Here is a 144,179-nt window from a genome sequence, read left to right on the forward strand (position 1 = left end):
GCCCTTGTGCCCCTTGCCCCACTCATTTTTGTGCCATTCTGCCCTCTGCCCCACTCGTTGTTGTGCCCTTGTGCCCCTTGCCCCACTCGTTTTTGTGCCATTCTTCCCTCTGCCCCACTCGTTGTTGTGCCCTTGTGCCCCTTGCCCCACTCGTTTTTGTGCCATTCTGCCCTTTGCCCCACTCGTTGTTGTGCCCTTGTGCCCCTTGCCCCACTCGTTATTGTGCCCTTGTGCCCCTTGCCCCACTCGTTTTGTGCCATTCTGCCCTCTGCCCCACTCGTTGTTGTGCCCTTGTGCCCCTTGCCCCACTCGTTTTTGTGCCATTCTGCCCTCTGCCCCACTCGTTGTTGTGCCCTTGTGCCCCTTGCCCCACTCGTTTTTGTGCCCTTCTGCCCTCTGCCCCACTCGTTTTTGTGCCCTTCTGCCCTCTGCCCCACTCGTTGTTGTGCCATTGTGCCCCTTGCCCCACTTGTTATTGTGCCCTTGTGCCCCTTGCCCCACTCGTTTTTGTGCCATTCTGCCCTCTACCCCACTCGTTGTTGTGCCCTTGTGCCCCTTGCCCCACTCGTTTTCGTGCCATTCTGCCCTCTGCCCCACTCGTTGTTGTGCCCTTGTGCCCCTTGCCCCACTCGTTTTTGTGCCATTCTGCCCTCTGCCCCACTCGTTGTTGTGCCCTTCTGCCCTCTGCCCCACTCGTTGCTGTGCCCTTCTGCCCTCTGCCCCACTCTGTGACCTTCTGCCCTCTGCCCCACTCCTGTTTTATTTTAGAATGGCGCCGGCAAGCTGCCAGCGCCATTCTAAAATAGTTACTAAGTTAGCTTCATCAGGAAGCACTAATAGATAAAATAAAGCAGGTGCTCGAGCACCTGCATTTTATCTATTAGTGCTTCCTGTTGAAGCTAACTTAGTAACTATTTTAGAATGGTGCTGGCAGCTTGCCGGCGCCGTTCTAAAATAGTTACAAGCTTGAAGCTTGAACTTTTGCCCCCCGGATCCGTTCCGCTCGCGGATTCGCGGATTTTCGGCAAATTCGCGGGAATTCGCGGATCGTGAATTTGCCAAAAATCCGCAAAATCCGCGAGCGGAACGGATTTTGCGCCCATGCTTAGTTAGGATTGCCCTGTTATCGTGTGCGCCCTGAACGCAAGTGAGTCTCAGCGACGCTGTGTGCGCGTGCTTTTTGCAGCCTGAGACCTTCGTGAGGATTGCCCTGTGATCGTGCACACCTGAAGCTCAAGTAAGTCTCAGCGACGCTGTGTGTGTGTGTGCCCTGTTGCAGCCTGAGAACTTCGCTATCACCACAGGCTCGGACCAGCATCCCCAAAGGAGCTGTTCCGCTGGCCTGAGCCTGCCATTGCCAGAGCGGGACCTCGAACCAACCCCGTTGGGGAAGGGCTCGAGTTCCACAGCCCGGAATCCACAAAGTCACATCAGAGGCCCAAGTCATGAGAAGAGGAGAGGAGAGGATAGCGAGGTCGCACCCCCAAGTAACGTGTGTCGCCGCCTGGGGCAGGGTGCGGGCTCAGTGAGAGACGCTCTTGGCCTCTCCCATTCTTGCAGCGTGAGCCTCAGCTTCAGCTCGTATCACGGCCCGTACTTGCTGAGGAGGGGCAATACCAGGCCGGAGTGCAGAGCTGCACTTTGGTTTACACCATTCCCGTGTTGGGGGCATATGTTGGCAGAAGCTGACCACGAGTCAGTACAAGTGGCAGATAGGACCGTCTAAAGCACTGTGATCGGTGCCAGAGTGTATTACGCATTGCATTATTTCTGCATTACGAACTACCTGATTGTTGCATTACACATTGCACTATTCCTGCATTACGAACCGCCTGATTGTTGCATTGCATTATTTCTGCATTACAAACTGCCTGAATGTTGCATTACTCATTGCATTATTTCTGCACTACGAACTGCCTGATTGTTGCATTACGCATTGCATTAGTTGCATAACGAACTGCCTGATTGTTGCGTTATGCATTGCATTATTTTGGCATTACGAGCTCCTTGATTGTTGCATAACAAACTGCATTATTTATACATTGTGAAGTGCCTGATTCTTGCATTATCAACTGCATAGTATTGCATTAGGACTGCATTGGATCATCTAGAATTGCTCATTAATACAGCCAGAACCTACAAGGGCTGGCTGGCCTAATAACCGGCCAGGAGGAATATTACAAATACGCATATGTTGGATTTATATCATGTGGGCTCATCGTATATCTTTTCATATAAACATATACTTGTTTTTCTATGAAACTCGTGTGGAGTCCATTTGTGGTGTCATCATTGGGTTACTGAGAGAGTGGTACTTTACACACTTGCCTTGAAGATAAGCCTGGCTGCTCGTGCCAAGCTACCAAGGAGGTGAGCAGGGGCTATCTGAGAAGGTGTCCTTCCTTTCCCTGATGTGGAATCAAGGGTCCCTATTTGGCCTAAGGTACCTACCTCAGCCAACTAGAGACCCTCAGGTCTAACAATGATCAATTGACAGTGGGGTGCGCACACTCTTGTGGGATGGGTGGCAACCAGGCATTGCACTTCGCACACTGCAGCACAATCAATATAATGGGGTTATAGCCCTCCCAGACATTAGATAGTTGTACCGGGCTGCGCACCTTATAGGAATAAACGAGTGGGAACACCTGCCGAGAACACACCTGACTTACGCACTGGAACAAGGACAATTTGTGGCACACTCCCATTTACACTACATATATTGAGGGAGGGGAGTCAGACACCTGCTGCCAGCAACTCAGAAGACACTGGAGGTATAGAGGGCAGCAGAAAGACAAATGGGCTGGGAGAAGAAGATAACGAGGCAGGCCCCATTATGGGAAGGTACGCGTCTCCCGGAAATTGGGAAACTGAAAGGTTTCAAAGATTGGGATAGGTTATGAATGTCAAAAGTTGAGGACCTAATAAAAGGGGGTTCATTGATCTCATTTGAAGCCTTGTAGCAAAAATTCCAAATGGGAGATAGGCAAAGGGGAGAAGTGTGGCGCCGCGGCCAGGGCGACTGACTCTGCAATCTGGGGATCACGGTTCGGGCGCCGGAGACAGATTAGCCCAGCACCCTGTGACTCTGGGCAATAGCTTGCTTAATCTTCCCGACGGCCCCCAGCACCTGAAGACCCTTTCTGGTGATTGTTTGCGCTTTACAAATGTGGATTATCATTATTATTATTATTTTTAAAGGTATAAATATATGCAAATACAACATGCATGGGCCGCAGAGGTGAAAGACACCGCAGGTACCCCGGAATTGGTGCCGCTGGAGGGCAGACTTTTGCAAGAAAGAATATTAGAAAAGGCAGATTCATGGACCTACAGGACACTTATTAATAATACCCCAGATAATCTGGCGGTTCTGAGGAGAAAATGGAAGATTGCCTTGGGCAACTTGGAAGATATAGACTGGGAGGTGGCGCTAATGTACCCGAGAGAGATAGCCATCAAACTGAGATTACGTCTAAACCAATTTAAAATCCTCCATAGAAACCAATTTAAAATCCTCCATAGAACGTACATAACAATATCTCTATAAAATGAGGTGGACAGAATCCCCTGACTGCCTTCGCTGCAAGACTGAGATCGGCACATTTGTACACACACTGTGGGAATGCACACACATTCAAAGATATTGGGTCAAGACAATGGGAGAGTTAAGCAAGATACTTGGATACCAGCTTCCGAAAGACACCAAATATGTGTTGCTTTCCATACCTTCGGACATAGACCTGTCCAGGAGGAGTCCTGTCTTGTGTAACTTGGGGATGGAGATGGCTAAGAGAGACATAGCCAAGAAATGGGGTGTGCAAGAGGTCCCAAATCTGAGGGAATGGATCGTAGGAATGGACATGTGGGAAACAACCATTACAACGCAACTTTTACAACGAAATACCATTACAACGAAACTTTTACAACGCAAAAACTTTTACAACGCATACCATTACAACGCAGGATTTTACAACGCAAGTACCTTTACAACGCATACCATTACAACGTAAGTATTGGTAAGTATATAAATATTTTTAAAATATTATATGTTTGGGTTTTTGGGTAAAGGGGTATTTTTAGGGTTCAGGGTCAGTTTTCAGTTTTTGGGTAAAGGGGTATTTTTAGGGTTCAGGGTCAGTTTTCAGTTTTTGGGTAAAGGGGTATTTTTAGGGTTCAGGGTCAGTTTTCAGTTTTTGGGTAAAGGGGTATTTTTAGGGTTCAAGGTCAGTTTTCAGTTTTTGGGTAAAGGGGTATTTTTAGGGTTCAGGGTCAGTTTTCAGTTTTTGGGTAAAGGGGTATTTTTAGGGTTCAGGGTCAGTTTTTAGTATTTGGGTAAAGGGGTATTTTTAGGGTTCAGGGTCAGTTTTCAGTTTTTGGGTAAAGGGGTATTTTTAGGGTTCAGGGTCAGTTTTCAGTTTTTGGGTAAAGTGGTATTTTTAGGGTTCAGGGTCAGTTTTGGGTTTTTGGGTAAAGGGGTATTTTTAGGGTTCATGGTCAGTTTTGGGTTTTTGGGTAAAGGGGTATTTTTAGGGTTCAGGGTTAGTTTTGGGTTTTTGGGTAAAGGGGTATTTTTAGGGTTCAGGGACAGTTTTGGGTTTTTGGGGTACAGGGTTAATTTGTAAAAATAAAATAAAATTATATTTAAATTAAATTAATTAAATGTAATTAAATAAAAATTAATTATATTTTAATAATTTAAATTAAAAAAATTATTTTTAGGGTTCAGGGTCAGTTTTGGGTTTTTGGGGTACAGGGTTAATTTGTAAAAATAAAATAAAATTATATTTAAATTAAATTAATTAAATGTAATTAAATGAAAATTGATTATATTTTAATATTTTAAATTAAAAAAATTATTTTTAGGGTTCAGGGTCAGTTTTGGGTTTTTGGGGTACAGGATTAATTTGTAAAAATAAATTAAAATTATATTTAAATTAAATTAATTAAATAAAATTAAATACAATTTAATTATATTTTAATAATTTACAATAATTTATATTAAAAAAAATATTATATACTTACCAATATTTACGTTGTAATGGTATGCGTTGTAAAGGTACTTGCGTTGTAAAATCTTGCGTTGTAATGGTATGCGTTGTAAAAGTTTTTGCGTTGTAAAAAATTTGTTGTAATGGTAGTCGTTGTAAAAGTATGCGTTGTAACGTCATACATCCGGACATGTACATGGAGGCGGAGCATGTGACATATAAAATGAGAGGGTGCCTGTAGTGGTTGCATGTTTCTTTAATGAGCAATGGAATTGTACTATGTAATAGAACCTTGTTGGGAAAGGATTCTGGGATTGTAGAATGTCATCTAGCTTATGACTGTTACCTGTATGATCTGCTGCATGCACTTTTACCTCCTGAAGTACGAGATAATAAATACTTAATTCAACTATCTGGATGTCGTCCTATTAATGAAGAAGTCACTACAAATATGGCGACGAGGATGGGCACAACTTGTAACATCAACTTCTACAACCTTTTTATGTATAGTTTCTAACAATTGTCTGTAAAAAAAAAAAAAAAAAAGAAAAGAAAGGCTTAAGCATCGCATAGGTTATGAAGAATACTGTTCTTAGCTTAAATTGTATAGCTAGAGTAGAGGCTAATTTTGATTCAGAAGATATGGAGTATAATAGTAGAGACTTATAATGATTATTTGTTCTTGTTTTCAAATTTTAAGGAAGGAGATGTGCTAGGTTTTGCAATTAACCTGGTCTATGTATCCTTTCTTTTAGTTTGGTCTATATATTCTATCTTTTAGTTCCACCCATGTATCAGAAGACAAACTCAAGCAGTTCAGCGTTTGTAAATATTTATTGTTTATTTGTTTTATCTAGTTTTATAAAGAAGGGGGATGTGTAGTGGTTGCATGTTTCTTTAATGAGCAATGGAATTGTACTATGTAATAGAACCTTGTTGGGAAAGGATTCTGGGATTGTAGAATGTCATCTAGCTTATGACTGTTACCTGTATGATCTGCTGCATGCACTTTTACCTCCTGAAGTACGAGATAATAAATACTTAATTCAACTATCTGGATGTCGTCCTATTAATGAAGAAGTCACTACAGTGCCCTAAACATTTTTTCAAGATTTGGCGTACCTGGCTTAGACATTATGGACTAGAGATTGACGATGCCCAAGATGGGCCCACGAAGGGATAAACTTTACTGAACATATATCCGTGGAGGAAGAGGGAAGATGTGCTTAATGTGGACTTACAACCATGATCTCAAATTGATGCATATTGATGTTGCTGGAAACACGAGAACTTTGTAAACAATGGAGAGTTGTGAATTGTATGGTTGCCCTCCATGTGCCCAATGTTTATTTGATGTGCACTGAAATTGAAAAAAAAGCTATTAATAAACATATATATATTTTTTAAACGAGATCTGCAAAAATGGAGGAGAAAATGTTTGGGAGAAGACCACCCTAATGCCGACAGGTCTAACAGAGAGAAAAACACAAAATAGGAAAAGAAGAAAGGGTGGATAGAAAGAAGAAAAAGGAGGGCCAAAGGGAGAAACTAGGGATGACAAAGAAAATGTATGAGTGAAATAAAGAGGCATGAAGTATCTGGTCATGGATTAAAGATGCACGATTTGAAATTAAGGCAGCACAGCCTTGGAATTCCGCACCCCAACCTTTCGTGCCTGCCACTTCTGGGCAAAACTTTGGTTCCTGCACTTATATTTTACAAATTAAGCAGTGCATCTGACCTTTGGTGTTACTCGAAATATTGTTGCCACATAATAAGTCGGTACAATCCAGTACTGTGCATTTTCTGTAATATTCGGTGGAAGGCATTATTAGAAATTGAAGACAGGATGGCAATTCTAACTGCCTGCACGCCATTAACACTGTGAGTGTCCCTGTTTTTCTATGATCTGAAGAGTAGCTTGAATATATGTTGAGATTCAAAGGTCTCTTAAGACATACGCAAATTAGACACAAGGAAAAATTCACTTAATCAAAATACCCAGGGTAGCGGAAGTTGTATGAACCCTTCAGACCCCACCTTATTGACAACACTGGGATGCCCTCTTATCAAATTATTAGCCTCTCAACACAGGGACATCTTAAGGATTTTGGGGGCCCTGCGCCAACGTATTTATGATCCAATTTCATGCTGTCTTTGGCCAAGCCACTGACAGTGCACTGGTACCCTGGTCCACATTCTAATGTGTTTACATCTAATATTCAGATAAAGTTACATGTTTTTAATATTGTAACACAACAGCAGCAACTTCCTAAGGTTACCACAAATAACCTCTGACACTCTCCCATTTCTCATATGTGAGGTCCTGTTTTTATCTAAAATAAGCTTTTTAAGGATGTTACATGAAACATAAACACAGCATATCTCTGAAAAATAGCAATAATAAACTCTCACACCTCAACCACATTAAAAATAAACTAAGGAAAAACGGTAATTATACCAAACTGTTTAAGAATTATTCAAGTTCATCAGGACAGAACCAGAACCTGGTCTATCAGGGGGCCCCCTGAAAGGCTGAGGCCCTGGGCCAGAGCCTACTTTGCCCATGACTTAAAACTACTCTGTCTCAACAGCATCCTCTTTGCTACCGAGGGTCTAGAAGAAAGGAAAGGAGTGGAAGCTACAGCTTTCTGCTCCTTTCGCTGCCTTCCTGACCCTGGAGATCAGGAGTTAAAAAGGCATGGTCACAAGAAAGAAATCAAGGGTACTAGCTGGACTCCTGACTACTCCTAATATGCGTCATTGCCTTTATTGAATGTTACTTCTTGCGAGTCATAAGTGATAAATATGAAGAGACAGAACCATTGTTCAATGGTACTTGTACTAGATGAGAATCCAGCATTAAATGAATAGATATTTTCTGCTCCTCTTACCCAAAAAGACAGTTGCTACATTCCATGATTTGTAAAAATATCCAATGGCAGCAGCTTCTTTGAGGGCTTTCAATATGCGAGTTTATATGGATGAAGTATACAATTACACCGCATGGAAACGTATTTGAATGCTTGTGGATTAGAAGAGCTTCTAAAAAATGTAGCATTACCTGTTCCTTGCTTCTTGGCCTTACTTTCACCTTTTCCGCCACAAGGCCGGTAGGATCCCTTGGCAGCCATCACTGGTTATTGGCAGGGCGGTTGTTCCTTGTTGCTCTTTTAGGTAGGATTGTAATCCTTCTCTTATTATCTACCCAAGATGTGGGATGGTTGGTTTTCTGACAAGATAAACATAAGTGCTTAGACTGCTCAGCCCTGGTCACTAGCCAGCGTGTCACAAAGGACAACCATGGTTCTATTATCAGAACATCACAATGTCATCAGAACTGCATCTTTGTAGTAACTTGGTCCAGACAGATAGTAGTATTTCAGGAGTATTTATTGTAGTAGTTACAAATCCGGTAGTTCAGCCCCACCAGGAGCAGCCAGCATGCTGTTCAACCCTTCTCAACTGTAGCTGTAGTAACGAGGTCGGGTCGTTGTAGTAGATAACCTCAGTATTATTTAGATAAATACATACAATATAACAGGTGAGCGCCAGGGGGAAAAGGTACTATCAATCCAACAACAGCTCCGCAACTGACTACATATAGAATCTCCCCAATAGAACTAACCTTACATTCTAGACTCAAGATAGTTAAAGGAATACTTACACAATAAGCAATACAACACATCCCCCCATACCAACAAAAGAAAAGTATATATATTCAAAATATAAAGAATACACAACTTAACCTAACTTATTACACAAAGAAAAAAAACATAAAGGCAATATTACATTACAAATCCTTTCAACCATCCAGGCAAAACTTTTTTTCTTTTGCAGGGCAAAGACAAAGGCAAAACGTCAGCATCATTAGTATGAATGTGATGCTGATCTTCAGTACACCCAACCTTTCCCCCTTTATCATTAGAAAAGATGTTGGAATCAGAATCAGATTCAGAAGGAACAATCTGTCTACTACCACCACAATCACTAGCCAACTGAGACTGTAATTGACTATTCTCAAAATGATCTTCAATCCACCCATAATCATCCGATGTTAACATGGGCGGTTCACTTTCTTCTTGGTCAGGATTAATTGCCACACACTTGAGATTCCAGACCCTACCATCCTCAAGTCGAACAGCATTCTTCAATACTTCTGCCACCTTAACAGGGGGTTCAAAACGACTTTCACCCTTAGCTACTTTGAAAGGTTTTCTAATCCTAACTAAATCTCCAACCTTAATCTGTACTTCCTTAGTGTTATGATGTCTATCATAAAAATCCTTACTTTTAGTGTGAACAGATACCAGACTCTTTTTAACTTCCACAGGAGACCAACTAGTCACTTTGCTGTCCAACAACCATCCAGGATTGAATTTGGCTCTAGCTGATCTACCTCTCATCATAGTGAACGGAGACAAACCAGTACTACTTTGAACAGTAATTCAGTAGGACCAACCCGCTTTTTGTACTTGAATCTTCCATTCTAATCCCTTGTTCATAGAAGCTTGAATAACACCCTTTATCACTCTATTAAACCTCTCCACGGTGCCATTACCACTCGGATTGTGCAACGCAGTAGTCTTATGCTTAACTCCACACCTGTCAAAATATTCTTTTACAATCTTAGAGGTGAACTGCACACCATTATCAGACAAAATGCACACTGGTAACCCTTCCATAATGAAAACCTTATCCAAAAATCTAATCACCGATTGAGTATCCACCTTCTCCACAAATTTTACAACGGGCCACTTTGAGAAAAGATCAATGACCACTAAACCAAATTCTTTTTGCTCTCCAATAGGTCCAATTATGTCCACAGCAATGGTATCCCAAGGTGAATCAGGAATCAACCCATCACTCATCATAGGCTTTAATGTCTTAAGTGTTTTGTCTGCTGAATTACAAATAGTGCACTTCCTTACAAAGTCCTCCACCATTCCATCCACACCCGGCCACCAAAACATTCCTTTCATGATAGACTTTGTCCTCACAATACCAAAGTGACCTTCATGACATAACTGTAGAATTCTCTTCCTCAACATCACTGGTGGGATCACTCTCTCACCTCTGAACAATACGTCCTTATCACAAGATAATTCCATAAGGACTTGCCAAAAGGCATTTAAACCATCTTTAATACTACAATTCTTTGGCCATCCTTTGCAAATATATTCACAGACATCCTTTAAAATAAGATCCTTACTCTGTTCTTCCATCCACTCATTCTTACTAATAGCAGGAATGCCAGAATCATGTACAAATGCCACACAAAAATCATTCCCCGGTCATCAACATATTCCTCAAGAGGCGGTGGTAGCCTAGATAGGCAATCTCACTTGGTTACTTTAAAAAGAAATCATCAAAAACAAGAAATGAAGCCTCATTGTTTTAATTCACAATGTGGAACAATATAACAAATATACCGACACTAGTTAGAGCATATAATAGGTTGTACAGTGCCCAAAAAGGGGGGGGGGAGGTGGTGATGTGAGGAGTGTGTAGATATAGGAATGTGACAATAAGATCAATACGGTATCACAGAATACATTCGTGTTTCAATTAACAATACAAGAAGGAACAAAGGACTGAGTAGTTCACAATAGTGATGCATAGGACTGTCATACTCCAGTAGAGCAACCAATGTCAAATGTATATATGGAGTTGACATGAAGGGAGACGTCGACGTTTCGACCCTCAAAATATCGCAGGGTTAGTTGAGCCCTTGCAGCGGGGTCTTCATCAGGACAAGGGACTGGGCAGGCAACCGTTAGAATTGGCGCTCTATCTTTGCACAGCTTACGTCATCATGGAAATGGATATGTGGATAGTTGAGTGAGGGTAGATTAGAGCGGCGGAGGGGGAGGGGGGGCCAGCCCTGGGGCGGCGGAACAGTCGATTTCAGCGTCGTCCTACAGGATCGGCGTTAGTACGAAGGAATAGGTGGTTCAAAAGCAGTACATCTGTTGACCGATTGCCGACTTGATCGGGTTCCAATCTGCACTCGCATTGGGAAGGCTTCCCAACGCGAGTGCAGATTGAAACCCGATGGGTTGAGGGTCGAAACGTCGACAACGTCTCCCTTCATGTCAACTCCATATATACATTTGACATTGGTTGCTCTACTGGAGTATGACAGTCCTATGCATCACTATTGTGAACTACTCAGTCCTTTGTTCCTTCTTGTATTGTTAATTGAAACATGAATGTATTCTGTGATACCGTATTGATCTTATTGTCACATTCCTATATCTACACACTCCTCACATCACCACCCCCCCCCCCCCTTTTTGGGCACTGTACAACCTATTATATGCTCTAACTAGTGTCGGTATATTTGTTATATTGTTCCACATTGTGAATTAAAACAATGAGGCTTCATTTCTTGTTTTTGATGATTTCTTTTTAAAGTAACCAAGTGAAATTATTGTTTCTACACTGAGACCCCCTCTTTCAGTACCTTGACTACCCAGGTCTCAGTGACCATTTGGGTTTACCCCCTTTATATATTCTAGATAGGCAATCAGCAATTAAATTTTCCTTCCCTGGCAAATAAACCATTTTGTAAATGTACTCTTTCATCCGCATAGACCATCCTAGCTGATACACCGGCAATACCATCACTAGATAGAATCCTAACTAATGGCCTATGATCAGTGCGAATAGTCACTGGTTTACCCCAAACTAACTCACAAAAGTGCTCCAAGGCGCATGCACATGCTAATCCTTCTCTCTCTATAATGGGGTACCTACTTTCAGCAGGAGAAAGGGCTCTTGACGCAAACAAAATTATATTTACCTTACCATCCACACCTTTTTGCGACAACACTGCACCCAAACCACTATTGCTCGCATCAGTAGTCAAAATGCAGTCTGCATTAGGATCAAAACTTGCCAGAGCACAAACTTTCTGTAAATCTGTCTTGATTACTTTAAATTCCTCTTCACATAACCCGTTCCATTCAAATTTCACATGTTTCTTCAAAAGAGAACGAATATTGTAAACCTTTGATGCAACATTTCTAATAAACTTGGCACAATATTCAGCCATGCCAAGAAATGCCCTAACTTCCTCCTTTGAAGTCGGTGCAGGAAACTTAATGATGTTATCCACTAAGGCAGGTTTAGGTCTCACACCCTCTTCACTAATCACATGGCCTAAGTACGACACACTTCTTTCACCAAACTTGCACTTAGATCTCTCAATCGTCAAACCAGCACTTTGCAACGTACTCAACACTCGTTTTAATTTTAAGTCATGACCACCTTTATCTGACCCTGCCACCAGAATGTCATCTTGGAAGAATGACACCATGTGCATGTTCCCAAATAATTTATGCATCAAACGCTGAAATACAGCTGCAGCTGATGCCAGCCCGAATGGCATTCTTCTGAACTGATAACAACTGAACAGGGTTATAAACGCTGTGAGTCTTCTGGACTCCGGTTCCAACTCCACCTGGTGGTAAGCGGCAGAGAGATCGATTGTTGAAAACCATGTTGCAACCCTTAATGAAGACACATCTCATTTATTCTAGGCAGTGGGAACTTATCCACAATGACATTATTGTCCAAATGGCGCAGATCTATGCACAAACAAATTTTTCCATTGGGTTTTCTGGCCATGACGATCGGAGAAATCCATTCGGATGTTTCAATTTCTTCAATTGTACCCTTGCTCAACAACCTTTCAATCTCTTTTTTTACTTCTTCTCTAATCAACATCAGAATATGTCTTACTTTATGTATTTTAGGTTGAGCATTCTCTTTCAAAACAATTTTATGCTCAAACCCTTTCAGAGAACCTAACTCCTTGCAGAACACTTTTGGAAAACACACACACAACTCATCCTCCAACTTACTTCTTTCATCCAAAATCAGGACCTTCTCCTTGCTGTTCGGATCTAGAATTATATTTAAATTCTTTTGATCAAACCATCCCAAAACAGATGGCCCCATTTTTGCCACATATAATTTCCCCATTATGAATCTCCCCTTAAATAAAAAGGTGAGCCATCTAAAACCCAACATTCCTATTCTTTCTCCTGTATAGCTAACAGGATTGATATCAGATTTATCCAAATGTTCACCTAACTTACCCACAAACCTTTGTCTCCATACATCCTGGTTAACGATGGTGTAAGGTGAACCCGAATCCGCATAAACACTCACACACACACCACCAAATGAAACATCACAAATGGGTTTCCCTTCCATAGCGTTGTCAGAAATATTTATCACCACATTGCCCCTCACATTCTTCACACAATCTTCTTCATCTTCATCCTCCGCTTCCACTTCCACATCTCCATCCCAAACATATTTAACATTGCTGCGTCTACGACATAATTTGCTAAAATGACCCATGAGTCCGCAATTGGCACATTTCTTCTTCAATGCCGGACAAAATTGACTGAAAGCCAAATGTTCCTTGCTGTTGCATCTATAACACCTTCTTTCTTCTACACCCCTATTCGGAAATCTCATAGATTGGTTCGCCCATTTTCCTTGTTGCTGCGGACAAAAGTTCTTCATTGGTCCTTGAACTTTACAAACTGTCCCCGTAGTTTTAGATACTTCCTTGTCCGCTTCTTTAACTACATTAGCGCATCTTCCAGACATCTCCGATTTCTTCATTAAGGCAACAACATCGTCCAAAGGTGCGTCACCATTAACCCACAGCCGATCTTGTAGCGCAGAATTGTTATTAAACATGACAATCTGATCGCGAATCAGTTCATCATGTAGTCCACCAAAACGACAATAAGTGCCAACTTCTTTAGATCATCCAACCATTCATCTACTGTCTCATCTTTAGTTTGTTTCCTCTGAAAGAACTTATGCCTAATGACACCCATGCACACCTTGGGTGCAAAATATTTGTCCATATTTTTAATCGCGTTGTCAAATACATTTAAATCTGTGTCTTCACACTTGCTCATTCTAGAATATGTTTTTAAACCCACTGGTCCCAATGAGTGTAACAAAATTCTCTTCTTCTGTTCAGGCTTCATTTATTTTCCTTCATCCACAGCTTCTATATAATTCACGAAATATTCTTTCCATTCAATCCATTTTATACTGGGTTGAGTACCTTTTGCCCAAAATGGCTCTGGGGAGCTTATTGAAAAATTCTGTTGTGCCATCTTCCTATTCACTTCTTGAACGTTGTCACCTTCACCCATTCAAGTTAAAAAAAAAAACTCCAATTCTATATTCTTTATCTCTCTTTTTTTAATGTACTTCTTCTCTATATATTATCTTCCTCTTTTAAAAAAAATAAATTAAAAAAAGTAATAAATTCAATCCAATAATCACGAAAATTTACCCTCCCGACTGCCTCACCTGTTGTTCAAATCCTTCCCGATCATTCCGGTTCCTGTTATGCAAAATTGTACACCAGGATGCCACTCAATATGTTTTAAACAACATCGTCTTCCTTTTCTTTTTTTAATGCACCCAAAATGGCCCACACGTGAGGTCAAGGACGTGATGGTGTGTTCCTACGTCACCACGTTGACCTCCTCAACACCTCCTGCGCATGTCTCACAAGGCCAAGGAGAGACGTCACTGCTCAGCACGCACTAGAACTTCAAGGCAGTATTGAAAGATGCTTCTCGCTTCGGTGCAACGGCAAACTCTTATAGGTAAAAGCGCCGAGTCTCTATCACAAAACTTGTACATCCAATTACTTGCCTTAGTGTTTACACGCTGCGGTCCTCAATTCTATTCCGTGTGTGGCAATATCCAGGAACTCAGCAAAACGAGAAAAAATAACAACAAAAAATGTTCAGACTCCGAATGAAATTAAAATCTTCTAGGATCCCAATCGTCGCCAATCTTGTAGTAACGAGGTCGGGCCGTTGTAGAAGATAAACTCAGTATTATTTAGATAAATACATACAATATAACAGATGAGCGCCAGGGGGAAAAGGTACTATCAATCCAACAACAGCTTCGCAGCTGACTACTTATAGAATCTCCCCAATAGAACTAACCTTACATTCTAGACTCGAGATAGTTAAAGGAATACTTACACAATAAGCAATACAACAGTAGCCTCTAAATCCCAACATTCCATAATAAATCATTCAGAGAGAATTTCACTAGCATAACATGAACGACATTAGAACCAGGATACTACATATCCTCCTTTCTTCCAAACGGAAAACAGAAAAGAACACTGTAACAGGTGAAGAGAAAAGGAGAAAAGCAGAAACAAAAAGGAGAAGCTAGATGAACGAAAGAGAGAACCCAATAGAGCAGAAACAAAATGCGGAAACTAGATAAACCAAAAAGAGAACCAAAAGGAGACCAAAAGGGCAGTGAGGGAGACAATAAAAACGTGATAAAACAGAAAAACATAAACAATTACCAATCTTCCTTTTCATACACAAATAAAGAGAAGAAAGAGACAGAAAAGGAGACAAATGAAGAATAGAAGGAGAAACCACCAACGACTACCATTTGCATACCTACTGGTCAAACAGGTATGCGAGGAGGCAAGTCAGAGTAGGAGGAAACAAGGAGACAGAGAAGAATGGACATACAATAGATTACTCACACTTCTCCATCATGTAATGAAGACTGAATAATAAAAAAGAGAACAGCACTAGTCTATAGTGTTGACAACGAAACAAAGCGTACCATTAAGAGTAAAAACAAACGCCCAGTGTAACATAAACCATGCACTATGGTAATGGGACTGCAGCCCAAACCATACACCCATCAAGGGTAACAAATCGCTTGTGCATGGGTAACCTCGAGTGGAGGTAAGACATAGTGTACTGTGACAATCCAAAAAACATGACAGTGTGGACGCACCTCGAGTGGAGGTAACACGTCGTGCACCGTGGCAATGGGGCTAAAATCCTTGTGCCACACCTCTAAAGAGGTAACAACAACATGCATTGTTGCAACTGGACTGGAACCCATGTGACACGCCTTCTGTAAAAACATTGTGCACAGTAACAATGGCACTAGGACCTATGCTATACACCTAATGTGTAGGTGAAAACAATAAGCACTGTAACAATGGGGAAAACAACCCAAAGAACGCAACTCGAGAAGAGGTCAAATTGTTGTGCACTGTGACAATAGGGCTATAACCTATGCAAAACACCTCATGTGAGGGTAGAGTAAACCTAGCGTAAAGAAATGTTGTGCACTGCACTGACGGGACTGTAACCCAGACTGTGCACCCTGTGTGGGGCAATGTTTGCAAACAAAATGTGCAGTCAATGAGCTCAGTAGATGAGCAAGGCATACCACAAATTAATACATAGCTAATTGTGAAGCATCAAACGTAAAGTATCGTGACTGGTAAGTAATTGAAAACACAAAGAAATATGTGAATCCTCACCAGAGTAGTGTGAGTGGTGCACACCCCAACATGCGCACCCAGATGTCAACCAGTAAAGAAAACAGTAATTTACAGCAACATGTAGACCCTGTGAACCAAGAAACGGTGGCAATAGTACATCAGGTGGAGAAATGTCAATGAAAACATTTTCAGAAAAAAAAACAAAGACTCGCAAAAGATATGCACTTAATAATCTGCTGCTAACACTGTAACTTCAAACACAGTACATTGTAAAGTGAGCTTTGTATGTCAGACTTATTAGCTCAGAAAAAAAAAACTTCAAAACATGTACTCCCACAAGGAAATATTTTCCTGTTAGTGTTCCTTAAGTCCATATGGAAAACGGCCACAAAACACAACCTTTGTGTCACCGGATGATAGTCAATTTCTTAGACAGAACTTCCACTCACCGTCGGTATCCAAAACAGGATCTGTTGTCCTCAGTAAGCGAGGAAAATAAGATGATCCCCTAGTGCTGCAAGAAAACTGTTGAAAGTAGATCATGGAAAACAGGATACCAGAACGTAGGGACGATGATGAGAAAACTCGCGTGAACTAATGCGCATCACCGATGAAGACGTGGTTGGCGTTTTGTTACTAAAAGAACCAGCTAATAACATGGGCGATCGCCAAACCCCAAGATGGTGCCACGCTTTCTCACGCCGTGCCGGATGGCTCACGGCATGCTTGTACATCAAAGCTTCATTGGCAGGCAGTGAAAACTCCAGAGGACATCATACAAGAGTCCATAGCTCCGCGAGATACCACGGACACGGTAACATGCACAGTGATTTGAACTTGAATTTGTAAATGTCGGTTGGGTTATGCTGCAAATGGTGTGATCTCAGCGCTGCCCAATATTCACAGATAAATAGTGTAGTATCTCACTTTGCCCAGAAACTAAATATGGTATCACCCCTAAAGATCACAGCAACTCTGGGAGACAGAGCAACACGAGCCGAAATCAGGCACAACAATGAGGGTCCCAAACGTACATAATGCTTTGGCAAACAATGAAAACACGAAGACACAGTGTGCAGTAGGTGGGCATGGTGGATCACAATGAAAACCCAAAAAAACACTGACATAGAAGTATAAAGGAGAGGAAAAGTACCTGAGTGAAGGTTTCTTTTACCAATGATGGCATTTGTTGTAATCCACATCGAGGTGACAGGTTTTGAAAACATATGCCTTTCCATTGAAACCAAGTGAAAAGATGATTGTGAGATCAGCACGCCCGAGCTGGGGCTTTGTTTCAGCTCCAGATAAAGTTGTGGAGAAGCTGTGGGAACAGCATGTAGATCATTGACGTGTGGATGAAAACTTGGTTGTAGAGATGCTGTAACAGATGCTGTAAAGACAGCTTGCAGAGACTTGAGCTGCAGTTGAAACAGACGCAGTAGGGACAGCATACAGAGACTTGAGCTGCAGTTGAGACAGGAGCTGGCACTGTAGCGTAGTGGGCGACCAATGTTGAGGTCACTGGTGGGCCTGAGGGGTGCCAGTTAGTTGAGTAAGCGCAGCTGTAGTTACAGGAGTTGCTACAGCTTGAGAGGAGGTTCACAGATACTCCACACTTGAAAATGGATTTCTTGAAAGGTACACACGCAGGTTCTTCGAGGTAACTCGTCGCCATAAAAATGTAGTAACTTGGTCCAGACAGATTGTAGTATTTCAGGAGTATGTATTGTAGTAGTTACAAATTCGATAGTTCAGCCCCACCAGGAGCAGCCAGCATGCTGCTCAGCTCTTCTCAACTGTAGCCTCTCACTCCCAACATTCCATATTACATAATTCAGGGAGAATTCCACTAGCATAGCATTATAACCAGGATACTACAATCATCTTGGCTTCAGTATGGTATGAAGACTGCTATTTCTATGACAAATGTTCAGGTGTACTCCTGTCTGCCTTACTTATGCTGTTTTGTGTTTAGCTATACACATTTACCCACTACATACTGATAATAGATTGTTATAGTGAATGCAAAATAATTACTAAGTCTCAAAAATGCAAACGCAGCGGGTGAAGTAGCCAAGGAATTGAGACCCAAGAGAACCCCATCAAGTGTTGCAGCAGACTGTGCAGACCTGAAAATATCACTGGAGTTCATCAGCAGTCTGTAGGGTGATGTTTGGGGGATCCAGGGATTCAGGATGCTTTGTTAGTGTGGCTGGTGATTTCCCGTCACTGGTGGAGATCAGATGTTCAGGTGTGTAAGGCAATCTATGTGACATCCTTGCCCCCTTTTCACATATACGGGCACTCTTCTCCTTTAGCTTTAGCCCCCTCGGGGTGTGTTCACTCTCCTTTGGGCTCCACACCCCATGCCTGTCACAAGCACCTGGCCTCACATCACAATGCAACACACATACGGCTGGTGGCAAGCTCTCATCCTTTGCCTACTATAGACTTCACTCCCCTTCATGCTGTTTTTGAAAATGACTGGGTTTGGACGTATCCGTTTGCACCCTGCCCTTCGTATTTCCAATGTTGTTGTTTATTTGTTACCGAAATCTACTTGTACTATTACACAACCACAGACTGGAAGGGGTCCCTGATTTCTCAAATCTTACTTCTAAATGCTCCACTCATTTCCCAGACTTACCCACACTCACTGACCCACCATAACGCTGCTTAGTGAGTTCACCTTTCTCACTTGGACAAGCACTACACTAGTTACTTATACTTAAAAAACAGAGGGACACAGATAGCATGATTGCAAGAATCACACCTTGTTAGCTTAAAAAACACTTGTGTTGTCAAATCTTTTCTACCAGCTACTCTGCTTTCCCCAAGAGTGCTAGTTTGTATAAGAGCTTGGACACCATACTACACCAGGGCTATGGCCCTAGAAGGGGGGTGGGAACAATATGCACTGGTTCGTGGCACCCTCAGTGGCCAACAGGAAATTTTGGGCAGCATGTATGCCTTTCAGTGGCATAGCAAGGGTGGGGGTACGGGTGGGGGGATTGCTTTACCCTAGGCGACACGTGTTTTGGGGCAGCAGCTTTTTACCAGTGGCCGTCATGGGGCTGCAAGGACAGGAATCACCACCACTTCCAAAACACCCCCCGCTCTTACATGCGGTCGCGGGCGGCAAACTCAGCGACTGCCACGGCAGAAAGAGGTCTCGCTACACCGCTGATGCCTCAAACACAGAACAGGACTCTTACCTTACTCATTTGTACAGTGTCCTGTCGCAGTGGATGGGAATCCCATAGATATTAGGCGGCAACTTCAATTGTGTGCTGGATGTCTCCTATGATAGGTTCTTTCCTCCCCTGCCACAGCTTCCCACATTGCACAGCGCAAAGCACTCTGGCTGGATCACTGGCCGTTGGTTGGTGTCTGGTGCCAGAGCAGTGCAGGGGTACGGGTATACTCCTTTTCTTCTTCCTCATAGAAGCTACATGTGAGGCTGGACTGCACAGTGTATTCCTCCTTCATACACCAACTGCTCTCTTGTGCAGACTAGAATGGTCTCACAGTAATGCACCAAAATTGGCTTGTTGCAAGACTCTGCCAGAGCAGGCCACGCTCCCTGATACCTACGTGGAAACTACAACCCATGCTCTTGGAAGACCCTACTTTGCCGGCCAACTTGTGCAATAAGATTAATGATTTCTTTGACTTAAATCACAATTTGGCTACCATGAGTGCTGCAACATATGAAGCCTTTAAAGTAACACTTCAGGGGCATTGCATAAGTGCAGTAGTTGGAGCTCAACATGTGATAGAATTAGACCTCAAAACATGCAAAGACATTCTGTCTTCTTCGCTTGGAGGTCTGTTCAGCGGATGGTGCAAGCGCCACCCAGATGCCAGTTGAGCCGCAAAATAAACATGCAGATCTCCTGGAACAGTAGCACTGCGTCAATTACTCTGTGCATGCTGCCCGGACGCATGCCAAAGCTGATAGATCGGGCTTTCTGTTAGCTTCAATTATTCAGCAGCAACATTATCATTCCTCAATCCATCTCTCCAACTTGCCCCCGATATGTAGGTTTACATACAGACCGAAATCCACGCCTGCTTTCTCACGTCAATATGAACAACTGTGTAGTGCGGATCAAGCGAGCTCAGATACACACTTTGAGGGCTTCCTTGGAGGAGTTAACTTCCCTTGCATCGCCATGAACTAGACCTTCTAATAACCTAGGCAAAGATAAAGAATGCCATCCACTCTTAGTCCACTAATAAATCGCCCACCCCTGATGGAATTCCACTGAAACTCTACTGGACCTACACTGGCATCCTAGCCCTATATGGAACAATTTTATGCAGAGGCTCTGTTGAGGAAAGCTCTCCCTCCTCATCGGGAGGCCCTATTGGTCTCTTTTCTTAATCTGGGCAGAGAAGAAACTGGCATCTCTGCCTGCAGAACACTAGCAATCCTAAACTCGGACTACACAATCCTGGGCAGAATTGTAGCTGATCACTTGATGCCTCTTATGCCATATCTGATTCACCCAGACCAGAACGGTTGTGTACCTGGGCAGTGCATATCGCTAAATATATGCCAACTCTTCAGTGTCATGGAGTTCACTCCAGGACTGTGGCCCGGGGCGACATGTATGGTCCTAGACTTGGAGAAGAGGTTTGATTCTCTTGACTTTACGTATCCTTTTTCTCTACTCGACCACTACAGGTTTGGCACATATATGATACACATGATCAAACTCCTCTATACTGAATGAGCAGCGAAGGCCTGAACAGGGCGACATAGCTATCCACATAGGCACCAAACAAGGCTGCTCGCTGTCCCCACTCCTCTTCATCCTGGCCATGGAGCCATTGGCCATCATACTGCCTGACAAGGCAGCTGAATATGGAATCAAACACATTCTATCTCACTCAACGTTGACAATCTATTGCTATATCTCACAGATGCAACCGGAGTACACCCTGGAATAGCAATGACTCTCAAAGCGTTTGAGATGGATTCTGGCCTTTGGGTCAACTGGGGAAAATCATGTATCTTCCCACTTCATTCTGGTGCACCAGAGGTGAAGTCAGATACAGGGGGTGGGGATTAATAGCCACTTCCTTGGCAAGCCCAGACCACCAAGTATTAGAAGATTCATTTTTATCATGACACAGCTGGCCTGCTGGATGGCAATGTCACCAGGGTATTTTCAGCTCTCTGGAATCAGATGGTGGTTGGGCAGGCGCTCCCGCTTTCAGTAACAGGCCACATGGCCCTGTCCAAGATGATCATCCTTCTCAGACTCCTTTATTACTTTGCCAATCTATACCAGCTGTTACAGGCTAAATTCTTTCATTCACTGGACACCCTACTGGATAAACTCATCTGGCAGACTGTTCGCTGCTGTATTTATTTAGCTTAATTGAAATTGCCCACCGACAAAGGAGGGCTTGCAGCCCCAAACCTTGAACCCTATTTTCTGCTGGCACGACAGCAATGGGTGAATCGCTGGTTGATGATGCATCTAATGGAGGACACGTCCTCTGATCGCCCTCCTTGGCAGCTTGAACGAGTGCTACTGCTTTTTAACCCCTGGCAACCCATGAGCCCTTCTCCTCCAAGCTAGTGCAGGTAGTCACCACTATTTTCGCAGGAGCCAACACAGAATTGCCTCCACTCTCTCCTGTCGCTTGGCCTTTCCTGCACTAAAGGATACTTCATGCTCTCAAACCTGAGACAGTGGTGCTCGGAAGACATAACCACAATTGGGAATCTTTACTAGGATGGCACATTGTGGTCTTTTGAGTACATGGTAGAACAGGACGCCATACACAAAGGACAATTTTTGACATCAGGCATTGACCCATGCCCTGCTCTCGCGCTGGATCATCACCACAGCAGAACCTGACACACATGCAGTGATGCAATGCCTCCACAAAATGGGAAGTGGCTGCAAACATATTGACTGGCTCACTAAGGCTGTAGGCAAACACACTTGGCCCCCCTCACTGCATTAGAAATGAGAACTAGCTATACCCATTGCAGACGAAGACTGGAATTGGATACTGGGATACCTGGCTAAGATGTCCAGAAATGCCCATTCCAAGTTAAATGCTGATTTTTTAAACATGCTGTGGACCTGCCTGTCTCTGTCACAGTACTGGTCAGCTGTAACTACACAGCTAACCCATGGCACTGGCTTGGCTGTCTTGCACTGCTGGGTAGGCTTACTCACTGGTGTGTTACATGTTCACAACCAAAGGCAGGGTAAGGATACTGTTCTTTGACTTGGCTTGCAATGGCTAAGCATTTGATTACCCACCGATGGCAGGACCCCTACCTTTCTTTGGTGGCGTTGTGGTGCAGGTCATCAAACAGACACACGAAGGGCCACTTGCAAACAAGTGCGTTCCTTTCTTGTTTCTCGGCAGAAACCTCTAGTAAACTCCGGTTCTGTTTGCCATGCACAGCTCTGCTAACCCATGCCTTTTTCACACACCTGCACGTCCCTTAGACCCTGCCTGGAGCTCCTATGCCAGCAGGTGCATCGCAGTTCCCATTCCAGGGACAATGGGCATTTCCCTCCACCCAGCAACATAATATCTCTAATAAGGATCGACTGTCAGATAGTTGTGCATTTCAACTGTTCTTTCCCCCCTTCATTGTTCCTTACCTGGTTTGACCCATTCTTACCTGTTTCTCTTGATGTAATGGTACCCTGTAAATTGCTGTTATGCAAATTATATATGGATTTGTCCAACAATGACAGAGTATGCTACTAACTAACTGTATCATCCCCTGCTCTACAATAAAAAGAAAAGAAAAAAGAATCCAGGACACCATCGGCCTTTTCCATCTGTGCACCCAGGATCTGGAACAACATCCCTTTATGCATCAGGACCCCCATCTCAACCAATGCTGCTGAAGCCCTACTGTTAATCTGATGAAATCCACAGTTGCTCAGCACAGCAAGAATATGATGTGGATGACTTGAAGATCTGATGGTCATCAGACACTAATTGGCATGCAAATAGGATTGGCTGTGCTAGTTAATTATTACTCAAAGTACCACCTTCTGGTAAATATGAGTAAAACTTAAAAGGTGTGTTTGACCCTGTGATCTATCCTGAAAGATTAAATATCAAGGCTAAGCAAGTAAATGATACTTCTATTTTGGCACAAGTGTTGACAGTAGTTCAAATGGGTGCTTTTATAAAAAATAAAGAATGTTTGGCTAACTTCCAAGTTAAGTCAGTCGTCAAATTTGATTTGCAGTATAGTAGCTCTTTTGTGTACTACCAGAATGCTGGAGCTACAAAAATAGCAACATCAGGTTACTATTCTTAATTTCATATACCATGACCCCAGGTGAATTTACCCTATTTTGCTCTACAGTTGGGAATGCAATGCCATTTACGGGCAGGTTTATTTTATGTGGCCTGAAGATGTATCACATAACATACAAGACCTTTGTGTGATTACTTTTATGATTGTAGTGTTTTGGGGTGTAAAATTTTATTAGGTAGACTGATTTATTTTGTTTATTAAGGAAAACATAATATATCTCCTACTACTTAATTTCATATTTTCCACTCCAAAATGTAATAATACAAACTATGTAAAGAGAAGGAGACACAGACATGTAGTTTAATAAAACGTTATTAAATATTTCTTAAGTAATTAATAATAATAAATAATGTATTGTGTGTATGAAATTATTGGTAATTTTTGGGGAAAGATAATAGGCCTGCTTTATATATAGGGTGCTGGGTGGCAGGATAGGGGGTGCTGGCCAATCCCCCCACCACGCAGCCGTGTGCAATGTGGGGTTGGCTGCCTGTGGAGAGGGGGGTATTTGGCTGCAAGGCCAGGCTTGCACAACCAAAGACCGTGCGCAGAAGGGGTTGGCTTTACGTATGATAATACAAGATTAGTTTATGCTAAAAAAACTAGAAGTTCACTGAAAAAAACAACAGAGGTTAAAGTAGTGCTATAGTAATGTGAAATGTTCAGTAACAACATAATCTTTTAAACTGAGAAAAGGCATAGAAATGCACCTGTTCTAGTTATTTGAAGTAACTATAACTCTTAAGGTAACTAAAACTTGTTCCCTTTTCAGTTATAACTGTAACGGTATAACTATAACTTTAGAATTTCTAAGGATTGTGTACTTTGAATTGGTTTTGTATAGAAATAATACATTAAGTTGTTTTAACTATAACTAAGCTTTAACATTTGTTTTTTCATTGAATTTATCTTTTTTTTATTGAGATGTTTTTTCCTAACATAACGCAAAGTCAATCAATCATAGTTTTTCTTTTTATGTGTTTTCATACAAACTTCCTTTTTGGTTACACTACTATGACATAATTTAGAACATTTACAGTTCAAGATGAAAATTTGGTAGTAGTCATCATGAACCACTGAGGAAAATCAATTTAATTGGATTGTGAAAAACACCATAGGGTCTGTGCATGTCCAACTGTTAATATAGCTAAGTAATTTCATGTATGTGAAAGCATAGAAGACAGTACTTAGAGGAAATTTTTGCAAATGTCATCAACCATACCAGGCCACATAATGACATATCTCCTCAATTATGTAAGTACCACTCATAAGTACCATTTGTGTTTTATAGCAATAGTAACATCATAACTTAAAACTTTGGATATTAAATAAGAAGGTAACTGTTGGAAATTTTTAGACAGTGTGTGCTTGAAAAGTAAGAAAAGTATCATTATATTCTGTTCAACCTGTGTATTCTTGAAGTCGATTGTGTAATGTCCCAATGCTTCAGTCTCTCTGGGATGGAATATTATGGCATTAGTAGTATAAGTATGTCCTGAAAGAGAAATTGTGAAGTAGTAAAGTCAGTAATAGAAGTACTGATTTTTCTGTTATTGACAGTACATATTAGAAAAAATAAAAAAATGGCATTCTTGATTACATTGTTAAATCAAGTGTGGACACAAGTTCTGATTTGCAGATTGGACATAAGTCGTTTTGCACAGCTTTTGATATTAAACTGCTAAATTGAATCAATTTGCAATCAGGTATTGGTAGATATACAACTTGTTGTGCTTGAATGTAAACAATGTAAGCATTCATGTTCCCAAAAGTAGCTTATACCAAATGGGTCAAAACGTGGATGAGTTTTGGTAGCTATTATTCCTAGAACAACCATACAGAATTCTTCATCGTCTTGTTGTTCATTGTTAAGAAATAGCACCTCTGCACATATATACTATATCTCCTATGGCACTTGTAGAGTGGCATATGTGGTTGTGCTAAGATTTATTGACGTTTTGCAGAAGCATTGATCTACATGCTGGGGAAACATTTCTTTGATAGACAGGAGGTAAAAAGATTAACAATTCCATTGCTACCGCAATGTATACCATTTTGATTTTGAAGCTGATGTCCTGTAATTTCCATGGGTTTTATTTTCTGAGCTATTTTTGGTTCTTCCAATTCTTTTTTGTCATTGCAGTTTGTTTTAATTTTCCACTGAAGAGACATTTTAATATTAAACAGAATGGAATTTTGACCAAGATGAGGAGCGCCTCTGTTTCGCAAACTATTATGTTCTGTTTCACAGTTACTGTCTGCATTGCTTCTTGTCTCATAGAAATCGATTAAGTCAGTCCTGTAGTTTTTTTCTCTGGATAAAGTCACGTATGCCATCTTTGAATACTATCCACCCAATGTTAATGACTGCATAATTTAAAGCTTAGTCATTGTGATTTGTGTATTGTTATTGCATAAGCTAAATAAAGTGAAAACTGTTCTCTACGAATATATAACTCTTTTAGGAGTAAGGATCTTGCTACACTTTGGGAAATATGTTTTTGCTGTTTAATGTGGGCAGATTTGACCACAATAAAGTCACTACTCTTTTGATTTGTTCCAGATGCAACAAAGCTCACTACAAATCCCAATGCTTAATTTACTAGTTCTACATTTTAAATTTAAACATAAATTTACCCAGCAATTTTTACATAGCTGTAAATCTTTCTCCAATACCGCTATACGTGAAACAGATTTTTCCATCTTCTGTAATTTAGTAGTCAAAGGTTTGCTTATAGGTACTGTTACCCTGTGATTTTCCACTTAATCTTTAGCTGAAAGATTTACAATAGTTACTTTTTGCAGATGTGGTATTTCATATTTTAATTGTGCACAGTCGTCTACAGTTAGCATTAAACAACCAACGGGTTGTGATTTTGAAAGAAGGTAATGAATACCTTCTTCAGGTGAATGAAGGTTAGGAAATAATTTCGGGGTATTTTGTGTCCTTAGCATAATCTTAGCTTTATTTGTTAAAATGCCAAGGTGAATGTCTTTCAATAGTCTGACATAATGTTCATTGTTAGCTTGCCTCAAATCTTGTGTTAATACTGTATAAGTGCAATGTAACTGAATATTGACATTGCTTCTACTTCCTACCCAGCCCCAAGTTTGGTCTTGCAAAAGTTTGTAGAAAATGGGTTGACCTTTCACAAGTGTTAGTGTACAAAGTCTCCAAACACACCACATGTTTGTCAAATCGCACATTATAAGATGTTTTCAGTACCTCCTGCATATGAAGATGGACATACAAGATTAAGTTAGAAACTATACTAACTTTACCTATAATCAAAACATTTAATCTGTTAAGATCCCTACCAGGTTGTTGGCGTGCATCATTATTTAATTTTAAGAATTCCAGCTTGTTACCATGCTCCACAGGTAGTGAGAGTAAATTATGTAAAGTAATTTCTTTAATGGTATGTGCTGCTAAGCCAGTAGCAACAGTAAAGGCACAAGATAAATTAGAGCTAGTAATTATATGGACATAAGCAGTAATAACTTTAATAAGAAAACGTTTTCCTGTGCCTGCTTGTCCACTTACAAATTGTAATATAGGTTTATAAATAGTACCCATGTTCCAGTTTCAATCTACAGATAAGTTGATATTTTTGTAAATTTCAAGTTGGCTGTTATTTCATTGAGATACTAAATTGTATACATCATTTTTGACTTGGTAGATTGCAATTTGAAACTTGTCCATGGCAACCACGGCTTCAGTATTAATAATTTGTTGTCCAAGTGGGTCAACAATCCTGGAAGTAGAAGTATTATTAGTAGATGGATTATTTTGTTTAATTGCTGCATTAATGTTATTTCCTTCTTATTTCCTTGATTAGGCATTTGTATGCATGTCCGAAATTTAGGCATTGCAATGTAATTCATATAAAGATTAAATGCATCTTTTTAGCATTCAAAGGGACCTAAAAGTTCATCTTCTTTATGGCATGTTTTAAATAGTTAAGGAAGTGCTAAATAGTATTCTTTTTATTTTCTTCTGTCTCAGAACTTAGGCCCTCATTACGATGGCGGTTGGTCGGACTGCCGACCGCCATGGTGGCGGGCAGGAGATCACACCACAATAAGTTGGTGATCTGCCTGCACAATTAGGATGGGACTGCTATTGTGGCAGTCAGAAAAGTGCTTTTTCCACTGCGGCTTGTGCTGTGGCCCAGGAAAATGGACACATCACAAGACGCAGTGGAAAAAGGCACTTAGTGCACATCAATGCACCTTGTACCAGGCACCATATAGTGCCTGACAGATGCTTCTGGGATGTGTGCGGGGGGTACTACATGTACCCTCGGGTCCACTTTGTAGTAGCCATGGGGAGGCAGGGACCATTTTTGGGGCCCCCAAATTCACTTTCTTACTGCCTTTTCATGGTGATCAGGCTGCCATGAAAAGGAAGTCAGAAAGGGACATCGTAATCCCCATGGTTGTGCATGCACAGGCACAGCCCCATGGTAGGGATAAGATTTTGACTGCCACAAACAGGAGCTTGGTTCAGCTGTCTTTCCCCCTGACATCTGTGGTCCAACCGCCTACATCATAATGTGGTACAAAAGGGGGTGGTGATGGACGGAGGATCTGAACCAATCAAACACTCACACCCAGTCAAAAGATCTGGGTTTAATCCATCACCGTTCTTTAACCCACTCTGCTACCTCAGTTCAGACATGGCCATATGCATTTGCAAATACTGATTACTGAACATGACGCTCCCTTCATTGGGGTATATTTTATTGAAGGTGGTCCTGCAGTGGTGGGCTACATAAGGTTGAGCGTGATTGATCGATTAAATGACATTGAATTAACATAGCAATAATCCTGTCCTGTGCACACCGGTTGGAAGCCCTCACCGCTAGGCATTATTGTTAGTAGTTTCAGATTACATGATATTAGCAAAGATCATAAAAATAGTGTTAGATTTCTCCATTGTATTTTATCCTCATTTTCAATTTGTTCAATGAGATCAATATTTTTACTTGCTTATAGTACTGGAATGAAGTTAAGCAAAGCCTAATTTAGTGCTTCCAATTGGAATGATGTTTTTTGACAAAGTAAAATATCTGCAGACAATTTCTTACTGTTGAATGATGTGTGGAGAGGATGTTGGAGGTTAGTTATGGTCTGAAATGAGCAGACGGCTACTTTTTAGAGGAGTTTGATTTTTTTTTAAAGTAGTGATGATATTTTATAGCATTAGAAATGTCTTTAGCTGACGAGTTGATGTGTCTCATATATTACAAATAGAAGTGCATTTTCATTCATATACCGGGTTGTGTTTTTTTGTCCTGTAAGTCTTCAATAGATATTGTTTTTTCTTGCCCTATTACATTTCCATATTAAACTTCAGAACATGTGCCTTCGTGTGTGACTGAATGCGTGTGTCAAATTTCCCTGAATATATTACAGAAGTTTAATCCTGCTTCTTTTTTCTTATGAAAGGAAGTGATGGAAGCAGATTTTTTAAGACTAGTCACCATTTTTTTTTGCTGGAATAGCTAATATTGAAAGGTGCTATTTTTCTCAATTGGTTGTTGTTAAGCTTTTTTTAAGGTGTATAGAAATATTAGAAAAACTTTGGTAAACTTGCCAGTAATGGTGTTTGTCTTTGGGACCCCCCTTCCCTCTGTTCATTTTTTTTCACCTCTCCCTGTAGTATAATTTCCTTTTTTGATTCTGAAGATATTGTTTTTTGGGCATTGTGTTAAATTGAATTAGAGCCCTATTGCTTTCCTACAGTCAGCAGAGTATCTATAGTTGTTAATTGTGGTATTTATTAGTAATGGGTTGTGTTTATGTTTATTTAATATGAAATATGTTTAGTTTAAAAAAATCAAATGCTTTTTAAGGAGCCGCCTATTATTATGTACAATTTTATTCTGATTTATATATATATATAAATATATATATATATATATATTACCTACTGGCGGTCGCCAGTAGGTATATATAGTTAGGATTTTTTCTCTATGGGATTTTTTGAAAATTCTATGTCAAATAACTTTGGCGTTTGAGGACGGAATTGGCTGAAATTTTCAGGAAAATGGCACATTTTGTTTCGGAGCAGCCCCTGAAAGTTTGGGGGGGTTTCGTCAAGGGGGGGGCCGAGAAAAAAGGGGGGTCCCAAAACATGTTTTTCCCATGCAATTTTCCATAGGGCGGTTGGCCTCACTTTTAGCTCGAACGGCTGAATGGATTTTCACGAAACTTGGCAAAATTGTAGGGCCTGGTAGCCCGATGTGCCTTTGCTAGGTCTCAATATATGTGTTCCAGTGGATTTTGAGAAATTAACGTTCAAAAAAATATATATATCTGTAAGCGCGCTCCGGGCAGCGCCCCGGTTCGCGTACCTGACGCGTAACGGAACTTCGCGAAGCAAAGCTGATTGGCTCTTCGGTGTCTGTCAACATTCTAAACAGTCCGGAGCGGCCGCCATCTTGTCTCTCGGTAGGATCGAGAGACAAGAGGAGGCCAAAACAAAGGGGGAAATGACCATAAGGGGGCATAGTAGATCCTCCCTGACCCCCTAGGTTTGATGTAGAGGCTTTAAAAGGGCCCCGCGGGGCAAAAAAATAAAAAAATTGTTTTTGTTTTTTTTGCTTGGGGAGCGCCCGGTACGCGCACCGGGAAGCGGTCTGGGGAGCGTACTATAAGGAAAAAAGAATGATAGACTATGATATTTTGAAATATTGTATGTTTATTGATTGTTCTTTTTGTTGTTTTTTTTTGTTTTTTTTTATTTAAGTAGCAGTATTTATGATTATTAAATATAAATTTATTTTTGTGATTGTGCACAGTATACTATAAGTCTGACTTTACATTATAATCAATTTGGTACTAGTTTATGAATTACATATAAAAATGATTAAAGACTCAAACAATTTTTTATTATTAAATATAATTTTATTTTTCTGATTCTTTTTCAAAATTTAATAGAACGTCTAATATTTGACTGTCCGATATGTCTTCTTTTTGACTGAACATAACTTCCCACATTTGACCGTCCTCATATTGAAGTAAGAAATCCACAGATTCTACACATTGTAGAAGTTCATGGTCTCGTGATTCATCCATGAATTCCAAGTCAATGGGTTCAATGATTTCCTCATTGTTCATGTCTAGGACAATTTCAAAGGAAACGTTCTGTTCTCCTTCCATTTTTGTGCTGAAATTTGCATAAAAAGTAGAGATAGGGCACTGTTGGGTTTAAGTTCAGACAGGTACTTTTGAGGCGTGAAGTAGTACTATTAAAAAGTGCCTGTGAAAAAGCCTAAGTAAATTCATAATTATACCACAGAAACCTAAATCAATCCATAATTATAATAAACAAGCCTTTCTCAATGTCTAACTCTTACAGAGGGGTAGTATATAACTATCTGAAAATGTTTTCAAATTTATAAAATAACATCTTACCTTTTAAAAACAAGTTTAAGTTGTGAGTGAAAAGGATCTTGCAATGTAGTTCAGGAAGTAGTAGTCAAAATGGCTGTGTTTCTCTCTCTTTCTTTATATATATTCAGGTACATAACCAATCAAATGTCAGGTAAAAAAAGTAGAAAATGAAAGTAACATTTTAATTGGTTGTCAATTCCAACACTTCAGATGTGTTTTGTGAAGTAATTTACCTCAGGGTATTTAGAGAGGTCTACAGGCTAAATGGCTAAATGGAATTTCAATCAAATTTGTGAAAATGGTAGGGATTGGTATGTAGTATGAGCTAATCTATATTTGGTGAAAGTGTCTCCAGTGGTTTTTCTGTGAATTACTTTCCCACCTTTTTTGAGCGAGCGCTTCCCGGTGCGCGCCCCGGTACGCGAACCGGCAGCGTTACGGGAGTCCTCCATTTTGTGTTTCGGTAGAATTGAGATACAAGATGGAGGGCAAATAATGTTTAGAATGGGTAGAAGGGGGCACGGTAAACGTATCCTGACCCCCTAGGTTTTCTGAGGGTGGCTGAGGAGGCCCATATGTGCGGAAAAAACCCCATTTTTTCCCAAATTTTCGCGCGGTTAGCGTCCGGTGCGCGTACCGGGTAGCGCTCCGGGGAGCGTACTATGGTGAAAATTAGTGAAAAAAGTTAGAGTAAAATAATAATTGTGAGTGATCAGATGTAGGGTAGCTCTGAAAAGAGCTTTTGGGTCCTGTGGCTGATGTAGGTACCTACAAGTAGGTACCAATGCACAGTCTTAAATTGAGGATGAAAATTCTGTTCCCCTCATCTGAGAAGTGAACTCCATCTGCTCTGTAGATATCTTGCATGTAGTAACGCAAGTTATTGTTGTAGATGGAGCCCATTCCATGGTCTCTCATGTAAGCTGAAACAGACTTATTTACATGCTTCCTCGATTTCTCAATTTGTGGACAAAATTCGTTTGACCACCTCCATTTCTGTCTTTGGCATATATTTGAATATACCAAGGCAGTTTGAGGAAATAGTGCCATCAATTGCTCAAAGGTGTCCTTTAAAAGCATTTCCAGACCTACCCCAGTCAAAGTGCCCAAGTCATTTCCTCCACAGTGCACAATTAACAGGTCAGGTTTTGGCAAATGCAAAAAGGTTTTCACCAATGGTATCATTTGGTGACATCTTAATCCTCTGTGGCCAATCCAGTTGATTTCCACATTTTGTAAATTGAGGTTGTGTACATTTCTGTTATCAGCAAACCTTTGAGCCCAGTGGATATAACTATGTCCAACAATCCAGACAGAAAACATGGTGAGAGGAGGTTCTGCTGCAGTCAGATGAAGTGTGGTAATGAAATGGCAGTTGAAACAGTAGGAGTATGTAATGAAAAAAACTGTGGAGTTTCTGTAGTAATTAATCAGTAGCAGTGATTGGTGGATTTTGATTGCTGAAAACAGAAAGTTAGGGTGCATGGATGAGTTCTTTGAAAGATGTAATTTGAATGGTCAAGAAAAAATCATTTTATGAAAGATTGCACTGGATACGCAGGTGTACTGAGAGTTCAGAGTTCAATTGAAACATTGTTGTGTGAACTTGCAAACATGAGAGGTCTTTCAGGAGGTGGTTGCTATGGAAAAAAGGCAGAAAGGGCAGAGGGGGGAAGGGTGTTGATTTGAAAAAAGTGAGGGAAGAGTTTTGATTGGGTGACATGAGAGATATGTGTGATGAATTACAGCATTTCTGTGCCATTGTTGGTTGCAGCTTCTGGAGTGCATACCTTTTGCTCTGCTAAAGAAAAATTGGTGTGTGTCTGAGACTGTTTTGAAACTCAAAAAGTATTTGCTAAGGTGAGAAAAGATTCATTTAATTTAAATAGAGAATAGTATGCTTTAAGGAGAAAATTATGAAGAAAGTTGTGTATTTAAAATGTTGCTTTGTGTCAAGTGTTTTACAAATAGATTTTGTTTCTTTGAGTTACATAGCCATGTTACATAGGCATGTTAAAAGTGACGCAAAAATGGTGCAAGGGACTTAAAAAAATGCTTTCATGTGTCTTAGGGCATTTTAAGTCACTTCCCCATGAATGTAGGTATATAATTACTTTACATGATGTGTTTAAAAACGTTTTTTGAAATCAATTAGGTTTCTTGATATGTACTGCTAGATTTTCATAGGTTGCTTGGGGCATATTTACAAGGCCTTTGAGTTCCTTTGATGTTATTTTTCCCATTTTAATTTAAGACATTTCCTTGTGGTGCAAGGTCCTTGTAAATACGCCCCCATGTGTGCTTGGCAAATTTAGATTTTGATTCTTTGAGTTACATAGCCATGTTAAAAGTGACGCAAAAATGGTGCAAGGGCCTTAAAAAAACGCTTTCATGTGTCTTAGGGCATTTTAAGTCACTTCCCCATGAATGTAGGTATATAATTGCTTTACATGATGTGTTTAAAAACGTTTTTTTTTTCAAAGTTATTTTTATTGATTTCAAAACCAGAGACAAAAAAAAAAACAATCAAACACAGCGACAAGATCAATAAGTCCCACAGGGGGGACTCCGGGAATGTCCACTCAACAGACCACAGGAATGCGGGAAGGATAAGTCGCACATGTACTGCAAAGCCAGTGTCCAATCGTGACAGTGGCATATATCAGAACTCCATCAGATGCAGTAATCGATAGGCCAAGCCACCCTCCAGGTACGCCTCAGCGCCGGAGTCCTCTATAGTCCGTTACCATTTGCCGGAAGTCGCGTAAACAAATAAAATCAACAGTCCCCAACCCAAACCCCCCCCCCCCCCACCACCCCCATCCTGTGGTGGCGACTCAGTACCCATTCATACCTGGAAGCACACGTCCCTTCAATCAAATCTGAAACAGGTGTAGAGCTCGCAGTGCTGACGGACATACCGCCGATGGAAGACCCCGGGAAAGAAACCTGACTAAGGGGCCCCACGTAAACATGAAATTCTTAAAGTTACTCAGGAATATATCGGACACCCTCTCCAAACTCAGTAGTCGCCACAACCGCGCATGCCACAGTGAGGTTGCCGGCGCCGTCGGCTTCTTCCACGCCGCCGCCAATGTCAGTTTAGCCGCACTTAAGCAGAGCCAAACTAGTCTGATGCACCAACGTCGGGTCACGAAGACCCAACAGGACATAGTCCATGGACTCCAGGATTGGATACCCCACCACCTCTTTAATGTGAGCCAGTATCTCTGACCAGAAAGGCTTGATGGTTGGACAGTCCCACCATATGTGGCGGAAGTCCCCCAGTAAGCCGCATCCCCTCCAGCACCTGTCAGAGGTCGACGGGAAAATGCGATGCAGCTTGGACGGGTAGAGGTACCAGTCATACATAAGTTTCAAATGCGCCTCCCTAAGGCCAATCGAGTGGTTATGGGCCTTGATGTCTCTCCATAACCCCTCCCACTCGACTCTCGAGATGTCCCGCCCTAGACAAGTCTCCCAGTGCTCCATATATCGGGGCCGTGGGAAAACTGCAGTGTCCAGGAGAAGTCTATATATGAAGGAGATCGTCCCCTTCATACAGGAAGTACGGGTGATAAACGCCTCGAAGGACGTCAGTTGTCTCGTGGCCGCCTCTCGCACTTCCGACGAAGTAGCCCAGTGCAGGAGCTGGATATGATGGAACCGTTCAGTGTGCGGGACCCCGTAGTCCCTCATGCAGTTGTGGAAGGAAAGGGGGTCCGCCCCATGGAACAGGTGGGTAAGCGCTCTGCAGCCCCCCTCACTCCACAGCGTAAATGGACCGTCGCGCTCTGCTGGTGGAAAGAACGGATTCCTATGTATGGGGGTAAACGGTGACGGGAAGGTGGTCCAACGATCATCCCCAGTGACCGTGTCCCAGACTTTCAGGACAGTACTAGTAGGAGTGCATATATAGGCATTCTTGGGCCGGTCCACCTTAGGTTTCCAGGCCAAATCCCAGATGGATCTCCCAGCCACACTACGCTCCATATGTAGCCAATGCTTCTCCGAAAGGGGTTGTGACCACTCCACCAGCACTCTTAACTGCGCAGCCTTATAGTATAATTGCATATCGGGGAACCCCACCCCCCCTCCCCCCGCGGTCGACGGAGTACTGCAAATGAAAGCCGCGCCCGGCCCCCCTGCCACACAAATTTCAACATCAGGGTCTTCAAGCGCCGGAAGAAATCCAATTCCACAGGTATGGGAAGAGCCTGGAAAAGGTACAGGAATTTGGGCAACAGCACCATCTTGATCGCATGAATGCGACCGAGCCAAGAGATGAACTTCGGCTTCCACTTCTCTAGTTCCCCACGGACCGCTGCCAATGCAGGAGGGAAGGTAGCTGCAAACAACCCACCCAGGGTGGGGGTTAATCTAATACCCAGGTAGAGTAAGGATGAGGATGACCACGAAAGAGGTGTAAGCGTTCGCACACGGTCTACCTCGTCAGGGGGCAGTGTCAGATTCAGAATGAGCGATTTATCCATGTTAACTTTAAAACCCGCCACCTTCTTGAACTCAGAAAGAACCTCATGTACATGAGGCAGCGAGCGAGCCGGATCTCCTAACGACAAAAGAACATCATCCGCGAACAGAGAAATCTTATGCTGTTCGCCGGTGAAAGGAATGCCGGTAATCTGCTCCCTTTCCCTAATCGCAAGCGCCAGGGGCTCTATGCTGAGCGCGAAGAGGAGCGGGGAAAGCGGGCACCCCTGCCGCGTACCGCGGGAATGGGGGAAGCAAGCAGATCGATGTCCGTTAACCAACACCCTAGATACAGGCCGGTCATAATTAGCCCGAATCATTCGCACAAAGTGGGGGGAGAACCCAAAGGCTTCCAGTGTTAAATTCAAAAACCCCCAGTCCACACGGTCAAATGCCTTCTCCGCGTCCAGACCCACCAATACGGCAGGTAAGTGAAATCGGTCGGCCTTTTCGATCAAATGTACCACTCGTCGCAGATTGTCATGGGTTTGTCGCCCCTTGATAAACCCAGACCGGTCTGGGTGGATTATGGCCGGCATCAGATCCTGGAGTCGCTTCGCAAGAATCGAGGAGTATAGTTTAGCGTCCAGGTTAAGGAGCGCTATCGGACGGTAGGAGGAGCATTGGGCGGGGTCTTTCCCTGATTTGGGGAGAATGGTGACTAAAGCCTTGGTCATCGACCCCGAGGTCCGCCCCTCCGTAGCCATGGAGTTGAAGAGGGTAACTAAAAATTTGCATAGTTCTCCCGCGAACGTCTTGTAAAACGAGGCCGTGTACCCGTCAGGGCCAGGGGCCTTGTGGAGCTTAAGTGCTTTTATAGCGTCCATCACTTCTTCCCCCGAAATAGGGGCCGATAGGAGCTCATTCCACTCCCTGGAGACTTGGGGTATAGGGAGGCTAGCTAGGAAGGCGGATTGATCAGCTCGATCCAGGTCCTCCCCTCCATATAGAGCCGCATAAAAACGGCCAAAGATAGCAGCCTTGTCTCCGTCCCTGTGTTGTTCCCGTCCCGCCTCATCCTTAATCCCTCCTACATATTCCCGCTCCCGCTTATCTCGAAGCTGTCTCGCCAGGTGCCTCCCCACCTTGTTCCCCAGCGAGTAGGAAGCTCTCCGCAGCTGCAGGAGCGTAAATTCCGCTCTGTTATTATAATGAGCCCTGAGCTTCCCCCGAACCGCAGTCAACGGCCGCAGGGTCGCCCGAGACGGATTGGCTTTATGTGCCTGTTCCAGCACCGCTAATTCAGATTCAAGAGCCTCACGCTCCTTCCTCCTTTGTCTATTAAGATTAGCATTGAGGCTAATGCAGGTGCCCCGCAGTGAGGCCTTAAAGGCATCCCAAGTGGTATACACCGAGGTGTCCGAAGGCGGGTTAAGCTCCAAGAAATCCCGAATGGCCCCTCTCAGCTCCTTACATGCAACTTCATCCCGAGTCAACGCCTCGGGGAAGTACCATTTCTTCCATCCGTCCCCCCCATTGACCATTGCAACCCGAGCACAACCAAGCTGTGGTCCGACACTGAGAGTGGGAAGATGCTGGATACCTGGACGTCCCCCCTTAATGCTTGGCTTATGAAGATATGATCAATTCGAGAATAAGACAAATGTACATGGGAGAAATAGGTGTAGTCCCTAGACTGGGGATAGAGGAAACGCCAACTATCAACCAACCCCAGGTCCCCCACCCGCCGCTGCGTCTCCGCGGAAAAGACCCCCGCCCCGGACCTCTGTGTGTCCGAGCTATCCAAGACTTTATCCCACACCATATTGAAGTCTCCCATCAGGAACAGCTGACCCTCCACGAACTCCCCCACTTTATCCAACAGAGTCTGCAAAAAGCCATTCTGCGAAGCATTAGGCACATACACCACCACAAATGTGCACATACGTCCATACAGCAACCCCTTCACCATCAGCCACCTCCCCTCCCTGTCCCCGCTCACCCCCCCCGGTTGGAAGTGGAGGGACGCCCGGAACAGTAGAGCCACCCCCCTGTGCTTAGTAGATGCGGATGCCCTGTATATAAGCGGAAAGTGCCGATGGCGGAGCCTAAGTTCATCCTTTCTGGCTAAGTGAGTTTCTTGAAGACCAACCACATCCAGGTGGTGGTCAGCTAGGTACTTCCACACCTTCTGTCGCTTCTGCGGAGGGTTAAGTCCCTTCACATTCCAGGTGCCCATACTAATAGTCATAACAAATCAAGGACCGCCCCTGCCCCATGTCACACACAGCCGAGGGAGTGATCAGCATTCTGCTCCACCCCTCTACCAACCCCTCGCCCGTCCCCAACCACCCCGCGTACCCCTCACCCCGCCACCAGCCCGCCTTCCACAGCAAAGTGCAAGCCAAGCACGACTCCCCGAAGCCGAAGAACAGGAATGAGTCACAACACACACACTCGCTTCCACACGCAACACCCCATGCACACCGCCAACAGCCGCCACCACTTGCCCCCCCCATGGCCCAACCCCCCCAACGTTCCCCCCCCCGAAGAACAAAGAACAACAAAATGCAACTCAAGGCACTGAACCTGAACCTCGTAGTCATCAGTTCCAGCAGGTCACGGTTCGGAAGTCCCCTACTGGTCTGGAATCGGGGCAAGGGTGTCAACCTGGTGACCCCCAGGGCCAAGGTCCGGGGTGTCTTCTCCAAAAGTACCATCATACCCCGGGGACCTCAGGCCAAGAGCCCCCCCGACGCAATTCAATGAAGCCGGGGTCACGCTGCTCCAGAACTCGTCTGGGAATCCGTCATGGTGGCGGAGGCCACCGATGCCACTGCTGCTCCCCTCTCCTGTTCACTAGTCGTAGGGTCTGGTCGTCGCCGCTCCGGGGATGGGCCTACTCTGTGCCAGGAAGAAGAGCAACACCGCCTCCGGAATGGTGAGCCGCGTGCCTCCCGCGATGGGTCCGTTTCCTCGATGCCCAGGAGATCCTTCGCCACCTGCAGGGAATTGATCTGCCTCAGCCTATTCTCCCAGCGAAATATAATCCGGAAGGGATGGCCCCATGAGTAGGAGACCCCGCGCTCACGGAGGAAGGCGGTCACAGGCCTGAAGTCCCTCCGCTTCTGCAAGGTTGTCGCCGCCAGGTCCTGGTAGAGCTGCGGGTGGTGGCCTCTAAATTGCAACGAGGTGATGGTCCTAGCTTTCCTCAAAATCCTTTCCTTCACCTGAAAGTCATGCTCACAGACGAGGATATCTGGAGGCGGGCCCCCGCCCCTCCTGGGCAGCCCCACTCTATGCACTCTGTCCATCTGAATGTCACGCACCTCCTCATCCTCCAGGATCTGGATAAACAAGGCCTGCACGTACCCACGCAGGTCCCCCGCCTCACCGTCCCACGGCACCGCCTTGATACGAATGTTATTTCTCCTGGAGCGGTTCTCCAAGTCCTCTGCGTGGGTCTGCAGATCCAAATTCTACTCCGTGAGGCGTAGGATGTCCTGTTGGAGCTGGTGTACATCATTCGCCATGCTGAGGTCGTGATCCTCTAGCGTCGCCACCCTCTCACCAATCCCATCCACGTCCCTCCGCACCTCCCGGAGATCCGAGGCCAACTGCGTACGTAGTTCAGAAATGTCATCCTTAATAGAGGCGAAGAGCTCCGTCATGAACGCTTTAGTCGCAGGCGCTTCGTCGTCTGATTGTTTTGAGGAACCGCTGGCCCCCGGCGACGCCGGCTGCTGCGATGACTTGGAGGTCCCATCCTTCGGCGTTTCCCCCCCCCCTTCGCTGTGAGTTGGACATGGCCGTGAGTGGCCGCAGCTCTCCTGTCACAAGGCTCGAGTAGCCGCAGCCGGGGGATAGTTCTCAGACCGGCGACTCTCCACTCCGGTACGTCCCGTCAGCAATGCGGCCTCACCCTCCCCAGGGCGACCAACAACCCGTCAGTGCCGCGAGTGCCCGGGGATCCTTCCAATCCAAGGAGCAGATAGCGGTTGGTAAGGCTCGCACCCCGAAGTCGGCGCCCAGTCACAGAGCGTGCGCGACCCCTCCACAGCAAGTGCCCCCGCCAGAAGCCAAGTCCAAGGACTATTAGGACCGGGTCGCCAAAGGCCGCTTGCAAGGCCCCTCCAAAATGGCGCCACGTGCGTAGTCGCAAAAGGGGTCCACCACTCGGGCGGGCGGTAGCCTCGGCGCTCCTTGATCTGGTCTCCGTGCTCTCCAGCTACAGACCCTCCGCCACTTCCGAACGCCAATGCACAGGCCAAAGGTGCGACCACGCTGATGAGGCCACCTGGGCACAGCCGGTTAGGCCCACCTCAGATCCGGGTCCAGGACCCCCCACAGGACAGACCGGTAGAGCCAACGTCCCGCAATGGCACCCAAAGCACTGCCACCGTTATGGTCTGTCTGCCAGCCGTTCCGGCCCGCCCTGCGCTCCACGGGTGCGGGCAAAGCCACTCGCAGGGTCCGCCAGCCGCAAGCCCCCCTTGGGCCCGGCTCACGTAGGCACCGTGGCGCCAGCTCCCACGGCAGATATGTCGGCCCCGTCACTGCTCCGCCTCGCACCCAGCTCCTCCGTAGGCCAGGCACGCCGATCAGCTCCTCCAGAAATGACGGGGGCTATCCGCACTCTCCCCCGCTGGGCAGTCGCTGCTGTGTTCGGGCCGGCCCCGGGTCCCAGAAGGCCGCCGCCACCCAGGTCCCAGCTCGGCCTCTCTCCGTTGATCCCGGCGGCTCCCAGCCACCCGTATGCACTGCCGAGTCCTCCGCTAAGCCGCCTCCGTCGTCCGCAACACCTCCGGCGGGCCTAGCTCTCCGCTCCCCCAGCACGACGCGGGGACACCAGCGCCCGGTGTCTCCGCCAGTGTCCGGATCCGCTCAGTCCCTTGCCGGCCTCCTGAGCACGCAAGGCCGCCGCTCACAGGCCGCAGCTCGGCTCCTCACCACCGGCCACCGGAGGCTCCAAATCTCCCAGCTGATGGCACCGAAGCACGCCTCCAGGGATCGGCAGCCCCCACCGACCAAATGGCACCGGTCAGCACGCCTTGGGACCCCGCTATACGCTGCTTTGCAGGTCCGGCGTCGGAGAGGCTCGAGGAAGCGTCCTACTCCGACGCCATCTTGGCCACGCCCCCTAAAAACATTTTTTTAAATCAATTAGGTTTCTTGATATGTACTGCTAGAGTTTCATAGGTTGCTTGGGGCATATTTACAAGGCCTTTGAGTCTCTCTGATGTTATTTTTCCTATTTTAATTTAAGACATTTCCCCGTGGTGCAAGGTCCTTGTAAATACGCCCCCATCTGTGCTTGGCAAATTTAGATTTTGATTCTTTGAGTTACATAGCCATGTTAAAAGTGACGCAAAAATGGTGCAAGGGCCTTAAAAAAACGCTTTCATGTGTCTTAGGGCATTTTAAGTCACTTCCCCTTGAATGTAGGTATATAATTGCTTTACATGATGTGTTTAAAAACGTTTTTTGAAATCAATTAGGTTTCTTGATGTGTACTGCTAGAGTTTCATAGGTTGCTTGGGGCATATTTACAAGGCCTTTGAGTCCCTTTGATGTTATTTTTCCCATTTTAATTTAAGACATTTCCCCGTGGTGCAAGGTCCTTGTAAATACGCCCCCATGTGTGCTTGGCAAATTTAGATTTTGATTCTTTGAGTTACATAGCCATGTTCCATACAGTGCTCACCTTCTGCGTAGTCCTTGATATGCTAGACTCCATCTGCACAATGAGATATCTAAGCAAAGGACACACAGGTGATGTGATTGTGAAATGAGGAAAAGAAATTCCACATTTTTCAATTACATCACCTGTGTTTTCTAACATTACGAGTCACATTGTGCAGATGAGGTTTAGGCCTGTCCAGGGACACAGAAGAGGTCTGGCCTTTGTTCAAGAGTGCAGTGGACATGACTCACTTCATTGGTAGGCCTGCACATGTATTATCTCCTCTGTACTCTTCAATAAGCCTAAATTGCATCTGCAACCCTGAGTAGGCCTCACCTCAAACAAATATCTGGATAGGCCTCACCTTATCGTCATCCTGAATCAATCATTTAAAATGTTAGGGGCAGATTTATGATGGCCGTGCGCCTCTTTTGCGCCGCTGTTGCGTCACTTTTGTGATGCAGCAGTGATGCAAAAGATGCACCATGTTGCAAGATAGGCCTCACTTCATCTCCAACAAGATACCGTCAGTTTAAACTGTAAACATTTAGGACTGTGTAGGGGGCATGGAGAAGCTGAATCTTCTGTAAATGTCAAAATGTTTGTATACAGTGCTCAGCTTCTGTGTACTCTTTGATATGCTAGACTCCATCTGCACTATGAGATACCAAAGCAAAGGAAACACAGGTGATGTGATTGTGAAATGAGGAAAAGAAATTCCACATTTTTCAATTACATCACCTGTGTTTCCTAACTTTACGAATCACATTGTGTAGATAAGGTTTAGGCCTGTCCACGGACACAGAAGAGGTCTGGCCTTTGTTCAAGAGTGAAGTGGACATGACTCACTTCATTGGTAGGCCTGCACATGTATTATCTCCTCTGTACTCTTCAACAAGCCTAAATTTCATCTGCAACCCTGAGTAGGCCTCACCTCAAACAAACCTCTGGATAGGCCACACCTTATCGTCATCCTGAATCAATCATTTAAAATGTTAGGGACAGATTTATGATAGCCGTGTGCCTCTTTTGCGCCACTGTGCGTCACTTTTGTGACGCAGCGGCGGTGCAAAAGATTTTCTATGTTGCGACATATTTACAACTTGATGCATCTAGGCAGATGTGTCATGCTGTAAAGTCCTGTGCCACATGAAACCGATGCAGCAGTGATGCAAAAGATGCACCATGTTGCAAGACAGGCCTCACTTCATCTCCAACAAGATACCGTCAGTTTAAACTGTAAACATTTAGGACTGTGTAGGGGGCATGGAGAAGCTGAATCTTCTGTAAATGTCAAAATTGTTGTATACAGTGCTCAACTTCTGTGTACTCTTTGATATGCTAGACTCCATCTGCACAATGAGATACCTAAGCAAAGGAAACACAGGTGATGTGATTGTGAAATGAGGAAAAGAAATTCCACATTTTTCAATTACATCACCTGTGTTTCCTAACTTTACGAATCACATTGTGCAGATGAGGTTTAGGCCTGTCCACGGACACAGAAGAGGTCTGGCCTTTGTTCAAGAGTGAAGTGGACATGACTCACTTCATTGGTAGGCCTGCACATGTATTATCTCCTCTGTACTCTTCAACAAGCCTAAATTTCATCTGCAACCCTGAGTAGGCCTCACCTCAAACAAACCTCTGGATAGGCCACACCTTATCGTCATCCTGAATAAATCATTAAAAATGTTAGGGACAGATTTATGATAGCCGTGTGCCTCTTTTGCGCCACTGTGCGTCACTTTTGTGACGCAGCGGCGGTGCAAAAGATTTGCTATGTTGCGACATATTTACAACTTGATGCATCTAGTCAGATGTGTCATGCTGTAAAGTCCTTTGCCACATGAAACCGATGCAGCAGTGATGCAAAAGATGCACCATGTTGCAAGACAGGCCTCACTTCATCTCCAACAAGATACCGTCAGTTTAAACTGTAAACATTTAGGACTGTGTAGGGGGCATGGAGAAGCTGAATCTTCTGTAAATGTCAAAATTGTTGTATACAGTGCTCAACTTCTGTGTACTCTTTGATATGCTAGACTCCATCTGCACAATGAGATACCTAAGCAAAGGAAACACAGGTGATGTGATTGTGAAATGAGGAAAAGAAATTCCACATTTTTCAATTACATCACCTGTGTTTCCTAACTTTACGAATCACATTGTGCAGATGAGGTTTAGGCCTGTCCACGGACACAGAAGAGGTCTGGCCTTTGTTCAAGAGTGAAGTGGACATGACTCACTTCATTGGTAGGCCTGCACATGTATTATCTCCTCTGTACTCTTCAACAAGCCTAAATTTCATCTGCAACCCTGAGTAGGCCTCACCTCAAACAAACCTCTGGATAGGTCACACCTTATCGTCATCCTGAATCAATCATTTAAAATGTTAGGGACAGATTTATGATAGCCGTGTGCCTCTTTTGCGCCGCTGTGCGTCACTTTTGTGACGCAGCGGCGGTGCAAAAGATTTGCTATGTTGCAAATCTTTACAACTTGATGCATCTAGGCAGATGTGTCATCCTGTAAAGTCCTGTGCCACATGAAACCTGCGTCAGATTTCATGTGAGCATTTTGTTGTAGGGTGGCCAGTCATTTGCATGAAAGCCCTGTAAAACTAACACAGTAAAATTAAGAAGATTTCACTGAGTCACATTTATGGCATTGCTGAATCAAATCCTTACGCCTGTTTGAAACAGCATCGCTGGACATGGTTAAATAATATCTGCAAAATGTTACTCTTGTTAAAAAAAATTACAATTATAGTCTCTGAGATTTGTCTCTTACTCTGCAACATCTCATTGTTGTTCTCTTTCTTTAAAGATAACGACAACATCAAGCATGAGTGATAATGAGCAATCTGTTGATCTCGATATTATCATTGAAATTGTGATTGAAACATCAGTGGAAGTAGATCCCTTGGATGATTTAAATCCTGAGGATGATGAAGAACATGATGAGGATGCCGATTTGTCAGAATTGTATGACATAGGGTGGGAAGCTGACCTGCTTGAGCCTATGGAACTATAAACATTTATTTTTAAAAGTTACTGGAAATGAAAAGTAAACATGTAAACCGTTTCATTTAAAATTAAACACAACTTCAAAAACAGGTTGTGTGTAGTGTCTTTAATAAAATAGTCAAATATGCTCATAAAATTTGTTCAGATTCACATATAAAACAGCACAGGTCAAATGTAGAAGCATTCCATTTCTTTGCTACTATTTGTGACTACTAAATTTGCCAATGCACTAAAAATTATTGTATGTAAAAATGACAAGTAGTGTGTTACATTTTTGACGACTGTTATTGATTTACTGTTTGGTAATAGTGGTTAATAACATTTTTAATTATATTTTACCACAGATTCAACTGCAGATCATTTCAAAAGTACATAATGCCATCTAAAGAACGAAACCGAAAGGCTAAAAAACGTCAAAGACAGCAGCTTACTAAATGCTTGCAGCAGTCCTCTACAATAAAAACTCGTCAAGTCACCAAGAAAGCTCCGGGTAAGACAACAAAATCATTCCTAAGAAACATTTGTAGAAAAAAAAGTAGTACTACAGAAAATGTTTTAGTCCAGAAAAAGAGAACCAATTTAAACGGAAAGGAAAGGCCAATCAAAAATGTTACTGCTAGAGCAGGAGATAACTCTGTGCATGGTAGTAAAAGGAAAAATCAGTTTAGGGACATTCGTAGACGAATGTTCCGCAACAGGATAATTGGCAATTTGTTAAAAAATATTTAGAAAGGTCAACAGAAAGTGGTTTTTTGTAAGAGAAAAAAAAAGTTGAGAAAATTATTGATCAGGCATTTGAAATTAAGCGAAAGTTATTTATTTTGATAATCAATAGAATTAGGAAGCTAAACAAGGCAATTTATGATTTCAAAAGAAATAGTAGATGGAAGAGAACAGTTAATCGTAGTAATTTTTGTGAAGTTTTTTCAGGAGAATAGATGCATAGTTCAAGTTGTGAGGCATTTTTTAATGAGGAGAGTTATTTCCAGGATAATGATTTGGTGCATGCAGTTGACACCAGTGGTCGAGCTTATGAGGTGAAAGATGGTTGTCCAGTTGAAAAAGAAAAACTTGTGACAACAGAGGCAGAAGAGGTGTTAGGTAATGAGGTTTTAGGAAGACGTCCTAAGGGACCAGTGTATATCTGGAAGTGTAGTAGTATTTGCAGTGTGCGACAGGATTCCATCAATTTGCTTTGTGATTTTGTACGGACATTTAATAAGAAAACTTTAAAACAGAAAATGAAGTTGTTGCAAGAATTAGATCCTTGCAGAGTGAGAGAAGTGACAGGTTTGCATGGTCATTCACTGGCTTGTCTTTCCAGGAGAGTATGCCAGAGTGTTTTTCATCATTTCAGGATGCTAGCAGTGCATCATAATAAAGTGCGGAAATTAGTTAGAATGTTGTATTATGCTAAGAGTCCAGCAATTATGCTTAAACAATTATGCACTGCTCTTTTGCATGGTTCTGAAGTAGATGTGAAGAATATTTGTGAAGAAATTGAGTTTTGTTACTTTGCAAGTAAAGAGGAGAATGTTGAAATTGACCCAGAAGAAGAAGGTAATGTGGAAGATAGTGTACAGGTTTCCAGTACAGATAATTTTCAGAAAGAAATTGCCACGTTTCAGGTGAAATCAAGTGAGAGGCCTAATTTTACTTGTGTGTGTTGTCGACGCACTTATTATAAGAATCAGACTAAGTTAGTGGATTTATATGCGAAAAGTGAAAGTGAAAATAATAGTGAATGGAAGGATTTTGCAACATACTTGATGGTAGAAAATTGTTTTGATTTGGGATTAGATCAACGTGTGTGTACTTATTGTTGTAACAAAATTAATCAAAACCGGATGCCTGCTAGAGCGGTTCATAATAATCTGGAATTGGTTGAGATTCCTTCTGAATTGAAGGATTTAAATACTTATGAATCTATTTTGATTCAAAGTATCCATCCCTTTCAGGCTATTGTACGAATGGAGCCAAAGACAGGGAAATGGCCTCCATCAGATTTACAGAGAGGATTAAAGGGAAGAGTTGTTTATTTGCCTCTAGATTTGAAGAAAAACATTAATACAATTGGAGTAGAGAAAGTGGAAGAGGAACCTCTGGTTATCTTAGTTAATGGGGTTCCGACAAAGAGTAAGAAAATCTGGCAAGATTTAGTGGATGTTAGGAAAGTCAAAAAGGCAACATTGTATTTGAAGAAAAACAATAAGTACTACAAGTATGTATATGTTGCAGAAGAGGAAGTAAGTGAAGAAGAGGATAGCGATTTGTGTGCTGGTCAAATTGAGAAAGTAGAAGCCTCTAAAAATGAAGAAATATATGAACATTATAGTGTTCATCCTTTGCATTCCAAGGAAGTCATGGGGAATGCTATTGAGTTGTTTCAAATGAAACAAGCCAAAGGAAGTCCCATTAGTGTTTGGGAGGAAAGTTTGGAAGCTCGGTGTTTCCCACAGCTATTTCCAACAGGTCAAGGAGGAAGATATGATGAGCGACCTGATCAAATTCCAGCTTCTGAATACCGGACTTTACGATTGTATGCAGAAGATCCTAGGTTTCGTCAATGCATTCCCTATTTGTTTCATCTACTGTTTGAAAGCGATCTGTCTGGACTGTCATATGCAGTGAACCACATCTTGAAAAGTGGTGTACAGATGCAAAATATCTCGGCAAGTGACTTTATGGATAAAGTCAATGTGCAAGACAGTATTTTGGATTCTCACCTGATTAATCTCATGGCGTGTCAGCGTGGTACTAATGAGTACTGGTACCGTCGTCATGGTGATTTAAAATGTATGCTGAGGAACTTAGGAACTCCCACATGGTTCCTCACTCTCAGTTGTGCCGAGTATGGCTGGGAAGATTTACTTGAATTTCTACGAGAGGCAAATGGAAACATTGAAAATATCGAATTCAAGACACCCGGAGAACTGTGCTCCTTGGATCCAGTGAATGTATGCAGGTACTTCAATCATAGATTTGAAGCTATGATGTCTTTCATCATGAACAAGAAAAATCCACCTCTTGGAGAGGTGTTGGATTTCTTCTGGAGAAAGGAGTACCAAGCAAGAGGTGCTCCTCATATACATATGCTGCTGTGGATCAAAGATGCACCCAATTTTGGAACAGATCCGGATGACTTAGTGATGAGTTTCATAGAACAGTATTCTACATGTGCTGTTCCAAAGTCAAAGAAAGACAAAAGCCTAAGAGAACAAGTTTTACGCTTCCAAAGCCATCGTTGTGGAAAGTACTGTCGTCGTAAATTCAGAAACAAGGACAAGTTCTACACAAAATGTCGTTTCGCCTTTCCACGACCGGTGATTTCTAAAGGAAGAGTGAACAGTTTGATGTCTTCACTGCGACATAATGTGATGAAGAAATCACCCAAAAATACGCACAATTTGAAAAGGAACGAAGAGTCCAAGTACATCAACGACTACAACCCAGTGATTTTGTCCATGTGGAATGCTAACATGGATATACAGTTTGTGGCTGATAACTGTATGGCTGTGGCTCGGTATGTGACATCTTACATCACCAAAAAAGAAAAGACAGAATTGAAGGATATGTGGGAGGACATTTCCCATGAAAAGAGCCTCAGTAAGAAGTTGTACAGTTTCAGTCTGAAGATGTTGTTGCATCGAGAAATCGGAGCTTACGAATGTTCTGACCGGTTGTCTTCAGCAAGTCTCTATGCCAAATCCAGGAGTATCATTTGGGCGAGTCTTGGTCTTGCTGCAACGCGTAATCGAGTTCTGAAACCTGTACGGGAAATTGAGTATTTGGCGGAAAAGGAGCCAAACAGCACAGATATTTTGAAGACCAACATGTTGGATACATATTATCCAAATAGAAGCAGTCACCTCGAGAATGTTTGTCTGTATGAGGTTCTACAAAATTACATATTCAAGAGGAACATCAAAGAAGATATTGATAAAGGAGTGTATGCTGTAATTGGAAGTGAGGGATGTCTGGTCAAGCAAAGAAAATGCCACTTGGTAAACCATCGAAAATTGAGTGGCGAATCTCCTGAAAGAAAAGAGTTTTTCTATTTAGCACTTTTGCAACTTTTCAAGCCTTGGCGTGCAGAAGAGGAACTGCTTGGAGATTTCCTCTGTTACGAAGACTCTTTCAATGCCGCCAAGGAGACCATAGAATGTCCTGTTTTTCCCAAATATCTAGAAATGTTGAATGCGGAAATCGAGCAGGAAGCAACGATTGCAGCCGAGATTGCTAGAGACAGTTCTCAGGACAGTCAGAGTTCTGTTTCATTGAGTCAGGATCCACTAGGAGGACCAGTTATCGAAAATGAAGCTGCCACTGCCATGATTGAAGTGGAAAGAGCCATGGCACATGCTCAGGAGGATGCGGTTAACTTAGAAGACTTGGAAAGACAACTCAACGTTGAGCAGAGGAAAATATATGACGAAGTTACCAACCAAATAGATCATGGATTAAGTCATGAGAAGAAAGAGTGCTCATGTATGTCGTTGATGCCTGTCCGACTGTACGTGAGTGGAGAAGCGGGAACTGGAAAAAGTTTCCTCACTAAAGCAATTTCATGTTATTTGCAGAATAGGACTGAGTCATCGCTGTCTTGTGTTGTCACCGCTCCAACTGGACTGGCAGCACATAACATTAAAGGTATTACTTTGCATCGTCTACTGATGCTGCCAGTGGAGCATGATAACAAATTACAATACCACAAGTTATCTGGAGATGCTTGTTGTGAAGGTTTAAGAGTCTTGAGGAAAATGAAACTTCTTATCATTGACGAAGTAAGCATGGTTTCCAATGTCATGCTTGCCTTTGTGCATTTGAGAATGCAAGAAGTTCTCAAAACAGAGTATGATGTGTTATTTGGTGGCAAACACATCATTGTTTTCGGTGATCTTCTGCAGCTGACACCAGTGAAAGGACAACCTGTGTTCAAAATGCTCACGCATGAAGATACCAGGAAGTGCCTAGGGAGTATTGGCAACGTCAATATATGGTTAAACTTCAATTATGCTGAACTGCGTGAAAATATGCGTCAAGCTAAGGATGAAGATTATAAGAATATTCTACAAGATGTTAGAATCGGAAAAGTGACCGAGCATGGGAAAGAAGCTTTACATGCACGATTACTGTCAAATTTGTATCCAGAAGAAGACGTTGTGCCTGAGAATATTTTTCAGAAAATTACTGAGAAGAAATCTGGAATATGTTTGATGCCAACTCTTGCAGAATGTGCCATCTTCAACAACAAAATGTTGCATTTAGAAAACCAAGAGATTGTGAAACTGGAAGCAATTGACAGAGTAGAGCATATGGGAGCAACAATTATTTTGTCTGAGAATTTGAAATCAAAATTGGATTCATTAGAGATGACTATATCTAAAACTGCTGGTTTTGAAAAGACTCTGAATGTGTGCTTAAATTGCCGTATAATTTTAAGAAGGAATTTACATGTTGAAAGAGGTCTGGTAAATGGATCAATGGGTAATGTTGTTGATTTTGAGAAATACAGAAATAGAGATGGAATTGAATTTAAAAAAATTAAATTTGATGGCATTGAGGAAGTACAGCTAATTGGTCGTTGCTCTGCTAGGTTTTTGCTTGTAAAAGACTTATATGTTCGCCGTAAGCAGTTTCCTGTTTGCTTGGCATATGCGGTGACAATCCATAAATCGCAAGGTTTAAGTGTAGACAGTGCATTGGTGAATATTGGCAGTTCTGTGTTCAAGGAGGGTATGGCATATGTGGCATTGTCACGAGTCAGAACTTTATCGGGATTGTACTTGATTGAGTGTGATGTCACAAACATTTGTGCGGATCTAGATTGTGTTAAGGAATACAATAGGTTAAGAAGAGAGTATGCGCCACATTTGCCTCAATATCCTTTGTTTGAGAAACGTGTGGTAGGCCAGAAACGAAGAAATGTGACCAATAGTAGAGTGGTTGTAGCAAAAAGACGAAAAGTCGATGAACCAGAAATTATAAGCAGAAAGAAAAAGGATTTTGTTGAAGATGTTGTTGGTTTTCAATTTGAAAACAGTTCTGGTGTCAACTGCTATGCTAATGTAGTGGTTAATGTTTTGTTTTCTCTAGAAAATTTAAAAGAAGAGATTGTGGTCAATTCGGATCAAAGATTTTGCAGTTTGTTGAATTCTGTGTTAGAGAAATGTAGCACTGATAGAACAAAAATAGAAAGTGTGTCTGAAATTCGAAATCTGTTAGACAAATGTTCAGGTCAAACGCAATTCTCTCAAAATATTCAGCAAGATTGTCAGGAGTTTTTAATGTATATGCTTGATGTATTGCAAGATGAAGGTGTAGATGTAGATCACCTGTTTGGCCTTTCTTATCAATGGCAACATGACTGCGAGAACTGTAGGGTATCAAGTACTACTAGTGTAGACTCAGAAAAATGTATATATTTAACTTTGCCAGACAGTAAATCAGTGTCCTTTAATAAGCTAGTAAAAGCAGCTGATCACAACATGGAGTGTAGCCAATGTAAGTCTGAAATGTTGTCCACATTATTTATACGAACATATGGCCAGTATGTCATTTTAATGTTCCAACGATGTAGGCCTGATGGAACAAAATTGACAACTTTAATTAAAAATTTTGTGGCTTCGCAGTTGTCAATATCAGGAAGGACTTTTGTAACTGCAGCAATTATATATCATGACGGTCCTTCAACAACATCAGGACATTACACAGCTTATTTGAAGTCTAGAAACGGCTGGTCATTCTGCAATGATTCTGTTTTAACTTTAAAAAAAAAATTGCCTTTTGACCTTAAAAATTCTTACCTGGTGTTTTTACAACCAAAATTTTAGGGAAAGAATCTCGGGATTTGCTCTGAGGAATTTCAAGAGGTTCTAATGGCTCCTACACTATTTGGCCTTGAGGATAAGTGTAGTACAGAGTCAAAAGTTATTTTTCAGTTTTAACTATTTCCTGAAAAAAAAGAAGGTTTTTTTTACAGAAAGTGGTGGGCACGGATTAGTTAAAGGACAACAGAGTATTTCCCAAAGCAAACGGTGTTCTTACCATAACACTTGACGTCATGGAAAAATAACTGCACTTTGAATGAGTTCAGAAAAACTGTTTCTTTTAATAAGCTAATTCAAGCAGCCAATCAAAACATGGAGTAGAGGTAATGTAAGTCTGCAATGCTGTCAACATATTTTGAACAAAGTTTTGGTTATAATGTCATTTAAAAATTCCAACTATATAAACCTGATGAAAATAAGGTTTCAACTTTAATTTCAAATGTTGTGGCTACACACTCGTTGATTTTAGATTTTTTTTTCTAACTGCAGCTATTATATGACATGATGGTCCTTTGACAACATCCACTTATTACACATCTTATTAAAAATATTCTTACTTTCTGTTTTCAGAAGAAAGAATTTAGGGTAGGTAACTGGCCTATAATGATTCTAGGGGTTGATATAATTTTATGTACTGTTTTAAATTGCTTTGTGATTAAAAGTGATGTAGAGAATTACAGGTAGTGTAAGTCTGCTTCATAGTAAGCAGTATCAGTGTCATAGGAAATGTGGAACATGAGTGAGCAAGAAGGGTAAGATATTACTAGTACAGGATTGTGAAAGTGATCTTGAACGTTTTCTTTCTGCAAGTTGCGGAAAAAGAAAATGACGGGATTTGCTTAGAAGAATTCCAAGAGTTATAAATGGCTCTTACACGATTTGGCCTTGTGGAAAAGTGTGGTAGAGAGCGAGAAGTCATTTATTGTATGTAACATATTTGTCAAAACGAAGGAGCTTTTCTTTCAGAAAGTGGCGGGCTGAAAATAATAACAGCACAACAGAGTGTAAGCTGTTCATAGGATATCCTTCGACGTCATGGAAAGTAAGTTAATTTTAAGGAGTTCTGATTTTTGATTGGTTATGTTATATGGTTTTTTTAAACACAATCATTTTGATTGTGTTTTTTTTTTCCCCGCTGTTATATGATGAATACCTTCAAGTCACTGTTTTTAGTGAAATTTGATAAATTTTGAGAACAGCATAAATAAACCATTTAACATGTATAATTAATTCTGTACTTTTTGTATTTATGATATACATTTAGAACTGTATAGGAGGCATGGAGAAGCTGAGGCTTCTGTAAGTGTCAAAGTTGTTGCATACAGTGCTCACATTCTGCGTAGTCTTTCATATGATAGACTACATCTGCACAATGAGATACCTAAGCAAAGGAAACACAGGTGATGTGATTGTGGAATGAGCAAAAAAAATTGCATGTTTTTCAATTACATTACCTGTGTTTCCTAACATTACGCATCACATTGTGTAGATGAGGTTTAGGCCTGTTCCAGGAGACAGAGGAGGTCTGACATTTGTTCAAGAGTGCAGTGGACATGACTCACTTCGTTGGTAGGCCTGCACATGTATTATCTCCTCTGTACTCTTCAACAAGCCTAAATTTCATCTGCAACCCTGAGTAGGACTCACCTGAAACAAATCTGTGGATAGGCCACACCTTATCAGCATTTAGAAACAATCATTTAAAATGTTATGGGCAGATTTATGATGGCCGTGCGCCTCTTTTGCGCCGCTGTTCCGTCACTTTTGTGATGCAGCAGCAGTGTAAAAGATGTACCATGTTGCAAGATAGGCCTCACTTCATCTCCAACAAGATACCGTCAGTTTAAAATGTATATAATTAGGACTGTGTAGGGGGCATGCAGAAGCTGAGGCTTCAGTAAGTGTCAAAGTTGTTGCATGCAGTGCTGCACTTCTGCCTACTCTTTCATATGCTGGACTACATCTGCACAATGAGATACCTAAGCAAAGGAAACACAAGTGATGTGATTGTGAAATGAGCAAAAGAAATTGCACGTTTTTCAATTACATCACCTGTGTTTCCTAACATTACGAATCACATTGTGCAGATCAAGTTTAGGCCTGTCCAGGGAGACAGAGGAGGTCTGGCCTTTGTTCAAGAGTGAAGTGGACATGACTCACTTCATTGGTAGGCATGGACATATATTATCTGCTCTGTACTCTTCAACAAGTCTAAATTTCATCTGCAACCCTGAGTAGGCCTCACCTCAAACAAACCTCTGGATAGGACACACCTTATTGGCATCCTGAAACAATCATTTAAAATGTTAGGGACAGTTTTATGATGGCTGTGCACCTCTTTTGCGCTGCCGTTGCGTCACTTTTGTGAGACAGCAGCAGTGCAAAAGATGCACCATGTTGCAAGATAGGCCTCACTTCATCTGCATCAAGATACTGTTAGTTTAAAATGTATATTTTTAGGACTGTGTAGGGGGCATGGAGAAGCAGAGGCTTCTGTAAGTGTCAAAGTTGTTGAAAAACTGTTTGTCCTTCAATCTTTTCCCTTGTCTTTTCTAATTTTTAAATACATGTTTTAATATTTTTCAAATGTTTGTTCTCTCTTTCACAGATTGAAAGTATAAAAATAACAAGTGACTAAGTTAACGACAATTATAAGGTAAATGTTTTGTACTCTTTTCGTTACATTTCTATCACATTTAACTTCTATTAGTTCCACTGCTTCATTTCTTTAACCCTCACTTTCCTGCCTTTGCTACTTCCCTCATTTCTTTCTCTATTACTTACTTACTCTACTCCTTCCACTCTTTTTCTCAGTCCCTCTCTTCTCATAGTTCCTCACTCTTGTTCACTCACTCCGTCTCTATTACTCTCACTGTCTCTGACTGATCATTCTTTCACTACTTGTTCATTATGCTTTCTCTCTGTAGTTCAAGCACACTAAGGGGCATATTATCAACACAGGCAATAAAATTATCGCTGCTTTTATTCGCAGAAAACTGCCGCAAAAGTGGCTTTAGCGCCAGTTTTCTGCCGCAAAAGCGGCTTTAGCGGCAGATTTCTGCCGATAAAAGCAGCGAAACTTTTATCGCCTATGTTGATAATATGCCCCTATGTTATTTACATTTCTTTGCTGTTTCAATCATTCCTTTTCTGTTACTTCTTCTTTTCTGAATTCTGTTTTTTCTCTCTGTTATTCCAATGTTTTAATCTTAATTTGAACATTCACTCACATTCTCTAAGAAACTCTTGTTTGTTATTCTTCTACTCTCCTTTTTTCTTTCACTTCCTTATCTATTTTGTTTTTCAAAATTATACCCTCTTCCATCTTTTCTTCGGTAAATAGATCTATTAAACAGTATCTCTGGTTTAGTCCCTATAGCTGTCTTTCTTTTAACATTACTCTCTGTTTCCTTCCCTTATACTTACTCTTCTTTTTTTTTAAATTTATTTTTTGGTTCGCTCACGGTTCGCGTACCGGCGAGCGAACCGGGAAGCGAACCAAAAGAAATAGAGGTTGCCAGAGTGCAAACATTCTAGCAATTTTTTTATAAAGGGGAGATAGTTCTGAAAAGAACTTTTTTTTAATTATTTTTGTTGTTTTATATTTTTTTTATTATTTTTCTGAATTTTTTTTTACATTTTTTGTATTTTTGGAACGGTTTTTATATTTTTTTGTTTTTTTGGGGGGGTGGAAACGAAAACGATTCATTGTAAAGGGCTCAACAGGAGCAAAAAAAAAAAAGATAATTTATTTTCTGAATCGTTTTGTACAAACATGATTGTCAATTGCTAAGTTGATTAAAGTGATGCTACTTTCTCTGTAGCAAATCAACTGACCGCAACGCACGCACACTTGTTTGACTGCCCCGAACCTCATCTGTATATTTGGGACCATCTCCCTCGCCTCTGGTCCCGTCACTTCCTCTACAACTGATCTTCTGGCCACAGAAGGGGGATTATCTTGCAGGTCACGTACCTGCGCAGCACTGTAGTTGTTAGGATGCCACCTCTCCATATGGCGATGCATTGTATAATTGCCATAACTATATTTGTTATCTGTCCCTCTGGACAAATCTTTCTTACAGATCTGCTGCATGTGTTGATCATTAGCTATATGAGTAACTATATGGATTATTGATTGGTTGCCCAAGTATTTGTATGGGAGACTGAGTGTGTGTGTGGGTGGCTGGGAGGTGTATGACTCTGTGCATAGATGTGTGAGCAGTTGATTCACTAGATGTATGGGTTCAAAAGTGCATATGGAGATTACAGAACAACAGACACAATGATGCACAAATTAAGACAGTTTAGTCACTAACCCATGCACTCAGTAAGACACATTTAATCACTCACTCCTACAGTCAGTCATGCACCTACTAAATCCTTCATCCAGACACTTATAAATCCACTCATTATTCAATTTGTAAGACATATTTTAACTTTACAGAATTATACAGTCACTGGATGTAGTCATCAGTGATGTCATCAGTGATGTCATTTGAGATGTCATCAGTGATGTCATCAGTGATGTCATTTGAGATGTCATCAGTGATGTCATCAGTGATGTCATTTGAGATGTCATCAATGATGTCATCAGTGATGTCATTTGAGATGTCATCAGTGATGTCATCAGTGATGTCACTGACCATGTCATGAATGATGTAATATGTGACGTGATCAGCAGTGGATTGCGGGTGCGCGATATATAGTTAGTACAACTAACTATATATGGAATTTCAATGGTTTTGTGTGAGTAAAAAAAGGTATCTTAAATGCTAATTGCTAACTATGGGGCCGATTAGGATGGCGGTTTTTCCGCATCCTCCGGGCCGGCGGACACTTCCGCCGGCCCGGAGGATGCGGAAAAACCGCGGCGGAGACTCCAAAGACCCACCGCCAAATTAGGATGGCTGGTGGGTCTGGAATTCCGTCCGCCGCTTTTCCACTGCGGTCGGCTTCCGACCGTGGCGGAAAAGCCATAACATGGCAGGCGGTGTCTATGAGACACCGTCCGCCATATTATGATGGTTGTGTAAAACTGCTTTTCCACGGCGGCTTTTCCGCCATGGAAAAGCATACGGACATTCACTTTGGGGGCCCGTTACGGCCCCCTGGGTGAATGGGGGTGGGGGGTGCACATGGGGGGTACCTATGGTACCCCCCTGCATTTGCGTGCACAAAGCAGCAGGCACCGTGCGGTGCCTGCCGCTTTGTGCATGTAAATGTAACACATGCTTTTTTAACATTGCGGCGGGTGCAGCTTGAAGCTGCACCCGCCGCAATGTTAAATATAGAGGATGTGACCGCCACCCTGGTGGTCACATCCTAATCAGCACGGAGGGAACGCCGCAGCCCCTGCGGACGTTCCCTCCTCCTCAAGGGTGGCGGACGGACGCAAGTCCGTCCGCCATCCTAATCGGCCCCTAAATATGGTCTATAACCTATGGTTTTTTCTGTGAATTTTCAAGGTTTTGTAAATGCTAATTCCTAACTATATATGGTCTATAACCTATGGTTTTTTCAGTGAATATATATATATATATTATATATATATATATATATATATTTTTCTTTCAGTCTTTCTGTTAGTACTGCTGTGCTTTCTACATGCATTCAGAAGAGTGCCGTGGTACAAGGTTGCTAAACTGCCTCATTTCGTCCCCTACATCAGAGGTCTTCAAACCTTTTTGCTCTGAGTCTACCCTAAACAAAATGTTTTGAGGCTGGGGCCCCCCTCCAAAAGTAGTTTTGTGGTAAATAAATAATTAATTACCGGTACTATTTTTGAATACATTAATAATAACAGATAGCTCAATAAAATAAGAGGCAGGATCCGAGGAATCTGAGTCGAACGGGCTTTATTCAGGCATAAGGGAAGGGACAGGATCGGGACAGCCTGAAATAGAATGGCATAGAAGGCAGCTGCAACGTTTCATCAACAGTACATTGTATATATAGTAAAACATCACAATTACATTACATACAGTAGGCGTAACTAGTGACAAGCGTAAGATAAGAACACATGGGCGTGAAAAGTAGGCGTGCACAGGGCGTGCACGAAGACATGTGATGAGAACGTCACAGAAGTGTCATGAAATGGGTGGATACATGGAGGGGGCTACCTGAGCAGCTGGAACTTTTAACCTAGTGGTGCGCGCAAACGGACTATGACGTGTATACTAGGGGAGAACTGGGGGCTCTGACTTCTGCACTAGAGGAGGAGACTAAAGTCTGCGGTGTCAGGACGACATGTACCTATAGCATATCTGGTATCTGGTGTTTGGAGTACATGTTGATAGAATCTAAAAGTTATCAGGGCAAAGGCTACTTGACACTAAGGCTGGTGCATGCATATATTCTACATGTATTGCGTGTGCTATGAATCTTCTATGAATATTGATACAGTAATTCACTTGTATGGAGACAGAAAGACTAGACTATAGCTGAAGATGTTTATACGGTTCGTTAGCTTAGGAATGTGAATACGAGGAGCTGAACTGATAACTGGAGGCATAACATATTCTTGGCAGACAGGCAGGCAGAGCCAGGCCGGGCACCGCGCTGCGCGGCAGGAAGTAAGTGAAGGGTCAGGGATGCAGGTGGGGGCTGCATCGCTCCTCGGAGAGGGTTCAGAAGACTGGAGCTTGAATCTGGTGTCCGGGCCCTCATGAGGCCTAGAAAACGGGGACAACTCCAATGAATTAACGTGCACAATGTAAAATGTTGGCAACATAGGCCTAGAAGCCAAATTCACGTTGCTTTCACGGGGACTATATAACTGGCATACTAACGTTGGACACAACTATAAGTGTGTCATTATTCGGTCATAGGGGAACATATGCATATTAATCATGCACATATTACATAGGATGGGGAACACGTAGGCACACATGACAAGGCAAAATTCAATTTTCCACATTCCCTCCTTGTGCCCTACGTTTCCATCAGGAAACATCAATATTCATGATACCATCTATCATTTCATATAGCATCATTTGCTCGTCTCGAATTGTCTTGGAACGGGACTTTGGACTAGGAATACAAGAGGTAGCACACAAGCCGCAAATCGCAGGGCCACATTGTAAACAGAGACAGCAACTGAATATGATCATTACTGCTATACCTAGGAATGATAATACTTTCCATCCCCAGGCAGATATTATACTCCAGAGCCAACCGGACCATGTCCAGGTGCCTGGATTCTGGTGTAACTGATGGGCAATTTTATGAAGTCTGGTTATAGCTGAATAAACAGACGGCGCGTTATTAGGAATGAAAATGCAGCAACTGGATCCGATGACTCTACAAGCTCCGCCCCTATCGGCCAGTATGACGTCAAGGACGAGACGATTTTGAAGCACGACAAATCTCATAGCAGATTGCTCCTCGGTTAAGTTACCTAGAGCGGAAGTAGTCTCATTCACTACTGCTTCAAGGGTTCTAGTTAACCTACGTATTAACTTACTATTCTGGACAGGACCTATGAAGAAGAAGAAACCTTTATTGAAGTCTTGGTATTGTTCTAAGGTAGTTTCAGTTTGATCGACAATTGGGGACTCGATCTCCCTTCTATGTCTAACGTGTACTAGATGTGTGTTTCTGTGATAATCGGATGGGGCTAGAAAAACTGGTGGCAGTAGGAAGGCAATGTAACATGTTCCATCCCAATCGAGGGGCAGACGAACATATGCGGTCTGACCACACACAAAATACGAATGACGTGAGGCTTTAAAAATAGATTTCCCACTGTCACTATACTCGACCATAGTAGTACAATCACTATGTCCTAGATGTACAGAACCATTCTTTCTGACACATAATTCGCCTTTCACTGGTAGAACTGAAATAGCAGGCAAATCTGGAGTAGTCTCGGACTGAACATACAAAACCATGAAATTCGAGGAATAATTACCTAGATCATATACTTCATTTTCTAGATCTAACCCTGTCCTATGGGAAAGTCCTTCCTTGTCTGGGAAACATGTTCTATTCAGAAGGGACATATCATTTGAGGATGACGTTAACGTGGACCATGCTCCACACGAACCATTGTGTGAAAACGGATAAGGAAAGAGTGGCAGAACTCCCTTCGGTGTCTGGAAAGGGGGGAGTCGACCACACACCCAACAATTTGTGGCATTGCTAGTCTGATGTGAATAGTGTAACATACGGATAAATGTATTATTGCGCATGGCAAGACGATAGGATAACTCGTGAGGAGGCAGGTCAATAAAAATGTGCTCTACTGTAACATTAGAAAACATATGTACATGTGAATTAATAGGAAAACATAAATGTAAGGCATAACTTATGCAGGTAACCATAAGACTCAGAAATAACATGAAACATAAAGTAACAATGCATCTACTTTGAACATTCTTTTGATAACGTATTCTCTTAGAGTTTCGACTAACTCTCTCACTGTGTGGGTCTATCTCATACATGTCAGGAACCTGTCTAACCGTTTCACCCGAGAGGGACTTAGACAATTAAACTGGCTGACTTACTAGACCTTAATTTTTCTTTATACTCCTGCTGCGGAGTTTTCTCTAACAGGGGAAGTTTAGATTCAGTATCTGGGCAGTCCTTGAGAACGGGGCAGTCCTTGAAAACAGTCTTTGGTTTGAGTCCATGGAATCTCTTTACATGACTGGAGTGCAACCACCCCTTCCGGCCTTCGACCTTCACGGCGGTCCTTGTTGCTAGTAGTACCAGTCTGGGCTCCTTCCAACGGGGCTCCAGCGGACTTGAACGATCAAAGTTCCTCACGAGGACTAGGTCACCTGGTATGACCTCATGCGGTTTCACGTTGGTGTTGTCCGGAAAAGCAGCGGCAACCTGTGAACGACAAGAGTGTAGTGCAGACATCAAGGAGGCCGGGTAATCTGTCAGCATATTACTGTCAACATCAGTTATCTTACGGGGCCTAGGAGTACCCCACATGTTTGGGGGACGACCGAAAATGACTTCAAAGGGGGACAGACCTGAACGGGAGTGAGCGACCATTCTCATATAAAAAAGGGCGACTGGCAGTGCTACCAACCAATCTACGCCTTTCTCTGCGCATACTTTGGCAATGCGGATTTTTAGAGTCTGATTATGTCTCTCTACGAGACCGGCTGCTTCGGGATGTCGTACACAATGGAACTTCCACTGGTACCCTAACAGAAGGGATACTTGTTTCATAAGTTCGGAGGAGAATGGCTGGCCGTTATCTGAATACACGACCCTTGGTAAACCATAGCGAGGAAAATACTCACGAACCAACTGCCTGGCAGTGGTCGCGGCAGTGTAATCTGGGACTGGATATGCTTCTGTCCACCTGGACAAAGCGCATACAACTACGAGGACATACTTGAAACCTCGACATCGCTCCATCTGAATATAATCCATCTGGAGGACTTCAAAAGGGTGGTCAGGAGGATGGAATCCACCTTGTTCCACCGGGACACCTTTACCTGGATTGAACTGACAACAGATCATGCAGGTACGCACTTTCTGCTTGGCTGCTGCTCGTAAATGCTTGTTAAACCAAAGGTTCTGAATACTGTCTAACATGGCTTTTTCTCCTAAATGTGCTGGACTATGTGCGGTGTTAATAATGACTTGAACCATAGAGTCGGGGAGAAACCATGTGGCTTTTCCCTTCGTCAACCATCCTTGATCTGTCTGGACCCCTCCTTGTTCAGACCATTTCTTGATTTCATCGGGAGTAGCATGTGACTGTATATCTAGTACGTCTTGTGTAGGGTCCTTAACTGTCATACAAGTAGTCTGGGCTGGAATGTCTGTTTGTATTGTGTTGACTGGAATGTCTGGAGTCTGAGCTGTGAGCTTGGCTGTTCGATCTGCTAGATCGTTACCCTGGGAAATGATGTCAGTGACTTTCGTATGTGCCTTGCACTTCATGATAGCGATAGCTGTCGGTAAATGTATTGCATCTAACAGAGCTTGAATGAGGGGGCCATGCTGAATCTTGGTTCCATGAGAAGTCATGAAACCTCTCTCTTGCCAGAGTACTCCGAAGTCGTGTACGACTCCGAATGCATAACATGAATCTGTATATATGTTTACTTTCAGGTTCTTAGCTCGTATGCATGCTTGGGTCAGAGCGACAAGCTCTGCTGCTTGAGCAGACAGGGTGTCAATACGATGTGTTTCTATAACTTCAGTGTCAGTAGTCACTGCATACGCGGCTACTAGTTCTCCTGTACTTGTTCTCATACATGAACCATCCACATAAAGTGTCAGGTCGGGATCAGGTAATGCAATGTCTGTCAAGTCTTGTCTTGGCTTCGTCATGGTGTTAACAACTTCCACACAGTCATGTGTGGCAGGATTTGGAGTAACTGAGGGTAACAGTGTAGCAGGATTTAAAATGTTGCAGCGTCTGATTTCTATGTGTGGCTGAAACAGTGTCAGTTCATAACCTGTTAAACGTGCAATTGTCAAATGCTGAGTCTGTGTTCGGTTTAAAAGAACTTCCACGGAGTGTGGAACTTGTACTGTCAGGGAGTGTCCTAACACTATGGAATCACTCTGTCTGATAGCTAGTGCTGTGGCTGCAACTGACTTGAGGCACGCAGGTAAAGCCTGGGCCACCGGATCTAATGTGCTAGAAAAATAAGCACATGGCTTGTACTGTCCTGCTTGATCTTGTGTGAGAACAGATAATGCAGTACCATCACGTTCAGTAACAAAAAGTGTAAAAGGCTTACTGTAGTTCGGTGTTGCTAGAACAGGTGCTTGGCATAAAGCTTTCTTTAATTCATTAAAAACAAGTGTATGTTCCTGGGTCCAAGGGAGGACAGTCGATGCGGCTGCCTCCTGTGTCGTTAACTGTATCAGTGGCTTGGCTAGATATGCGTACTGAGGGATCCATTGTCTGCAGTAAGAAGTGAGGCCGATAAAAGCTCGTACCTCCTTCTGAGTCTTGGGCTGTGGAAGATGTGCTATTAACTGGATACGGTCTGTTGTCAACTGCCTACCCCTCTTGGACAGTAAGTGTCCAAGGTAGACCACTTGCTGGACACAGAATTGCAATTTAGAAGGGGACACCTTGTGCCCCATTTCGGCTAGAAAATACAAGACTGTAAGTGACGCACGTTCGCAGTCACGTTCAGAACGGGCTGTGATCAATAGATCATCGACATACTGGAGCAGAGCAGTGTCAGTTGGCATGTGAATATTGTCTAGTTGTCTTTTAAGTGCTTGACTATAAATGCTAGGGCTTTCTGTGAAACCTTGAGGAGCTCGTGTAAATGTATAGCTCCTTCCATTTAAACAGAATCCGAAAAGAAACTGGCTGTCTGGATGAATGGGGACACTAAAGAATGCGTTCTTGAGATCAATAACAGTAAAGAACGTAGCTTCGGAATCAATGGCAGTCAATAGGGAAGAAATATCTGGAACCACCGGGTACTGGGGTATGATACATTTATTAAGTTCTCGAAGGTCAATCACTAATCGATAAACTGGAGGTGCATTTGGATCAGTACGTTTTAGAATCGGAATGATAGGAGAATTACATACATTGGAGTCAGTTTCTACAACTACTCCTTGAGCAATGAGCTCGTCAATAATTTTCGATAAGGCTGCTACAGCCTCAGGGGGCAATTTGTACTGTCGGATTTGTGGTAATACAACACCTTGCTTCAGAGTGACACGATGGGGTGTGATGTGCATACAACCTACATCAGTTGGACCTTGCGCCCATAAATGCTGAGGTACATTCAATAACCTTGGATCAAAATCACGTAATACATAATGACCTTTAAAATCTCTTAAAAACAATCGCACCCCTTCTGGGGAACAGCATATAACTGCTCCTAACTCTTTCAGGGTTTTAATACCTAATACATTTTCTGGACATGATTTCGTGAGTAACAAGTCAGTAGTTCGGGACAATGGACCAACTTCTAGGGAAACTGGTTTCGATATTTCATTAACAATAGGCTTTCCTGAAAATCCAAGGGAAACATTTCTAGAGCCTGAGAGTGGAGCCCCTGGAACCTCGTCATGACTGATGGTAGTCCTACTTGCCCCTGTATCAATCAGAAACTTTCTGTCTTTCCCTAATACTTGACTGTGCACATAGGGACCCTCTTGATCTACAGGAATCTCGATGAGAGGCAAGCCAACCTCCCTCTCTAGGCTGTTTCATGAATACTGTTGATATTCTGGATATTCTGACTGCGCATACTGGTACATCTGCTGTGTAACGTGTTGTGTGGCAGCTATAGGCTGCGGTACTGTAACTGTCTGTTGTGCATTCTGCGGTGCTTGAGGATTCTGCGGAACATGTTCTTGTCTAGGCGGTCGTGGTCTCTCTTTCGTTTTACCAGTAGCTATGTTGTGTTTCAGAACTGCACATTCGTTTATATAATGACCTTGCTGTTTACAGTAATTGCATGTCCCTTTAACAGGAGCTGCAGAATGACTGGTTTGACTCGCACCCCTCTTCTGACTGTCTTGCGGAACAGATTGTGCAACTAGTACTTTCATTTTCGTGTCTTTCATACGTCTCCTTTCGTGTTCTTGCTCTTCCCTGATTCTGTTCTGGTGATACTGGAGCATCTGGAGCATTTGTGACGGAGTATTAGCTTGCCAGGTACTCTCGACTTTCAGTACTCGATTTTTAACTTGTGGACTTGAATTCTCAACTAGTTTGGTAACAAAAAGATGTGGATATGACTCACTACTTGTTTTCAGACCACTATTTATAATGAAACATTTCTCAAATCTAGAATAAAAATCACTGGTGTCTTCATCTTGTTTCTGTTTACAGGCTGAGATAGCATCCCAGTCTTCCTTTTTCGTGGCTAGTAATCTTGGCAAGACTTGTATTAACAATTCGGGCAAAACTTTAGCTTTTCCCCCAAGACCGGTACCTGGAACTCGTGTGTTATCTTCAGTCTCTAATGCGGTCCAATCTATCTTTTTCTCTCCCACCTCCCATTCTTTTTCTTTGAGTTTCTCATATATGCCCGCAGGCAACAGGACCTTTAACATTTTAATGATATCAGGATACGTGTATTCTCCCATACGGAGCATGTCCTTTAATTCACGGTGGAACCCTGCTGGATCTTTATCGTGACAGGGTATTAACTTTTTCATTTCAAGAAGTTCTATTTTCGTGATAGGGGTGTAAACAAATACTCGTTCTAGATCACCCCCCGCTCCCTTAACTGGGTGTACTTCTCGTAACGGATTCTGTCTGTCTATGTAGAATGATTTTCTTACTGGGGATGGAACAGGAACAAAATGTGGATTCAGGAACGTTCTGTATTTGTGGCGCTGTTCTAGAATGACACTAATCAAATCGGTACCTAGACCTTTCCATCTGTTTAGGAGTAACTCGTTCAGTACATCATGTAAAGGACCTGGATCAGAATGCTGATCCTCATACAGTGTGATGAGGTGCTGGATCATATACATACCCACCAGACGCTGCTCGGCTGGGGGCAGTTTCAGAAACGTTTGGGCCACTATTTCATCTGGAAACGTGGTAGAATCACTAGTCCATCGGACTGCTGATCGGGCTAGTTCTTGTTCATATATGGTACTAAGCTCGCTATAACCTATTCGTGATTTCAGAATTTGATCGGTGGCCTGGAATACTTGTTCAAGAGAACACTGTTCTGGTACTGGAGGAGGAAAAACTTTCTTGTAATCTAGGCGTGAATGTCGGTCGGAAAGTCTAGTTCTACCTACATACGCTATTCTGGAGGGATTCTCGCTGTCTACCTCTTCACTCGAAGAGTCATTCTCTTTCTCGGTTGCTCTTTTTGCTTCCTCTTTCTGGTGTATACTTATAATTTCCTTACAAATTTTCTTGTACATACTTTCTATACTACCTAGTGTCTTGTGTTTTCCCTCGGCTATATTATCACTCCACCTGGTCAGGCTTTTTCATCTCGTCTTGGTCTTTATTAGGATAATCTTGTTCTCTTATTAAACAGTTAATCAAGAACTGTAAAATCATATTTTGAATCTCGGCTTTCCTTTGTGCCATAGCTTCGTGAATACTTCCTGGATTTTCTCCTGTACGGACAAAACGATATATTCTGTCTAGATGTTCCTTCATGTCGGGCAGGGTGACCAAAAAGTTGGCAACCCGTCTTAAACGTACTGAATATAATACCATGTGATCTTCGCCTGGGACTGGATCATATATACAGTCAGTAAGAAGTCGCTTGAGGTCTGTGTATGTAGCCACTTTTGGCGTACGCTGTAACGCTGCTTCTCGCGGCGTCAGTCGTCTTACTTGAGGCGGGGTGATAGGAGCACCTCCCCCCGCACCTCCTGAACTGGAATCGTCAGTTAATACTGTACGTGCTGGTAAAGTGACTGGCAAAACGGGCACACCTAATGTGGGCTGGTCCGGGGGCACTGGCACATTAACTTGGTCCCCGGGACCAGTGGCTGGAGGAACAGGAATTACATTATTTACAGGATGCTGAGGGTAGACAGGCGGAATACGATTTGCATATTCTGGGACTGTGTCGTCCAAGTAGGATGAAAGAAAAATTTCAGCTGCGGTCGGTTTATGACGTAGCTTAATCGGGACCAACGGTGGCGGTAAATTACAGGGTGCTTCCGGGGTTGCCTTCGGCAAGCCCTCGGCAAGAAGAGGATACATACCTTTAATAAGGGCATTTCTCTGTCTGTCTGACTGTTCTGCTCTAACTCGTTCACCTTCTTCGATTAATTCCCTTTCTTGGGCTTTTTCTGAGGATTCCCTACTTAACTCTGCTTTTCTGAATTCTTTTTCGGTTCTTCTATGAGATTCTTTGCGCCATAACTCAATGGCATCTTTCTGAGACTGTCTGGCTTTCTTTTTCCATAATGCTTCTTCTACTCGCATGATGCACTCGGCATCCCATGTACCTGATACAGGCCATCTATATTTCTCTTCAAGATCTTTCGTGTACTCCGACCATAAGTCTAGATATAATATGGCATCTAAGCCATGCTTGTGATACATAAAATTACCAGGACTGTCCCTAGGAGGGACAGGAACTGCTTCTTCGAGTAACCCTTTTCTAGTTTTGATCTGACGTAATTTAGAAAACAGAGGCATCTTGAATTTGTACTTAGACTTTAACACAATACACAATAAACACAGTAATGAAATGGCAAACAAATCACTCATACCACGACATAAATATACACTGATGACAGTTCGAACAGAAATATTACCTGATACATTGAAAACATAATACTTGAATTTCTCGAGAACGGACTTACTAGAAATACTAGATGCACTGCTAAAACAGTACAGAACATACCGGTCTCATAAAGAGACACGTCATACCGTATCCACCTAGATGAATACTTCCGACTGGATCTGTGTACCCAAACCCATCGGACCAGGGACAAATTAATGAACCTGTCTAGATACTTCCCCCGCAACGGTACTCACCGGGAAGCAGAAACTGAAGGCCTCGGACTGGACTGGACTGCTACGACGTCTGGTTACTACGAACTTCGGACTTAAGAAACAGGTGGGCCTCCGGATACCTCGGACCTTGCTCTCTCGGCTTGGGCTCTGGTCGGGACGAACCGCATTCCACACCGCCTCGTCTGGATGCCGGACCGCAGTCTCCATCTCCTCCGTGGGCCTGAGGGAGACTTGAAGCAGAAATATCTGCACGTGCACGGTAGAGTTCCGTCACGGCTGTAGAAGGGTCAGGGGGCCTGCGTTACATCGCCGGCGCGTGGGGAAGGGGCTCGTCCCTATTCGGGCGCCATTTCTGTGGTAAATAAATAATTAATTACCGGTACTATTTTTGAATACATTAATAATAACAGATAGCTCAATAAAATAGGAGGCAGGATCCGAGGAATCTGAGTCGAACTGGCTTTATTCAGGCATAAGGGAAGGGACAGGATCGGGACAGCCTGAAATAGAATGGCATAGAAGGCAGCTGCAACGTTTCATCAACAGTACATTGTATATATAGTAAAACATCACAATTACATTACATACAGTAGGCGTAACTAGTGACAAGCGTAAGATAAGAACACATGGGCGTGAAAAGTAGGCGTGCACAGGGCGTGCACGAAGACATGTGATGAGAACGTCACAGAAGTGTCATGAAATGGGTGGATACATGGAGGGGGCTACCTGAGCAGCTGGAACCTTTAACCTAGTGGTGCGCGCAAACGGACTATGACGTGTATACTAGGGGAGAACTGGGGGCTCTGACTTCTGCACTAGAGGAGGAGACTAAAGTCTGCGGTGTCAGGACGACATGTACCTATAGCATATCTGGTATCTGGTGTTTGGAGTACATGTTGATAGAATCTAAAAGTTATCAGGGCAAAGGCTACTTGACACTAAGGCTGGTGCATGCATATATTCTACATGTATTGCGTGTGCTATGAATCTTCTATGAATATTGATACAGTAATTCACTTGTATGGAGACAGAAAGACTAGACTATAGCTGAAGATGTTTATACGGTTCGTTAGCTTAGGAATGTGAAGACGAGGAGCTGAACTGATAACTGGAGGCATAACATATTCTTGGCAGACAGGCAGGCAGAGCCAGGCCGGGCACCGCGCTGCGCGGCAGGAAGTAAGTGAAGGGTCAGGGATGCAGGTGGGGGCTGCATCGCTCCTCGGAGAGTGTTCAGAAGACTGGAGCTTGAATCTGGTGTCTGGGCCCTCATGAGGCCTAGAAAACGGGGACAACTCCAATGAATTAACGTGCACAATGTAAAACGTTGGCAACATAGGCCTAGAAGCCTAATTCACGTTGCTTTCACGGGGACTAGATAACTGGCATACTAACGGTGGACACAACTATAAGTGTGTCATTATTCGGTCATAGGGGAACATATGCATATTAATCATGCACATATTACATAGGATGGGGAACACGTAGGCACACATGACAAGGCAAAATTCAATTTTCCACACTACATGGCAAGGATTTGGGGAGCGGGAGATGGAGAGATGATCACAGAGAGCAGAAATCATGAGCTTCTCTATAGCGCGTAAGACACACTAAATGTGGGACTTATAAAAAAGCAACAGCATCAAACAAGAACATAATTGACAAAAACACTACTGCCTATAATTGAGGTGCTGTGGGCCCCATTACAGTACACCTGCTGTTCCAATGACAGCTGTATCCCTGAGTAGCAGGCTATCTACTCTATTTTCACTCCTTCCCCAACATGCCTGACCATCACTTCAACCTTGAAACAAGTCCAGTCTCTTTGTGAAAGAAAATGGGCTACTGCATGTTGCCCCCTTCACCCTAATGCTAGCAAGGAAAATTATCCACTTTTTATTGTAAGACATTACAAATTGTGATATAATGGGTCCCAGGGCAAAAGTGCCACTGCACTTGTTTCACTAATGATAAGTACAGCCTTTCTGTTGCCCCTAAAATTTGTTAACAACATGGGCTCCTATTTCACACTATCTCTCTCCCTCCCATCTCCCAGCGTCTCTCTCCCTTTCAATACTCTGATACCCAAATTAAGGAGTATTGTCTGCTTCGTTTTTTCCCCTCCCTTGAGCCATTGCTCCAAGACTCAAAGAAACACTGGCACAGCATGTATGCCCTGGACCTCCAGTGCAAATGCAGCACCAAATGCTACCTACAGCTCTGAAAATGCAGGTTGTATACTCTACCCACTCAACAGGGCCATTACTTCTATGCCAGATGCCCAAAGCAGGCTTTTTGCTGATTTGTGTAAAAATCAACAACACCAAAAAGCACATTTAGGCCCACCTCCTCTGTGGCTTGTGCCATGTTCCGTGTGCAACAATGGGCCCAAATATTAGTAGGGAAAATGTACCCCATGCTCTTTCTTATAGTAAGGCTGACATAACTGGTATTCAGTGCCCACTCACAGAGGGTGGTGGGGCTCCTGAGTAACAGATGATAGAGACCTAAAGAAGAAACATGCCTTCTCACCAAGGTGCCTGCTACCTGAATGAAATGTAAATGTGGGCAATTGTTAATCACTGAATATAAAGGCTGCTTTGGAGTGAGTGTAGCTTTTAATTAATGGAGCTGCTCCACCTCATGGTGACAAATATTTATTCTTTTGACAGGTAATATATGTGTCCATTAAAAGGAGTGCACCCTTTTAATGGACACATATACAATGTTTACACCAGATATAGTCTGAATGCTTATCACTAAAATGTATATTTTTAAAGCACTTGTTTTATCATAAACAGTATTTTGCAGCAGCCTGTTTTAAACAGTGTAAGCATATTTTGAAATAATGATATTCACAGTGCTTTCTGTCACAGACTGGGACCTTGTAGCTCTATAAACAAGTCACTATTCCTCACTGCACCAATCAGGATTGAATTCAGTGACCCTCTGGTCACACAAGAAGACATCTGCAGTGATCGCATTAGCTGAATGAGGTTTCATTAGGTAAAATATTACATATCCCTTTGATTAGTTGAATTTGCATTTATTTTTTATTTGAGGTGTGTGCATATTTGTATGTGTAGTTACCCAAAGGTGAAAAGAACTCAATAACATGCCAAATATTCCCTTCTTGATAGCCATGTCGTTGTCCCCCACTTCACACTCACTGACTCTGCACCATGTCCACTCAGTTGTACTATTCTCACATTTTTGATGGCCTTTAACTACTGCCTGTAAATGACGACAGCCTGGAAATGCACCTTTCGTGCTTCTAGGCTACCTTCATTTACATGTAATTGCAGACCTTCTTGCCCCCCCTGTGAACACATCCACAGTCCCACAGTTTGAAGACCTCTGCTCTACATTCAAACAACAGTAATAACCTATATTTGACATTAAATCACAGAAAAAAGGCAAGGTGTGGTCTAAACAAAACGTCTGCTTTTTAATTTTGAAAAGCGCTTTTCTTAATCAATCATTTTATGTTTCGCCATTGCCAGGTACTGCGGTACTAACATAACACTACAATTCTGTCTCTTATTACTTAAAAACTACTGAACCTATTCACATGTAATAACACAGAAGACCCTTTCCCCAGCATAATCTATTTTCCGTCAAAATTTAATCAAAGTCAGTTCAGCCAGTTTGCCACACATCTGTTTGAAAAGGCCATGGAAAATGCATTAGTGGAAAAAGTTGCTCTGGGACCCTCTTATTTAATTTGCACCCCCCCCCCTTAACCAATAATCATGAAACTTTGCATCATCAGCCAATGTAGAAAAAGGAATAGCTCTGCAATGTTTCATAAATATTTGTCAAATGGGGGCAAAGTTATAATCAATAAAAAAGCCAAGGAATTCCTATCTCTCTAAACGTTAACTATAACTACATAGTGGCAACTGCCACCATGAAATATATATATCAAGGCCACAGGACAGCAGCCGAAACGCATCATATGGACTGTTAAAATATTTGAAATAAACAAGCACGTTACTTGGGGCATGGCTTGCCGCCTACGATGGCGGTCGAATCTTGGTAGAGCTCCGGTTCCTCAGGGGGTTTCACTTCTCCTGTGCCGCCTTCCCGGGCCAACGGACAACCGGAGACATCGCCAGTGTAACGCTGGAGTCCCCCGACTTGTTCTGTGCCCCGAATGACCCTTCCGACTATGAAGAAGAGGGTTTTCAATCCGGGACCGGACTGCTGCTGTGTTCGGGCGGAGGCCAGGTGGAGGCCGGGACATCGAGTGAGCCGTGGGCGCGCGCGTGGCGCGATCATCTGGCGTGCTATGGTACGAGGTCCGCCCGATGATACAGAACATCGAGAGTGCGATGGAACCTGCCTAGGCACTGTAAGGGTTGCATTCCCCTAACCTCTTCAACAACGCTATTCCCCCCCTGTGTGCCCTGCTCCGACTCCCAGGGGAGCCGCGGGCGTGCGTGAGTGAGAGGGCGCACCACAAGGCACCTGCCACGAATCGACTGGGAGCAGCCGAGCGGCCCACAGCCTCTGACCCCCTTGGACTAACTGCCGATGGGGGCGGGGGGCCACACTGGTGTGACAGGAGGATTCCTCAACAATCTATGCGGTGAGTGGCGACGCCCGCAATGGTCCGCATTGGCCAGGACATTTCCCCCATGCCTGATTGCCTTGCCAGGGTGCACGGCTGGATCGCCCCCACGTGGATTGGGGCCGGGGGTGGCTCCGCAACTTCATGCACTGGCCAGAGATTCCTTTAGAGCAGGGGTCCCCAAACTACGGCCCGCGGGCCAAATACGGCCCGCCTAATGAAATCAAGTGGCCCTCCTGGTGCGTCCAGATTCACAGGGTTATTCATGTAAAAATTGTATTCCTACGCTCTATAAATGATTTTGCATCGGGACACATGCGCAGATCGAAAGCGCAGATGCCTGCACTTGACTGGCGTACGCGCGCGTCTTACGTCACGCGTATCTGTGCGTGGGGGAGGGTGCGCGCGAAGAGTCCGGTGTCGGGGACAGGCGCGGAGACCACGGAGGCCGGCGGCGCGGGAGCCTTGTGGGCCTTGTGAGCCGGTGAGTGTTACCCCAGTTTACCCGGAGCAGAGGTGTGATTAGCTGGTGGGGTGGGGGTCCATTTATTGATGTTCCTTTTTTTTATGTAGCGCGGCCTTTACCCATTACCTACCACTACATGGGGAAGACGCCATTTTCTGATCGGAAGTTTTTTAACATGTGATATAGTGGTGTTGCTAATCTGCATAGGCCGGGTTTCAAGATCTTTGCCCGGCCTAAAATGTTTTGTAAAGTGTCTTTGGTGTCGGAAATCTGGTACTCCGTTGCCGATAGCCATTCATCATGTCTTCCAGCTTTTCCTTAAGCGTAGTCGAAGCGCAGCTTAAGAGCATCGATCTCCTCATTGACCTTCTCATCGATCATGGCCAAACTCTCTTGCATCGATTTGTAAGTGTCTTCACTTAATAATCTTTTGTTTTAAAAGGAGTGTCTTCACCCCCTTACCAGTGTGAGGCTCTGCAAGTGAGTCTGTTGCCATGGTAGGATCAGGAGTCCTGTGTTTCTCATGAGAGCGGGCTGCCTTTTTAGATTCAAATTGTAGTCTGCCCTGTCTAAGGTCCGCCTTGCAAGTATACATTTTCTGGTATATTTCAGGGTTGTAGCCAGCAAGAGGGGTACATCGTTTTCAGAGCCTGCTTAAATTGTATTGTTGTCTGCGCTATATCTGAGTGTGTTTCTCAAACGGTGTACAAAGCAGACCGTTAGGGGTATCCTTCCTGAAAATGCTTTCTTGGCACACTACAGAAAATGTTCAAATGCGAAATGAAGCCTGAAATAGTCTTTATTTTCTGAAATGCTCTTCGAAGTCATTCATTTAAATAAGTGAGGAAAAAAGTCATAGCCAATCGTTTTGGCTTTTGCCATAATTCACATACTTGAATTGAGGAAACAGAATGCTGGGTACAAAGTACAAGTAGAGTTATAATACTGCAATAAATTGAGGACACAAGAACAAACGTTACTTGGGCAGTGGTGGCATTTGTGCAAGTATCGAAAGTGAACAAGAGGTAGCAAATGGTCAGTGTGTTACAAGAGAAAAGTACCAAACACAGAAGGATAATACTGCAATAAATGTAGTATTGTGAGATAGTGTTTTAAAAATAAAATCACTGTATTTCCCTGCATTTACTTACTATGTTTACCACAATTGCGATTGTCTGACTCTGAAAGGAGGAAGGGGGATGTGGGAGAGGGGAAGGTGTTGTCTGATACCATGGATCTGTATTCTGAATATACTAGCTTGGACAAAAGGCTATCTTTTTTTGCTCGAGTTGATTGCGGTCATGGAGTTGTCTGCCTGTGGTGAATTGTATCCATGCCAGACAGGTGTGAGGCGATAGTGTGGAGAGGTCTTTCCATTTAGATTAGAAAGAGTGAGTTTGTGATCACTTGACCCAAGTCTATCCCAAAGAAGCCCTCGTAAGAACTGTGTGCCCATTTTAATCAGGTCTCCCTTATTTCCCCTACCAGCCCGAGAAAGAACGGAAGAAAGACAGACAACAAAATGTCGAAACTGTTGGGGAAACGGAAAATAGATTCAGAGTGCAGAGTTTTTAAACAGCAGTGGACAGATGACTATTTTTTTGTCCAGTGCAAGGAAAAGGCAGTTTGTTTAATCTGCGAAGAGAATGTGGCGGTGTTTAAAGAATTTAATATCCGCCGACACTATGAAACCCGCCATGGAGGGCAGTATGCTAGCTTGCTAGGCCAAGTGAGGAGCGACAAGGTGGCTAAGCTACAAAAAGGATTTTCCGCCCAGCAGAGTACAATGCTACGCCAAACACAGGCGAACCTGTCATCCGTTCGGGCCAGCTTCAAGGTAGCTAAACTGATTGCAAGCTGTGGAAAGTCGTTCAGTGATGGGGAGTTTATTAAGAAGTGCTTGAACGCTGTCGCGGAGGAGGTGTGTCCGGACAAGAAAGATGCCCTGAACGCAGTGAGTCTGTCCGCATCTACAATTACCAGGCGAATTGAAGAAATGGGGCATAATGTACATGTCCAGCTGAAAGACAAAGCTAAAGATTTTGAGTGGTTTGCATTGGCAATGGATGAGAGCAATGACGTGCAGGACACAGCACAACTGCTGATTTTTATTCGGGCAGTTAGTTCAAATTTTGAAGTGTACGAGGAGCTGGCAGCTCTACAAAGTCTCACGGGTACTACGACAGGAGAGGATATTTTTGGTAAAGTACGCCAAACGATGGAAGAGTTGGATTTGGACTGGGCTAAGCTGGCTAGCATCACAACAGACGGTGCTCCGAGTAAGGTTGGTGCGTCGCGGGGGCTAGTGGGGCGCATAAAAAGAGAAATGGAGGAACGATGACTCACCCCCCCACTACAAGTCCACTGCCTGATTCACCAGCAAGCACTGTGCTACAAAGTTCTGAAGTGGGAATCTGTCATGAAGGTGGTTGGGTCTTGCATAAACTTTATCAGAGCAAACGGACTAAAACACAGGCAGTTCCAAGCTTTTCTATCCGAGCTGGAGTCTGCCCATGGAGACGTGCTTTACCACGCGGAAGTCAGATGGTTAAGCCGGGGTAGAGTTTTGAAGCTCTTCTACGAGCTGCTACCCGAAATCAACACCTTCCTCCTGACAAAGGGAAAAACTGTCCCAGAGCTAACCGACATAGAATGGAAATGGGACCTTGCCTTTTTAACAGATGTCACAGAGATTTTAAACTGCCTCAATTTACAGCTGCAAGGCAAGGGAAAATTAATCAGTGACATGAATTCCCACATCAAAGCATTTGAGGTTAAAATGGCGCTGCTTGTTGGACAAGTGCAAAAACAAGACTGCACCCATCTCCCTTCTACTCAGAGCCTCTCAGCTGAGGAGCCAGCGGTCCCGTTTCCAACCAAGAAGTGCAAGGACGCACTGGAAATGCTGAGAGCGGAGTTCAGTATGCGGTTCAGTGAGCTTCATGCCCATGTTAAAGAAATTCACATATTCCAGAACCCTTTTACTGCCGACATTAATGACACCCTGCCTTCTCTTCAATTTGAACTGGCTGAGTTGCAGACCTGTGATGTGCTGAAAGACGCATTCAATCCCAACTGTCTAATAGAGTACTATGCTTCCCTCCCAAACGAGACCTACCCCAACATCAGAAAGCACGCTATGAAGATGTCCACAGTTTTTGGGAGCACATATATCTGTGAGCAAACTTTTTCACGCATGAAGCTGATAAAAAATCCGACAAGATCAAGACTCTCAGATGAACACCTGCATCAGTCTCTGAGGCTGGCTGTAACTGGAATGGAACCTGACATCAATCTCCTCACCAGTCAGAAGCAAGCCCACAGCTCACACTGATATGGTAAGCCTGCTGATTTCAGTAACTATGAATATGAAAAAATGTCAGTATAGTATTGCTCTTTTATAGGCAACATGTTTCTTGAACAGTGATGTCACATACAAAATGAGACTGCAGCATGTCATCTGCTGATGGGCTGCTTGTGTTTTTTTATGTGTTTTTTTGTGTTTTTTTATCTGCCATTCCTGAAGGGCCTGCATGCTTCCAGGACCACCCTAAATTCAGCCTGTTTATTACAATTATTCTGTATTAATGTTATTTCACTGTTTGCCACACAAATCATCATCAGCTTGTGGTTTTATTCACAAATCCGATCTATATCAAGGAGTATCAAGGAGTATCTGTGGTAGTTAAAATAAACTCGAGAAGACTTTCTATTATTACTTTTACTTTTTGCAACAGGTGGCGCCAAGGCCAAGCGAAGGGCAGCTGCAAAAAATGTCATTGTAATCTCCACAATGAAATTGGTTGTCACTTTTTGGCCCATATCATTTCCTGTTATAAGACTGACCCCGGCCCTTCATCACAGAAAGAAAAGTTGATGTGGCCCCCGCCTAAAAAAGTTTGGGGACCACTGCTTTAGAGAGACCGTGCCTATCTCACCCGGCAACTGCAGCAGAGGGGGCTTTCTCCCCTACGCAATATGCGACACCACTGCGGAGGCCCTGCTCTGCCCGCCATTGCCCCTACTGTGCCGCCGTGCACTCACGCCTCGAGGTGAGGCCTACACCACTGGCGCAAAATCAACTGGTCAGCTGGAGCGGCATGAGGAGACCCGCTGCGCTTCATGGTACTGTGCACACATGGGGAGGGACACGGCCAAACAATATTGGGCCGCAATATTGACAAGGAGTCTTTCCCGAGCTAATAGCTGAATGTAGGTGGCCCTGAGACTTGCACTATTCATCAGCTATAGTACGGTCCGATTCTTTGCCAACCCTGACTGAAGATATGCAAGGGGAGCGCTATCACAGATTCCTTCACAAGAAAACCCCGGCCATCTGACTCTGCCCCAAGCAACGTGTCACTACCGGTATCATACACCAATGGCCTACTCAGTAGACGCTACTCTGCGCCCGTACGACGGACTCACATTATGGGCAGAGATAGGGCGAAGACACTAGAGGGCCAACAGGGAGCGGGCCCCTCCCTCCACCACTGCAGGGCTGGGCTATCCAGTTGGCCTTCTTCACCGGGGGCCGTAGCCACGGAGCTTCTGGAGAGTGCACCGGACAAACTGGACCTAATTCTCAAAGAAATCTGTGATTCCAGGACAGCACTAGAACTCCAGATCGGCACGCACACCACAGGCCTTACACTACTCAGGGCTGACCACGGTAAACTAGCCGACGCCATCAAGGACCACGGACAATCTCTTGAGGACCTGGACCCCCGAGTCACAGCTAATTCCACAACACTGCGGCAGCTACAGCAACAAATGACAGGCCTCCTGGACCGAGTGGAACATGCGGAAGGTAGAAACAGACGCAACAACATCCGCGTCATTGGCCTGCCGGAGCGCAGTGACGGTGTTAAGGTGGCAGAATTTATGGAGGCATGGTTCAGGGACCATGTTGCACTGGAGGGTCTCTCCCCATACTTTTGTGTCGAACAGGCACATAGAATTCCAACCGGTCCGCCCAAACCTGGCGCACCACCTCGCCCTCTGATACTGAAAATTCTGAATTATAGGGATTGCAATATTATTACAGAAAGTGAGGGAGAACAAAATTATTCAGTTCGAAAAACACCGCATTTCACTATACCCCGACTACACCATCATGGTTCAAAGGCAGAGATTGTTCTAAGAAGCCGAAAAGAAGAAACTACAGAAAGCACAACTTAAAGAGGCACTTCTGTACCCCGCCAGACTGAAACTTATCTGTGATAAAAATACTCACTTCTTTGAGAGTCCCGCGGACGCTGAGGAATGGCTCGAAGTTACGGGGCTGCGTTCTAGCTAGCACAGCCATTCGGACTCGTCCTTGCAGGGCCCCAGCAGACTTCCGACATCAGGATCTCGCGGATTTCCGACTCCCAATCGGGGCAAGGGTGGCGCAGGACCATCGCGTGAACAACAACGGCGCGACCAGGAAGGGGCCTTTACTGTCGCTGGGGCTTTTCGGGAAGACTCCAACAAAATCCCCACGGACTCAGAGGACAGCACCCTGAACTCAGACTCAGAGCACAGTATAACTCTCTCTCCTACAATGACTCCTCAGACGGCGGATAATATCGATAACTGAAAGCTGTAGAGACCACTCGTCATACTGGGAGACCTTCTGGAACTGTTAAACGGATGCATATGCTGCTGGCTTGGGCTCCACCTCCCGGCACCCACTGTATCCTTTCTTGACAGTCCTACATTTGAACATTGACATCACGATGTTGAATGCATATTAATGTGGAGGGTCGGGAGGGGGGATAAGAATGTTTCTGGAACTGTTATCTGGCACACGTTCCTTTGGACAACATGGACACCGACACATGGCGCCTACCGTATCCTTTTTTCGTAATCAGAAATATGTGCATTGCCATTTTGTTCCAACCTGTGTATTAACATGGAGGTCTGCATTGTTTGCTACAACAGTATACATAGACCACCCCTATATGTGTGCGAATTGGGCTCTGTTTGTATGGGGACTCCATCTGTTTAGTACATATGATCACCTCAGGCTAATGTTACTGTCTTAGACAGGTCTAATTATTAACACCCCCCCTTGCAGGATCCCGTAGAGCCGCCAAGTCGCTGACCTCACTGAGAACATGACCGCGACTAAAGGAGGCAGCCTCCCTATAAGCGTATGCACTGTTATCTGTTATGAAATTCTTCTGAATTGTTGTTGGGCCCAGCGTAGTTTGGGTGCTGTGCCATGTTTTGGTAATGTTCAGGGAAAAGGGGACTCCTGGTTGATTTCGATCTACTGGCTCCACATAACTTGGAGCTCCACATTCTATATAGCGATATGTCCGGGATAGGTATCACGTTAGGGTCTTATAACCTAATCACATTGAACGTACGTGGTTTGAGGGCGATTCAGAAGCGACATTGTGTACATGCATATCTTCTCAGGCGTAAGGCACATATAGTGTTCCTACAGGAATCTCATCTAACTGAGTCCAAAACTCAAAAAACACGCAAAAATGGAGGGGACAGATTTATTTCACTAATTACTCCTCATTTGCCTGGGGAGCAACCATTTGGGTACGCCATGTGGTCTCATTTCTCGAACTGGAACGTCGTGTTGAGGACTATGGAAGATACATCCTATTGAAAGGTACACTAGACGGCTCCTTGATGATCCTATGCAGTGTTTATGCCCCTAATTTTGATCAAGACCATTTTCTGCATCGACTGGGTGCGGCATTGGCTGACTGGGATGGTATCCCTGGGTGCTGGGAGGAGATTGGAACGCTGTACTTGACATTACTTTGGATAGATCACACCCTCCCTTACATGGTACAAATGCCAGTAAAATAGCTGACTTATTTACTACATGGGCTGATGTCTGGGCGCTCTCTGATCCATGGCGTTGTCTACACCCTACTCATAAAGAATACTCATTTTTTTCTCCAGTACATAGCCTCCATACCAGAAGAGATAGATTCCTTTGTACCAGATTCAATATTACTCAGGTCTGCCAATCCACATACTTAGCAAAAATCTTCTCAGATCACAATCCCCTAGAACTAACACTCAACTGGGGTAATGTGCCTACCTCAGTACCCACCTGGAAATTACATCCGCAACTGCTGGAGGATGCTCCGTATCGAACAGCCCTTTCCAACACCATAACACATTATTTAGCTGAAAATCGGAACACGGCCTCCTCTAACTTAATTGAATGGGACGCCCTGAAAGTGGTGGTGCGGGGAGAGTCGATAGGACAGTTAGTGAGGGCGCGACAGGAGACACACCAACATTTACTGAGGATCGAACAACGGATGACTTTGCTAGAACAGGAGGCAGTGACGAACCCTGACAAGAAAGAGGCGTTGCAGGCTGCCCGTGTACAACACGCTGAAAATCTAGAGACACTGCGGACAATAGATCATAGATGTCAGGTTACTACGTCGTCTCTTACCTTAAGCTTTTTTCGGAGACGTAGTAGATTTCACAGGGATGCAAGGGACCAACTTCCCGAACAACTAACTTTAAACTTGTGATTATAAATACTACAAGATAAAAATTAGAAATTGGGGAGGAGGGCCAAATACTGGACGGGATGGCATTCTTGCTTTCGACCTGTGAAGCAACAAGTATCGTTGGATCAGACCTTAAGTTCTTCTCATTGAGTTTTCACATCCAGACTTCTATACATTCAATGCCTGTGTTTATGCCGTCTAAAATTATGCCTACCTGCGAGCAGCAGTTGTTAGTCTAAAGTCCCAGTATGTCTTGTCTGGTATTGATGGGCTCTGTGTAGTCAGGCAACTTCTAGTAGATATACTCTTGTTCTTGTTTGTATTGGATGGCTGAAAAAGGTAACACAAGATTTTACATTCTCTTCTTAAACTCTAGAAGTCTGCTTTTATCTCTAAACTATCTTTTTACATACTTCTGTTTTGCTATATATTCTTCTTAAACTGCAAGGGGTTGTCTGACTGTCCTAAAAAGAAATTCTAAAATAGTAAAGTACAAACATATCCACTTGTATAACCAACATTTGCTTGAATACCTATAAAGGCAGTATCAAAATATCAAAAATATTAGGTACACAATTGCTTATTGTTCTTTTACTGGAGTTTTCTTCATAAGTCTAGCCCTTTCAGATTACTGACAGTTTCTGTTTTCTTCTAATTTTTAGGAGTTACAATTTTTTTTCTTCATTGTTGCCTTTCTTCCTTAGGACACCTTAAATCAAAGAAAAAATACTAATCTCCTTTCTCTTGATATTTTCTTGCAGAGTCAGCTGCTGTGAAGAAAGAAGCATCCGGAATACTGAGCACCGAGAACGAAAGAAGAAGCCCTCAGATCAAGCAGGCAAGTTTTTAGAAGTCCCAGGCGGGAGGCATCCAGATGCGTCTTCCCTCATGTTCCAGCGGAAGGCAAAGCGTCTTCTGGAACAATGGGTGTGGTTTAAATAGGCAGCCGCACCCAAACGCTTACACCACCGTTACTTTAACTGACGTGCGTGCAACTTTAACTCTCAGTCTTCTTTGTTCGAGTCTCTTTTTCCCGAGCCTCGCTGTCCTAGAAAGCTGTGTGGTGCAAAAGGCTGTAAATAAAAGCAGACTTCAAAATAAAAACGGTGAACATACGAAGCTTTCTTTTGTACTTCATGATTCTTACTCTCAACAACTATAATTACACTCTGACTGTTTGCTAAGGTTTATATGTTAAAAGAAATCAAAACGACAACCAAATGGAGTTTCTGGCATATTATTTCAGAATATAAAACAAATAAGAATGTTGCCCCAACACACTGACTACTTGGAGTGCAGGTGCACGGGAAAAGGGTGGGTTTTTCATCTTATAAAATAGGCTTAGGTTACGTACCATGCGTGCTGTAGGACCAATTCTTATCTTGACCCTTGTAGTGATTCATGACAGTACTCCCCTCTCAAGATCCCCTTAAAACTGTTGCAATAGGTCTCGGTTTAGTTGGATAACGTACATGAAAGGTTCTTATTGCTCTAGGCGCGTTTTTTAGATGAGTAATAGGTTCCCATGATCGTTCTTCAGGGCCATACCCCTTCCAGTCTACTAAATAAAAGAGCTTGTCCTGAACTCTCCTGGAATCCAAAATTGCTTTTACTTCGAATTCTGGGTGTCCTTCAATAATAATTGAAGGAGGAGGTCGAATAAGTCGCGTCTGTGGATTATAAGGCTTGATTAAAGAGACATGGAATACCGGATGAACCTGATATTTTGGAGGGAGTTTTAATTTTACACAGACTGGGTTTATTACTTTCTCTATAGAGAATGGACCTATGAATCTAGGAATACATTTCGTATTCCCTTTTATACTCAAGTTCTTTGTATTCAACCATACCTTATCTCCAATAATATACTTGGGTTGTTCTTTTCTATGTTTATCTGCTGCATATTTTTGTCTTTCTTTTGCCTTAGCCAAATTATATTGAGCCTCTTCATGAATAGATGACAATTTTGAAATATAATCACGAATAGCTGGAACTACATTGGTGACTTTAAGATGTCCTGGAATATTTTTGGGATGAAAACCATAATTACAAAAAAATTGAGACATTTTAATAGAAGTATGTTCCAAATTATTGTATGCAAATTGTAGAGCACTTAAGAGATCTGAAAATTCATCATCCAGGTTAGTCAACATACATCGGAGAAACTGTTCTATAGTCTGATTGGTGCGTTCTGTCAAACCATCTGCTTGAGGATGATAACTTGACGATTATCGATCCTCCATATTCAATAATGAACTCAAATTTTGCCAGACATGAGAAATGAACTGGGAACCCCTATCGGTAATAACCACTGACGGGATTCCATGTAACCGTATTATATGAGTCATTAAAACTTGTGCTAATTCCATGTTAGTTGGAAGTTTCTTTAGAGGAATGAAATTGGCCATACATGAAAATTGATCTACAACAGTTAGAAATTTAGAATGGTAGAAAAACCTTTCTTAGTTGGGGGAAGCTCTACAATAAAATCTAGAGAAATAGTATGCCAAGGCTGAGGTGGTATAGGTAGAGGTGTCAAAAACCCACTTGGAGCCTGATGTGATGCTTTATTTTGAATACAGATACTTCAGGTTTCAACAAACTTCTGTACATCTTTGAACATAGAAGGTCACCAAAAGTGCCTTTTGATGAGTTCGTACTTTTTAGTAATGCCCGGATGGGCTGACAAAGGGGTATCATGCATGATTTACTTTTTGATTTCAGGTTTAAGTGCCATAACTAGATCATGTACAAAGAAAAGCTTATCTCTTTCTTGAATGAATGGGTATTCTTTTTTCCATTGTTCAACACTTCTTGTCTCAAGTTCTTTTCTTATATCAATAATTACATCACATACAGACAAACTAGCTTGAAAACATGTGGTTGGTAGTACAGGTTGTACTATTACATTTTGTTCAGATTCCTTTTCTCCAATATGTGATAAAGCATCAGTTTCTGATTTTCTTTTGCAGGCCGAAAGGTGATTGCAAAATTATAATGATTTAAGAATAACGACCATTGTAATTGTCTAGCAGATAAAGCTTTAACAGATCTTAAGGCCTGTAAATTTCTGTGATCTGTGTAAATTGTGATTGTATGGTGAGCCCCCAACAAGTAATCGCGCCATTCCTCAAAGACTGCTTTTATGTTCCTTGTCGGCTATGACATAATTTTGTTAATCTGCAGACAGCTTTCTGTTGTAATAGGCAAGAGGATGCATTTGACCGGTATCTTTATTACGTTGTAACAATATACCACCTAGGGCGAACAGAGAAGCATCTGCTTCCACTATGAAAGGCTGAGTGGGGTCAGGGTGACATAAGATGGGTCCAGTAGTGAATTTTGTTTTCAAATCTTGAAAGGCTTTTTCAGCTGATTCAGACCAATCAAACTTTCCTCCTTTTCATAGTAATTTGGTAATGGGAGTTATAGTTTGAGAAAAACTCTGAATAAATCGACGATAAAAGTTTGCAAAGCCTAGAAAACTTTGTACCTGTTTCACCGAAGCAGGACTAGGCCAAGACCTTACTGCTTCAATTTTTTTAGGATCCATTTCAATCCCAGAAGGACTAATCACGTACCCTAGAAAGTCCACTTGTGAGACATGGAACAAACTTTTTTCTAATTTCACGTAAAGGGAATTTGAAAGCAATTTTTGAAGAATGGCGCAAACTTCTTTTACATGCTCTTCTTCTGAATTTGAATAGATGAGAATATCGTCTATGTACACTACACAACACACATCTATGAACTCATGCAACACTTCATTTATAAAAAATTGGAAAGCGGCAGGAGCATTGCAAAGTCCGAAAGGCACAACTTGATACGCAAAAAGGCCAAATTTGGTGCGAAAAGCAGTTTTCCACTTGTTGCCTTTTCAAACTCTCACAAGAAGATAAGCTGTGCCCAAATCCAATTTAGTATAAATGGTGGCTTGTTTTACCTGGTCTAATAAGGTTGGAATTAGAGGCAAAGGATACTTGTTTTTTATTTTAAAACTAGCTTACCCGTCGCGCGCTGCTGCGATCTCCGAAGAAAGGAAATTCAAGGAAACTCATCATGATAACATTCAATTTACATTGCGTCATTTTTATTGAAACGTATTCATTTTAATATGGAAAACCTTTCAAAGTGTCGTTTTAGTTCTATTTATTTATTCGAGTGCTTGTGGATACACGATTTTTTGTTTTTCCGTCTGGTGCGTACATCAATATTCGAAAGATTATGAGGGCCCTGGGAGGCCAATTTTTTAAAACAAATTTATGCCAGAAACCTTTGCGAGAGTGTACTCAACAACTTACCAAAGTTTCCTGGCGATCGGATGAATGGTGTTTAAATTCTATTTATTTATTCGAGTGCTTGTGGATACACGATTTTTTATTTTTCCGTCTTGTGCGTACATCAGTATTCAAAAGATTATGAGGGCCCCGGGGGGCGATATTTAAAACATTTTTATGGCAGAAACCTTCGCGGGTGTGTACTCAACAACTTCCCAAAGTTTCATGGCGATCGGATGAATGGTGTTTTAATTCTATTTATTTATTCGAGTGCTTGTGGATACACGATTTGTTGTTTTTCCGTCTGGTGCGTACATCAGTATTCGAAAGATTATGAGGGCCCTGGGCGTCCGATATTTAAAAAAAATGTATGCCAGAAACCTTCGCGGGAGTGTACTTAACAACTTCCCAAAGTTTCAAGGCGATCGGATGAATGGTGTAGTAATGCATAAAGGACAAACAGACAGACATACTTTCATTTTTATATATATAGTTTATGCACAGGCGTAACTCCCCCCCCCCCTTCTTAGGTATAAAAAAAGAGAAGAGGAAAACGGAGATTTCGAATGCCGGATAAATCCATTTGCTAGATATTCATCCAAATACTCTCGCAGGTGTTCATTGTCTTTTTCAGAAAGTGCATATATCCTACTGCAAGAAAAGGTAGCACCAGGTGTGAGATCTATCCTACAATCAAAGTCCCTATGAGGGAGAAGAGTATTAGCCTTTTTTTTGTCAAATATGTCAGTCAAATCAGAATAGTCTGAATGAACTCCTTCTAGTAATAATATACTTGGGGTTTCATTTGAGAAATCGAATCCTTGTATCACGTCTTCGGTATTTTCTTTACGAAAACAATGACTAAGACACTGAGGGGATTTAAAAGTTATTGTCTTGGATACCCAATCTATATTAGGGTTGTGTACAATTAACCATGGGATCCCTAAAATCAAACTAAACTGAGGTGCATCTATGATGTCAAACGTTATTTGATCTCTGTGAATGGGGGAACAATCCATTACTAAAAGTTCAGTTTGCCTTCATATAAGTCCAGACGTGAGTTCTTTACCGTCTACTGCCCTTACTATTTCTGCGTGACTTTTGATGTTGGTTTTAAAGCCTAATTTGTTCAAGAACTGTGTGTCAATAAAGTTACCAGTGGCTCCGGAATCTATTAGTGCATTGATTTCCCAAGAGCACATGGATCAGTCAAATTTTTTAATGTTACCTTTAGACAAAGATGACGACACCCTTAGGGTGGTGCAGTAGAGCCAAACTAAAATAGGCACTCGACAAACTGACCTCGTCTTTTATCGAGTGATCTAGTTTTCTGACTGAACTTGTGTAACTGCTACCTCAGAAGTTGTCTGTTTACTTTTGTTTGGACGAGTAGGGCACTCCTTAACGAAATGACCCATCTTACCACAAGAGAGGCATTGATTTAACTTTCGCCTCTTTTACTTTTCTTATTTTGATAGAGGTCCCCGAATCGAACCTATCTGCATGGGTTCTACAGTGTCTAACTTAGTAGTGACTTCTCGTGAATTCACAGGTTTTGTTTGAAGAATATTAATTTGTGATCAGATTTTCCTTTTTCTCCTCTTCTCTCTGTCAATCTGTGATTTAATTTTACAACTAAGTCAATAAATTCGTTGTTGTCTTCAGGAGGCTCTAGAATTTTTATTACCATGTCCTTTAATGCTTCTTTTAAACCTCTTTAAAAGAGCAGGGCTCTTTTGTCAAAAGGCCAATTAGCTTTTAAGACCAAATGATTAAAAACTGAAAGATAATAGAGTAAATCAGATGATCCCTGTTTTAGATTTAGTAACTTGTTATACGCTGACTGGACTAAGACGTGTTTTGCAAAAAAATCTTTTCATCACGCGTTCAAAATCTCGGAAATTATACAGAATTTGGTTGTCTCTCTCAACCAGAGGAACAGACCAAAGGGCTGCGTCCCACCTAAGTACGATAACATAAAGCTACGTTGGATGAATCATCTGGAAATGCCCTAGTATTTGCCAAAAAATGTAAATGACAGTGATTCATGAATATGGTGAACTTATTACAGTCACCATAAAATCTCTCAGCTTGTGCAAGTGGAACGGGTACAGAAGTGACAACCTGAATCTGGGTTTTAGCACTTGAAGAAGAAGAGGAAGCATTATTGGGAAACGTTCCTTGGAAGGTTGCAGGTTTAAGTATTGGTTTTTGCTGAACTGCGCTTTGTAGGGTTGATATATCCCTACGTAATGCTGCAGTTTCTGCCTTGATGTTGTTTAAAATAGATGCTATGTCCTGTAAGGAAACTTGATCCATTGCGTCCAGGCGAAATAGTAGTCTTGGGCTTTGCCTTCTGTCAGGTTACTACATCGTCTCTTACCTGAAGCTCTTTTCGGAGACGTAGTAGTTTTCACAGGGACGCAAGGGACCAACTTCCCGAACAACTAACTTTAAACTTGTGATTATAAATACTACAAGATAAAAATTTGAAATTGGGGAGGAGGGCCGGATACGGGATGGGATTCTTGCTGTTGACCTGCGAAGCAACAAGTATCGTTGGATCAGACCTTAAGTTCTTCTCATTGAGTTTTCACATCCAGACTTCTATACATTCAAAGTCAGTGTTTATGCCTTCTAAAATGATGCCTAACTGCAAGCAGCAGTTGTTAGTCTAACGTCCCAGTATGTCTTCTCTGGTGTTGATGGGCTGTGTGTAATCAGGCAACTTCTAGTAGATATATAGTCTTGTTCTTGTTTGTATTGGATGGCTGAAAAAGGTAACACAATATTTGACATTCTCTTCTGGAACTCTAGAAGTCTTCTTTGATCTCTAAACTATCTTTTTACTTACTTCTGTTTTGCTATATATTCTTCTTAAACTACAAGGGGTTGTCTGACTGTTCTAAAAAGAAATTCTAAAATAGTAAAGTACAAACATATCCAACTGTATAACCAACATTTGCTTGAATACCTATAAAGACAGTATCAAAATATCAAAAATATTAGGTACATAATTTCTTATTGTTCTTTTGCTGGAGTTTTCTTCATAAGTCTAGTCCTTTCAGATTACTTACAGTTTCTGTTTTCTTCAAATTTTTAGAAGTTCCAAAACACTTTTTTCATTGTTGCCTTTCTTTCGTAGGGTGCCTTAAATCAAAGAAAAAATCCTTTCTCTTGATATTTTCTTGCAGAGTCAGCTGCTGTGAAGAAAGAAGCATTCGGAATACTGAGCACCGAGAACGAAAGAAGAAGCCCTCAGATCAAACTGGCAAGTTTTTAGAAGTCCCAGGCGGGAGGCATCCAGACGTGTCTTCCCTCATGTTCCAGCGGAAGGCAAAGCGTCTTCTGGAACAATGGGTGCTGTTTAAATAGGCAGCCGCACCCAAACGCTTATACGCACAGTTACGTTAAATGGATGGTGCGTGCAACTTTAACTCGCAGTCTTCTTTGTTTGAGTCTCTTTTTCCCGAGCCTCGCTGTCCTAGAAGGCTGTGTGGTGAAAAAGGCTGTAACTAAAAGCGGACTGCAAAATAAAAGCTGTGAACAAACAAAGCTTTCTTTTGAACCTCATGATTCTTACGTTCAACAACTATAATTAAACTCTGACTGCTTGCTAAGGTTTATATGTTAAAAGAAATCAAAACGACAACCAAATAGAGTTTCTGGAATATTATTTCAGAATATAAAACAAATAAGAATGTTACACCAAACACACTGACTACTTGGAGTGCAGGTGCACGGGAAAGGTGTGGGTTTTTCATCTTATAAAATAGGTTTAGGTTAAGTACCATGCGTGCTGTAGAACCAATCCTTATCCTGACCCTTGTATTGATTCATGACAATAGAGCATTTCTGCAACACAAACACACGGAGGCAGACAGGTCTGGATACTGCTCGCCCGCATTGTCCGGGATTGACCCGATCCACCGGTCATAACCAGAATCCGTACACCTCAGGGACATATAGCACATACCCAATGAGAAATAAATACAGCCTTCCATGATTACCTTAGGTTGCTTTACGCAGTATCTACTCCTGTGGAGACCTCTGCTATAACAGAGTTCTTGCTTGATCTCCCCATTCCGACAATCTCCGATGAAATACAAAAAGAAATAGTCCAACAGGAAATTCGAGCTGCGATAGAAGGTCTGAATCGCAATAAAACACCTAGGATTGATGGACTACCCATTGAATTCTACCATATATACTCAGAGACTCTAGTACCCGCACTAGAAGCAGTATATAAGGCCGCCTTCGAGACTGGTCATCTACCACAATCCACCATGCAAGCGCTAGTTGGGTCGTTACCCAAGCCAGGTCGCGATGGCTTAGAGCTATCTAATTATAGACCCCTTTCACTACTAGCGACTGAATATAAAATTCTGAGTAAAGCTCTCGCCAATCATATACAGCCATTTCTTAATGCACTCATACATGGTGACCAGTGCAGGTTCCTGCTGAACTATAGTACATCCCTTAATACCCGACGGCTACATTACGTCATGAAGGCTACTCCACTGGCCTACCAGCTGCAGGTTGCATAGCGTAGACTGTCGTATTACAAAAATAATCTATGGAGCTATACCTACCAATAGGCCCCAAACATTGTCTTACCAAATAATCAGTCAGTTGGCAGTGGATAAAAGTCAATCGTTTATTAAAATAATAATACTCTATAGAAGAGCCTCTCTGACGTCACCCAGCCAGTGCGCAGAGAAGACTGCCAATTCACACTCAATACATGACATATATATCTTCATTGCGTTACATGAGCTCACCGTACATGGGAAACTACTGGTTGGCACAGTAGCTTAAAGGAAAGACCATATATGGCACATAAAGCTCATTTAGAAGTCTGCTTCTGCTATTATTGGGGAGGGTCAGGAGGGGTGACTCCCTTTCATCTCGGTGCCTGGGAGAACAGGCACGGCGCCTCCAGGAATGTGCTTATCACCTCTGAAGCCAGATTCGACCTTGGATCTTACAAGAAGAAAGAATAGTATGAATTCAGCTGCCTTGTGTAACTCAACTAACCGGGGCCTACTTGACTGCTGGAGGACAGCACGTGACCGCTGCCTAAGTCTAATACATGTACAACAAAATGGCGTCTGTTTGGTTTTTCGTTCGAATACAGAGGAATACGATACAAGAGCGGGGAAAGGAATTCCTGTATGGATGTAACTAATTATACTAAACTATGATAAATGTAATAAATGTTATATATGGATAGATACATCATGCTAACAAAAGATTACGATAAGTGAAGAAAATCGATTCTATCCCTCAAGACCTCCGGCAGGCCTTTGATTCTCTTTCCTGGGACTTCATGTTCGCGACACTTCAGCGCTTTGGGTTCCCGGACACATATCTAAAATGGGTATGCTTATTATACACATCTCCAACGACCAGGGCACGCACAGGCCGTTACATTTCAGACCAATATACAATACATAGGGGTACAAGGCAGGGATGTCCGCTATCCCCCTTGTTGTTTGTTATTGCGCTGGAGCCTCTAGCGATAGCATTTAGAATGTCTGCAGACCGACTTGGCATACCCATCAATGGGTTAACTCACCTAATTTCTATTTACGCAGATGACATCCTCTAATACCTACGTGACATGACAGAGGATAACACTCCCCTCCCCGAGGTGTTTGCCAATTTCGACCGTCTCTCGGGCTTGGCCATAAACCCGGGGAAATCTGTGGTTTACTTCTTTCAGGAAACACCATGCCCCAATAATCTACAGTTTGGCGATTACACCCTGCCAGTCGCCCCCGCCACCTTCAAATATTTAGGCATTCAAGTTTACAGAACGCAAGTGGATCAAATTGAAGGTAACATTATGCGGACCATAGCGGCCCTTCGTGCCAGTATAGCCTTTTGGTCCTCCTTGCCGCTATCGGTGATGGTGCGTATTGCCATCTCAAAGATGGTGATGCTTCCTCGCCTCTTATACTATTTAGTGAACATACCTGTTGTTCTCCCACAATCCATTTTCAATACATTGAATACAATACTGGTGGACCTAATTTGGGTGACAGGCCGCTGACGAGTGAGTTTCCGGAAACTGCAGCTGGAGACCCGTAGCGGCGGCCTGAGGGTTCCAGACTTCAAGGCCTACTTCTATGCTAGCCAACTCCAATGGCTTTCCTACTGGGCCGTGGGGAGGAATCTACAGGAAATTGGGTACACACCTAGAGATTTGGATCGGGGTGAGCTACATTCACTACTCTTGCCTAAAGCCAAGATTCGTGTGGATAGCCCCTCCTACTGAAGATCGCTCTGCAGTGCTGGAGGAAGGCGTTGTCGTATACCTCCCAAACACCTCCTTACGCAATTAATATCCCCCTCTTGGGCATTTCTACACCACAGGGTAGACTCACGAAGGCCAGGATACAAGAATTGGGTAGACGTGGGGGTGGAGGACATTGGGGCGTTTTTTGGTGATGGAACTATGCTTGACCATGATTCATTTGTCCAGGCTACGGGCACACCAACACATTTATATCTGTTACACACTGCTGTTTCACATTATATTAAAAATGCATGGGCCCCACAGCTCAGTAAACCCTCCCAACATAACCTGGTACACCTCTTATATTACAGGGGGAAATGGTGGACACTTGGTGCGATGGTTATACACGGTTATCTGAGCGCATGCAGCAATCACACTCACGTCCCTCAGAAGGCACTGGTCCGAGGATTCTACTACGGAACTCACGGACAAGGCTTGAAAGTGCATGCTAGAATACCTTAAAGAAGTGTCACGTAATGCAAAACTTAAATTCCTTCAGACAATGGTCCTTCATAGGTCATATCTCACCCCTAAGAGGATTCATTGCATGTTCCCAAGTTCTTCCCATTGTTGCCCCCGCTCTAAAGGAGACGAGGCAGACTTCCTTCATATGGTGTGGTCCTGCCCCCACCTTCGAGATTACTGTGAGAGAGTTTGTCACTCTCTAAGTGAAGTCACACAAATCCCTGTTTCGGACAATGCTCTGAATTGCCTCATAGGTCTCCGCAGATGTACAAAGGTGCTGAAGGTAGAATTGAGATGTTTAGACTTATCCCTTATATTAGCAGTGAGACGCCTCACATGAGATGGAAGTCCCCCAGATGTCCTGAGGTCTGTAGCTGGCAGGCCGATATGCTTCAATGGGGGAGGGCGGAGGGAGCTGCCCTTTGAAAGGAGAAGAAAGAGGGCTGTGAAAGCAACCCATTTAGATGGAATGGGAGATTATGTTACATGAGTTCGAATCACTTGACTTATTGCCCCCACAGGGTCCCCCACCCTTATAGTACACAGCATCACTCTACTATCCTTTGTCTTTGGGTTTTGAGGCCAAGACCCACACATTGTAACCCAAGGGCACTATAGACCTCTCAGAGTTACACTGCTGGCATCCTACTTTGGATTATTATGTAAGTCCATTATCGACTAACCAGGAGTTCTGGTTGGGAGGGTTAGGGAGAGAAGGGATATGGTTGAATTTTTTATTCTCGTTAATTTGAAATGTCAATGCTTTAGCAGCCAATTACTTACATTGTCATTAGAGATTAATTGTCCTTTAATTCTTATCGAATAGTACGAAAATATATGGTAGTTTCACGTCACATATGTGTAGTACCTGTTATAAATACAACAGACTGTCACCGTACAATACTCACTGCATTGGATAGAATGTCATGGTCATCAATAAAGTATGTAAAAAAAAAAATCAAGCATGTTACTTAGGATTCTGTGCCTGACCTGTTTGTTCACTCAAAATCAGGAGCTTTTGGATATATGTATATATATATCTATATATATATCTATCTATGGCAAAACACTCCAACTTATCCAAGTCGAAAGAATGGCGAGCACACTGGAATCCGATTAAAGAATATTTATTGCAAACCCCCCTTCACCCCTGACAGACGCGTTTCGCTACTCTAGCTTCGTCAGTGTCAGTTTGTTAGTGTAAAAAAGCGCCATTTTAAACCTATAGGCCACTCCACAAATCATTGACATAGATGATGTTATAAATAGCCAACGTGGTGGCCATCTTTTAGTATATGTTATTTCATAACATATAGTTTAAAAACATTGCGCAATCAAATACAAAGTGCTTAGTGCTCATTAAAAAACATACCAATAACAAACATTTCATCTTTTATGTACATACCGATTGAACTGATACCAATAGAGACACAATAGGCAGTTTCAAGGTCAAAATATTATACCATGTCTCATAATCTTTTTTGTTGTTTTCTTTGGAGGGATGTATTCCCAATTATCACTATCTATAGGTGTAATCGACCTCAGTATAACTGACCATGGTCTCTCCTGTTTTGTAGCCCTGTATGGGCAGTCATATCTCCTCTTATTAATCAATTTTCAGCTATGGCGAGCCGAAGACAATTCTGGGTGTAACAGGAGTGTCTAAATTTCTCATAATTACAGTTAGGGTATGGATATATGCAGTTAAAAGACACATGATCCCATGCGTCTATATTAGAGGTGGACCCACAGCTCCTCGTCATTATTCAGGCCCCAAGGTGTCATGGTTTTAAGATCGATTATATACCTAGACTCCAAGATCCTGAGCGCCTTTTCTCTGTCCCCCTTGACGGTTTACTTGATCTATACAATAGAAGCTTAACAGATCTCTGTCGCTCTGATGACATTCGGCGAAATGGCGAGCTACCGGATAAGATCTATCTTTATTGGCGATCGCCCGCATATGTTCTAGGATCCTAAGCTTCGTGGGGTTGATGGTACTCCCTATATATCTTCTCTGGTATTAAATTTGGTGATCATTCTCACCTCGTCCTCCACCTTTGGCACAGCTTTAGGCACCAGGAGATCCCTCCTGTTGACTGTAGACGCCTTAGTCAAAGCCTGCTGTAGTAAACTATTGGAGTATCCCCTACTCAGGAACCTGTCATTTGCCTCAAATTTGGCTTGTTGGAAGTCAGTTTCCACTGAGCAGTTTCTTTTCAGGCGTAACAGCTCGCCATAGGGTACATTTCTTACGAGACTCTTCGGGTGATAGCTAGCCGCATGCAAAACTGCATTACCCGCTGTCGGTTTCCTATAGAGTTTTGTTTGGAGAATATTGTTCTTTATATAAACCTCCAAATCCAAATAGCAAATACTAGTTGCACTTATAGTGCTAGTAAACTTCAAGTTCTTAGTGTTGTTATTTAGCTTGGTGATGTAATCTTCAGCCGAGGTACGATCACCCCGCCAAATAATAAAAAAGGTCGTCTATGTACCTAGTCCACATTAAAATGTTATCAGTCCATACCTCATTACATTCTGCCCAAGCCTCGTGCTTCTGCCACCAGCCCACAAACAAGTTTGCGTAACTGGGGGAGAAGCACGAGCCCCTAGATGTACCCCTGGTCTGTTTATACAATTGACTAGAGAAAAGGAAAATGTTATGATATAGACAGAAACGTATCATTCTCAGTAACATTACACTGTGTGCCCTGTATTTCTCTGGTTTTTTATCCAGAAACTACTTGATTGCCATTAAGCCCTCTTCGTGATCTATACAGTATATAAATTAACCACATCCAATGTAATTAAAAGCATGTTTTCTTCCCAGGCAATGTTATTCATTATACGGAGAAAGTCTTGTGTATCTCTCACGTAAGATGGTAGGTCTTTAACAATGGGGGCAAGATACGAGTCTATGAAACGAGACGTGTTCTCCAAAAGACTCCCAATCGAAGACACGATCGGGCACCCTGGTGGTCTTTTGGCATGCTTGTGGATTTTGGGAAGGTGGCAGAAAGTGGGTAGAATAGGCGATTCACATTGTAAATATCGGAACTCCTCATCATTGAGCATACCCTCCTCTTTCCATCTTGTCAGCATCCTTTGATATTCAATTGTGCTTTTGGCATACTCTGATCTTTGAATGGTAATGTAGCCCTCTTTGTCTCTTAGTTGTTTTAGCGCCTCTTGTTCATACTGTTCCTTATTAAAAGTCACAATATTGCCCCCCTTATCAGAGGGCTTTATTTCGATAGTTTTATCCTCCTTGAGGGATCTTATAGCTTCCCACTCTTTTCTCGCGATATTGGACGATTTCCTGTCCATTTTTTCTCTTGATAATTTCTCCAAGTCCACAAGTACTGCTTCATTAAATACGTCTATTGCATCATGAGGTGCAACGGGCAGTGTCTTTGATTTATTTTTCATATTGCTTGGGTCTCGTGTCTGTCGTATAGGTACATCATCTTCCTGTGTAATATCTGCTCCATTACTATGATTTCTTGAGTTGGAGTCAGCAAAAGATTTGCCAGGGAATTAGGATTCCATTCTGCCTCAACTTCAGTCTCTCTTTGTATGTGTACTCCCACTGCCACATTCTTGGGATGAATGAGGAAGATTGTCATAAATTTTAGCTTTCTGATGTACCTAAAGAAATCAATTCTTGTGTCCACCAGATTGAATTCGCTTGTAGGACAGAAGCTCAGTCCTTTCCTTAGGACCCTGATCTCCTCCACTTTCAGTTCTCTTTTTGACAGATTGATGACATTGTTATCCTCTGTTAAAACTGCTTTCTCCTGCGATTCGAGACACTGCGAGTCACCCTGGGTGATGCAGTTGTTTGTACGCCGCCTCTTGCCCCTCTTGCCCCGCCTTGTCCTCCTCTTTGGCTTGCTTGCGAGGGGGGGTGATTTCTTTGTTGCGGTCTCAGGCGCGTTTCTTTTATCACTTGATACTCGTGGAAAAAAGGCTTCGCGCTAGAAATTCCCTTTGTTGCAGGAGCAGGGGTTTGTTCACCTTCCGACACCTCTAATTCCTCGGTGTCTGCGTTGTTTGTGGTCACTGCCCCTTGGGCGAGTCGTTTCCTGGTGGCATCAAACTTCCGAGCAAAGGTCAATATTCTGCCAGACAGGTAGTCTTGTTCGTCCCTCTGGAATTTTGTTTGTTTGCGTTTCCGAATGCCCAATTTATAGTCCTTAATTCTCTTTGTCATGGCGCTTCTCAAGTCTTCACTAGCCTTTGAGTCTTTTTCTTTACCGATCAGATCCTCCAATTCCGAGATTTCTTTTAAGCATTTATCGTGGTCGCTCCACGCATATTTAATCAGTAGCCGTACCATCCCCTTTGATGATTCGGCTGTGTACTCCGCCCAGTCTTTTAATAATGCGGGAGATGGATTTTCATACGACGGGACCGTAAATATCCGAAGACCTCTCGGTACTCTGTCACAATCAATATACCGCTGTAATGAGGTGCCTTTCCACCATTTGCGGACTTCTCTCTCTTGTAGCTTCTCTAATTTCAGAAAGAGTGTTTTTAGATTACTGTGTATTGTCGGCGTTGTATCGACAACATCCGCTCTTGCTGGGCGATCAGTGGAGGACCTGAACATCACATTCGTCGCAGATTCTCTCTCACCCGTTATGTCTTCAACACCAGCCATCACTGTTTTCACTCAGGTATGTACTATGTCTTTCTCATTCCTATGGGGCGGTGATTGTTCACTACGTTTAGGGGGTTTGCACTTTACTGCGGTTCCTTCGGGACAGAGGCTGAGCGAAAAATAAACGAACACACAATGTGGGAGTCGATCCACTCACCGCGCCCGGTGTCGGCGTTTGGTCCCTGTCAGCTGACGTCTTCCTCACACCCGCTCACAGGCGTACGGTAAGCAGCTCGGCATCAACAATAGTTTCTCAGAGTACGTTGTCCCCAACTCCGAACTTTTTCTTGCTCAACAGTGCCTCGGGGCTAACGGCCAAATTAGTTCTATCTATATATACATATATTCACTGAAAAAAACATAGGTTTTACAGACGTTATAATTAGGAATTAGCATTTATAAAACCTTCGAAATTCACTAAAATAACATAGATTTCAGGGACGTTATAGTTAGTTGGACACTTGACTCATATAAAACCAAAGAAATTCGCCTGTTATAGTTAGTTGAGCTAACTATAACTCGCGCGTCCGCAATGCACTGCTGATGATGTCACATATTACATCACTCATGACATGGTCAGTGACATCACTGATGACATCACTGTTAATTTCATATTTTAATGTTTATAAACCTATATTTTTTCTTTTTTTTAATTATTTTTGGAACTCCATCATACTTCTTTTTTTAACTTTAAAAATTATGCAATGTTTTATATCTTCCCCCAAAAATATGTATATATATTTTTTTGGGGTAGAAAACTGCACTCCCTTACCCGTACTGTACCAAGCTCCATCAACACGCAAATCCTATCCGCCATATTGCTAAACTCCTAAATGATGCGCATTTCATATCCGACGGGTTTTTGGCACCGCGTCCCGTGTAACGTCATACACGTATTAGGTCGCGCCAGCTGCTACTTTGGTATCCAACGGGTACACAGTGCCAAGCCACGCGTTACGTCATGTACATATGGGGTCATGCCGGGTATGCCATTCCCTCGTTTTTTTTGTCTCAAAACTGTATGTAAATAACTTTAAACTGTATATGAGAGCAAGCGATAATCTAAAATATTTTAAACATTTATATATTTCTAACTGAAATAAACTTACATGATGATAAATATATTTTCTCAAAATCTTGTCGGGTGCGGCCTCCTTGCACCCTCGATGTGCGGTTGCCATGTGACCTTAAAAAAAAGCATTTGATTCGTTCATAACATTTCCCATTGTAACAGTTGGAGGACCCCACTCATTTTAGTCATTCTCTCTACCGCGTTTGATGAGACACACCCCTTCTGCTTACAGAGCTTTTTTGAAAAGTTTTTTTGCATTGTACACATATTTTATACTACTCACAACATACAACGATCATCTTGATCAATATTCATGGTCTGTACATTAGCCTTCCACTTGTGATTGGCATGCCTCTGAAACGTTACATCAAAAAACAAATGTGTGTGACACGATGCCCCTGGTGTGCGTGTGTGCACATTATTGTGCTGCCTTTCAGCCTGGGTATTGGTGGCCCTAAGGAGTATCATCAGCCACGGGCAGAGTGCACATCCTAGATCACATGTGACAAACAGTAAACAGTAATGTGTAGATTTGTATTGCTGTATGCTCTGTCAGGCTTTGCCAGTATAGTAGTGTGTCATATGTGAGACTTTCAGATTCACATTTGACATGCATTGCTTGAAAGTAATGAGCGTTATTACTGTGTATGATGTAGCCTCACTGCTGATCCTCCCTCCATCTGTGCACATTCACATGTGTGCGCTTCGCGATAGCAACACTTTCAATAATACCCCACACCATTTACATGCGTGTCTGCGTATATCCACAACCTTGACAACGACATGTGATGTTGGCCATTCAATGTTTTCGAACAGCATCTCATTAGCGATAGTTGCCATCCTCCCGGTACATGCTACATTAATGTAAATTGCACATTCTGTGACGTCAAAACTGCAACAGAAACACACATAAGTACACTTCCTGGCCAGACAGGAACTGAACAACGCCCAGGTCCACGGAATAATTATTCACACCCCTACGCTGGCCTAGCGTATGCAAACCCACCCACTTTGCGTACGTATAAATAGGATAATGACAATGCCACATGTCCTAGTTCTTCCACACTGCCTCAGGTGATATGGCTGCATCCACCTCGCATATCACAATGCGCAATAAAAAAAGGGATCCATAAGGCGTACAACATCCTGGCAATCAACACTAGACATGAATTGTGAACCCTACTGGATGTCATGTTTCGAACGGGATCCATGAGGTGTACACCATCCTGCAATCAACACTGCATCAGAATTGTGAACACTGCTGCCTGTCATGTGTGGACACACAACAATGACTGCAGGTGAGCAATGGGGCCTGGGTGCACAGGGGCTGCACTTGAGCTCAGTGCTGCGGTAGGGGTGGGGTGCATCAGCCTGGCTGTGCAGGTGCGAACAAGCAATGTTGCTGTGCATAATGATGTGATCTCTGACCTCATTCAGTCAAATCTCTGTCTCATTTTAAGGACCTGCTAGACCATACTGTAGGCCGGAGCCAGCGGGCAGCGCTGCCCTACAGACACGTGTTGAGCACAGTGCTGCGAGAGGGGTGGGGTGCATCAGCCTGGGTGCGCAGGTGCGAACAAGCGATGTTGCCCTGCGTAATTATGTGATCTCTGACCTCATTCAGTCTCATCTCTGTCTCATTTTAAGGACCTGCTGGACCGTACTGTAGGCTTGAGCCAGCAGGCAGGGCTGCCCCACAGACACGTGGCGTTAACTTTTAGGGCACTACAGTGAGCTGATTACTAAGTGTACATGCACACATGCTTGCGGCACTGCATTACACGCACACATTATGCTTCTAGCATGCCCTCTGTTCCTTTGTATGTGAACATTGGCATAACATATTATTATTTAATCTTGTGTATTCTCGAGCACTACAACTCCTCTTTGAACCACGATTACCACTAACAGTTGGTAGATCGTACTTCAAGAAGGAAGGATGCACTTAACTGGTGTTCTCTATTAAGCTTCAAATAAACCTTCATTTACCTTTAGACGTTTCCACCATTATATGTTTCCTCCCTTTTAAGACACTGAATTGGTTGCACCAAAATGGGCTCAGCCCGTGATGATGCCCTGGGCATTCTAACGTCCTCAATCGTGGTATCAAGACACCATCCCCCATGTGAGACCTGCTGTGCCAACCTGAGAGGCACCCCGGACTTGTCGCACCGGCACGTCGTTGGACACACTAGTGGTGGCAGGTGAGCAGTGAAGCATTGGTGTGCAGGAGCTGCAATTGAGCACAGTGCTGGGTGCACAGGTGCAGGCAAGCGATGTTGCCATAGATAATAATGTCATCTCTGGCCTCATTCATATCTGTTTCATTTTAAGGATTTGCTGGACCGCACTCTTTCTCGTGGACCCCAGCGTCCTAGACACACAGGTGACGGGAGGTGAACAGTGAGGGCTGGGTGCAGTAGGCCGACTCTCTGTCTCCTCCTCCCTCTGTACTTTTGACTCTCCCTCCCCTTCTCCCTTCCACCCTCTCCCTCTCTGTCCCATTCTCACTATCTTCCTTTCATTCTTACTTTCTTTTTCTCCTGGACATGGCAAACATACTTATGTTTCATTTTTGTCTTGCAGATTTTGTGCGCTGCTTCCGGAGAAGATCCACCCACTGATTTCATGATATACTGTTGTTTGTTATAATAAACTTGCGTTTCCATTTATTTGTGTTGTTTTAATAAAGGTTATTTTTTTACCAATAAATAAGTGCGTGAGTGTATACGTCTTCTTTTTCTGACAACACTTGTCTGTAGTTTATTGTGAAAGTTGTCTGTTTTAGGAGGTTATGAGGGAAAACATTTGTAATTTTGCGGTGCACCTACCAAATATAAACCAACAGACTAATACATAAATGAAGCCTGGGAAATTCTACAACTGCAAGAGTTCTATGCGTGTATCACTTTACAACACCATGAGTACTGCCCATGTGATTACAGAACCAATAAGGCACTGCCTAGGACCACCGAGGCTTCAGGGACTGGCGAGGCCCACCCTGCATATTTAAGTAAAGATCAGGAAGGTGGCGATCCCTGGACTTCAGTTGGCCTCGAAACCCCCTGAACAATTAGTAAACAATACCCGGGGAGGTGGCGATCCCCTAGGCTGCGAACCATCTCTGTGCCCTCCTGCGCCTAATTTACATGTGAGATTAAGGTCCCCGGTCCTTCAGACACCCCGCAATATAATAATAAGATTGGCCACAGAACATTACCCACCAGGAGGCTCATTTAAATGAATGGGTGAGACCCCGCTTCATTTTTTTCTCCATTTTTACCATCCGGATCCACTCTATTAAAGCGATGCAAGGTTTTCCAGGTCTCGCTTCAACGAGACAAAAAAGGATTTGCTATCACATGGTGGAAGCCATGCACCCGCCCTCCAATAGCAAACATAAATGTCCCGCGGATGCACACCCAGGGACATTGTATGAGCTGAGCCTGGGAGGTGGCGCTCCCTAGAACCATGATGCATTGGTTACTTCATATCTACAGAATTAGTATAAACACAAACTAACACTACTTGCACATGTGTAGTACAGCAACCAGAGTGTACTGAAAAGGCAGAGGAAGCGCGAAATCAAAAAATATAAATCCTACCAGAGGTCAGATGACCTAGTTCAATGAGCCGACGACCCTGGGATGTGTAGAAACAGCTTCACGAAGAAAACGGGTCTTCAGCACAACGCAAGCAAGCTCGAAATATTGGTGAGTGCTGCCTTCTTTTTACCTTCTCCCGCTCGTCGCCAAATGTATGTACTGAAGAAGCAGACAACAGTGGATCCGATATGTACATTTATTGCAGGAAAGCAAGACTGCTTAAACAACCACTAACAGGAGCAGACAGCAAGGCAACTGTCTTCTCCAGCACCGTGTACAAACTCCCCAAGAGTCCCCTCATGACAGCCCTACATTCTAACATTACATTCTTACATTCTAGTAGAATTACATACTAACATTCTACTATGACTTACATTGGAATACTACACAGAGCACAGGACTTTATAGCAATGAGCTCATGTTTTCATCCATGAGTCTTGAGACCAGTAGGGGTGAGTAGTTTGCTTCCCACTCCCTGTATTGTATAAACGCAAACTAACACTACTTCCACAGGTATGCTACAGCACCCAGAGCACATCACTTTACAGGTATGGGCTCACGGTTTAATCCCTGAGTCTTCAGACCAGAAGGGGTGAGTAGTTCGCTTCCCACTCCCTCTATAGTATAAAGGCATACTAACACTACTTACACATTATACTACAGCGGCCACTATGCTAGAGCGCCCGGAGACAATCACTTTACAGCAATCCGCTCGGTTTGATCCCCGAGTCTTCACACCGGTAGGCGTGAGTACTTTGCTTCCCACTTCCGGTATAGTATAAACGCATACTAACATTACTTGCACACATATGCTACACAGACCAGAGCACATCCCTTTACAGCAATGAGCTCATGGTTTCAGGCTCTCGATTTCATACCCGAGTGTAGCAGCATCTCATCTCAGCACCATGTCCCTCTGAGCAACCCCGCACTTTCAGACCGGTAGGTGTGACTACTTCGCTTTGCATTCCCCCACAGAGGTTACAGTGCTCCTATTTTCCTCTTTCCTACTCTTTTTGCCCTTTTTTCCACTTACTTTCTTCAATGGAATCACAAAATGGTGGCCAACACTTCCTAGTTGCAACCGCTCGCACCCTCACAGCCAATAAGCAGCAAGCTCGTGCTCGTAACGCCGCAGCCAATCAGATGGCAGAATTCCCAAATATCGATATCTGTAAATTTGGATATTTCTCCAAAACTACTAAACGGATTTACACCAAATAAACAAAAGCATGCTTTCTAGAGCAAGACCCGTCTCCATGCCAAATTTGGGGTATTTCCGTTCACCCGTTCGACCTGTAGCCTTGCCTAAAGTTTCCTCTGGAAATTAACATGGAGAAAACACATTTTGGGACCCCTCTTTTATCTCGGCCCCCCCTTGCCGAATCACCCCCAGACTTTCAACATAGGAGCTGTTATGAATAAGGAATTTGTTTGGAATATTTCATGAAGATTCATCAAACTACGCCAAAGGTATAAGCAAAACAAAAAATGCTCTTCCTATGAAATCTTGGTCCTAACTATAACTACCAACTGGCGACTGCCAGTAGGTAATATATATATATATATATATATTTGCACATATTTATTCCAGGTGATCTCAGAATTTTTAAACATCAGTTGTTTTTAAATTCTGTAGCAATTTTTACATGTATTCATCTATGACTTAATTTATTTTGCATTTGTGCGTTTTATATCCTAAGTCTGACTGGGTGATTGCATTTAGACCCAACTCCCATGACGTTATTGAATTGTCTTATTTACAATTGAGAAACGCTTTGATGTTACATGTGTTTACAACAGACCTGGTTCAAGCATTTAAGCAGTAATTTTATATGTTGACATCAATGATTATTGTCGCAAGAGTTTTTTCTATCATACACACATAGGTATCTTTACTATGTTCACAGTGCCAGCTGACAGCACATCACATGGTATTCTGGGATTCAATAAATGTATTTTACTCACCCTTCATGTGCTCATGTGATCAAGGCCACTGCGTTGGCCGAAAGGGGTCATGACCGCTTTGCACCATAAATTATTTAAAAATAAAAACGAGGCTCCCACCTGCATTTTGGAGTTTGGGGGCTTGTCGAGCGACGCCTGAACAGCGGAGGCGGACTCCAAGTCCCAGGATTCCCTCACTGAGCACACCTGGGCTGGGAACAAGCAACGCCCTCTAAGGATATTACTATATAACTATTTCAGTATCTCCGCGTCGCGGGAGCGTCCCGGGAGAAGCCCGGGACAAGGGCAGGCCGTCTGTGCCTGTCCTTGGGCGGCCAAGGCTGGGCTGGGCCATCCCTCTAACCTTTGTTGTAACCCATGGTCACCCATTAGGTATTTGTTCGATTTGTTTTGTATTTCACATCTTATTATTAATTTGTTTTTCCGGGTTCTCCGTGCCATACTAGGGAAGTGTATCGCTAATGCCAATGACAACTCGATCTGGAAAGGGCAAGCGGGTGGGGGGAGGCTATGTTAGTGGTACTCTTGACCAGTTTATCACCCGGGCTTATTCGGTCCTTGAAAAGGAAATTGCCCTTACCGAGCGCCGGGTCTCACTTGAGCCCTTCAATCACAAGCGTTCTTCCCTTGGGCCACTAGCACAGGTGGTTTCCCCTCTTAATGTTGCTAATGTCAACAAAGGTGTTATCTCTGGTAAAGCCCTACCTATTTCAACTACCTTAAGGGCTAGCTTGGAGAGGCTTAATGCTTTAGAATTTCCCAGGCAACTGGCCGCCCCGTTGGTATTAGGGCCTGCCACACCCATCGAGGATAACGCCCCTACCATTGGCGACTCTATAATTCATGAGAGCTCTTCCGTGCAAGCAGAGTTAGTGTCTGCTGTAGGTGCCAGATTAGCTCCCGCTAAAAGGAAAAGAGCTAGAAGTGGTGTAAGGGGTGGAAATTTCTTGACCAGTGGTCAGTCACTGGGAACCCGAAGCTAGCTGGAGCACGTTAGCCCCTAGCCAAACTCTCCCATCGGCACCCTGCCCCAGATCCCTCTGATTGCCCAGATAGAGAAAATTGTAAAATCTTTGATACTCCCTGTACTCGAGAGGGTGAAGGTATTGACAGAGAGGGTGGACAGATTTGAGCAAGCCTCTCTTGATAATTTATTTTCTCTCAAGTCATTAAATAAATTACAGTCTAAGAATATGAAGGATGTGTGTAATCCAAAGGAAAATCCATTGGTGCATATCACATCCTTAGAGACGAGGGTATCAGTTGCGCCAGATGTAGTAGTTGGGCCTATGTCAGGACTGAATGCTGTAGTACCAGTCGCACCTGTAAATTGTGCCCGGCAAACGGGCTCCATTTCTAATTTTAGTTTGGCCAAAGGACAGAAAGGTCCCAGTCACGGTGTACCCACACAGAGGCAGGAAACTAATACGGGTGTGACCAAAAGTGGGGGATCTAGTTGTAATTTACCTGCAATAGCTCAAAATCCTACCCCGGTTATGAACAGGAGATACCAACTTACACCGTATTAATTTACTGCTAGAATGTCTGCCTTACGTAGTCATGCTTACTGGGGTCCCACAGCTCAAGGTCGGTAGACCTGAATCGTATGATGAGCTTAAAAACAAAACTATGCATTGGCTAAACGAAAACAGACCTCTTCCAAGCCAGCTTGACGGTCAGGTTCTCCATGTTAGAAGGGTCAGCTGGGTTGGTAACAGGACTAAAGATACGCTGGGAGATTGTTTTTTGGTCAATTTTAGGGACGCCAGGGTCGCAGGGTATATTTGCAACCTATATTATGGTCATGGTTGTGCTGGTATTAGCACATACGATCTAAGCTATTTCCACCAGAAACCAGCACGCCCTTTGTATGTTTGCCATCAGTCCTGGGGGGAGGCAAATCGGTTCCTATCCCAACATCCACCATTCCCATATGGCCCCGGCTCCATGCGTAGGCCTTGATGTCCATGGGATGGCCCGTGGCTGCTGACATGGAGTTTATCATCCTGCCAATAGGTCAGCATCCATAGCGGACTTACCGAGGTCTAGAGAGTTGAGTAGGTCTAACATCCCACTAAAACCTACCCACTCATTAGACAGTCTTTCTTCCCCTAACGTTTTTATTCCATTGAACATTACAGCTTCTCCGATACAAAACAACCGTAGGTCTGTTGAGCTAGAGGGCACGCTAATGGAGACCCAATTTGGGTCAAGCACGGTTGCTATACACTCCCTCCTAGTACCAGCTGTAGCCGATACTGATATCAGGATTCTCAGCTGGAATTTAGCGGGTATTTCTAGGAAGTTAGACCTTCCTGAATGGAACACTCTGATTGAGTCTTTTGCGATATGTGTATTTCAAGAGACCTGGAGTGTCGAGCCGTGCCATAAGGTAGGCTATACTACCTTTTTTGTTCCTGCAGTTCCCCCCCTTATGGGGAGAGGTCGCCCTTCGGAGGACTTCTTATCTGGGTCAGTATATCTCTGGGTTGTCAAATTGTGCAAAAAGAAACGAACTCCCCAGACATACTAAGAATCTCAGCTGGGGGCCCCAAAGAGGGCGTACTCTGGACATATTTAATATCTATGCTAGGGGTACCAAAGGCGGGTCTTCATCTCCCACTGTCACTATCTTAGAAGACGAACTCAGGGAGTGTCCCGATAGCATGCATGTCCTGGTCGCAGGGGACTTTAACTGTACATTTGAGCCCCTTGCGGCTGAGGACATCCTGGGCATTTTTGATGAAGATGCGAGGAGAGGGATACCGCCATTAACAATCCAACCCCCAAAGAGGTGGTCCCAACGGGCCATCCAACTAAATACTTTAACCATGGAATTTGGATTAAGAGCAGTCAACGGCAGATCCATCTCGGATCCCCTAGGAGCCCATACGTTCAATAGGGTAGATCACTCCTCAAGGATAGATTATATCCTTCTGGACTTTAAGCTTTGGAAACTTATGCACGATATAGAAGTTCTGCCTACTGTGGACAGTGACCACAATCCGCTCGCCTTGACCTTGCACCCTTTGTGGTCGCGTGTAATTGGTCCAACCTCTCCTAACAAAATATTGGAAACCTTAGATGTTTGTCCATCAAATTGTGGGAGGCGCCTTAAATGGTGTAAAGTTGCTCTGGATGAGAGGAAAGTTCAGAAGATAGGGGCCGTCCTGGCAGCGGCTCAGACCAAGTTGGATACTAGTACTCTGGATCCCCCTGAAGTTTCTGTACTTTTTTGTGATATCATCGAAGAACTGGGTAATTTATTCCTAGTCCATAGTAGGGATTCCTCCCAAAGGGAGCGTCAGAGACCTAAGGGCAACCCGGGTTGGTACTCTAAAAAATACCGGCAGATGAAATCTGCACTTATTAAAGCAGTTAAAGGCAATTACCCCGAGCTGATCCGGTTGGCTAGGAAAGCATATAACCTGTCCGTTAGTGACGCGAAAAAAGATTGGGAGGATCAGTACTGGCACGACCTAAAGGTAGCTAGTGAGGGGAGGGATTCGAGTGGGTTTTGGAACCTTGTGAGGGCTAGGAACAGGCCCGATAATACCCTTATTACGTGTAACATCACCGGCCAAATGTGGTTTGATAACTTTGCGACTCTCTATACTTTCCACCTAGATGTAAGGCAAGGGCCGTCTATACCAGGGGTCCCCAAACTACGGGCCGCGGGCCAAATCCGGCCCGCCTAATGAAATCAAGTGGCCCTCCTGGTGCGTCCAGATTCACAGGGTTATTCATGTAAAAATTGTATTCCTACGCTCTATAAATGATTTTGCATCGGGACACATGCGCAGATCGAAAGCGCAGATGCCTGCACTTGACTGGCGTACGCGCGCGTCTTACGTCACGCGTATCTGTGCTTGGGGGAGGGTGCGCGCGAAGAGTCCGATGTCGGGAACAGGCGCGGAGACCGCGGAGGCCGGCGGCGCGGGAGCCTTGTGGGCCTTGAGAGCCGGTGAGTGTTACCCCAGTTTACCCGGAGCAGAGGTGTGATTAGCTGGGGGGGGGGGGTGGGGGTCTATTTATTGATGTTCCTTTTTTTTTATGTAGCGCGGCCTTTACCCATTACCTACCACTACATGGGGAAGACGCCATTTTCTGATCGGAAGTTTTTTAACATGTGATATAGTGGTGTTGCTAATCTGCATAGGCCGGGTTTCAAGATCTTTGCCCGGCCTTAAATGTTTTGTAAAGTGTCTTCGGTGTCGGAAATCTGGTACTCCGTTGCCGATAGCCATTCATCATGTCCTTCCAGCTTTTCCTTAAGCGTAGTCGAAGCGCAGCTTAAGAGCATCGATCTTCTCATTGACCTTCTCATCGATCATGGCCAAACTCTCTTGCATCGATTTGTAAGTGTCTTCACTTAATAATCTTTTGTTTTAAAAGGAGTGTCTTCACCCCCTTACCAGTGTTAGGCTCTGCAAGTGAGTCTGTTGCCATGGTAGGATCAGGAGTCCTGTGTTTCTCATGAGAGCGGGCTGCCTTTTTAGATTCAAATTGTAGTCTGCCCTGTCTCAGGTCCGCCTTGCAAGTATACATTTTCTGGTATATTTCAGGGTTGTAGCCAGCAAGAGGGGTACATCGTTTTCAGAGCCTGCTTAAATTGTATTGTTGTCTGCGCTATATCTGAGTGTGTTTCTCAAACGGTGTACAAAGCAGACCGTTAGGGGTAACCTTCCTGAAAATGCTTTCTTGGCACACTACAGAAAATGTTCAAATGCGAAATGAAGCCTGAAATAGTCTTTATTTTCTGAAATGCTCTTCGAAGTCATTCATTTAAATAAGTGAGGAAAATAGTCATAGCCAATCGTTTTGGCTTTTGCCATAATTCACATACTTGAATTGAGGAAACAGAATGCTGGGTACAAAGTACAAGTAGAGTTATAATACTGCAATAAATGGAGGACACAAGAACAAACTTTACTTGGGCAGTGGTGGCATTTGTGCAAGTATCGAAAGTGAACAAGAGGTAGCAAATGGTCAGTGTGTTACAAGAGAAAAGTACCAAACACAGAAGGATAATACTGCAATAAATGTAGTATTGTGAGATAGTGTTTTAAAAATAAAATCACTGTATTTCCCTGCATTTACTTACTATGTTTACCACAATTGCGATTGTCTGACTCTGAAAGGAGGAAGGGGGATGTGGGAGAGGGGAAGGTGTTGTCTGATACCATGGATGTGTATTCTGAATATACTAGCTTGGACAAAAGGCTATCTTTTTTGCTCGAGTTGATTGCGGTCATGGAGTTGTCTGCCTGTGGTGAATTGTATCCATGCCAGACAGGTGTGAGGCGATAGTGTGGAGAGGTCTTTCCATTTAGATTAGAAAGAGTGAGTTTGTGATCACTTGACACAAGTCTATCCCAAAGAAGCCCACGTAATAACTGTGTGCCCATTTTAATCAGGTCTCCCTTATTTCCCCTACCAGCCCGAGAAAGAACGGACGAAAGACAGACAACAAAATGTCGAAACTGTTGGGGAAACAGAAAATAGATTCAGAGTGCAGAGTTTTTAAACAGCAGTGGACAGATGACTATTTTTTTGTCCAGTGCAAGGAAAAGGCAGTTTGTTTAATCTGCGAAGAGAATGTGGCGGTGTTTAAAGAATTTAATATCCGCCGACACTATGAAACCCGCAATGGAGGGCAGTATGCTAGCTTGCTGAGCCAAGTGAGGAGAGACAAGGTGGCTAAGCTACAAAAAGGATTTGCCGCCCAGCAGAGTACAATGCTACGCCAAACACAGGCGAACCTGTCATCCATTCGGGCCAGCTTCAAGGTAGCTAAACTGATTGCAAGCTGTGGAAAGTCGTTCAGTGATGGGGAGTTTATTAAGAAGTGCTTGAACGCTGTCACGGAGGAGGTGTGTCCGGACAAGAAAGATGCCCTGAACGCAGTACGCCAAGCGATGGAAGAGTTGGATTTGGACTGGGCTAAGCTGGCTAGCATCACAACAGACGGTGCTCCGAGTATGGTTGGTGCGTCGCGGGGGCTAGTGGGGCGCATAAAAAAAGAAATGGAGGAACGAGGACTCACCCCCCCACTACAAGTCCACTGCCTGACTCACCAGCAAGCACTGTGCTGCAAAGTTCTGAAGTGGGAATCTGTCATGAAGGTGGTTGTGTCTTGCATAAACTTTATCAGAGCAAACGGACTAAAACACAGGCAGTTCCAAGCTTTTCTATCCGAGCTGGAGTCTGCCCATGGAGACGTACTTTACCACGTGGAAGTCAGATGGTTAAGCCGGGGTAGAGTTTTGAAGCGCTTCTACGAGCTGCTACCCGAAATCAACACCTTTCTCCTGACAAAGGGAAAAACTGTCCCAGAGCTAACCGACATAGAATGGAAATGGGACCTTGCCTTTTAAACAGATGTCACAGAGATTTTAAACTGCCTCAATTTACAGCTGCAAGGCAAGGGAAAATTAATCAGTGACATGTATTCCCACATCAAAGCATTTGAGGTTAAAATGGCGCTGCTTGTTGGACAAGTGCAAAAACAAGACTGCACCAATCTCCCTTCTACTCAGAGCCTCTCAGCTGAGGAGCCAGCGGTCCCGTTTCCAACCAAGAAGTGCAAGGACGCACTGGAAATGCTGAGAGCGGAGTTCAGTATGCGGTTCCGTGAGCTTCATGCCCATGTGACCGCTCAGCCCTCCACAGGGCTTGGTCGCCCCACTCACTGCTGCCGCTCCTGCCTGCCTTGCTGCCTCCTGCCTGCAGATTCCTTCGCTCGATGCCCGCTGCTCCTGGGAATTTCCCGCTGCTCCTGGGAATTTCCCGGTGCTCCTGGGAATTTCCCGCTGCCCGCTGCTTCTTGGAATTTCCCGCCGCTGCCTCCCTGCGGCCCCGCCCCCCTGTGATTCCATTCGCCGCCCCGCTCCCGCCACCCAGCTGCTCCTCCCTCCCGGCTCCTTACTTATGACGCCCCCAGAGCGACCGTGCAGCGGACGCGCGCAGCGGGAGCGCCGATTGAGTGCCGAAGGTGCGCCAAAGGTAGGCCCGTCAGTGCCCGTCCGCGCCTGGCCCGCGCCCAGCGCCAGGACGCCTGGCCCTCCCCGCCGAGGCAAGACGACCTGACTGACCTACGACGCCGCCACTCTCAACGCACTCAATGCCGGCCGGACCCACGCCTGCTGCCGAGCCACCCAAAGACGCTCCCACGGACCCTTCACCTGCTGCACCTGCAAGTTCACCTGCCTCCGAACCTGCCCCGCACCCGCCAAGACAAACACCAGCAGCAACCACCTCAAGTGCATCCTGATCAACACCCGCTCCGTCCACAGACACGCCGTGGAACTCTGGAACCTCCTCGATGCTACATCACCGGACGTCGCCTTCCTCACGGAAACCTGGATGAACGCCTCTTCTGCACCCGACATCGCCATCGCCATCCCGGACGGGTACAAGATCATCAGGAGGGACCGCATCAACCAGACCGGAGGTGGCATCGCCATCGTCCACAGGAAAACCATCCGCATCACGACCGACACCAACGACTCCTTCGCCGCAGCCGAACATCTCCACTTCCAGATTCACACCGACCCTAAGACGACCCTCAGAGGCACCCTCGTCTACAGACCCCCGGGACCACGCACACAATTCAGCGAAGACATCACAGACTTCATCAGCCCGCACGCCCTCCCCTCCACCGACTACATCCTCCTCGGGGACCTCAACTTCCACCTGGAGAACAACAAGGACCACAACACCACCGCCCTGCTGGAAAACCTCGCCAACCTCGGACTCAAGCAACTGGTCAACACCCCCACCCACTACGCCGGCCACACGCTTGATCCCGTCTTCTCTTCCAGCAAGTACATCACCTTCAGCCACGCCACCGGACTCCACTGGACCGACCACAGCTGCTTCCACTTCAGCTTTAAAAGATCCACGACCCACCACCACCCGCAACAGGTACCTCACAGGAATTGGAGCAAGATCACTGCAGACCAGCTCACCACCTCCCTCAGCCAGAGCCCACCCGCCAACACAACAGACCCCAACGAAGCAGCCCACAACTTCACACAGTGGCTGACCGCCTGCGCCGACGACCTCGCGCCACTAAAGAACCCTCACAGCACACCCAGAAGCAAGAAGGCATCCTGGTTCACCGACGACCTCAAGGACTCCAAGAAGACCTGCCGCACCCTCGAGAATGCCTGGCTCCTCGACCGGACCACCGACAACATGACCGCCCTCAAACATGCTACCCGCAAGCACCACCAGCTCATCCGCACCACCAAGAAGAAATCCCTGAAGGAACGACTGGACAACAACGCCCACGACAGCAAAGAGCTCTTCACTATCGTCAAGGAGTTCTCCAACCCCAGCACCGACACCAACGACATCACTCCGTCACAAGACCTCTGCGACTCCCTCGCCTCGTTCTTCCACCACAAGATCGCCGACATCCACAACAGCTTCGGTGCCCCACCCACGCACCCAACCGTCGAACCAACGCCCCCCACCACCACCCTTCGCACCTGGACCACGGTGACCACCGAAGACACAGCCCGCACGATGAACACCATCCACTCCGGATCACTGACCGACCCCTGCCCACACCACGTCTTCAACAAGGCCGACTCCACCATCGCACCCCAACTCCGGAACATCATCAACGCCTCCTTCAACACCGCCACCTTCCCGGAGAGCTGGAAGCACGCCGAGATCAGCGCCCTCCTGAAGAAACCTACAGCGGACCCCACCGATCTCAAAAACTTCCGCCCCATCTCGCTCCTCCCTTTTCCTGCTAAAGTCATCGAGAAGATCGTGAACAGACAGCTGACCGCCTTCCTTGAGACGAACGGATCCCTCGACCCCTCGCAGTCCGGCTTCAGAGCCAACCACAGCACCGAGACCGCCCTCATCGCAGCCACTGACAACATCCGGACCCTGCTCGACAAGGGGGAAACAGTGGCCCTCATCCTCCTGGACCTCTCCGCTGCGTTCGACACGGTCTGCCACCGCACCCTAGTCCAGCGCCTCAGCAACATCGGTATCCAAGAGAAGGCACTGGAGTGGATCATCTCGTTCCTCGCCGGAAGAACACAAAGAGTCTGCCTCCCCCCGTTTCGCTCCGAGGCCACCGAAGTCATCTGCGGCGTCCCGCAAGGATCTTCACTCAGCCCCACCCTCTTCAACACCTACATGAAACCTCTCGCAGCCATCGCACGCCAGCACAACCTCAACATCATCTCTTACGCCGACGACACCCAGCTGATCCTCTCCCTCACCAGAGACCCCGACACCGCCAGAACCTGCCTACACGAAGGGATGAAAGACGTCACCGAGTGGATGAAGGACAGCCGCCTGAAACTGAACTCGGACAAGACGGAAGTCCTCATCCTGGGATCTTCGCCCTCCGCCTGGGACGACTCCTGGTGGCCCCCAGCCCTGGGCACCGCACCCAAGCCAACCGACCACGCACGCAACCTGGGCTTCATCCTGGACCCCTCCCTCTCGATGACCAGACAAGTCAACGCCGTCTCCTCATCGTGCTTCAACACCCTGCGTATGCTTCGCAAGATCTTCCGCTGGATCCCGACCGAGACCAGGAAGACTGTCACCCAGGCACTCGTCACCAGCCGACTGGACTACGGAAACGCCCTCTACGCCGGAACCACAGCCAAGCTACAGAAAAGACTCCAGCGCATCCAGAACGCCTCCGCCCGACTCATCCTGGATGTCCCCCGACGCAGCCACATCTCCAGCCACCTGAGGAACCTGCACTGGCTCCCCGTCGACAAGAGGATCACGTTCCGGCTCCTCACCCACGCACACAAGTCTCTCCACGACCTGGGCCCCAAGTACCTCAACGACCGCCTGACCTTCTGCACGCCCACCCGCCAGCTACGGTCCACCAGCCTCGCCCTCGCAGCCGTACCACGCATCCGAAGAGCCACCGCCGGAGGAAGATCCTTCTCTTACCTGGCTGCCAAGACTTGGAACTCCCTCCCCATCCACCTTCGGCTGACCCAGGACCATCTCGCCTTCAGGAAACAACTCAAGACCTGGCTGTTCGAGCAGTAGCATACCCCTCGCCCCAAGCGCCTTGAGACCCTCCCGGGTGAGTAGTGCGCTATACAAATGGCATGATTGATTGATTGATTTATTGATGTTAAAGAAATTCACATATTCCAGAACCCTTTTACTGCCGACATTAATGACACCCTGCCTTCTTTTCAATTTGAACTGGCTGAGTTGCAGACCTGTGATGTGCTGAAAGACGCCTTCAATCCCAACTGTCTAATAGAGTACTATGCTTCCCTCCCAAACGAGACCTACCCCAACATCAGAAAGCACGCTATGAAGATGTCCACAGTTTTTGGGAGCACATATATCTGTGAGCAAACTTTTTCACGCATGAAGCTGATAAAAAATCCGACAAGATCAAGACTCTCAGATGAACACCTGCATCAGTCTCTGAGGCTGGCTGTGACTGGAATGGAACCTGACATCAATCTCCTCACCAGTCAGAAGCAAGCCCACAGCTCACACTGATATGGTAAGCCTGCTGATTTCAGTAACTATGAATATGAAAAAATGTCAGTATAGTATTGCTCTTTTATAGGCAACATGTTTCTTGAACAGTGATGTCACATACAAAATGAGACTGCAGCATGTCATTTGCTGATGGGCTGCTTGTGTTTTTTTATGTGTTTTTTTTGTGTTTTTTATCTGCCATTCCTGAAGGGCCTGCATGCTTCCAGGACCACCCTAAAGTCAGCCTGTTTATTACAATTATTCTGTATTAATGTTATTTCACTGTTTGCCACACAAATCATCATCAGCTTGTGGTTTTATTCGCGAATCCGATCTATATCAAGGAGTATCAAGGAGTATCTGTGGTAGTTAAAATAAACTCGAGAAGACTTTCTATTATTACTTTTACTTTTTGCAACAGGTGGCGCCAAGGCCAAGCGAAGGGCAGCTGCAAAAAATGTCATTGTAATCTCCACAATGAAATTGGTTGTCACTCTTTGGCCCATATCATTTCCTGTTATAAGACTGACCCCGGCCCTTCATCACAGAAAGAAAAGTTGATGTGGCCCCCGCCTAAAAAAGTTTGGGGACCACTGGTCTATACCAAGTTTATTGGACCCTACAGGGGAGTGCGAAGCTCATTCCTTTACACCTAAGGAAGTGGAAATTGTGATTAAATCTTTAGCGCCACTCAAAGCAGCAGGCCCTGATGGGATACCAGGAGACTTGCTCCGTCTCAATTATATCGAATGGGGGAGGCTCATCTCACTCTTACTTAATGCCATCACTATTGGAGCGGCAATCCCTGACTCTTGGAAGGGGGCAGAGGTCGTCCCAATTTTTAAGAAAGGGCGTCGGGACGACCCTGCCAATTACCGCCCAATAAGTATAATTGATTCCACACAGAAGGTTGTTGGAAAGGTGGTTCTTGGAAGAGTGTTACAGTGGGTTGATGATAATAAAATCTTTTCGGACTATCAAGCAGGTTTTAGGTCCGGCACAGGGACCATCGAGCAGGCGTTTAGATTATTGCTCATATATTCGAAGGTGGTCATATTAGGCAAAGGCAGTCTTTACATTGCTTTTATTGACTTAAAGCCTTTGACCTTATGCCTCGGGACCGACTGTGGGGGATATTGTCCGAAATTGGGATGCCTGTGTATATTTTGTCACTACTGATAGAGCTCCATACTGGAAACTTTGCACAGATGAGATGGGGTACGCAAGGCTAGAAGCCTGAAAAAATCCAAGTGAATAGGGGTGTCCGCCAGGGTTGTGTCCTTGCCCCCACCCTGTTCTCACTTTATGACCGCTCAGCCCTCCACAGGGCTTGGTCGTCCCACTCACTGCTGCCCCTCCTGCCTGCCTTTGCCGCCTCCTGCCTGCAGATTCTTTCGCTCGCTGCCCGCTGCTCCTGGGAATTTCCCGCTGCTCCTGGGAATTTCCAGCTGCTTCTTGGAATTTCCGCCGCTGCCTCCCTGCGGCCCCACCCCCCTGTGATTCCATTCGCCGCCCCGCTCCCGCCACCCAGCTGCTCCTCCCTCCCGGCTCCTTACTTAAGGGGACCGTAGGGGACCACAGAGTGTGACCGCTCAGCCCTCCACAGGGCTTGGTCGCCCCACTCACTGCTACCGCTCCTGCCTGCCTTTGTCGCCTCCTGCCTGCAGATTCCTTCGCTCGCTGCCCGCTGCTCCTGGGAATTTCCCGCTGCTCCTGGGAATTTCCCGCTGCTCCTGTGAATTTCCCGCTGCTCCTGGGAATTTCCCGCTGCTACTTGGAATTTCCCGCCACTGCCTCCCTGCGGCCCCGCCCCCCTGTGATTCCATTCGCCGCCCCGCTCCCGCCACCCAGCTGCTCCTCCCTCCCGGCTCCTTATTTATGATGCCCCCAGAGCGACCACGCAGCGGACGCGTGCAGCGGGAGCGCCGATTGAGCGCCGAAGGTGCGCCAAAGGTAAGCCCATCTGCGCCCGTCTGTGCCTGGCCCGCGCCCAGCGCCAGGACCCCTGGCCCTCCCCGCCGAGGCAAGACGACCCGACTGACCTACAATGCCGCCACTCTCAGCGCACTCAATGCCGGCCGGACCCACGCTTGCTGCCGAGCCACCCCGAGACGCACCCACGGACCCTTCACCTGCTGCACCTGCAAGTTCACCTGCCTCCGAACCTGCCCCGCACCCGCCAAGACAAACACCAACAGCAACCACCTCAAGTGCATCCTGATCAACACCCGCTCCGTCCACAGACACGCCGTGGAACTCTGGAACCTCCTCGACGCTACATCACCGGACGTCGCCTTCCTCACGGAAACCTGGATGAACGCCTCCTCTGCACCTGACATCACCATCGCCATCCCGGACGGGTACAAGATCATCAGGAGGGACCGCATCAACCAGACCGGAGGTGGCATCGCCATCGTCCACAGGAACACCATCTGCATCACGACCGACGCCAACGACTCCTTCGCCGCAGCCGAACATCTCCACTTCCAGATTCACACCGACCCTAAGACGACCCTCAGAGGCACCCTCGTCTACAGACCCCGGGGACCACGCACACAATTCAGCGAAGACATCACAGACTTCATCGGCCCGCACGCCCTCCCCTCCACCGACTACATCCTCCTCGGGGACCTCAACTTCCACCTGGAGAACAACAAGGACCGCAACACCACTGCCCTGCTGGAAAACCTCGCCAACCTCGGACTCAAGCAACTGGTCAACACCCCCACCCACTACGCCGGCCACACGCTTGATCCCATCTTCTCTTCCAGCAAGTACATCACCTTCAGCCACGCCACCGGACTCCACTGGACCGACCACAGCTGCGTCCACTTCAGCTTCAAAAGATCCACGACCCACCACCACCCGCAACAGGTACCTCACAGGAATTCGAGCAAGATCACCGCAGACAAGCTCACCACCTCCCTCAGCCAGAGCCCACCCGCCAACACAACAGACCCCAACGAAGCAGCCCGTAACTTCACACAGTGGCTGACCGCCTGCGCCGACGACCTCGCGCCACTAAAGAACCCTCACAGCACACCCAGAAGCAAGAAGGCATCCTGGTTCACCGACGACCTCAAGGACTCCAAGAAGACCTGCCGCACCCTCGAGAAAGCCTGGCTCCTCGACCGGACCACCGACAACATGACCGCCCTCAAACACGCTACCCGCAAGCACCACCAGCTCATCCACACCACCAAGAAGAAATCCCTGAAGGAACGACTGGACAACAACGCCCACGACAGCAAAGAGCTCTTCACTATCATCAAGGAGTTCTCTAACCCAAGCACCGGCACCAACGACATCACTCCGTCACAAGACCTCTGCGACTCCCTCGCCTCGTTCTTCCACCGCAAGATCGCCGACACCACAACAGCTTCGGCCCCCCACCCATGCACCCAACCGTCGAACCAACGCCCCCCACCGCCACCCTTCGCACCTGGACCACGGTGACCACCGAAGACACAGCCCGCATGATGAACACCATCCACTCCGGATAACCGACCGACCCCTGCCCACACCACGTCTTCAACAAGGCCGACTCCACCATCGCACCCCAACTCCGGAACATCATCAACGCCTCCTTCAACTACGCCACCTTCCCGGAGAGCTGGAAGCACGCCGAGATCAGCGCCCTCCTGAAGAAACCTACAGCGGACCCCACCGATCTCAAAAACTTCCGCCCCATCTCGCTCCTCCCTTTTCCTGCTAAAGTCATCGAGAAGATCGTGAACAGACAGCTGACCGCCTTCCTCGAGACGAGCGGATCCCTCGACCCCTCGCAGTCCGGCTTCAGAGCCAACCACAGCACCGAGACCGCCCTCATCGCAGCCACCGACAACATCCGAACCCTGCTCGACAAGGGGGAAACAGTGGCCCTCATCCTCCTGGACCTCTCCGCTGCGTTCGACGCGGTCTGCCACCGCACCCTAGTCCAGCGCCTCAGCAACATCGGTATCCAAGAGAAGGCACTGGAGTGGATCATCTCGTTCCTCGCCGGAAGAACACAAAGAGTCCGCCTCCCCCCGTTTCGCTCCGAGGCCACCAAAGTCATCTGCGGCGTCCCGCAAGGATCTTCACTCAGCCCCACCCTCTTCAACATCTACATAAAACCTCTCGCAGCCATCGCACGCCAGCACAACCTCAACATCATCTCTTACGCCGACGACACCCAGCTGATCCTCTCCCTCACCAGAGACCCCGACACCGCCAGAACCTGCCTACACGAAGGGATGAAAGATGTCGCCGAGTGGATGAAGGACAGCCGCCTGAAACTGAACTCGGACAAGACGGAAGTCCTCATCCTGGGTTCTTCGCCCTCCGCCTGGGACGACTCCTGGTGGCCCCCAGCCCTGGGCACCGCACCCAAGCCAACCGACCACGCACACAACCTGGGCTTCATCCTGGACCCCTCCCTCTCGATGACCAGACAAGTCAACGCCGTCTCCTCATCGTGCTTCAACACCCTGCGTATGCTTCGCAAGATCTTCCGCTGGATCCCGACCGAGACCAGGAAGACTGTCACCCAGGCACTCGTCACCAGCCGACTGGACTACGGAAACGCCCTCTACGCCGGAACCACAGCCAAGCTACAGAAAAGACTCCAGCGCATCCAGAACGCCTCCGCCCGACTCATCCTGGATCTCCCCCGATGCAGCCACATCTCCAGCCACCTGAGGAACCTGCACTGGCTCCCCGTCGACAAGAGGATCACGTTCCGGCTCCTCACCCACGCACACAAGTCTCTCCACGACCTGGGCCCCAAGTACCTCAACGACTGCCTGACCTTCTACACGCCCACCCGCCAGCTACGGTCCACCAGCCTCGCCCTCGCAGCCGTACCACGCATCCGAAGAGCCACCGCCGGAGGAAGAACCTTCTCTTACCTGGCTGCCAAGACTTGGAACTCCCTCCCCATCCACCTTCGGCTGACCCAGGACCATCTCGCCTTCAGGAAACAACTCAAGACCTGGCTGTTCGAGCAGTAGCATACCCCTCCCCCCAAGCGCCTTGAGACCCTCCCGGGTGAGTAGTGCGCTATACAAATGGCATGATTGATTGATTGATTATGTGAATGGAGTGGTGGAGCACTTACTGAAAAATCCATCTGACGCACCTTCCCTGGCGGGCAAGCCAATACCAACTCTCCTATTCGCTGACGATACCCTCCTCATTTCCAAGTCCCCTATGGGATTACAGAGTCTTTTGGACAGTTTTCAGTCCTTCTGTACTTGTAGAGGGCTCATAATTAACACAGATAAGACCAAATACTTGGTGCTGAACCCCCCCCCCCCCAAACAAATTGGACGACCACCGGCCCTGAACCTTGTGCCCTTGGAAAGGGTTGCGGAATTTGACTATTTAGGTATCCGCATATCAGACACAATGCAGTGGAACCCGCACCTTCAGAAGATGCTACTAGGCCACATAAGGGTAGTGGGAGCTCTTCTTAGGGAACAGCGCTCCTCTTCAACTAAACCTATTGCCCCGGTTATAGACATCTACAAGGCGAAAGGAGTTAGTGCGGCCCTCTACGGGGCTGAACTGTGGGGTACAAGTAACTTAGATCAGCTATCTGAATCAGAGAATAAATTCCTGAGGAACTTGATGGCCCTCCCACAGAGTACCCCCACGCTACCTCTGCTCCTAGACATGGGGTGCCGTTCAATTAAGGACCAGGCACGAATTTGTCCACTATTATTATGGGCTCGTTTATGGCGAGTCCCAGAGCTAGCTAATTATGCGGACGGGTTGTTGGTAGTACTGTTGATGTCTGGCTGGTCCAAACTTGGGTGGCTTAATAATGTCAAATTCCTGCTAGGGGAGTTGGGGGTTGGGGAAGCCTGGGTATCTAGATCTACTCCCCCCAAAGCCGTTCTTAAGAACCTTTACTGGAGCTGGGTAGCCAGCAAAAGCAGTTCTGACTCGAATCAGGGCAGACTAACTGCCGAGTTTCTTAGGATAAAGGATGTGGCAGTTCGGAAACCCTACCTTGATATCATCTTGAAGCCAAGTGATCGGGCACTGTATTTTAAATTCAGGGTAGGAACCCTCCCAGTAGGTGAACTGACTGCACGTTGGAAAGTTCCCTTTCAAACTTCACCTTTTTGCCCAATTTGTACGACCAGAGTTGAGTCTGTTGCTCATATTTTATTCGAATGTCCAGCATACAAATCACCGAGAAACAGCTGGATAAAACGAATATGTAGAGAATTAGGCACCAGACATCATTTTGTAGCACTGCGAATCTTGATGTCAGATACTCGGCCTTTGTATGTTTGTGGAATGTCAAAATTTTTAAGATGGGCTTGGTCCATCAGAACCAAAAGGTTTAATGACAGAGTTTAATTAGTGTTTTATGTATTTTTTTAAGCAATTTTAATACTATTTATGCAATATTTTAATTGACGTGTAAACCAAGATTTGTACTAGCTGTGGGTATAAAGTGATGTACTATGCTATGCTTTTAAAGATATATGTTTTATCGAAATAAAGCCTTATAAACTTGAACTTGAAATAAAAACGACATCTTGACAAGCAGTATACAGCGTATTGAAGAGTCTGTTTTCTCATTGTGATGCCTGCATGCATCTTGGATTGCTAATTGAGATATATATATATATATATATATATATATATATATATATATATATATATATATATATATATATATATATATATATATATATATATATATATATATATATATATATTCACTGAAAAAACCATAGGTTATAGACCATATATAGTTAGGAATTAGCATTTACAAAACCTTGAAAATTCACTGAAAAAACCATAGGTTATAGACCATATATAGTTAGGAATTAGCATTTACAAAACCTTATTTTACTCACACAAAACCATTGAAATTCCATATATAGTTAGTTGCACTAACTATATATCGCGCACCCGCAATCCACTGCTGATGATGTCACATATTACATCATTCATGACATGGTCAGTGACATCACTGATGACATCACTGATGACATCTCAAATGACATCACTGATGACATCATCTAGTGTCTGTGTGTTTTTGTAAAGTTTAAATACGTTTTACATATTGAAGAATGACTGGATGTATGGAAGACTGAGTGTGTGCGTGGCTGGCTGGGAGGTGTGTGACTCTGTGCATATCAATGTGTACTTGTATCAGTGATTGTATAAGAGAGTAAGTATGTGTTAGTATATGTGTGAAAAGTATGGTGTTCTGTGTTTAACTATAGATGAGGAAATCGAAGTGTGATTGATTCTTCACAGGACTGACTAGGTGTATGAGTGCATATGATAGTGTTCTAATAATAACTGACTGTATGTATGAGTAATTGTATGGGTGAATGAGTGAATGTGTGTGTAGACGTACGAATCAGTGAGTGCGTATGTAGTAACTGGTATTGGTGTGTCATGATGTCATCAGTGATGTCATTTGAGATGTCATCAGTGATGTCATTTCAGATGTCATTAGTGATGTCATCAGTGATGTCACTGAAGTATGGTGTTCTGTGTTTAACTGTATAGATGAAGAAATGGAAGTGTGATTGATTCTTTACAGGACTGACTTGGTGTGTGAGTAACTCCATGGATGAGTGGCAGTGTGTGACTGTCTGCATAGGTGTATGAGTGCATATGATAGTGTTGTAATAATAAGTGACTGTATGTATGAGTCATTGTATGGGTGAATGAGTGAATGTGTGTGTAGACGCAGGAATCAGTGAGTGCGTATGTAGTAACTGGTATTGGTGTGTCATGATGTCATCAGTGATGTCATTTGAGATGTCATCAGTGATGTCATCAGTGATGTCATTTGAGATGTCATCAGTGATGTCATCAGTGATGTCACTGACCATGTCATGAATGATGTAATATGTGACATCATCAGCAGTGGATTGCGGGTGCGCGATATATAGTTAGTGCAACTAACTATATATGGAATTTCAATGGTTTTGTGTGAGTAAAATAAGGTTTTGTAAATGCTAATTCCTAACTATATATGGTCTATAACCTATGGTTTTTTCAGTGAATTTTCAAGGTTTTGTAAATGCTAATTCCTAACTATATATGGTCTATAACCTATGGTTTTTTCAGTGAATTTCATTGGTTTTTTAACAGCTAATATCTGTAGCTGTAAAATGTATTCTTCTTTAAATCCCAAAATATATTTTATATGTTTATGAATAATTTTTTTTTTAAATATTTTTTTTTCTTCGTTCCCGCTTCGCGAATCGGGAAGCTTCCCGTTAGCTGACCTTGATGCCGCGAAATAGACCGCGAGCCGGTAAACGTTTCTCTACCGCAAGTGCCGCGTTAGAAAACAACATCGTGACGCCTCCCGTCCGCATGACGTTTCACGTTGTCGCGTGATACGTCATATGACGTGCTACGTTAGCGAACTGGTACGCGAAGCGAGTCGCAAAGCGCAGGTTTCCTGGAAGCAAACCGGGAGGCCCTGCAAAGCGCTTAACGTAAACACAGCAAGTCATGTGACTTGGTAATAACACTTTTCATTGGTTCATTTCACTTTTGGTTTCCTAATGATGTAAGACTAGGTCATATAATCTAAAATGAACACTTTTGATTGGTTGAGAACTCTTGTTTTTCCCAAATGATGAAAATCCCTCCTTCTTTCCTCACTCTGACTTTCATCATTGTGAGAGAAAGACCCTTTGTGATCACTGAGCAATGGCTTCTTTAGTAGCTTCAGCTGGTGCTTCCCCACCACCTCCACCACATCCAAGGAAGAGTGGACCACCTGCTCAAGTTATAATTCAGCAAGAAGAGGAAGAAGAGGAACAGGAGGAAGAGCACAAAGAGAGGCAGTTTTTGCCTGAGGAACCCAGGACGTCTCACCGGAAAGAAAACTTCATTTGGCAATTTTTTAAAATTCCCAAAGGTCAGAAAAAAGTAAATGCAAGATACGTAACTTGCCTTATATGTCAAGATAGACTGTCCAGAGGAACCGAGAAAAAATACAGTTTCGGAAACTACACAATGCATCGCCATATGACTAGGTGGCATCCTAACAACTACAGTGCTGCACAGTTTCGGAACGACCTAGATAATCTCCCTATTATGGCCAGAAGATCTGTTGTACCGGAAGTAACGGGACCAGAGGGCAGGGAGATGGTGCCAAATATACAAATGAGATTTGGTGAAGTAAAACACATCTGCGTATTTTGCGATGGATTCATTTGCTACGGAGAAAGAAGCATCACTCTGATCAACAGAGCTATTGACTATCATATGCAAGTTTGTACGAAACGCCCAAAATAATAAATACTTTTTTTTTGTTTTGTTGCTCCTGTTGAGCCCTTTACAATGAATCGTTTTCATTGCCCCCTCCAAGAAAACCCCCCAAAAATATAAAACTGTTCAGAAAAATTAAAAAAAAGTAAAAAAATGTTCTGAAAAATAATAAAAAATATATAAAACAACAAAAACAATAAAAAAAAAGTTCTTTTCAGAACTACCTCCCCGTTATTAAAAAATTGGTACAATATTTGGAACTGTGCCAACCTCTATTTCTCTTAGTTCGCTTCCCAGTTCGCTCGCCGGTACGCGAACCGGAAGCGAACCAAAAACAGTAAGTATAAGGGAAGGAAACAGAGACTTATGTTAAAAGAAAGACAGCTATAGGGGAGTAAACTAGAGATACTATTACCCGTAATCCACTGCTGATGATGTCACATATTACATCATTCATGACATGCTCAGTGACATCATCAGCAGAGGATTGCGGGTTTTTTGACAACGTGCCTTATCCACGGTTTAATAACGCTGCCTTTTGCTTTATATAAGTTTTCAAATTGTATGAAATATATACCAATAGGTCGTTATGAACCTTTAGGTAGTGCTTTTCTTCATGAGGTCTGGTCGCTTCCATACACATACAGATGTTTCAAAGATGATCAAGAAGTTTATCTGAATGGAGAGGAATGCACTGAGACGCCAGATCATTCACTAATGTGTAGGCACATACAGTTACACGGTTCATGCAACAAACACCGACCAAATATGGCTTGCGTGTTGCAAGGCACGCCAGTTCCTGCTATCATCCCCACGTTCAAGTTGTTGGAAAATGGTAGTTATTTGATGCTCAATAATGAAGATTGTTCTGAGTTAATTAAAAGTATTCCTTTTATGGTAACAGTAAGTGAACGGGTTATTTGCTGCAGAAATGTTCTATTTCCTCCCACACATGAACATAGGGAGTTTTCAATCTGGCCACAAATACCAACCTTGGGAGAGATTTCAACGGCATGGCAAGAATAAGAGCTCTTTTGTCTCAGAGAGAGGTGGCCTTGAGTTCGGCCCGTGAAACTTTCGTGCTTCACATAGCGAACACCCGTACTGAGGTGCAGACCCTTCTCAATTCAGATTTGCCTTTCAATTTCAGCAAGATGGTTCGGACTATCTTTAACGCATCCTCCACAAAGGCCCTGGCGCACTTTTTTAAAGTTGTTACCAGTGGTCTCGTGACTTCATTTGAGAAAATCTTTGGAGTCATCCCTGCTTTCTTTCATTCTATTTTCTCCACTCTGCTTCGTGGATTGGCATTTTTACTTGCATTACCAGCGGACGCTCTTGTGCTTTTTTACATTTTTAAATATGGATGTCCCTCCTATGCAACCTCCCACCCTGCAGCTGCTGACACTGTTCCGCAATCGCATGCTAGAATATTATGGCACAATGCCGTTGGCGATATTAAGCACGGCATATGGATTATCTTTTCGATTCTCCTACTTCACCTGTGTCCAGCCTGTATTTCACTGCCTGACCTGTGATTTCGATTGGGCCATTGATTTGTGTCTCTGCGGACCGGTTTCTCCTGACGTCGACTTTAATCAGCTGATGACTCCTATCATTACTCACGAGTTGGTTTGTCCTGGCGAAAGGATTATGGCTGTGGCATTGATGCATGGACTACTTGTTCCCTGGAATTTACTGGCGGCAGCACAGTCTTTCTTGGAACAGAGCTTTCTTGAAAACCCACCGAGCTGTCCTCTGATGGTGATAGAGGATCCGGTGCTGGGAGAGCACGTATGTTCTTTTCCGCTTTTAAATTGGATGGCTGAACTGTTTTCGGATGAAGACGGTGACTTCCTATTGGAGGCTGTTGCAGCTTATTTTGCATACACAGTTATGTCATAGACCTTTTTCATGTTTGATATGCTGAGTACTAGCATTTCATTGACAATTCATTGACTTATTTGTCAAGTTTTTATTATTTACCTTGCCTATTGGCTTAAGACTCGATAAAGTACTTGGCTGTTTTATTTTTCTTTAGCATTAAATTTTCCTAGTTTTTAATGCTTTACCTTGCGGACCGTCCACATATAAACTTGCAATCTGCTCTCATGAGATGGCACTTCTATTATCTTATTCAGTTCGTTTCCGGATCATGGGGAGGTGTCATCTAGGTCCTGGATATCTTTACACCGTGTTAAGTTAGCATGGGCTCATTACCGGTTTAAACGCCATTTTTCCTTTTTTGCAACTTCTGCACACGACACTTAGTTGTTGCTTTAGCTTTCCACCTAGTAGTTCATCGTGGTTTACATGAGAATAATATGTTATTGCTCTACTATCTGCTTTGCTTGTTAAACTATATCTGTACAGCGAGTGCTAAAGTTTCAAGAACAACACGATACAGAATTGTTATGAGGTCTGATCTCCACGACTTCATACTCATAACATAAGTGCAACTTCTGCCAATTCTGGGCATGAGGCGGGTTTTATATTGCTTTGCCGAACACACATACACAACAGTTGATGCGGTTCACATGAAGAGAGAGCTGGTGTATGCTGATGTGATTCCTTCAAATCTAAGACACTAAAGTATGGGCACGCCCTAAACCAACACAAAGAGACCTTCTTAGCAAATAATATAATATGTGTATTAGGGAGGGTGAGATATAAGCAGCCGCGGGCCGTGGAGGGAGTTACGGTGAGGCAGGGAGGCGGGGAGGGGGAGAAGCAGGGTGGAGCCCTCTCTACCCTGCCCCTCCCCCTCCCCGCCTCCCTGCCCCACCGTAACTCCCTCCACGGCCCGCGGCTGCTTATAAGTGTTGCTAACTCTTATTCATTTACAGCATGTTAACATACTGTCACCATTCGCTTTTTATGTACTAGTAACTATGCTGGTAATTTTGCTACTGATAATATGTGTACTTGTATTCTCCACCCTGCTTCTCCCCCTCCCCGCCTCCCTGCCTCACCGTAACTCCCTCCACGGCCCGCGGCTGCTTATAAGTGTTGCTAACTCTTATTCATTTACAGCATGTTAACATACTATCACCATTCGCTTTTTATGTACTAGTAACTATGCTGGTAATTTTGCTACTGATAATATGTGTACTTGTATTATCTAAGATACTACGCCTGTGAAGACGGCATTAGTAAATAAACATTTCAAATACACATGTGTTCTTCTTAACTCCATGTTCTGGTTTCTAAGAAATATATAACGACCGACTGTTCATGAGTTCCACGTATCCTGAGGTACTATAAGTTCATATTCTGGATTGTCTAAACATTGAGAGTTTGTTATATCCAATGTGACACTGTACCTAGCTTGCTAAGGGGTTTTTGATTACTAACGTGAGTTTTGGGACACCCTAATTCGCCGAGGTTCCAATCCTCTGTCCACAGTTCTGTGTGAGAACAGAAACCCTGCGACAGGGGCACCCCCGACCCTTGCTGGAGCTTCATCACACTTGCGATACAACTCCAGCAATGCGCCACCTTTACGGCACAGATACATCACGCATCTGTGCTGTTTTTGCCCCATGATGCGCCGCATTGTAAATGCAGCACACCATAGATGACGGAACAGCGGCACAGAATGACTAACACATCCCTGGTGATGCGCCAGTCATCATAAATGTATCCCTATGCTTCTTATCTTGTTAGAGATGAACCGCCATATGTATCATCAAAGTTTTTTGCATTTCCTAAATAGCGAACTTTAAGGAATAAATAGCGATTCTTTACCATTCCTAGTTTGCGATTAGCTATTTGCTAATTACAAATTACCCATTCATTTCCTTCATTTCCATAGGGCGGTTGGACTCACTTTTAGCTCGAACGGCTGAATGGATTTCCACGAAACTTGGCAAAATTGTAGGGACTGGTAGCCCGATGTGCCTTTGCTATGTCTCAAGATATATGCTCCAGTGGTTTTTACGAAAATTAACTTTGAAAAATATATATTGGGCTACATTGGCCTATATATATGTTGGAGCCCAAATGTAGCCCAATGTAGCCCAATGAAGCCCAATGTAGCCCAATGTAGCCCAAAGATGGCCGCCAGACACACAAAAAAACAAATGTAGCCCAAATATCAGCCAGATGTAGCCCAACTATAGCCCAGTGACAGAATGACCAATCAGCTTCGCAAACCTCCGTTACGCGAAGCGGAGCGCTGTTACAGATATATATCTTTTTTTGAACGTTAATTTCTCAAAATCCACTGGAGCACATATATTGAGACCTAGCAAAGGCACATCGGGCTACCAGTCCCTAATATTTTGCCAAGTTTCGTGCAAATCCATTCAGCCGTTCGATTATTATTATTATTATTTTTTTTGCCCTGCGGGGCCCTTTTAAAACCTCCACATCAAACCTAGGGGGTCAGCGAGGATCTACTATGCCCCCTTATGGTCATTTCCCCCTTCGTTTTGGCCTCCTCTTGTCTCTCGATCCTACCGAGAGACAAGATGGCGGCCGCTACGGACTTTTTGGAATGTTGACAGACGCCAGAGAACCAATCAGCTTCGCTTCACAAAGCTCCGTTGCGCGCAAAGTACGCGTCCTGGGACGCTGCCCGGTCCGCTGTTACAGATATATATCTTTTTTTAAACGTTAATTTCTCAAAATCCACTGGAGCACATATATTGAGACCTACAAAAGGCACATCGGGCTACCAGTCCCTACAATTTTGCCAAGTTTCGTGCAAATCCATTCAGCCGTTCGGGCTAAAAGTGAGGCCAACCGCCCTATGGAAAACTCAATGTTAAAAACACGTTTTGGGACCCCCCTTTTTTCTCGGCCCCCCCTTGACGAACCCCCCCCAAATTTTCAAGGGCTGCTCAGAAACAAAATGTGCCATTTTCCTGAAAATTTCAGCCAATTCCGTCCACAAACGCCAAAGTTATTAGACATAGAATTTTCAAAAATCCCATAGAGAAAAAATCCTAACTATATATACCTACTGGCGACCGCCAGTAGGTAATATATATATATATATATATATATATATATATACAGCTATTGGCCAATAGCATACATAGTAAGAGAAACCTAGATTATGTTGAACACAGTGAGACAAGGCTCATTTTCACTTACAGTAACCAACACCAGACGATCCAGAGCATTGTCAAATGTAACTGGGCACTTATCACCAGTGACCCGGTTTTGGGCAAATAGGTTACTTGTACTCCCAGCATAGCCTACAAACGAGCTAGGACCATGAGTAACTGTCTGGTCTCTAGCAGCCCTGAAGGACCACGGGCTCATGGTTAAACAGTAGTAAAGGTTTCCTGAGATGCTAATCTTGTAAGGCTTGTAGGAATGGAATCAATAGAACTGAATACATGACTCCCTTTAGCAGCAGACCTACAAGTATCAAATACAAGTTGACGTGCAGGACGGAGTACGCAGTGTATGTGCTGGAATGTCCCTGTGGTCTGCGCTACGTGGGTAGTACAAGACTACAGGTGTACAAAAGAATTCTCCAGCACCGCAGGGCCATTACCAACGGCGCGGCGACACTGCGTACCCCGTCGCACATCATTTTGAGGCAGCTCATAATAAAAAATTTGCAGAGCTGAGGTACTTTGTAATAGACACGGTCCTGCCACAGAGGAGGGGTGGGGACCGTGAATCTTTGCTACGGAGATTGGAGACGAGGCATATAATCTTGCTGGACACTAAGACTCCGAATGGTCTTAATGCGGGTGGGGACTGTTTTACATATTTATGAGTCCCAACTATCAATTTGCCTGTCACACAGTACACAACAACCAGCTGCCTTTGCATTTTATTGTATTAGTATATGAGTCACTTTTTATTATTCTATTTGTCAATTAGTTGCACTATTTTATCGTGCCATTATTTATTTGAGCAATTTGCACATTTGTTTTTGCACATCCAAATAACCAATCGGTTCATGCCCACTTGGGCTGTATTACTCAGTGTCCCTCATCAATTTGGTGAACACTTTGGTTGTACCTTACTGGTCGTAATTTAACATTTCCTTGGCTTAACATTTAGCAGATCCTAGTTTTAACAATTTGTAAACAGGATTTTACTCAGTCTTATTTTAGCCATGTGGTATGCTATGGATGTGTTTTCACGGGTCTTATCAGCAATGCTGTGGAATATTTTTATTTTAACATATTTATTTATTTATATGTTTTATATTTATTCTAAAATGCTGCTATGTGTGATAACTGTATCCAAAACCTGTGTTTAGATATTTGCTTTACTGAATTTACTCAATCAGTACACAAGTGTTTGCCCAATCTTTGCGCAATTTGGATTTAAGACAGTATGTCTTCTATGTTTACAATTTCTGGCATGTTGCACTTTAAAAAGGAGTATCCCGCCCCTTGTACGTTGTCATGTGATCAAGGCCTCTTCAGGCTAAAACGCGTAATGGCGGTATGGTGTAGAGCACAATAAATCTTTATGCACCAATTCTGGGTTCACCTCCTCTGTTTATGCTGCTGAACTTGCTGCAAGACGTCCTTCTGCCATATATATATATATATATACACACATATATATGTATGCATATATATATGAGAAGTCAGAATTCATTCAACATTAGCAATGAAAAAAGATGGCACACCAAGTGGCTTTGCACATAACTTTTTGTGCAAAAGGAACAGCGTGTTTCAGCAGTAAGCCTTTGTCAAGTTAATGTTGTTGCTCAACCCACCACAGAAATTCGTGCAGAACCGAAAAAACATAAACGAAAGACTTCCATATATCCTTCAAGTCCTATGTTTGAATCATTGCAAATGCAATAAACATTTCCCAATAAATCTTCCTGACAATAATAATAACGTCAAAAAATATATCTGAGAATTCTTTCATTAATTTAAACAATTACCAATGCAATTTATTTCATGTACATGTATCTGGTTTCAACATGATAAGTGCAAAATCACCTAACATTGAGTGCTAACATAAAAAGGCACTTATAAGATATAGCAGGTTCACATATCCTCGATGAGAAAAGCAAGAGGGCTGCAAGTCAGTTATAAATGCATAAAATGATTGTGTAAGCTGCCTAAGGCTTACCGTATATTAGCCTGGAAAATAGCCCAGAGCTAAAGAAAAAGGGAGGAAAAAATTCCCAGTTATACCCTCATGATCACAATGATGACCTGAGGATGTAAAAATGGTAAGCCGGGTAGAGCCCTCAAAGAAACGGGGGGGGGGGGGCTTTATTAATCAATCAAGGGCAAGTGCCCATTAACGGAGATTCAATGTGGCTGCATATTAAAACAATGCCTAAAAATATGACATGAGTGAGATACAAACAAACACACAAATTGTGATAAAGAAAAAGTGCAATTACTATAAAGTTAGAAATATGAAAATATATAAATTCTGGATTTCCAAATGGTATGAAACTTAATCAGATGTTCAACCAATGCGAGTAGTCAATTCCTCACTACTATTCATTCCATATGGAATTCTAGAATTTAAATCAATAAGGTATCTTGGTTACAAGATTCGCAACTGTTTCTCTCTATCCCCACCTCTGATGTGTCTCATGATACAGTCAATCCCAAAAGCCTTTAGGTGACCGTTATCACTGTTGTGTTCCACCCTGAAGTGATGGGCTACGGGGGAGCTCAGGTGACTGTTGGTAATGGCACGAAGGGCTGTAATATTCTCAATTTCAGCTGTAATATAGTGCTACCAATGTAACGCAGCCCTCAGGGATATTCCAACAGATATACTGTGTACTCTGTGTTGCAAGTAATACATTTACGGTTGTATCTGATATTACCATTCTCCATGGTATAAGTCTTGCAGGTTTTACTATTTCTACAGGCTTTACATGAACCGCAAGGATAGAAACCTTCTGTTTTCTTGTTAAGCCAATTAGGAGGTGATTTATATTCCTGGTAACTATGTACCAAGGAATTCCTCAATGACTTGGGTCGTCTGTATGTCACCTGTGGGGCAGCCCCTACGGAGCTGCAAATGATGGGATCGTTAATTAGAAGGTTTCAATGTTTACTAAGTAAACGCCTTAGGAGCTGAGATCTCTTGTTATATGTAGTGATGAGCCTAGGTCTATTGTCCTCACTACTATTTCTAGGCTTATTTTTGAAAATTTGCTTGAACCCCTCCAGTTTCTTACTGGCCTGACTAAGAGTCTTTTCTGAGTAACCTTGTTGCAAAGATCTAAATTTGATATTCGCTCATTCTTTTTTGTAGGTCTCATCCTTGCTACAATTACAACGTGCTCTCAAAAGTTCGCTGTAAGGTATGCTATGTACAAGTGGTGCTGGGTGATGACTTGCAGCATGTAACATACTGTTACCTGCTGTCTTCTTTCTAAAGAGTGATGTTTGCAGTTTGTTTCCTTCAATCCCAATTGCCACATCTAAAAATTCACAGTACGTACTGTTGATGGTGTAAGTGAAACTGAGATTGAGATCATTTATTTCAAAAACATTGATAAATTCGCTGGCTCTCTTCTCATCACCATCCCAAATAAGGAACAGGTCTCTATGTATCTGATCCAAATGTGGATGTGGACGATGAATCTATTGTGTTGTTCAGTCCACACCACCTGTTCCTCCCACCAGCCCAGAAAAAGATAGGCGGGGACGAAGCATGTGCCCATGACTAAGCCTGACTTCTGTCTGTACACTGCCCCCTCGAACATAAAAATGTTCTGTTCTAAGCAGAAAAGAATCATTGCTCCTAGCATATTAGTATGATCCAACAGTGATAATGACCTACCCTTCAAAATACATACATGCTTCTACTCCTTTTCTTTGTTCAATACATGTATATGGGGATCACACATCCAGTGATATCATAAGAAAGGTGTCCTCCTGATGAAGCGAGATAGAAAATAAAATTTTGTTTAAACTCGTGAAGTCACACTTCCATAAAATAAATTAATAATATTAATGATTTGTGATGTGTTATGCTAACTCAACTTAGATTAAACTTTACACATGGGGATATTAACATGTGTGCTCATAAACGTGCATTATTGTTGCATCTTTTGTTTGTGCAAAAATAATAAATTAATTTTGTCGTTTTCATTTTTGTCATTACTAACAGCAGCAGATTTAAAAGTGGTATGCGCTTGTTTTGCTTCCCTTGTCTATGTGATGTTATTTCTACTATTATAGGTGCATATAAGATTTCATGGATTTATGAAGACTGGTAGATATAAAATGCTGCTTTATTTGTTTGCTTTTTGCTAGGTAACACTAGACTAATAGGGTGGGTTAATTCATTAGTAAACAAAGGGTGGAAACAGAATAAAATAATATTTCTTTCATTAATACTTTTCTTGTGTTTGTTTTATACTAGAAAAATAAGTTGCCTGCTTTTGGGCCTAGTTTGCTCGAGTTTGCAAAAAGATGAATTCAATTTATGCCTGAAGCACGATGTCCACCCTAAAGTTTTCCATGAAAGTTACATTCACTTAACAATGGAGAAGCGCTGTCATTATTTTTGTCGGACATGGCCAAGGTCAGAAACCGGCAGAAAGAACATTTTGATAACTTGGCATCCGAGGAAGTAAAATGAAGCCAGTGAGAACTCTTGTTCAAATTTGTTGCAAACTAAGGAAGCTTTGGAACACGTACAATAAAGACAATGGTCTCAAAGAATATGACAGAATGGAAGTTTTGAAATATGGGGTGACATGTCACTTGTCACTTTCGGACCAATGGGACATCGACTTTTGCAGAAAATTTTCCTTTACTTAGATTAGCTAGCGTAGAAGGGTATAAAAAACCGTGCCCTATGGTTAGGGCTGGCTGCTGCTTTTCAACTTTCAGATGAGGGTGTCGTGCTGACGGACTTTGCTTGGAGCACGTAAGAACTCATAAAGACTTTACTTTATTTCCATTTATTTTAACTTAGCTAGGGACTTAGGATTTTAGAAATGCTAAACTTTAAATTTCTTGCTTGAAACTGTAATTTCCTATAATGTTTTCAAATATGCTTACTATGATTCTAATAAAATTACATTTATAAAATTATATTCACAACAATCTAAATTAGTTAATAAAATCTTACTTTTGGAAACAAGCAGGTCTTGATTATTCAGAAGTGTGGGTTACTATTAGCTAGATGCCATCGCCATGGTGGTCATTTAAATAGTTAGGATTTGTTCAAATGATGTTGTCTTTTACCGCGGATGTATATAAATTGTAAATAAGTTGTATATAAGTTTAATTTGGCCACCTGATTCAGTAGGTCAAAATATGTCATATTTGATTAATGGGTCCATGAGTTAGAGTAGTGTTTAATATAGTAGGTTATAGAGTTAGGTAGCGTTGCTTATGACATATTTCCTATAGGCCGCTGGATCAATTCTTCTGGTAGCAGAGATTGATGGTTGCTAAAGGTAACCAGTTTGTTATGGTATAGATATAGGATCGATGTTTAACACATGTTGAGTTCGTTTTTGTGCTATATGTGAGTAGTACCGGTACAGATTGTGTGATGAGAAGGTAGTCACACAGGGCATTTGATCTGTTTCAGAGTAGTGATATCGCCGTGTATCACAAGTGTTGTGGCCGTGCAACACATTTTAGGGCTAGGTGTGAAAGTTGTATAGTGAGGATTATCTAAGAAATTTGAACAGCATGAGTATAGGGACTGAGAGCCTGTTATAAAACTCACTGTGATAAAAGTATTAGTATATATTCGAGCTCGAATGAGGGGTAGGATGACGTCGGTGCATGATTATCTATAAACAGGTGAGAGTCCTGTAGGGGTACATGTTTTATATCTATAAACAGGTGAGAGTCCTGTACGGATAACGTCGTTATTCTACTAACGGTGCATGATTTCTATAAACAGGTGAGAGTCCTGTACGGATTTCATGTGTATTTGAATTTAGGGACATTTTTCCGTGTGAAAGTGCGAGGTTGTTTTGTAAATTATGTTCAAGTGGAACGTTCGAACAGTCACTTAGTTGTGTGTTCTGAGGAAAATGAGTTCATAATTACTTGTATGAAGGGTAGAGTAAAAAGATTACTGTACTGACAATTGTGTATTCTATGGGAATAGCACCTTCTATTCCGAGAAAGAGAATATTTGAGTGATTGTAATTCTATCACTTTTTAGAGAAACAGACAGATGAGTCTTTCTTGTCATTGTTAAAATTAATTTTATCGAAAAAGTGCTTTAAAATGGCGCTGTGAAAAGATTTTGTGAAGGAGGGGTGAGCGCTGAGGGAGAGAGGTGAGAAACCGCAGCTGCTGTGTACGTCACAGAGCCGCGCTGTGATTGGGTGATATACGTCACTAGCTGTGTTCTGATTGGTTCTTGAGTTTCTGACAAGCTGTAAGCTAATTGGCTTTTCGGAGAAATTCTACATCTTTTGGTTGAGCAAAATAGTGACGTAGCTCAACTCTCATTGGTTTGTTAGTGTGTTTCGCGCACGGATTGGTTAACGGTGCGGAATATCCCGGAAATATTTTACGAACAAACATTTTTAATTAAATTTAAATATTAAAAATGAGTTATCATTTTAAACATGTTGAGAAAAAGCCAACGTTATTTCAGAAGTTAAAATTTTTTATCTCACCTGACAAGAAAATCGAAACGCGAGGTGGTAGATTACTCCATAAGTACAAAACACCTGCAGCATATATGGAAGGTGAATATGGTTATCATACTGTTTTGTGGTTTGATATTTGGAAACACTACACTAAGGATGATGGTGTTTTGGCTTGGCCTGATGATGGTTCGTTTAACGTAAAGGTTTTGAGAAATTTGAGAGAGAAAATGAATGCTCTTATTCCAAAACCAAGACCTACTCAATTTGAAGCTTTAGTCGAATGGGAGGATGAGATGTTTCAATTACAAAGAGAAGCAAGTGGAATTAAAAGACCTCCTAAAACTCCAAGTTATAGAAGGGAGACACATGAAGACAGAATGCGAATGTGGAGACAAGGAAGTATGAGTGAGGGACTCTATTTAATTAGAGAGATGGTTTTAGGTTCTCCTGGTGAAAAAAGTACTGAAAAGAAAAATAATGCTCCTGTAGAGAGTGAAACTGAAGATACAGTTTTAGAAGAAATTTATACTTCCAATAAAAGAAATGAGCCTTTGAGACCTCCTAGGTCATGGTCTACTCCGATGGTTTCTACAGAAATCACACCAAGTGCACCTCCAGTTATTGATTCTTCTAAGATTTATCCAAATAATTCTGAATCTTTTGAAACTCCAAGGAAATTTGAAACTGAAACAAATGCGGATGTCTGTATTGAAGGTAGACATTTTTCATTAATTCCAAGAGAAAGGGAAGCTCCAAAAAATTATGTGAGAGAAGTCAGAAATGTGGAAGCTGAGAATTCTTCTGAATATTTACGATCAAAAGAAGAATTAATTCGACAAATAACAAAAAGCATGGAAGCTGTGACAGTTCCAGTAACGATTGGTCCTGTTCAGCCTGTCTTTGAACAAAGAGAAATTAATAAGCCAGGTTTGACTATCCCTTTAAATGCAGAAATTCAAAGGGTTGCCGAAAATTGTTATTCAGACATTTCTAAAATTAATTCTTCAAAAACAAGAATGCCTAATCTAACTTTTAATGAGGATTCATTTCCTAAATCACCGATGGGTGCAGAATCTGATGCTGAGTGTTCTGAAGTCAGAGTGACTAAACCTAAACTTGATGTTGCAAAATTAAAAGCGAATTTAGAAGAATTAATAATTGGTACAATAGGTCCTGACAGTTTAAAATGTTATCGAGATGATGAACTTCTGTTCATTTGTAAGAGTATCCAATGGAAAACGAAAAACAAATATGATCAGTTAGATCAGGGGTCTCCAACCTTTTCTGTAGTGAGAGCTACTTCTGCTCAAGGAAAAGCTTCCTGAGCTCTCTGGTAAACTTTATAACTGTAAAATAGTGACTACGCTATGACCACCCTAAGCAGGATTATTAGTAATTACCACCCAAGTATTCCTGGTGCGGTTACCATCAGAAATGCAAGGAAAACATTCATCAATATAAAATGCCTCCACCTGACTTATGAAGTAACATTCAAATCTAGACATGTCCTATGGCACAAAGTATATAAATACTGCAGTAGGTCTCCCCAGCTCAGCTTGAATTATTATTCATCAGTTTCTGAAAGTGCACTTCTTTCTATGAAATACCACTTTCCACTGTGGGCAAACAGACTCAATTTAACAGAAGAAAATCCATTCTTGAAAACAAAAACTGCCTTTAAAATATAATTTTTCAGATTTTAGGAAATGGACAGTCCCAAAACATCAGCTTTTCATTTTCATCAAGTACTCCTATGTACAAATGCCTCATATGGACAGACTACTTTGAATACCCAGGTATTAGTCTTGTGCCACAGATGCTCACACAAACAAATGATGGACGGAATGCTGAATGAATCATACATTCACCCCCAGTCAAGTGATCTGGGTTAAAGCCATCGCGCTTTTGCACACCATGCCACCCCAGTTTAGACCCAGCCATAAGCAAATCAGCCCTGACCCTTTGCCTCATGGGAACAGTCCAGACCGAACTGCCAAGCCAGGTCCTCCCTGGACCAGAAACGAGCATCCTGGGACTGGTTTCAGGGTATGTCACCCTTCATCAGCCAGGCTAGCTTGAATCCAGTGGCACAGTGAGCAAGGGACCCACGTCTGGGCATACCCCTCCCACTTGGGGTGAAAAGTGCTACGCAAACAAATGATAGACGGAATGCTGAATGAGTCATACATTCACCCCCAGTCAAGAGATCTCGGGCAAATCCATCGTTCTTTTGCTCAGCATACCAGCCCAGGTTAGACCCAGCCATATGCAAATCAGTCTTGACCCTGTGCCTCATGGGAACAGTCCAGACCGAACTGCCAAGCCAGGTCCTCCGTGGACCAGAAACACGGATGTCTGTATTATGCCAATAGTGCCCACCATTATACTAGGGCCACAGTTGGTCCAAGGCTTGAAACCATGAGGGTCAAGGCAGAGACCATATATCAGTCATGACCATTATTACGCCAGGAATACGTAAATGTAGGCCAGTCATTCTCCCTGTATGTAAATGATGGCTGCCAGTATACCACAACTAGACCAAAAATACCCCAAATAGTCAAGGATTACCTTTATTATGCCATTGGCACCATTATGCCTGGAATGGGCACAATTGTGTTAAAGATAACACCCTTATGATGGGGGCTAGCATAGACATTTGGTGGTCCTTGACACCAGGCGTAGCCTTCAAGAAGCAATAGTGTTTATTAGGGACGCACATAAATGCTGATGAGTCTCTTCATTTTCTCTGGTCTGAATCATGCCCTGTTCTCCTCAGGTCTTGAGCTGGTTATACATCCAACTGACACATTTTCACTCTGACTCCTGCAGTCCCACACTTTGGGGGGTCAGCACTCATTACTGCTCAAGCTTCTACTGTCGTACTTCTTTTATTGCCCATTGGTCACACAAATGTTGTGACTGATAAATCAGGGATACAAGATGGTCAATATCCTTGTGGCTTAGCTATATTGAGATTAGATACATACTGCCAAGTGCAGGCCCTATAGGCCGATACTTTGTGTGTTTGAGTATTTAGTATAAGTTACTGCCATAGGTTTGGCTGGCTGTCACTCTTAGGATCTTGAGATCAGCAGTGCTGCCTTCTTTAATAGGCGCCTACTCTCCGAATTTGATACTGGGCTTCGCTTCATCTCTGAGAGCTACTTTGAAGGTACTGGCGAGCTACCAGTAGCTCCCGAGCTACTCGTTGGAGACCCCTGAGTTAGATGAACTGGCAGCAGAACTTGAAATTGATTTAAGCAGGCAAAAGAATTTTGCAAAACATTACAGATTAGACTTTTCAGAAAATGACATTGAGAATTTGAACTCAATGGGAAGAATAATGCATATAAAAGATTTGATTGTTTATATCAAAAAACTGGGAGAGTTGAGTAAGTGGAGAGTTAAATGGACAAGGAAGAAGGAAGATGAGAAATTAGAAAAATTGTCAAAACAATTTCCAATGAGAGAGATTGCAGGTGGAGGGTATGTTCATGTCCCATGGTCAAGACAGGACATACTACTGTTTACTAATGATTTTCCAAGGCTGAGAGAAAAACCTGTTGAGTGGTATAGACAGGTAGACAGGTTTATCAAAGTTTCAAAAGTTCTGTGGATTGATCTGGATGGATTTTTTGACATAGTTGTCCCATCGGATCTTTGGACAGAATGCAAAATATCCATAAGTTGGCCAAAAGTAGAACCTGAACGAATAAAAGAAACAGGTGCTCCTAATCTGATTGTAATGGATTTTTATGAAAAAGTGATTTACTGGTTAAAAGAAAAAATTCCACCTAAAGAGGTTGATTGGGTTAAAATAGAAAGAACAAACCAAGAACCAAAGGAATCAGTTCATTCATTTTACGAAAGGTTACTGTTAATTTTCAAACAATACAGTGGCTATGAAAAACTAGACGAAAAAGATATGAGTCATTTCGTCTACAGATTTGTTTATGGTTTGAAACCAGAAATTGCTGATATGATTAGGAACAGTATTGTTGGATGGCAAGCACTTTCTGTTGATGACATTTTAAGAAAAGCAAAATACTGTAGTGATGAATTAGAAGTGAGACTGAAGAAGCTCAAGGAAAAGGCAATGTGGGCTCAAGTGAAAGTAGCTGAACAACAGATTGCTAATATTGGAAATAAAAACACAAATTTTGTTCAAACTGCAAATTCAAATCTTGGTCAAGGAAAATTTAAGGGTAATAATATTATCAGAAAATGTAATCCTAAAATAGAAGAGATGAAACAAAAATTGCCTTGTTTTAATTGTGGCGAGATTGGACACTGGAGGGACGAATGTAAGAAACCACCAAGAAATTTAAAAAATCCATTGTTAAATCCACAGATGCAGAATGATGTTGATCTGCAGCGACAACAGTTACAACAGAGTATTAATGAGTTAAATCTTCAGCGACAGCTGCAGCATCAGGTGAATCACCAGCAGAATCAGTTGCCACAACCTCCCTTTCCTAATTGTGGGGGAATACAAAAATATAATTCTGGTTTGGGATTTCAAGGAGATGAACAGGTAATAAAATCCCAAAGGCAAACTGTGCAAAATGCTTCACAACAGTTTTTGTTAACTGAAGGACAGGGAAGTGACTCTGCTGATTATTTCTGACGGTGCCCGAGAGAGGGGGAAGAGTGTGTTATTGGAGCCACTCTTGAGGTTGACCAGTCTGGTCCTTTTATCAGACCCCCCAGAATATAGCGGCATGGATTAGCAAATTTAGCGGCACAAAAATGGAAATTTAGCGGCACAAAAATGGAAATTTAGCGGCAATTTTGCGGCATTTTGTTTTGCCCTGGACCTTGATAAAGCGGCCTCCAGTGACCCCATCCGTCACCCGTCCTTCCTTACACTCTTTCTGACTCCCAATTCTCCCTCTCTTTGTTGTGTTTTGCCGCTTTTAGCTCCTCTATCTTCCTTCCTGTTACACTCTTTCCACTGTCCCATTCAGCTTTCTGTTTCTCATGCCCCTTCCTTTCTGTGCATCATTCACTCATCCTCTCTCACACACACACATCTTTCTCTCCTTATCGATATCTCTCTCATCAGCCCAGTCTCTTATCCCCTCTCCCTCTCTCTTTCCATCCTCGGATCTCTCTAGCACCCTGCCTCTCTAGTTCACTCTTGTCTCCCTCTCTCCCTTCCTCGCCCTCTCTTCTCTCTCTAACTCTCATACTTTCGTTCTTCCAGACACTGTCTTTCTTCCCCTTCCTCTCTCGCCCTCTTTCTCGCGCATTCACCCTCCCTCTTTCTCTCCTGCTCACTCCTCTCTACTTTTCTCCACCTTTCAGTTTTATTTGCCCAGTTTCTCTCACCCCCTACTACCCTTTCCTTCTTTCCCACCTCTATGACTTCTTTGCTCACCCCCCCTCTCTTTCACCCCTTCTTTCTCGTCTCACCTGCCCCATACCCTCAGTTTTCATTCTTGCTCCCCCTCTTTACCTTTGCGCTCCACCTTTCACCTTTATCCTCCCATTTTCTTTTACCCCTACCCTTTCCTTCTAAACGCCCCACTCTCCCTTGCTTTCACCCCTTTCCTCTCCTCACACATGTGCCCCCAGCCACTCTTCCTTTCTTTCACCCCTTTCTTCTCCTCACACGTACCTCCAACCCCTCTTTCTCTCTCCCTCCGGTCTGTGATCCTCCGTGCAGGAAGCCGATGGTAACTGCCGCTCGCATCCTCCGGAGAGAAACCCCGGGGTCTGCAGTACTAGAGCAAGAAAAAAAAAAAACAGGTTTTTTTCTAATTTAGAAAAAAAAATCTGCTCTCCCTCTTCGTTTAGCAGGAACAATAATCACAAGCGTTATCTGGACATTTTTAGCCTTAGCTGTGCCTTTTGTATGCGTGTGAGAAGCGTGCAGAACTCTTGACCATTCTCCCTCTCATATGTGTAATGAACTTTACACATTTGCTGCTTGTTCTGTATTTGTACTGTCTGATGAAAGCTTGCACCACCGCAAGCCCCTGACACCTGCCAGAGCCGAGGATAACAGGCGGGGGCGTGAAAAACTAAGCCTCATTAACAAGTGAAAAGTCTTTAAATGACCTGTGAAGTACTCGGTGCGGCTGGCAGTTTTGAACTGCCAGCCGCACCCGAGTACTTCACAGGTCATTTAAAGACCTTTCACTTGTTAATGAGGCTTAGTTTGACTGTCTGTGTGTGTCCTGGGAAGCTGCTGACACACACGAGTGGGGGGGAGGGCGGCGCGCACAGCCAGGCATTGTTTGTTTTGCTGTCTCACTTGTAAATATCGCGGCCAATATGGTTATTATCGCGGCCATCGCGGTAATCTGCCGATTTCGCGATTTTTTCGTGAATCGCGAAATCGCGATAAACTGGAGGGTCTGTTTTATAAATGGGAAAGTTAATTATGTAGACATCACTTTTCTAGTGGACACTGGTGCTACCCGTTCTACTGTTAGATCAGTAGAAATTGAAAACCTAACTCTCTCTGGGAAAACCATCCAAGTTGTCGGAGTAAGTAATCAACAGATCAGGACTGACCTAACTGACCCGGTACCGGTCGAAATTGGAAATTTTAAAGACAAACACAGGTTTGTGGTTTGTAATAGTAGTCCAGTAAATTTATTGGGCAGAGATATATTGTGCAAAATGAATTGCAGAATATATTGTTCTCCTGATGGGGTTGAATTACAAACAATAGAAGAAGATGGCTTGTACAGAATGACAATGATGTTGATGGAATCAGAGGAATCAAAATTGTTTCCCACATTTGAAAAAGAAATTCTGCCAGAAGAACTCAAAATTACTGCAAAATCTGAAATTTGGGATTTGACTGGAAATGAGATGGGTCTGATGAAACATGTCGATCCAGTCAAAATTACATTGAAGCAGGGAATAGAATTTCCTAATATTCCTCAGTACAAGATGAAAGCGGAGACAATTGAGGGAGTTGTACCTGTGATTAAAAAATTCATTAAACAAGGTGTTTTAAAGGAAATTGGGAGTAGTCCTTGTAATTCACCGATCATGGGAATTAAGAAATCGAATGGAACGTACAGAATCGTTCAAGATTTGAGAAAAATTAATCAAATTGTAGTTCCATGTTGTCCTGTAGTTCCAAAACCAGCAGTTATTTTGTATCAGATTCCACATGATGCTGAATGGTACACTGTCATTGATCTTTGCAATGCGTTCTTTACTGTTCCTTTACATCCAGAGAGTCAGGACATTTTTGCTTTCAGATTCCAGAGTAGGACCCTCGCATGGTGTAGAATTCCTCAGGGGTATACAGAGAGTCCTTCAATCTTTAATGAGCTGTTAAAAAGATCTCTAGAAGATTTAGATTTACCTGGCAGGTCAACGTTGGTGCAGTATATTGACGATTTGTTAATTGCTGCTAAAACAAGAGAAAATTGTGTGACAGACACCATAATACTTCTGAACCATCTTGCAGATGAGGGACATAAAGTGTCTCCAGCAAAATTGCAGTTTTGTAAACAAGAAGTGAAATATCTTGGTCATAGAATTGCTAAAGGGAAGAGACAGGTGACTGTTGAGAGAATAAAAATGATTCAAGCAATGCAGCCACTGAGAACACAGAGACAAGTTAGGATGTTTTTGGGAATGGTTGGCTACTGTCGACAATGGATAAGTGGATTTTCAGTAATTGCAAAACCACTACAGAGACTTACTAAGTCTGATGTAAAAGATCCAATTATTCTTAATGAAGCTGAGTTGGAGTGTTTTGAGAATTTGAAAAAGAGCTTATGTCAAGCTCCGGCTTTAGGCATGCCAAATTATGAGAAAGGTTTTGAACTGTATTGTAGTGAAAGAGAAGGATGTGCATTGTCTGTGTTAATTCAGAGACATGGGAATTTGAAAAAACCCATTGCATATTTCTCTGCAGTTCTTGATCCTGTAGCTAAAGCCTTACCAGGTTGTTTGAAAGCAGTTGCAGCTACTAGTGTTAGTCTTGAACAGAGCGAAGGAATCATAATGGGATTTCCTGTGAAAGTTTTTGTGCCTCATTCAGTTGAAATATTACTGACAAGAGGTAAAACTCAACATTTAACCAGCAGCAGGTTGACAAAATATGAGAAAATCATTCTAGGAGCAGACAATGTTTCCATTTCAAGATGCTTGAATTTAAATCCATCTACTTTATTACCTGATTCAGAAATTGTTGATGAGAATGAAGTGGAACATGAGTGTTTGGATGTCATGGAATTTTGCACCAAACCGAGGCAGGATATCAAAGATGTACCTTTGCCTGAATCAGATGTCGTCTACTTTGTGGATGGCTCATGTCTGAGGACAGAAGGAGGCGTTTTGAAGGCAGCGTACTCAGTTTGTACAGTTGCAGATGTTGAAGAAGCATCATGTCTTGAGGGAATTCGTTCAGCACAAGTGGCTGAATTGATTGCTTTGATTCGTGCTTGTGAAATATCAAAGGATAAAAGAGTTACCATCATTACTGATAGTCAATATGGGTACGGAGTTGTGCATGATTATGGACAGCTCTGGTCCCAGAGGGGCTATTTAACTTCAGCAGGGTCACCAATTAAAAATGCAGTTTTTATTAAAAGATTAATTGATGGTATACAATTGCCTAAAGAGATTGCAATTGTAAAGTGCGCTGCACATACAAAAGGAGTGGATTATATTTCAAAAGGCAATGCCTATGCAGATGAAACTGCTAAATTTTGTGCGAAAAATTGTCGCGCATACAATCGGGAAGAAAGTAAAGAATGTGATTCAAATTCATTGATGCTAACAATGACAGTAGAGACATGGCAGGAAATCAGAGACTTACAAAATGAAGCAGATGATGAGGAAAAAGATTTATGGTTGAGAGCAGAATGTAGACCACGTGATGAGGATGGAGTGTGGACTTACAAAGATGGTAGAATAGTTTTACCAAATTGTTTGATTGCTGACATGGCTAGATTATATCATGGTCCAGCTCACCTTGGAAGAGATGCTATGATCAGACTTTTTCGAGAGACTTGGTTTAACACAAAATTCAGAACTATTGCAGAATCTTTTTGTCAAAGGTGTTTATCATGCCAACACATGAATCCAAACAGAAAATCAGTTGTAGGAACAGGGGTAATTGGCCGAGAGGGTGGTCCTTTTACCAGGTTGCAGATGGATTTCATTGAGATGCCTCTACACAATTGTTTGAAATATGTTCTTGTAATTGTTTGTTTGTTTTCAAGATGGGTAGAAGCTTTTCCTACACGACATTGTGATTCAATTACTGTGGCAAAACTGCTGCTCCAAGAAATTATCCCAAGGTACGGTTTTCCAGTCACTATTGAGAGTGATGGAGGAAGCCATTTTGATAACAAACTTATTAAACTAATATGTGAGGCATTGAATATTGAGCAGAAGATACACTTTGCATACAGACCAGAGGCATCTGGGGTGGTAGAACAGATTAATGGAACAATAAAAAACAGGATTGGAAAAATGTGTTTAGAAACTAGTGTAAAGTGGACTGATGGTCTTCCACTTGTCTTAATGTCATTAAGAAGTACACCTGATCAAAAGACCGGTTTGAGTCCTCATGAAATTCTCATGGGAAGAGTCATGAGACAAGCTTTTGTACCTGTAGGCAAATTGTTAAGTATAAATGATAGTGCTATTTCGGATTACTCTAAGAGGTTATCTGATATAGTAACTTCTGTGTCTAATCAGGTGGGAACTGAAGCACAATCAAATGAGAAAGTTCAGACTCATGATTTGAAACCTGGTGATTGGGTCAGAACAAAAGTACATCGAAGAAGAAATTGTCTGGTTCCTAGGTGGCAGAAGCCTAGACAAATTATTCTGGTCACTACAAATGCAGTAAAGTGCAAAGGATTGAAAAGGTGGATCCATCCTAGTCATACTATTCCAGTGCCTACTCCTGAAAATTCTGATGATGAGAGTGATACTACGGAAGATTCTGATTCCGAAGTAGAAAGTGAAACAAATCCAGATTCTGAAGATCGACAGGGAGGTCGACATCTGGAACATGTACCTGTGAATGAAGAGTTGAAAAGAAAAGAGTTGGAAATTATTGAAATAGATTCTGGAGAAGAAGAGAATCTATTAGAAGGGAAGATAACTGAAGATTCAGTTAAGAAGATAAATGGAGTAAAATCTATTGAAGACAGAGAAGCTGAACCAATTGAAATTTCTGACCAGGAGAGTATCGAAAAGCAGAAATCAAACTCTGAAGTAAGGAACGGAAGACCTGAAACTGGGAAGTTGGAGGTAATTGAAGAAGAGGAGGAGGACGAATTACCGAGTACCAGTGATGGAAGACAAAGCATAGTTCCTGACAGAGTGAAACTGCCGAATAGAAAAATTCCTGAGTCAATCATTGAAGTTTCAGACTACGATTCTGGAGAGAGTGACGTAGATGTTGAAAGTAGAAGTGCAAAGAAGAGATCCTGGAAGTCAGAAGTAAATGTTTCTGAACCAAAAAGAAAATTCGTGAGAAAAACAGATTTCTGGCCAGGTGGAAGATTGAGAGTCAGATTAATCAAAAAACCAAAGGAGCAGGTGGAAGAAATAAGTAGTCAAAAGGATTGTGAAAAGGAAGTTGGAGTTGGAAGAAAAATTGAAGTAGTGACAAGAAAGACAAGGAGGATTATAAAGCCAAATCAAAAATATAAATCTCCTGAGTGGTCTTATCTAGTGATTCCACCTGTTATTGATATTTACGATAGCAGCCAAGAAGAAGAAGAAATTGAAGAGATTAGTGACAATGATTGAAGTATAGAGATTTTAATTTGGATCTTTGAGTTCTTTATTTTTGGCAAAAGGCAGAAGAAATCTTGTTAGGTGACATAAGGTCGAAGAAATTTTGTTTAGCTGAGAAAAATTGTTTGTGACATAAGGTCGAAGAAACACTGTTAGGGTTTAAAAAAAAAAAAAATTCTTTTAAAAAGGGGGGTGTAAATAATAATTAATTAATTAGATCGTTTTTTTTTAAATAATTTTTTTTTTTTTTTAGGCAAAGATAATAAAAGATGCCTTATGTCATGGAACAGAGTACTTCAAGGTGTTCCATTTTTAAGAGATGCTGTAGGATGACTCTGGTGTGTGTGCTCATTTTGATTCTGCTCTGGTTAATTTTAGCTGTTGTTATTCCTTTTGAAATTAACAAAGATTTTCACAAAGTAAACATGACAAGCAAAGCTTCGGTTAGTCAAAACAAACATAGTGTAATAGGCAGAGTTATTGATCATCAACCTGATATTCATCAGGACAAATCTATTAGTGATTTTTCAAGCAATACCTTTACAAGGCTTTTGAGCGAATATGTCAAAGTAATGAATGCTAAAGATTGCTATGTTTGTGTTAAATTACCTGCTTCTGTTTCTGAGGGAGTGACATATAATATGCTTCCTCTTACATATGGTGTAACATGTAGTGTGTTAGCTAGTCTGTTCTATCAAACTGGACGCTTAGAATATTATTATTCGAATTTTGATGAAATTTTTGCTAATTTAAAAATTGAGGCTACTTTAAATAAGCATAAAAAGGCTAAACAGATGAGGGAATTTTTTCTTGTTACTAATGAGCTCACATATGAGTATGCTTACAAAAACAATCTAACCTGCAAATTAAGTGTTGAAGG

Source organism: Lissotriton helveticus, chromosome 5_1, assembly GCF_964261635.1.
Source record: "Lissotriton helveticus chromosome 5_1, aLisHel1.1, whole genome shotgun sequence".
Classification (NCBI taxonomy): domain Eukaryota; kingdom Metazoa; phylum Chordata; class Amphibia; order Caudata; family Salamandridae; genus Lissotriton; species Lissotriton helveticus.